Source organism: Aptenodytes patagonicus, chromosome 1, assembly GCF_965638725.1.
Source record: "Aptenodytes patagonicus chromosome 1, bAptPat1.pri.cur, whole genome shotgun sequence".
NCBI lineage: Eukaryota > Metazoa > Chordata > Aves > Sphenisciformes > Spheniscidae > Aptenodytes > Aptenodytes patagonicus.
The window spans coordinates 118,650,704-118,794,882 of record NC_134949.1 but is presented as its reverse complement, the minus strand read 5'-3'; positions in this window follow the sequence as shown (position 1 = coordinate 118,794,882).

Here is a 144,179-nt window from a genome sequence, read left to right as displayed (position 1 = left end):
TTGAGTCATTTCTAGAAAACTGTGATGTTTCTTGTGCAGAGGTAAAGCTCAGATTAATAAATGATTTGCCATAAGAGTTTCAGAGCTATATTGATGATGCTAAAGATCTGTCAATGACATCTTAGATTCATCCAGATCCCACTGTCTAGTGGCAGTCTACACAGTAGACACCCAGACTGGTTCAGTGGAAGGGCTTATATCAGCTCAGGGCCAGCACTGCGCAAACGTAGCTATAGTGGACTAGTGCTTATGGTCTTTAGCTGGCCTGTCCACTTAGTATGCTCTGTGGCATATAGATTTACCAGACTGGCCAAGCTGACTCAGTAAATTCTGTGATGCACTTTTATTGTCCTTCAGGGATGTGTCCCAGATGTTTGTTTGGCATTTGTTAGCTAATGCTTGACAATGAAGCTACAAACCTTTCCCTCAAAAATATTGATCATTGATCATAAACCACAATGGTAGTTTGATTATTTGGGGGAGTGGAACAAGGGGAAGAGAACAATCAATTCACCAAAGATAAAATATTAACAAATTAAAAATTATTTGCAATGCTGGGTTCGATTTGAAAAGTAATTCCAAATAAAAAAAAAGATCACTGGGGAGAACTTACAATGTTGCATTTGCCATTTTCTAGATTATGGTTTCTGGAAAGTCAGAACATTTTATTTCAAAGTGATGTTATGGTTTGAAATTAACCTATACTTTATATAAACTGGGTGGTAGTGGTTTTTTTTTCTTTTTAAAGAAAAAGATTAGGTAATAAAAATGAATGAAATATTTTGATTTGGTAGGTAAAGAGTTTCATTTGTACTGAAATGAAATGTAGCATTACAAATTCACCTGCAACAAAACTTTTATTTTTGATGATTGCCACAGTATCTCCGAAAATTCTGTTTGAGCTAACACTTTCTTCTTTATTTCATACCTGTCACTGTGCCTCCTGCAGACCACAGAAAGGTGGAGAAAAGAATGAACTTTAAACTTGAAAAAAATATTTAAAACTGAGCTTACATGTCATCCAAATGTGTTGTCAAAGATGCTGAAAAAACAACCTAGCTTTTTTTTTCCTGAACACCAGTGGTTCAATGGCAGTGAAGAAGCTTTGGGAAGAGCAGATTCTTTTCCATAGAAAGGTAACTTTCAGCTTATTGTGCAGGTAGTAAACTTTATAGCTAGATGTTGACTGGGAGGGAACAATTGAAGTGTTCAAGTGGTTTTCTTTCAATACAGCTGAGGTATTACCTGGTGAGGTAATATGAGGAATGAAAAATTTTATAGGGTCATGCTCTTCTTATTGCACTATCTATGGATATGGATTAATATAAAGTGGAATACCAGGTATTTAGAATGGTAAAATGATCTTCCTTCTTTCCCTTTTGTATCATACTTTTCGCCTGTGCACATTTTTTCTCCTACACACTGGAAGCGTTGTCTTTTTTTTTTAAACATATGCTTTTCAAGGTCTTCTATAGTCCTTTTTTCCATACTTGTCTTTCTTATTCTCTAGGACATTGCAAATGCTTTGTAAAATCTTCTTTCTTCCACATCAGTACTTTAAAGAAGCAAGGTGCTTAGGAGGAGCTGTTTGCAAGAGCTATTTTGAACTTGAGTCAGTTTTGAAATCCATTTCTGAAATGCTTTGTGTGTGTACGTGTTTTGGGAGGAAGGGGATAAAAGATGCTGCTTAATGGCTTGGCATACAAGTTCACACTCAGCTGTCTAAGCTCTTTCCTTTTTCCTGCCTGACACAGACACTATTCCACGCTTTCATTGTCAGTTTTTTTTCTTGTCCAAAACAAAAAGCATTTCAAATCAATAACTGGGATCTATATTTTCTTTCTGAATGTGGCCTTTTATTTTAGTGTTTCTGTTAGCTCCCATGATTGGAAAAATATACTGCTTTTTATCTCAGGCTCTTCAACCTGTACCTTTGTCTGACTGTAATATCTTTCTTCTTTTGTTACTTGCACTGGTTTTTGAATGTGAGGATTTTACTGTGCTGATTTCAGTGCAGTTACCTCTGATTTGTATATGAGAAACAGAAAAGTGAGTTCATTTCTTGAAGCCTGTAAAAAGCAAAGACTACTGTGTTCACAATTCAGTTGCAATCTCAAACCAGTTAGCTTATCGATAAGATAGCTTTATTAAGCATGTGAGAAATATTGTTAAACCAAAAGATGTTCTCTTGGCTTTGGTTTTTCTATGAGCACATTAGACAGATTCTTTGTATTTAATGAAAGAACTACTTTTGCCTTGTTTAGTCAAAAGGAAAATCTATCTTATAAAGCTAAATCAAACTGACTCCCTAAATCCTCACAGATTTGCTATTCAATTCCTGCTATTTAATTTCTTATTGACAAACGTGATCATATTTTGGAGGTAGCAGTGTGAGATTTTTTCATTTTCCTCTGGAGCAATGATCATGATTAAGTTTAAGTAGGAATTTCCTAGGATATGTACCCCTATCCCCAGCATGGATTTACTGTGGGAATGATTTCAATCATCTTTCAAACATGAACCAAGTTCCCTCCCCATCTAAACCTTATAATCTCAGGCAGTTTAAAAACATAATTAAAGCTTTTAGATTATATCAGAATTCTTTTAAGTGCTTGTATCTTCTCTTCAGTACAGATGCTTACGGTGTCTTACAGCCCAGACCAAGGAATCTGTTTTATACAATTATTTGCACATAGGCACCCAAACATTAGCATGTAAGGCACACTGGTTTCTTTGCTTTTAAAATCTGTCAGTATAAAATCGTTTGCTTGGGTAATGCAGAAAATACTCATCTCATAACGTGTTACCTAAATGTTATGCTCAGTATAATTTTTATTATTATTTATTATCATTTAGAATAAAATAAATCTGATGTGCATTATTCTTCTGAAAATAATGGAAAAGTAATAGAATTTTCAACAAGTTGATTCTGCTTCCTCCAAACTTCACTTTGTAATGAAGTTAAAGCTGAAATATCAGGGCCTTTGGCTAAGCACTTTTTCCCCTCTAGCACAGTAAAAGTAGCATTTTTTTATCATTTCTATTTCAGTGATTCCTAGGGACTTGCCTCTGATTTGAATTTTTCTGCACACATGGTAAGAAGCAGTCTCTATTCTAAATATTTCTATGTAAGTTACTGAAGATACACAATATGTGAGTGACATTAAGAAAGAATGATGGACAATACTCTTGCTAAAAATGGACATGTTTTTTATTTCATGAAGTATGTGTATCCAGCTTTTGCATGATAAGAGTTGCATGTTCACCTAAGTAATCAGTATGAACTCACTGAAATCTGATTTCATTTTTTTTCATAGGGATAAATATTCCTTTGCCTGCCTTTATGAATTTTTTTTTCTATTGACAGTATGCATGTATCCTACCACTCAGCTCTTTTAAAAGATAGATTTCTTACTGTGATCTTCAGCAGTTAAACATGGATTGACATGGCCATTGTTAGATATTCCCTACCTTGATTGCTTGAAGAACTCTTGAATCCTGTTCTTGAAGTTGTTAATGTGAATATAGTGGCTTTTTTGTCACTTATTTATCCGAAATGCCAGTGGGGGAGAATAAACCATCATATGATCCTTTGTGTGAAAAAGATTATTATTGTCGTCTTCTTGCAATACCAACAGAAGGCTTATACTGAAAATAATAGCAAAATCAATCCTTTTCAGGATCTCTGGAAATTTCAGACTTCAGACTTCTCAGTACTCACATGGCTTGGCTTATTTTACTTGACATTGTAAGAGTTTAAAACTCAAAATGAAACTGAAGCTTCTCTCAGCTATACAAAATGAACATTAAAATTCAGCCTTTTGAGATATGATGGCTTCACACTGGTCTAATTGGAAGTTCCGCCTATCACTAAAACTATGTTTAACAATACCATTATAAATATAAAGCTTTCCTCATATATGTGGAAAAATGCTTTGTACATTAAAGGTCATTCAATGAAGATTTCTTTTCTCTGTTCAGAAGGTACTTAGAACTGTGTGGTTCCATAAATTATTTAGAACTTCATGAGCTCATTATCAAAAGCTGAAGTAATGAGAGAAAAGTGAACAAGCACCTCAATTTTGATATTTTACTCCATTGCAGAATGTTAGGAAACTAATGAATTTTAGAATAATCTATAAAATTTGTATTCTTCCTCCCTAATATTTTAATGCTGTTCTTGTTTCTCTATTGCGTATTTCACAGAAATCCATGTTTATGAGAGGATCAGGAGTTGTTCATTAGCTATATGCTTTACAAGAGTTTTTAGTGTTTCAGCTTGGCAGATTTATATATAAGTATTTTGCATGAGTAAAAAACTAAAAAGGTGCCTGCAGAAAATGGGATTCATAATGGCATATATAAAGCAAAAGCAATATATGTCGAAGGGAAAGAACAAGCAGAATGTGGTTTCTGATGCTTAAAGACCAAGTACCATTTTTGTTCATAATGGATTGAAATTAGTGAGATACTTGCAGAGTAAGATAAGATATGGTTGTTTAAAAACAGCACACCTGGAATAGTTGATATTCATAAGAAGTAATGGTTAGGTTAAGTGATGAGATGCTCCAGAGCAGCCACTTTTATTGTCTAATTGCTACCATTGATCCACAACAGTAAGAAGATATGAACTCTCTAAACAAAGTAGATCAAAACTTTAGCTAATTTTTCTTTCTATAATTGCTCAAACTTGTCTGATCTTATTTCTTGGCCAGTTGTAACAGAACAAATAAAATGTTAATGCCTTCTCCCTCCTCTTGCCTATGACAATTTTCCTTGATTCTCCTTACGTTGTCAACCATTTTCTAAAACCTAACCTAATACCTTATTTTATTAATGATCTTACAAAAAAAAAACCTGCAAAAGTCTAGGTTTCTTGAGTCATCTGCCTGTATTGCCCCAGATCCTCGCAATTTTGTAAAAATCTTGTGCTGTGAAATATCTGTGTTGTCTTTTTACACGAAATATGTTGAAACTTGTTAAATAAGCTAAAAAATATGAAGAAAATATATCCTCAGAGTTGAGCTGTGGTTAATATTTAACTAAATGAAGAATGAGTCAGTAGTGTCAGAACATCAACAAGGTAGTTAAAAATGCTGGCCAGTCATTAAATCATCAAATTCCTCATAAATATAACCAAACTTCATAGTGCCTAAAGAGGCTTCTACAATGCCATCTGTCTGTTTGATTATAAATTCTAGCTCAATAATGTTCCTAAAGTTAATTAATTTAATAGCTTGAGGCCTGTTACATATTTTAACACTGAAATTTAATTATTCTCTGATGTATGAACCTCAACCCTGAGGCCAGTTATAAAACTTCCTTTCAACATGTCTATTCTTGTGTGATGGTTAAAGACCTCCCTCCTTCATTCCTCCCCTAGAATTAATAAAATGTATGTTTTAGTCTGCAGTCTCAACAGGCAGATTTTAGTGACCCCTGTTTACCAAAAAAGTACAAACAACTAGTTTATGTCCCACCTCAGAATTTTTCAACGTGGAACACAGCAATGAAGCTTTTGTTAGCAGTAGTTTTCTGGAACAACAGTTGCTGTTGTTTAATCCTAGTATGCTTTCCTTCTGGAGCTTCCTAAGGGTGAACTTGTCTCTCTGTTACCCCATGCGTGTCTGCACACATTTATATCAGTGCTTCCTAGAATCCAGGAACGTGAGAAAGCTGCAGTGCCCACCAAGGCAGTAAGAGCAAAATGTGAACATTTAAAAAGACGGGTAAGTGAAATTCCTAAGGTAATGACAGAAGGGGTATTGATGTAGGGTGGAGGTAACAAATTCTGTAACTTGGTTCTTGCAACCTGGTGACTGAAATTGCAGGCAAAGTCTTCTATGAAAGGTCAACAGCTGCGACTATATGGGTAAGTTCAAATAAAGAAACAACTGGAAATTGTGATAGTTTGGAACTGGGAGTAGATAAAGGGTCAAGCAAGTGCAAAAAATGATATAGTGTAAAATACTTTTCTGCTTGTGAATTAGCTGACCTTCTATCTTGAAAGAAGTTTGAAAAAAAATTGAGGGAGCAAAACATTCTGTCAGCTGGGACAGGCTTGAAGTATCTGAGCCCTTGTGTATGCAACCTTGCCTACTCTTTAAAGCTGTGATTATGCCCAATCCCTGTAGAAGTTCTGTGTACTTTCAACACAGTTTCTGGTTCAGTGGGGCTTCTTGTTTAGTATACAATTTATACAATGTACAAGCGGTTTTTAAGAAAAATGGTGATCCCCTTCTTTATTGTTCAGTAGAAATGGGCCCTTAATAACTAGCGTAGTAAATCATTGTAATGATACACTGTGGGGATGGGAATCTCACTAACGGACATTCCTGAGTTTGATTTTAATGAGCAAGCACTGTACCACCTGGCACGAGAAGGCACATAAGCAGAAGATAATGGAGAAAGGAATGTGCAGCTGGAAGGAGAAAAACAAGATAAAGACCATGAAGGCATTTCGTGTGATCAGGAAGAATGGGCCAATCCGCTAGAGCATAGATGCGCGTGAACACAAGGCTATAACCTCTCTGCAAGCTGCAGGTAGCACGTGTACACTTCTGCTTGCTATAAAAGATGCTAACAAAGAGCAATAAAGGTCTTTGGCTGCTGTTTGCCAGAGTCCGTGCCTTCAATCCCCACAATACATGTCTGCATTTAGATGTGTGATTTCTGCCTGCTACAAAACATACCTCAATACCAGTACTTTATTATGTTGGTATTTATACTACTCAGTTGGCTTTTGAGAAAAAAAGAAAACTAACTAAAAGCAACAGCACTGTGTGGTCAAATAACAAAATAATTAATAGTAATATAAAAATCCAACAGACTATCAGTGCAGCAATAGTAAATTCCATCAGAAAATAAAATACTGTACTTTGCTTGAGAGGAAGTCATTGTTGTATTTTGCATATACACAAAGCAGTAAAAGTTTTGCGTCCCTACCTGGAAGAATGAAGATTGTGCTTTTATTTATTTATTTATTTATTTATTTATTTTTAAAATTATAAGCCAGACTCTTAGAAGTGAATGGATGTATGATTAAATTTATGCAATTGAGGAGACTGGCTCTTGCATTAGAATGGCAGCAACCTCATCATTTTCTCTGCATGCAAAATGGCAGGTATCATACTGAAGGACTCTATGCATTTAGCATGGATTCAGAGATGACATATGACTTGCAATGATGAAATCTGGTAAACATTCTTTTACATATTTATATGTTTTTGACAAGGCAAAAAGAATTACAAATAATTAATATACAGTCTTTTATTATTTCTACATCCCCTGCCCCATCTTGCTGACAGTTTCCTGTTGAGAGTGTGACTGCTAATGGCCCTGTCCTGAGTTTCTGCCCTTACTGCTGCTCTTTCTCATTATAGCAGTTTTTGGTAGCAGGGTTCATCTGTATACGTACATTTGGTTTGTGGAGTGAAGCGTACAATTGGATGATACACTTGTTTAGTATACTCTGTCACTGTGAGATATTCCACAGAAAAAATAAAAATCCATATTGTCTTGTGCAAGGGAAAAATATATTTCCACTCACTGTAAAAATCCACTTTTAACCTATTTGCATTTTATTATTTATGGCTTTCTATGCTTTCTCTCCTTCTGATATTTAAAGCTGTTGTGCCTGATTCGGGAATTCCCACAGATATGTGCTTGACTTTTTTATATACACCTTGTCACTGAAGTCAACAGGACCAGTTACATCCTTAAAGCTATGTTTGTTTCTGCTTATGGATAGAAAGCGTTTGTGTGGGTTCACCTAATGCACAACTCAACTTCCAAGACTCCAATGAAGTAAACCCCATTATCACTCTATCCGATACAGTGACACGTCCCGGCGTAGCAGCTATTAAGAATTGAATTTGCTTGGCAACAAGCTGATTACCCAACAAACGAAAATCTTGGTGCTGCAGAGAATTTAACATATGAGCTTCAGCAAAACTATTGTCATAATTAAAACCAAGGGTAGTGCCCTGCTGGATAGGGGACTAGACTAACAAAAGGCTATGCAAGCGTTAACTGTTGACAGCTAATAAACAAAAATACAGGTCTTTAAGTGTCCTCAAAGATATTGACCCAGATGGCTGAACATTTGACTTCGGCTTAATTATCTTCTTCTTGCTACAATTTAACAAAGGAGAAAGCATATTATATTTGTGAGCATATGATATTTGAAGTTTTCAAGAAAAAAAATTCTTTGCCTCTCCTTCTATGTCTTCCAGCCAACAACATATACACAGGGTTACTTTCTGCCTAATTGCATGCAAATGGAATTAGAATAATGCAAAGTCAGTGAAGGCTAGGTACAAGTTGTTCCCAGAGCTATGTGAAAAATAGTATGAAACAGATAATGTGTCACTCTGGAGAAATTAGATAACTTTGTAAAAAATGATTTTATTTGAATACTATTTAAGACTTTTTTTTTTTTTAATCTATCATCTGATCAAACATTAACAGTAGTTTTATGGCTACCGTTCCTCTCTTCACTGCACTTTTATTAGCTGCAATTTTTTTAATTGAATTTCCTGTTACTGCAATAGACAAACAGAAAATCTGTAAATATACCTCTATTCTGTACTGATGAAATACCAATCTCTAGAGGGCAATTTCTACAGAAAATATATATACTGGAGATGTTTATAAATGTAATATTTTCAGCTTTTGTAGGATTTTATTTATCTCTCCAATAAAAAAACAGATATAAATGAAATTTTCTGAGGTTTTTGCTTTGAGAAAAAATATTAGGCTAAATTTTGCCCTCACCAAAGTTGATTCAGATCATGCTTTTAGCTATACCAAAGATGAAAGCAGACATAATGAAGATATAACACCTGTAGGTGTTTTTCAGTAATTAGACATGAACAACAATTATAACAACACTGATTCTTTGCACCTACAGCTGTCAGTGTTGACATTCTTTCTGGTCCTTTTGTCTTCTGTGAGTTGAAGTGGCACAGACTGCACTAATTTTTCCTAAGTAAAAAGGAAAACATTGCTATTTTGAACCCTGAACCAGCCATTGAGTGAACCTAATGCATTCTTGGCGGCCAAGGATGGGTTGTGCTACAATGATGGAATAAGAACCAAAACCTGAATGATTATTTAATGTTGTATTTCCTTGTCGCTATGTTTGTAGGGGAGATCTGGTGCATAAAGAATCTGTTAATTTGACAGATGCCAAGCCTCTTACTGAAGTTGGCATACTCAGCACTTTGTAATGGTCTGGATTCACACAATCCAAACTGGGGTGTTTTAAAGATTAACTCACAGCATGCTGCATGATTTCTGGAACACAAGAATATAACGGCTTGAACCCTGCTTACAAACTCTCAGCACTGTTATAAGGCCCCTGCAACGTTCTGTCAGTGGCTGGTGTATGAGGTTTTAACACATTTCCTCTCTGCAAGGCAGTGTCTAAGTCCCTGCTGGTCAGTTTTTTGGGAAAGGAGTAATCAGTGAGCCCGAATCCCCACATACTCTTACTGAACACTAGTCCTGGAACAAAAGTGGTGACCAAGACCTTACAAAGTAATGGCAGGTTATTCCAGTCACTCGTCTCTCAGGGGCAAATCTGCCTCTGTTTGCTGACTGAAACAAAGTGAAATCTCCCCTACTTGCTGTCTTGTCTGTTCAGAATGCTGCACAGCCAAAAACCAGTATCCACTGAGTATTCGCATCTTCAGGATGTGTCTGTGATCTTATGCTATAGGAAATATGGCAGAATCTGAGTAATGAGGTGATCCAGTGACTGTCAGGCCAAATGCTGTTATAATGTTTCCAAGAGAGAAGCTGTTAACATCATCGTCACTACACTATGATTCTTTTGGATGTTTGGTGAATGGTTGCTTAGAAAACAGGATCAGGCAGGTGCTGACAATTCGATTTAGAAGGAGGTGAACATGTTCAATTTGCTCCAGGGTCAGACCATTAAAAATTAGTGTGCACACTGACAAATGATCAACAGCAAGAGTTTACGTGAGATTATCACGTCACAGTGTCTGAGTCTCATCAGATCTCCCTATTTTGTGGCAGGAACACCCGTCATAAGAACAGGATGGACATCAAGGGGTACAGTAACAGTCTTAGCTGTCTGACAGCTGCCACAGGTCATCAAACAACTGCAATTATGGTTTTTAGTAACTATTAACTAATACAGATGGATATCAGTGACAATTGGTAACCTTTATGTCTCCTTCAATATGATAGGGAGACCCATACAACATTTATGTGTTCAGATTTTATACCATTTTCCCTGGAAGTCACAGAATGAATTAATTTATTGTGCACCTGTGAACACCAGGTTTCATGATTCAGTTTCTTCAGAGACTAGATATTCCAGGAATCTGAGAAGCCTCACACTGTGAGGCTCACACATAGTGCGTGTTTCTGTATGAGAGAGAGAGGAAATAATTTTTCCTGAACACCTTAATTTAGCTGTTTGTCTATGCATATATCTATCAATGTATTTGAGGAGTATGCAGTATTAGAAACTAGAAAGAAATTTCATGAAAGAATCTAAATAGCAAGAGAACAGCATGCATTAAAATGTGAAGACTGAAAGAACTACTGAAATATTTACCTCTATATGCGTTCATTCTTTAGTTACCTTCTTTTAAAAAATTGTGATCTGTAGTCCCTCATCTTTAGAGATTGGTATTTTTATGAAGCATTATCAAGCAGCTTTGTAAGCAGCATAAATAAATTATGCAGTAGTGAAGACACAATATAGACTGACATCTCAATATTCCTCAAATAGTACACTTTCCGACTATCACCAGACAATGAAAACTATGTGGTTTTGAGATGGAACATGTGTTCACTGCCATGACAAACCACGGATGTAGTGCCATTTCAGTGCATTGAAACTGTAGCAGTTTGATAGTATAGATGATGAACGCATGAACAGAGACAGAATGTGAGGTTGGGGAACAAAGAACACTAAATATAAGTATTCACTGGAATCATGTCAATAACCTTCTATTTTAAAACTTTAAATGTTATATCTTTTAATTACATCAGCTACATCAATCAAGTACATCAGCTGCACAATTTGTCTTTACATGTTCTACTTTTATACTTTTACAAAACAGAACGAGCCATTGTAATATATAATGGCCTTCAGCATATGTGTATTATAGAGGCAAGTATCTAATATTCAAAAGATAGATTTTTAAAAATACTTTTTAGCTGAACTTCACCAAATGCTATGTGCTGGGAAGGACATTGGAGTGTATGTGTGAGATACATTGCTTTGCCTCTGATATCTCTGTGGTGTGGGTTGACCTTGGCTGGCTGCCAGATGCCCACCCAGCTGCTCTCACCTTCCTCTCCCCCCCCCCCCAACGGGACAGGGGAGAAAATAAGATGGAAAAGCTCATGGGTCAAGATAAAGGTGGGGACATCACTTACCAATTACTGTCACTGGCAAAACAAACTTGACTTGGGGAAGATTAATTTAATTTATTGCCAATTAAAAATAGAGTTGGATGGTGAGAAACAAAGACAAAAACTAAAATGCTTTCCCCCCACCCTTCCTTCTTCCTAGGCTCAACTTCTCTCCCCCATTCCTGACTCCTCTGCCCCCCCTGATCCTAAGCAGTGCAGGGGGATGTGGAATGAGGGGTTGCGGTCAGTCCATGACAGTTCTTCTCTGCCGCTCCTTCCTCCTCACACCTTTCCCCTGTTCCAGTGTGGGCTCTCCATGGGCTGCAGTCCTTCAGGATAAACCTGCTCCACTGTGGGCTCTCCCCATGGGCCACACTTCCTTCAGAGAATATGCACCTGCTCTAGCCTAGGATCCTCCATGGGCTGCAGTGTGGATATCTGCTCTGGTGTGGTCCTCTCCATGGGCTGCAGGGAAATACCTGCTCCACCATGGCCTTTCTAGGGGCTACAGGGGAATCTCTGCTCTAGCACATGGAGCACCTCTTCCCGCTCCTCCTTCTCTCACCTTTGTGCTCACAGGGCTGTTTCTCACAATTTTTTCCTCACTCCTCACTGCTGGACAATGTTTTGCCCTTTCTTACACTTTCCCAGAGGTGCCAACACCCACACCCAACACGATCTCTTAAGGAAGAAAGATTGATCAGAACAACTTGCTTTTCCTCACTGCATGAAATGAGTACTTGCACGGCCCTGTTGACAAGGAAAATCTGTAGGAGAATTAGGTTTAATTACAGAAGACTGGCAAGGTTCCTGTGTAACCTACACCAGTCTAGCTGATAGCATACTGCCGCTGGGATAGCTGGACCCCAGCTGAATGTATGTGACTGTTGCCTGTGGCAAAATAGCTAGGATGAAACAGAGAAGCACCAAGGAAGGAAATGAAAGAGAAGTCAGCTCGGGTTTTCACACAGAACATGTTTACAAGTTTTTGTGAATGGATCAAATATTGGAAAGGGTAGCTTTTGGATTAGGTGTTAATCAGCTGACAAGAACAATGATTTTCAGTTAATCTAAGGATATGTGTGCCTGTAAGACTGAGGGTCAGAGAAGAGAAAAAGGAAGTGCTTTTTAAATTAAATTAATAATTCAGTGGTTTGCAGTACAGGTTAAATTTCCTTGTTTAGAGAAAAGTAAGATGAAAAAGCCCGATAATGCCTACTGATGCTGCTGTATTTCTCTAGAGCTGTCTTAAAGACTACTTTGTACATAAAGCTGGTAGCATGTAGTTACTGCCAACAATTCACACAACTTGTCTGTTTTCTACATATTTCATTTTAGTTCCAAGCTTTTGTTTGTGCCCTGCCATTTCCTATCAGTAACACCCCACTGATAAGCAGTTAGAATTTAATAATAACAGATAAGCAGATAATTGACAATAACAAAAGTCAGACACAAGCATATGCTTATTACTAAATTATTAGTGTCTTCCTCACATCTGCCTTTTCCCCCCTCTAAGGGAGTGACAGATTGTAATTCCTGAGGTCCTATTTCTGTGTTCTCATATCCCATGTTGCTTCTGTCATTACATTTTTCTTGGCTTAACTGGGAATTCTCATGAATAAAGGCTGAAGTCAGACATGAGAGAGAAATTCGTTCCTCAGCTAGCAGTTGAGGCCAGGATCAATTTTCTTACATTATTGTTCTTCTATAAATTCAATCAATTTTTTGGATCAGTTACCTCAGACTTGTAAATTGTATAAAGTTACATAGACTTCAGTCAAAATCTGGATGGGCATTTGAGAGCAGCTTTGGTCTTGAATGCTAAGGTTTTATTTCCGTTAGGTAAAGAAAAGAATCAAACAAGTTTGTAAGAAACAAGATGTGGGTTAAACACAAAAATAGTTTCAGTGGTTCATCTTTTTTCTTTCTTTTTTTAAACACCATAAAAGTAGTGACAAAACCAAAGCAGTTGCATTGTTTTTTGTTTGTTTGTTTGTTTTTTCCCAAAAAAATCAGTTTGGAGAGAAGAAAATGTTAATGTTCTTGCTGCCCTCCTCCTGCCCCCCCCTCCCCCCCCCCCCCCAAGGTGAACTAAGTAACTAGCTAACTAACTAACTAACTAAGCTTAAGGAGATTGAAGTCTTCAAAATTTTCACTATATAAGCAATATCATTTTTAACAAATCTGTTGTATGACTCTGGTCAAATGTTCTAATTAACTGAAAAAAACATTGATAGTCTTGTTGTTCTTGTTTTGTCTTTCTAATTAGTTCAGCTTTTTTCCAACCCTGAAATTACCATCTGGAGGAAACTGATATTCACCTCAATGCTCTCCTGTTGTCACCTTCTCTCATACTGACTATCTACTCACTTTCCTAATACAATTTTCATATAATGAAGACTGGGTCTCAGCTGCTACTGAAGCATCTGAAGATATGTCTCTGCTAATCAGAACTTGAATTTTTAATGTTTATACAACTGGAAATGTGAAGTTCTAAAGATGATTTTGATTAATATGTGTGCTCTAAGTGCCCTGGTTTGCATGTGGGAGAAATGGATCTCTGCATTTTTCATGTTTGTATTTTCATTCTGGTGTATTTTTTAGTTTCTTGATGGAATGCATAGACCATATAGAAAGTGATTTTTTTTCTCATGAATATATTAAAGCATATGGAGGCATTTGGCTCCAATAAACACACAAAAAGCACATATTATTTGCAGTATGACAACACACATCAAGAATGTTTTGAATTATTTGTCAACACATGAGGCTGAATTTGGATTAAGATAAAGAGCAAATATAAAATACAGTAGTTTTGTGATGACTCAAGGAATGAACACTCTTATTCTGGATAAAGAGTGATTTATGCCTCTTTCATGATAATCCACCTAAACGCATGGTAGGCAAGTTCTAATACAAATCATTCAATTACTGTGAACAAGTCAATAACCTGATGACCAGTAATATCAACATCCCAGTAAAGAATTAATTGAATACTGCTATTACTCTGAACAAAACAAAGTGATACCAAGGGCAAAACTACTTTGACAAAATAAACTCTCACATATTCAAACCACATCTTTCTGACTAAATGTCTTGAACTGGCTAGACAAGTAATCTAAGTTATAAAAGATCTTAAATCTTATTCTGAAATGATTAAAAGTACCTGTCTGCTTCTTAACTTTGGCAATTATTTTTTATCTAGGCTTTTTCTCCCAGAATAGAAATGCTTAAACCTCAGTTTAGGTCTATGTTCTTTAAACATTAAAAACAAACAAACAAAAATCCTGTAAACCAGAAATCAGTCTTCTATACTCATGAAGGCTTTCCTTGACCACAGTAGCTAACTAGTTGTGATGCTTGTATACATCATGTAGCTAATATCTAGAAAAAAAAAAACCCCACAGTAGTATTAGTGTCGTGGTTTAACCACAGCCAGCAATTAAGCACCACACACTTACATTATGCTCAGGTCCCACACTATCCAATACATTCTCATTACCTACCCCCTCCCGCTTCCCATCCTTTGATATAATACACAGATATCATTCCCGTAATCTAGGGACCACCCCTGTAAAATGCCTGTAGAATGTCCACAAATGTCCACCAAATGTCCACTGAGTTCATTTAGACCATGACTTTGGGCTCCATCTGTTATGGTGGTCGCTCAGGACAGGAGAGGTGGTGTGTTATGTGGAATTATTGGGCACCAAAGCCAGCTCAGGTCGGGTCACTGATGCACTTGCACTGCTTCTTGTGAGGCTTCTCCTCCATTGGTTCAGGTGGTTCCTGCTATATTAATTCCTATAACATGCAACTCAAATCATGGGTTACAACAATTTAAAGGTATTTCCATTACACTCTCCACCCCTGGTCCCTTTGGGCCAGGTTATAGGGTTTAACATTGCAACGAACTCCTCCCCTTGCTCCTAGCCTGGCTAGCAACAAGGGGTTTCTGCTACAGTAGTTCCCATAACATGTAACTCAAATAATGGATGATTTTCACCCAGGATTAAATCACCTTGAGGTACACATTGGACTACCCCATCCTTCTACATTACCCACCAAGTGCACTCAGGTCCCTGAGCAAAAACAATCCCATGAATAGGTTTACCCTTTCCTGAGGAAGGAATAACCCAGACTGTTTTTCCCAACAAGTTCCTTATAGGTACTACGGGGATCTCATCTCCTTCCACAGTGCAGAGCGGTTTTGACTGGGCAGGGCCAGGTCAACTGGCAGATCCTCAAGTGTTAACTAGCCAAGTGGCTTCTGCTAAATGTGTATCCTAATGCTTGAATGTCCCAGTGCCCATTGCTCTCAGTGTAGTCTTTAACAGTCCATTGTATTGTCCAATTTTCCTGGAGGCTGGTGCATGATAGGGGATGTGATACACCCCGGCAATGCCGTGCTCTTTGGCCCAGGTGTTTATGAGGTTGTTTCAGAAATGAGTCCCGTTGACTGATTCAATTCTTTCAGGGGTGCCGTGTCGCCATAGGACTTGCTTTTCAAGGCCCAAGATAGTATTCCAGGCAGTGGCATGGGTCACAGGGTACGTTTCCAACCATCCAGTAGTTGCTTCCACCATTGTAAGCACATGGCACTTGCCATGGCGGGTTCATCATGGTGTGATGTAATCAATCTACCAAGCTTCCCCATATTGATATTTCAGCCATTGTCCTCTATACCAAAAAGGTTTTAACCACTTGGCTTGTTTGATTATGGTGCATGTTTGACATTCATGGATAACCTGTGCAATGGCTTCAATAGTCAAGTCCACCCCTCGATCATGAGCCCATTTGTATGTTGCATCCCTTCCTAAATGTCCTGATGTATCATGGACCCATCGAGCTATAAATAGCTCACCCTTATGTTCCCAATCCAGATCTACCTGAACCACTTCAATTCTAGCAACCTGGTCCACCTGCTCATTTTTTCAATGTTCTTCAGTGGCCCGACTCTTGGGTGTGTGAGCATCTATGTGATGTACTTTTACAACCAGGTTCTCTACCCAAGCAGCAATATCTTGCCCTAATTCATCAGGCCGGATGGGTTTACCTATGAGTTGCCAGCTGGTCTGCTTCCATTGCTGTAGCCACCCCCACAGAGCATTTGCCACCATCCATGAGTCAGTATAGAGATAGAGCACTGGTCATTTTTCTCGTTCAACAATATCTAAAGCAAGCTGGATGGCTTTCACTTTTGCAAACTGACTTGATTCACCTTTTCCTTCAGCAGTTTCTGTGACTCCACACAGCAGCTTTCCACCTTCGATGTTTTCCCACAAGACAACAGGATCCATCTGTAAACAGGGCATATTGCTTTTTATTTTCTGGTAATTTATTATACAGAGGGGCCTCTTCAGCACAAGTCATCTCCTCTGGTGACACTTTGAAGTTTTGGCCCTCTGGCCAGTCCATGATCACTTCCAGAATTCCTGGGCGGTCAGGGTTTCCCATTGGAGCCCGTTGCATTATCAGTGTGACCCACTTACTCCATGTGGCATCAGTTTCATGAAGCACAGAGGGGACCCTCCCTTTGAACATCCAGCTGAACGCAGGCAATCGAGGTGCCAAAAGGAGCTGTACTTCAGTACCAACTACTTCTGAAGTGTCTGAAATTCCTTCATATGCTAGCCCAAATATCCCAGCATCGAAGTAACCAGCTGAGAATTATCTCACCTGGTTGATGGCTAAAATCTTTTTGCGTATCTCACAGCTTACTTAGGGATAGGGATTGGGTGGTTTCTGTCTCATTTATTATTTCAGTCTCTTCCTCCTCCTGTTCTTGTGACTGCTCTGTTGCAGAACAAGCTGCCTCTAATTACTCTTTCTCCTGCTGCCTCTTAGGAGAAACTTCTTTATCCCTTACTAAATGAGTTGACTTCCATTTCCATTGTTTCTTTTTAGTTATAGGGGTGACTGATACAGTGTCTGGTTTAGCCATAGTGTCTGTTGGTATGTTTTCCCTCTCTTCTCCCTGAGGGTGCTGCATAATATTGAGCAGTGTTTGGCAGATGCTGGCCAGGGCCCAGCACAGTGCGGTAAGTTGTGCGTCTTTGGAATAGCCCCGGTAATTTTTTTTCAAACATTCTATCACTTCATCAGGATCCTGCAGTTGTTTGGGAGTGAATTCCAGATCATTGGAGGTGTGAAGTTCTCTAGATGCCTGCCCATATTCTCCCATATGCCTTGCCACCCATGATCATACTCTCGCAGAGCCTGGGTCATATTCCTAAATTGCTTGTTAACCTTAGACAAAACCGAAGCAATACTCCTAAGAAATACCAATAGAAGTATTTTAACTACCCAAGGATGTTCAAGATACTGAGAAGTTATTGTAACAAGGGTGAAAACATCACAGAAAAAGGTAGCGATGCTGCCATTCTGTATTTCCTCCACAAAAAAACCTCTCAAAGGAAGAACTATAATTGTTAATTGTCTCTATGAGATGGTACCTGAAGTACAGTAATGGCTTCAGTACAGAGCCCAAATACCATATTAAGCTCAAGGTCAGTGTTTTAATAACAGGTCTCCTAGGCAAAACATCACTAATCACTACAGAGCACAGCAAACTGCAAAAGCCAACACCCATCTTTAAACATGTACAGCAAAAAAAAGAGCATGGCACAGATCAGATAAACTAATATAGAGAACAGATAAATCAATATTGTGATTTGCAACAGTTAACTGGCATAAATCCCTTCTAATACACGCTGGTCAATCTGTTATTATCTCAAACCCTTCGAGCCCCACACTGGGCACCAAAAAAGACTGTCGTGGTTTAACCCCAGCCGGCACCACACAGCCGCTACCTTACTCTACCCCAGAGGGATGGGAGAAGTGTAAAAGTGAGAAAACTTGTGGGTTGAGATAAAAACAGTTTAATAATTGAAATAAAATAAAATAATAATGAAAATAATAACAATAATAATAATAAATTGTAATGAAAATGAAAATAACAGAGAGAAATAAAACCCAGGAAAGACAAGTGATGCAGATGAAAACAATTGCTCACCACCAACTGACCAATGCCCAGCCAGTCCCTGAGCAGTGGCCCCCCCCTGCCAACCTTCCCCCTAGTTTTATTGCTGAGCTTGACATCATACGGTATGGAATATCCCTTTGGTCAGTTGGGGTCAGCTGTCCCAGCCGTGTCCCCTCCCAGCTTCTTGTGCACCCCCAGCCTACTCGCTGGTGGGGTGGTGTGAGAAGCAGAAAAGGCCTTGACTCTGTGTAAGCCCTGCTCAGCAATAGCTAAAACATCCCTGTGTTATCAACACTGTTTTCAGCACAAATCCAAAACATAGCCCCATAGAAAATTACCTCTATCCCAGCCAAAACCAGCACAATTAGAAACATAAGAAAAAAGGAAAAAATAACCCAACCCTACCCATGTATTCAAAACTGGCACTTATGCTTTAAATTTCCAAGTGACTGTTATTTATGTCATGACTATTCTTTCCTGAATTAGAAATAGAAACATTCATGAGTGCTTTCAGTCCAAATTTGTCATATGATGTCAGCAGATCCTGCTTATCAGTGGCAATAGAGATAAGATCACTTAAGCTTCCCAGTAAAGTAAAAGTTGTGATACTAGATTTTTGTCCTTAATTTGCCTTGCTTTTTCAATTCTAGAAATCCATCTGCCATACTGACTCTCTCCATGATACCATGTTTTTTTCCCCAATGGTCAGACTCAATTGGATTATTAGTTGCTATTATAATTTTGTTCACTGATCTGTTGAGAAATTTTAACTCCTCTCTACTAGTTTTGATATTAATAAGCCATTAAGTTTGATATTGATGATTAATTGGGCAATTATTTTTTGATGTGTGACTTATTATGGATTTTACAAATCTATTTGCCAAAACAGGGTACTAAAAGTTAGATAGTCCAGTCCTCATGAAGTTACCAGAATAAACATCCTCATTCAGAAAAGTCAGATTTTACTGACTTGTCAATTCTGAAAGTCAAGTCACATATTCTGGAGCTCCATTCTTAGACACTCAATGCTAAAATATCAAATAACTTTTCCAAGTCATCAAAAGTTGGAACTAACTGCTCATGTCAATATAACACCGACAGTAAAGACATTAACATGTTTTAAAGGTGCCTTGAGGAAAAAAACTACAGAAGCCTAGCCTAAGGTTAAGAACTAATCTTAATCCTTCAAGTACTCCAACTGTGTAATGCTGACATGTACTTTTGTTTATTGCTTAGTGATTTTTTTTGCCCTCTTATTGACATAAAATTCAGGAATGTCCTTTTGGTCCATGAGTTGCATAGTGATATGTGAGAACAAGACATAGCCATTTTGTTATGGAGGCAAAATATACCCTAGAAATAAGAAAGAGAAAACTTTCCTTTCCCAGACCCCATTTTTAATTCTGATCCTCTTGAAATTTGGGTGTATCTGACTCAATTTGTTAGCTGAGATTTGGGTTATTCTTTATAAACCTTTCCCAATCATTCCTCCTTACTGTGGTTTGGTTTACACTGCAGTGCATCTCTGGGATGGAATTAAACCACAAGATGGGTCTTTAGTCCATAAATTCAGTTTACAGTTAGTGCAAAGTAACATGCCCCTCATCCCCAAAGTGTGTATGGTATGGATGTTAGGTCCTCAGCACCAATTCACACCTATCGGGCCATATTGTGCAGATGTAGACTGGAACAACTTTCAATCTGCTTCAGACTGTGTATAGTTATCCAGCTACAAATGTCTGGCAAGCACTAAAGCAACCAATAATAAACCAAACCAACAGTAGTGAAGTAAGCCAATACATCATTATCACTGACAGTTTTTTCTTACCAGGGTGCATCCCAAAACCAACTACCACCCCAACAGAAGGAGGAAACTGCTTTGCTGTTTTACCCACAGTTGTTTCTGAGGCAGTCTGACATGAATCTAAAATTTAGGTCTTTTCAGAATTCAAATCTTTTCTGTTTTAAGAGGAAGAGTGTTCTGAGAGGGCTTAATGGAGGTGGGTGTGAAAATGGAAATGATCTTTTAGTAATTACATGTTTGCATAACAGCAATGAAATCAAGAAGTCAAAATTATTTTAAATTACTGTGTTTTGAGAAATATAGGTAGTGTCTCTGCCTAATAAACTCTTGTAAGAACTTGTAAAGAAATATTTTCAATAATATTTTGGGACTGAAGCAGTAGATTTATCCATGAATTCTTGAGAGGGCATTTGGGAACCTTTTTGTCTGCAGCAAGCCTTGAGGTCATTTCTTGACTTTGGTGGACCACAGCCAGGTTAGACAACCCCCCTGTTTGAATTGCACATAGAAGGGGGAATAGGCAGAAGATGAGGAGATAGACACTTCACAAAGAGCGATATTCCTAAGGTCAGATGTAATACATTGGTTTTAACACTTTCTTTGCTAGGTGAAAATTAGGAAAGTTATGGTGACTGGAGAATTTATTTAAGCCTTCAGCAGTGAAGAAGGAGAGCTCACCATCTTCTAAAATGTCATTTGGTAGCCATAGATCAAGTATAGCAGACTTCATTTACAAAAAAATTCTCTGCTCTTTCAAGTGGTTTCCAGGTCACTCATTTCATTTAGTCTGTATCTAGTTGGAGGATAAATATTGAGTGAGTCCTGAACAGAAACGGTTGCAGGAAATACAAATTACATGCTCAGTGTTTTCTTTTTCTTTTAAAGGCAATTTTTCAAAATCAGATTTACATGAAGTCTGATACATTCTCCTTAAAAAGCTGAATTGGAAGATATGTACAAAACTGATAAGAGGTGTTGGCTTGAAAACTCTAATGTTGAAATCTTATGAGAAAAACCTGTCAGAGCATATCAGCACTAGACATCATTACAGAATGCAGTAGCACTTCTCAGCACTCAGCAGAGAGCTTCAGTCCTGTCTACAAAATTATATTAATTTATAGCAATGGATAACTAAGAAAAAGGGATCTACACTGGATCAGACTAACATTCAGTCCAGCACCATGCTAACACTAATATTACCAGAACATCAAACTGTAGAGACAGATAGTAAGAGGTGTATTTAATTAAATTAAGATGGAAGTCTTTGGCAGTTCTTATTAATGTAAAAAATCAGTATTTTGTTTATTCCATTGCAAATTTCAGGCTTAGTTGAACACCTTTTACTAATCCCAACAAACACCTTGAGAGAAGGTATATATATCAATTTGAAAACTGTCATGAGTTTTATTGTTGTTAATAGATATTTTTAGTATTAAAGGTTTTGTAAAATATGAGCATTACTTTTCCCATATATTATTTACATAGAAACTAGCTTAAAATGTTTAAATGCCTGTTAAGGAAATAAGCTAAAAAAATAGCTAACAGGTGAAAGTTTTTACTTGACAACAAATTTCTTTGTTTAAGCAATATCACCCACTCAGGACGCATAGGATAACACCTGCCAAATAAGATCACAGCTGAAGAAATATGGATATGATAAAACCTGAAAGCAGAAGAAAAAGTGATACATGTTAAGTCCACAATGAACCAATTCATTTTACTTAACTGATGGCATTTCATATAATTCATACACGTACCTGTTATGAAGTATAAAATGTTTCATTCCCAGGGGACATAGAAAAAGCAAGTAATGTCCATTTATGTATATGTGTGTTTAAAATTTCAACAAAATGTCAAATTAATCTTTCATCTTTTGAGCAATCTGATACTTCACTAGTAACAAAATATGCAATATCTGAATGAGTAGGAGATGTAAAGTGGTCGGTCATACATGTGTATCATAACATTTCTGGTTGTGAAAGTGCAGGAAACTACTTCCATATTTAAAACTACAGTTAGATAGTCCCAAAGAAAAGAAAAAATAGATACAGGCTATCTTTCAATATTTGTTTTTTATAGAAGAATATTTTTGGAAGCAAGAACTGAGGCAAGGATTCTTCTGTGTGCCTGGCTGTAAGAAAACTACTGTAGTAGTCTAGCACCATTCTAGTTATTTATCTCCTGTCCACACTTTTGAACTAGACTTTGCCAGTGGAGCAGTGATGCAGAAAATGATCATGACCACAGTCACAAACTAAAGTGGAGCTTTAGGGAACAAGAGTGCTACCCAATATTTTTGCATGTCTTCAAATTTGTATTAACTCCACAATCCTTCTCTTGTAACACCACTCTTTTCCTGACATAACTACTGTAACTAAAGAATCCCTACTTGCCATTGTAGTCATTGCCCAGCCTTGCCTTGAAGCTGATGGGTTGTGTCTGCCATCTGCTTCTATTTGTTGACTGGAAGACTTAATTTCTTCAATCTTCTTCCACACAAATCTGGGAAAATTTCTCCAAATGTATTTTAAGAGAAAAAAGGAACCTGAATAAATGTAGCTAATCCAACTTAAAACATCACAATATTGAAAAAAATACAAACAGTAACACATTTGCCTCTGTAGTGAGATAATAAATGTAAATTTAACACCTAAATTCAGCAAATTATTTAAGCACATGAGATATGGGAATTCAGGTCAATACTATTACTTTTGTGTTGTTGTTATGCATGATTGCATGAATGTTATAGTGGAGAAGCTGAACCAGACAGACCAGTGAATCCAGTTATCTTTCAAACCTAAAATTCCATAAGCAGGTCTATGATTCCCTGCTGAAGCTCTTAATACAAAATAGTCTTTGAAGAATTACTCACTTTTAACTTGCTAGGGCTAACAGGAAGAATTGTGAGCAATTTTGCATCAAGAATATCTAGTTTTTCCAGATTACTTTTTTTACCTTTTTTTTTTTTTTTTACACTTGAGAGTCAGTGCATCTGGCAACTCATTTAGGCAAAGGACAATTATTAATCACCTTCCTTTATTTCAGTTATGATGTATGAAGTCTTTCACACTTGTGAGATTTCAAAAGTATTTAAAGCTTATATCTCCCTCCTGCTAATTTAAAGTCTATTACAAATAGCTTTCTTGTGGAAACAACCACCTGTGTTCATTTAGCAGCTCATGGTCACTCCAAAATTCATTACTCTGCTGCTGAATTTTTGTTTGCTTTCTTCTGGAAAAAGCCACCATTAGATGCTTTTCAATTACTGTGCCCTTCAACTCAATAAGGTTGGTTTGTTATGAATCTCTCCTTTTAGAAGTTAATCATGTGCTTAATAGGAGAACATCAGCCATTTCTCACTCTGTTGAAATTGGGAGAAGACAAGAAATAAATGATAAATTCAGAGCTCAAAAGTGCTCTATTTACAGGAATAGAAAAAAAAGGTGACGGTGGAGGGTTTCAAAATGACCCAGCTTATGATCCTTTACCCTCCTTCTAATATATCTATGTTCTCCTGTCCTTCAGTTTTAAAGTCTTGGACTCTTTGAAGCCAATATTACTTTTTCCCACAGCTACAGTGGTATAAGTATTTCACCTATATTGTTTACATTTCTCTGCATTATGGGAGCAAGTGACTCTGGCATTCAGAGTTCCAGGTAAAAATTCTGGTATTTACCACAGTGAAGGATTGGAATAGCAAGTGCTCTCATAAAATGTATGTCATGGTTTGTGCAGTGGCAGAATCTCATATAATGTATTATTTCTCTTTCCTTGTCAAATTCTCTGGGTTTTTTTATGGCAGTTTAAAATTTTTTCTTTAAATTTAAAGTCATATGGAAAGCAGCCCAGATATACTCTGACACAGAACAATACATGAGAAAAATATGTAAAGGCACTGAGTATAAGCAATCAGATCATGGTTACTGAATTTTCTCAGAAATCTTGAAAATAAAAATAAGGCTAAGATAAGTTTTTTTTTTTCCACAGGGAAGATCATTATGAATAGGTGTGGCAATGGTAGCAGAGTACTGAGAGGTAGAAGTCTTTGTTTCTCTTCTCTTTCAGAAGCAATCTGCCACATCTTAGGCAAATATTTGTCTTTTTTTCCATCCTAAGAAACAGGATGGAAAATAGGTGTTGTGTTTATAAAACATGATGTGTTCTTCAGTTGGATAAGTAAAAATCAAGATTCTTGTCTTACAGTATTGGAATTCCATACTTTATTAAAAGACTTGAAGAGTCATGATTTTTAGACTTTTACAGATTTCAACATGAATCAGAGTTATCTAACCAGGATTTGTAAGACTAGACCTTAAGGCATTATTTCCTTAAAGAAACAAAAGAATTTCATAGAATCATAGAATCATAGAATCATTGAGGTTGGAAAAGACCTCTAAGATCATCGAGTCCAACCGTCAACCCAACACCACCATGCCCACTAAACCATGTCCCTAAGCGCCGCATCTACACGTCTTTTAAATACCTCCAGGGATGGGGACTCTACCACTTCCCTGGGCAGCCTCTTCCAATGTTTAACCACTCTTTCAGTAAAGAAATTTTTCCTCACGTCCAATCTAAACCTCCCCTGGCGCAACTTGAGGCCATTTCCTCTCGTCCTATCACTTGTTACTTCGGAGAAAAGACCAACACCCACCTCGCTACAACCTCCTTTCAGGTAGTTGTAGAGAGCGATGAGGTCTCCCCTCAGCCTCCTTTTCTCCAGGCTAAACAACCCCAGCTCCCTCAGCCGCTCCTCATAAGACTTGTTCTCCAGACCCCTCACCAGCCTCATTGCCCTTCTCTGGACACGCTCCAGCACCTCGACGTCCTTCTTGTAGTGAGGGGCCCAAAACTGAACACAGTATTCAAGATGCGGCCTCACCAGTGCCGAGTACAGGGGCACCATCACTTCCCTACTCCTGCTGGCCACACTATTTCTGATACAGGCCAGGATGCCATTGGCCTTCTTGGCCACCTGGGCACACTGCCGGCTCATGGTCAGCCGGCTGTCGACCAACACCCCCAGGTCCTTTTCCGACAGGCAGCTTTCCAGCCACTCTTCCCCAAGCCTGTAGCGCTGCATGGGGTTGTTGTGGCCCAAGTGCAGGACCTGGCACTTGGCCTTGTTGAACCTCATACAGTTGGCCTTGGACCATCGATCCAGCCTGTCCAGGTCCCTCTGCAGAGCCTTCCTACCCTCGAGCAGATCAACACTCCCACCCAACTTGGTGTCGTCTGCAAACTTGCTGAGGGAGCACTTGATCCCCTCATCCAGATCATCAATAAAGATATTGAACAAGACCGGCCCCAAAACTGAGCCCTGGGGAACACCGCTCGTGACCAGTCACCAACTGGATGTAACTCCATTCACCACAACTCTCTGGGCCCGGCTGTCCAGCCAGTTTTTGACCCAGCGCAGAGTCCACCTGTCTAAGCCGTGAGCCGCCAGCTTCTCGAGGAGAATGCTGTGGGAGACAGTGTCAAAGGCCTTGCTGAAGTCCAGGTAGACCACATCCACAGCCTTTCCCTCATCCACTAGGCGGGTCACCTGGTCATAGAAGGAGATCAGGTTGGTCAAGCAGGACCTGCCTTTCATGAATCCGTGCTGGCTAGGCCGGATCCCCTGGTTGTCCCGCTCATGCCTTGTGAGCGCCCTCAAGATGAACCGCTCCATAATCTTCCCCGGCACCGAGGTCAGGCTGACAGGTGACATCATTTTATCATGATCATAACAAAAAGGCATTGTAGAGTATACTTAATGCCATAATTTTCTTTGTATTTGAGGAACTTTATCATATTCTGTTCCCAGAAAACTTCTTTAGTGTCAAAGGTCTATAGTGTGGTATCTGAATTTGTTTTGCAGTCTGGGAAATGCAAACTGCACATTTGCACGTCTTAACAGATATTCTTGCTCTGTTTTGCTCCTGTTTCACAGTTATTCTATTGTAAGTAAAAGTTGAAAAAGTAACAATCAAAATTTTCAGGCATTTCCCCCATGATATTCTGCATAAAAGATGAAGAAAATAAAGGTGATGGAGACTAAAAAAAGTTTTTAATAATGTGTTAAAAAAGGAAATCTTTCACTTTGAATCCACAGAGCAACTGTTTTGTAATTATACAAAGTGTGGCCAGTCAACAGTTACTGTTTCTATAGCCCCATAAAGTTAATCAGATCTCGATTATATTTATTTCTTTCTTTCTAGAAATATTTTGTCATGCTAATTCATGTGATTTCCTGAACTGATCTTTGCTTACTCTGTAATTAAAATGTGCAAAAAAAAAAAAAAAAAAAAAGGTATATTTCTCAATTAAATGCATCCTGAAGATATACGTGTAGGAGTTCCATAGAAATGATAAGGAATGGTTAACGTTTCAGTTGGCTGACTGATTTTGTAAGATAACCTTATGTCTGCTTTATTTGGTCCAATCTAGACCAAATACCAGTTGTGACAAATTTTCAAAGAAATGGATCTGAAAGATAAGATGTTGTCATACTGTAGTGAAGTTAGTAAAGTGATTCTGGCCCATTTTCAAATCAAAGTGAAGATAACAAGATACAGAATTTATCATGTCTAAATATTTCATTCCTACTCATACAAGACTGAATTTCAAGTTCTTCTCAGCTGGTCAGAATATAGATTGACTTTTTCCATAGGCACCAAAGAGTTTTAAGGAGAAACATTCACCTAGATAACCTTTTATACCCATCTTCTGGGGAAAGAGAAGGAAATTTATGAATAGAAGGAATATGTCAGTGCAGAGCCATATAATGCAAATTTTCCTCTCTATGAAGTCCCTTAGAAACTAGTATAAGTTAAGGCAAACTCCAACTACTTCATCTTTTACCTTGCCTAGAAAGAATACTTGAGTTTTATTCAGACAAAGCTAAAAATTCAGACCATGTATTTCACATAAAATGTTACCTGATGCTCCCGAGTTTCCCAGAGATGAGATTATTCACATTAATATCCAACAGTCATGCATCCAGCTGTCAAAAGGGCAAGGGAAGGTGCTCTACCTCAAATCACTGTCCTCAGCCAACTGCCTAACTGAGCAGGAAACATATATCAGGTATATGACTGCCGTCGAAAGTAGGCCTTTCTGCAGCTGGTGAATGAGGTGGGCAGGGTAATGGGTATTGCCTGCTCAGAAAAAGAAGTTCCACCATTTCATTCATTCTTTTCTGCTATTTTGAAGTCATGTATACGTTATTTGTGCTAAAGTTGTTCATTTAGCTACTCCAGTTAACAATTTTAAGTCTAGGTCAAACCCATGGTATGCAATTAAATCAATATTCATTGTGTTCCTTGCAACCTAACAGTCAACAGAATTTGAAAAATATGTCTCTTTAACAATATATATTTAATAACATGGTCCACTAACCATAATAAAGTTCAGCTTAAATGTTCCATACCTCCTTCTGTGGCTGATATTAAATTATTTCAGGTTCAGCTGTAAGTAAAATGCTGAAGCATTAACCACATATATACTATGTGCTATTTTAAAAAAGAATTATTATCTTAGCTGCTAAACATACTAAAATGATATGAATTTTCTCATGAATTTCTACTGAGAAAACACAAGCTGGGAAGAATAAAGACGAGCCTGAAAGGGAAATGAGTTACCATAGGAAACAAAATTGGACCAACAAGTTGCTGAGTGAAACAAAGCAATGTCAAACTCACCCATGCATCATGACATCTTCTACATTTCAATGGGTACAAATGCAACACTGTTTTTCGGTATAAATAGGATGTATCTTTTTTTTTTTTCTTAAAGATACTTGAATGATCCTTTTGACTGAGTAAGCCATATATAAGTGCTTCTTTTATGTAGCCTAGTAGCTTATAATTTTACTGTTCATACTTGAAATTAAGCATATATATCACTACCTCCAGGATGAAAGCTTATATGTTATAGTAAAGGTTAGTATCAACAGTGTTAACCTGAAGAATTTATGATCAAAAATATTCTTTGAATATTCAGTCTATAATAACCAACCATGGACTTCTTGAGGGCGGACTTTGGCCTGTTCAGGATGCTGGTTGAGAGAGTCCCTTGGGAGACAGTCCTGAAGGGCAAAGGGGTCCAGGAAGGCTGGACGTTCTTCAAGAAGGAAGTCTTAAAGGCGCAGGAGCAGGCCGTCCCCATGTGCCATAAGAAGAACGGGCAGGGAAGACGACCGGCCTGGCTGAATGGGGAGATCTTGCTGGGACTCAGGAAAAAAAGGAGAGTTTACCGCTTGAGGAAGAAGGGGCAGGCGACTCAAGAAGAGTACAGGGATCTCATTAGGTCATGCAGAGAGGAAATGAGAAAGGCAAAAGCCCAGCTAGAATGCAATCTGTCCGCTGTCGTTAAAGACAACAAAAAATGTTTTTACAAATATATTGATGACAAGAAGAGAGCCAAGGAGAATCTCCATCCTTTATTGGATGCGGGGGGGAACATTGTCACCGAGGATGAGGAAAAGGCTGAGGTACTTAATGCCTTCTTTGCCTCAGTCTTTAACAGGCAGACCAGTTATCCTCAGGGTATTCAGCTCCCTGAGCTGGAAGACAGGGACGGCGAGGAGGATGAACCCCCCATAATCCAAGAGGAAGCAGTCAATGACCTGCTACGCCACCTGGATGCTCACAAGTCTGTGGGGCCGGATGGGATCCACCCAGGAGTGCTGAGGGAGCTGGTGGAGGAGCTTACCAAGCCACTCTCCATCATTTATCAGCAGCCCTGGTTAACGGGGGACGTCCCAGATGACTGGAGGCTTGCCAATGTGACACCCATCTACAAGAAGGGCCGGAAGGAGGATCTGGGGAACTACAGGCCTGTCAGCCTGGCCTCGGTGCCGGGGAAGATAATGGAGTGGTTCATCTTGAGGGTGCTCACAAGGCATGTGCGAGACAACCAGGGCATCCGGCCTAGCCAGCACGGGTTCGTGAGAGGCAGGTCCTGCTTGACCAACCTGATCTCCTTCTATGACCAGGTGACCCGCCTAGTGGACGAGGGAAAGGCTGTGGATGTGGTCTACCTGGACTTCAGCAAGGCCTTTGACACCGTCTCCCACAGCATTCTCCTAGAGAAGCTGGTGGCTCACGGCTTAGACAGGTGTACTCTGTGCTGGGTCAAAAACTGGCTGGACGGCCGGGCCCAGAGAGTTGTGGTGAATGGAGTTAAATCCAGTTGGCGACTGGTCACGAGCGGTGTTCCCCAGGGCTCAGTTTTGGGGCCAGCCTTGTTTAATATCTTTATCGATGATCTGGATGAGGGGATCGAGTGCTCCCTCAGTAAGTTTGCAGACAACACCAAGTTGGGTGGGAGTGTTGATCTGCTCGAGGGTAGGAAGGCTCCGCAGAGGGACCTGGACAGGCTGGATTGATGGTCCAGGGCCAACTGTATGAGATTCAACAAGGCCAAGTGCTGGGTCCTCCACTTGGGCCACAACAACTCCATGCAATGCTACAGGCTTGGGGAAGAGTGGCTGGAAAGCTGCCTGTCGGAAAAGGACCTGGGGGTGCTGGTCGACAGCCGGCTGACCATGAGCCGGCAGTGTGCCCAGGTGGCCAAGAAGGCCAATGGCATCCTGGCCTGTATCAGAAATAGTGTGGCCAGCAGGAGTAGGGAAGTGATGGTGCCCCTGTACTCGGCACTGGTGAGGCCGCACCTTGAATACTGTGTTCAGTTTTGGGCCCCTCACTACAAGAAGGACGTTGAGGTGCTGGAGCGTGTCCAGAGAAGGGCAACGAGGCTGGTGAGGGGTCTGGAGAACAAGTCTTATGAGGAGCGGCTGAGGGAACTGGGACTGTTTAGCCTGGAGAAAAGGGGGCTCAAGTGAGACCTTATGGCTCTCTACAACTACCTGAAAGGAGGTTGTAGCGAGGTGGGTGTCGGTCTCTTCTCCCAAGTAACAAGCAATAGGACGAGAGGAAATGGCCTCAAGTTGCGCCAGGGGAGGTTTAGATTGGACGTGAGGAAAAATGTCTTTCCTGAAAGAGTGGTTAAACATTGGAAGAGGCTGCCCAGGGAAGTGGTGGAGTCCCCATCCCTGGAGGTATTTAAAAGATGTGTAGATGTGGTGTTTAGGGACATGGTTTAGTGGGCATGGTGGTGTTGGGTTGACGGTTGGACTCAATGGTCTTAGAGGTCTTTTCCAACCTTAATGATTCTATGATTCTATGATTCTATAATATACAGTGTTAATTAAAAAAAATAGACAATGTGTTTGAAACAGACTCAGCAAGTGAAAGTAATGGTAGTCCCTATTTCTATCTATGTTTCCCTGAAATCACATTCTAAATATTGATTTAAGCACCAGGCTAAGAAAACGTGTACTCTAATGAGCATAATGTTGCTCTGGCAAACTGGATACCACATCCAAAAAACTTGATTGTTCTTAAATTAAATAGTTTTTCTGTGAAAATCATACTCTGTTATTATGCGGAACTTTCTGTCCTTTCCAAAACAGGTAAAATATCATGGTACATACTTTTTTTTCCCTGGGGAGGAAATAGTAGAATGAAAATCTAAGTGGCTGATCAGCACAACCAGACAGACTCCAGTCTGACAGTCCTTCTGTGTTGCACAATGCATTCAATGCAGCTTCTTTATCAACTGTTTTTTTTTGAAAAAGAGCCAAATTTCTTCATTAAGCCTTGTGATTTCTGTCCTGATTGTCACCTCAGTAACTTAATAGGGTCAGTTTGATAGGACAACAAAGCATGCTTAGATGTCAGGAATGTTAAAACAAAATAGGAAATGTACTGGTTGTTTAGGAAAGTGAGTGGTTAGGCTTAACTTACCTTGGAGTCTTACTACTTATTTACTTTAAGACAAGTAATTCTGTTTTCATCAATTATTTATTGAAACTTTAAAGTTTTCAGACACTGCTCTGCTTCTGACTTTTCATCTTTTTTCCTCCTTCAACTGCATCTTGATGTTGATTGTCACTTAATATTAACATCAGCTGAAGAGGGGCCATACTAAGGTTAAGACTATTGACTAAATTCCTGCTGTGATATTTTTAGGACTATCCTGAAATGTCCATTGATCCAGAATTCTGATCAATACAATCAGCAAAAATTGTAATTTTTTCTCCATTGCACATTAGGAAAGCTTGAAGTCATGATTTTTTTTTTTTCTGTGATTCCTTAGCCACAGCTTACTTACTAAGTCATGTTACAGTCGGGTGGATTATTTGACCTCCTTATCCCAAATGCCATGTTAGTTAATCTAGTAGATGCTGACATTTGATTGAAATACAGCTTTGCAAGGAGCTGGAAAATCACATTTATTGGCATGGAGGACCAAATGTAAAATTTAGGGAAATTAGAGATTTCTGGTTATCAAGGTAAATTATAAGTACATGAAAAGTACAACCTGATTTTATAGCATGATTCTCCCTTTGGTCATAAACTTTGTTACTATAATCATAGTAACTGTAGTAACTATAATCGAGTACACACTAGGCACCGAAAGCAACCTTATTATTAGAACTAGTGAAGTACTTACATGTGATATGCATGCATACTTTCGGAGATGTGTATTGTATTCAGAGGTGTAGGCAATGGTGACTGATGTCCAGCTCTGACCATGTCACAGGACAAAGGAGCCACAGCTAACAGTGTGGGATGGATGAGTCTCTTTTTCAGTAAACACGTATCTTAAGTATCATTATGACATTTATAATTTTCATCTAAATTCATCAAGGTTACTTAAACTCGAGTGTAGCATTTTAGTATGTGTTTAAGCCAAGAAATCATTTACCAGTTAAAGATTTAAGAGAGAGATGGCTGGAGTTTTTTAGCAGGTGAGGGAGAGCTGATAAACAAAAAAAGTTGTTGTTGTTGGGATTCACAACAATCGTATATTCAAAAGTAACATTTCAGCTAGACCATAACTCACAGACTCCACAGATCAAATGTTAATTAATCTTACATTTTTGACATGGTAAATCAAGAGTAATGTCAAATGCCATCTGGCCTATTTTAAGTTTAGGAGATTATCAATATTTTGAAAGCTTGGAAAAGCTGCCCGTCTCTAATAATTAGAGAGAAATCGTGCGTTATAGTGAACAATTAAGGGTGATAAAGATCATTAATCTGACTTTTATTTTTTCACAGTGAAGCTTGTTATATCCCACTAGTCATAAAAATAGGACTTGAAATGGATTAACTGAGCCATGATGAGTAGTCCTTAAAGTAACTGGAAATTAAGGTTCATGGCTTTTCTAAAGAAATAAATTTGGTATTTTTTTCTCAACATAGCTATGAAAAAATAGCCTTTCACATCTCCATTAGCTTTGCTAAAACGTAGGACTTCTCCAGGTAACATTAGTATTACAAAGTCAAATTTAAAGTTCAGGCACTGTGTAGATTTTACTGTTAGAGATTCACAAACCAAATCTTCTGGTAATTTCCATCTGACTATAAAACCATAACATCAATAACTTGCATGCATATCTTAAATGACAGGCTATAAAAATGCATTCCTACTATAAACATCTTTCAGGAACCCTTATGCTATTTTTTGTACTTCACACTGTAAAAGTTACCATAATTTCTACTTTGTTAAACATAGGGCAACTGATCTATACTAGAACACCAAAGGTGTCTTGACCTTCTGACATCACTGAGAGTTTACTATGCTTTTATGCAGCTTTAAAACAGCTGTATGCATGATGTTGTGCACACTGTGTACACACTGATTGATGCTGAGTTTCTGAAGATGGCAAGTATTTCAGATTTCTACTTTTAAAAATACATAGGTCACATAATGACAAGTCATTACAATAGTACGTTCACCGCTTGTTCTTACCTCAAGTATAGTCTCCAAAACCACAAAACGGGCCCCTTGTTTTTGTCCCCTCCTCTGCCTCTACATTCCTTTAGGATTTTCTGTCTGAAGGAGGTTCATTCATTCACTTCTTTGGTCATCCACTGGATGCACTTCTCCACTATTAGAGGTGGGTTCCTGTCTGAATTTACTCATTTTTGGCCACAGAAAAAAATCTTTGGATCGGAGAACTGACAATTTACCCTTTCGTTCAGTAATTATCCTGAAATATTCTGTTGACCCTTCCATAACTAGCAACATAATAGTCATTTCCTTCATAAATATATATATTCATATGGATATTTATATATGATATACACCAAGATAATTAGTACACAGTCCCAAGTCTGTTCCATGAGTAAGGAACACTATACTTTCACTGAAATTTCTGAAAAGAGTTCAATGTTTTTGCTTTTTTTAGTTTTAATATTTTCTTAATTTTCACTATATTTCAGTCATCTTTTAATTCCATGTTGAGATCAGAAATTATTAATAAGTAATGTTTTCATCAGAAAAAAATCCTTTTGAAAAATCTAAATATTTTGTATTTTTTATTTTATGACATAAATCTCTTGATTCAAAGCGGCATTTAATTTCAAAGTTTTGTTAAAGTGTTTTTTATGGGTTTTTATTTTTTAAAGATTTTCCTCTGTAAAAATTAATTACATTCTAAAGCAACTTGTAAGTTACAATTCACAAAGTGTATTAAATGGTTAACTGTAAAGTAAAATGAATGCATTGAGAACTATTGTACAAATCAAGTTATCTGCAAGTCTGGTTACACTAACAAATACCTCTTGCTGCTCTGGTTGCTACTGCTATATTGTATTGGACTCGGAAGCTTCAGTCATTGACCAGACATTTTTCCATCATAACTCTCCCATACTGCAAAGACTTGTGCTTTTGCTATGCTCACCTATAGCAAGTGGTCTCGCTGAAATCCTTAGGACTACTGAACATGCATTAGGTTAAGCAGATGGTACTGCTTTGTTTTGCTATTGCAATGGACCACACAAACTGTACTGTATTGCCTGTATTAGATGGTGTATCTTGAGATACAAGAATGAAGAATTATGTAATGTCATATTGACAAAAACTCTGGAAAACAAACAGTTTTATCAAGGTAACATGACTCCTGTGGGGCTTATATCTAGCTCATTTCTTACACTGTGTTGCAGACAGCAATAGCCAATTTATAGGCCCAGTCAGAAAGTTCTCTGTCACAGCAGCCTCATCAGACACATACCCAGAGGTGTTTGATTTCTGCTGAGATGTTCACGTAAGGATGATATGTGACACAGCTGTGAGTTCTTTTTTTTCCAGTGACTTATTTCCAGGTGTGTGATGTGTGATTTTACCTATGTGAATGGAAAATGTTATGTGAAAGGTGAAGGCTCAGTGAGGTAAAGTACAAGTGGATTGTGAGTGTGTCCATTGCTCATGGACTTGATCTTCATCACTTGATCTAAGTGATGCCAAGAGATGCAGAAGTCTCAACTCTGAGATACTGATCCTCTATAACTATTCATTCAGGCCCTAAATCCTATCTGGTTGAAAAAAATTTCTTCTTCTCAGGTTTTCTAGGAGTCATAAATTATAAATGTTACTTTTGTGATCTCTCTGGAATATTCTCAGACTGATATATTGCAGGGAATTTCATGTCTGGACTTGAGGCTGGCCATTATCCAGAAAGAACTGTAGTATCTTCACATACTTACGAGCTTTATCCAGAAACTTCTGTTGTCAAAATATTTATGCCAGCATGAACAAATGCATGTTCATCATTGTCATGCCACTTTCATCTAAAAATGTTCCTTTCACAATGCAAAATCATTAAAAGAAGTAGCTAAGGAAAGTCCAGTAAAAGTCATATTCAGAGGCATTTATATAATACAAATGATAATGTTTAATCAATGGTGATTGTCCCATTCAAAACACCATATTAAACTTGATGGTCCAAATCCTCAGATCATAACTTGGCTGAGCTCCACTCAAGTTAATGCATACAGAAAGTTTTATATCAGAAGAAGATCTATCCCTGAGTTTTACATAGTTCAACAAAATCCTTCTTTTTTGGCTTTTAAATTTCTCTTCAGGGAAAGAGCCTAACGGGGCCCTGTTTACCACAAAGCACTGTGTTTCAAGTCAAGTGCTACAATTTCACTGAAAACCAAAATAGTAAAATAAGAATAAGGTAATTTCTTTTCTTAGAATCAAGACTTTTCCTTTGTTTTAGAAACATCTTTGTACTGAGGTGGCTCTTGACTTTGCTATTTGGATAAACAGTCACAGGGCATTAAAGGTAGATGAAGGGAAGTCTTGCGAGACAAACTTGATTGCTTCTGTTCTGAAATACGGGCTGTCAAGGAAAGATTCTCAGCAGTTTGTAAAGGAGTGGATTACAATCTCAAGAAAATAGATGAGGTATCTGTCTTTCCAGACATTTAAAATTAAACTGAATTAAACACTTGAAATTGTGCTTTGACAAATGATTGCTAATAGCAGGAAAATTGAATAGAAGATGCAGATTTATTTCACCTTAACTTCTTTGTTTCTCATGCTATGTTCTGTAGTCATTTTGCTGTAATAGTGCACATTATTATAGTGCTGTGGAAATTTTGGCCCACTGAATTAGCTCCTAATACCTTTACAATAAATGAAGAAGTGGCAGGAGTCTTCTTTGCCTCTAATGTCTTCCTAAACATAAACTGCCTATCTCTTTCAATTTATTTTAAGGTTTTAGTGCCAAAAGCCTCAGCATGGTGAGTTGTAGCCAGGAAGTTTTGGTCTTTATCACTTAATTAAAATTTTATTTTGTTTAGCAGCTATGTTCTTTAGTACCTTTGCTGCTTTAAAATTGACCTGCCATGCTTCATTGTTTTAAAGTACAGGGCATGCTTTCTTGTTTTACAGTATGAAAGAGCATATGTATAGATTTTTTTTTTTTTCTATTAAATGTCTTCACTTAACGGGATTGGATTTTACTGCTTTATTGCTCCTGGTTTGTTCATGTTGTCCTTTTCTACGTTTGAGATTAACTGATTTTAGAACTGAACTTTTTAAAAGCTCAAGCCTTCCTGTGCTAGATAATTATATTTAAAATTAGATCACAAGCTCTGTAGTAGCAGAACTTCAGCTGACTGGTGTAAGAAACCAACAATGATGGGTTGACTGCTGGGTCCATCTATTACTTTATCCTCCCTCTAGCAGGAATATATACTTGATTTTGGAGCAAACAGGAACTTGACCATTGCTAGTAATTGAAGGCTATCAAGGAAGCAGGGAATCTCCCCCCTTCCCTGCAACCAGCCCATGTAATAATGTGCTATTGTGCAAGTATTGTGTTATGATACTGTATTGATTTGTATGGCCAGAGCGTGGTGCTCTAAGTTTTGGTTTCTAAGATGTCTCTCCATCTGGGGGTGGAGGCACCCATGGTCTGCACCAGGGAGGAGAGCTGAGCACCCACCATGCCATGGCTATACCCAGGATGAAGTGTGCCCCGCACTGAATGGCATGGGGATGGAGACACCTGCCTCCTCCGTTTCTCCCTGTGGAGAGACTGCCACGGCTCCAAGCAGCACACTAGTCACGCCAACTGCTCATTTGAGCTCCAGCCCCGGGTGAGGCATTGCTGAGTTACTGGCTGCACTTCTCCCCTCTTCATTTATGTCCTCGCTGTGAGCTCATAGGATTTTTGTTATCCTCTGGAGTATGCGTCCCGTTCATCCTAACCAATTAAAACTAATTTCCTTGAAAGCTGGGTTATTGCAGGTGTATTTGGAAGTAATGTAGGGCAAAGCCATTTTTTCTCTTTCCTTGGTACATTTTTTATTACTGTTTTTAGGGGAAGAAGGAATTGGATTTTGCAGGAAGTCATGACCTTTGCCTGCAAAAGCTTCCATCTGAATTTTGAGATGATGCAATAGTGGCAATGTCTAAAAGTAGAACACAAAGAGAGGCAGAAGTGAGAGTGAGAGGGATAGTGATTTATTAATCTATTTCAGCCTACTTGTAACACATCTTAGGAGACTGAAAAAGAATTTTGAATGAGCCAAAAGAAAGGGTCAATACAGCACCCTGCAACACTTTAAACTAGAAGGTTAGGAATTTCCACAACCACTGTCTGCTGCTGGATAGGTAAAACACACAGAAAAAGTGTCAGCCATGCAATTAAAATATTGAAACAAAAAGATTTAGTGAATATCATTTGTAAAAACTGCATTAATGCATATACTTACCAGATAACTGCTCCCCATAAGAATCATAAAAAGCACTGGATAACTTTCATCCTCATAAGATTTAGAGCACGATGTAAGTACTCTGTTAAAAGTGTTAAGTGGTTTGTTTAACTAGAAAAGCTATTGTGGGAATTATATAATGCAGATTCACAGGGAGTGTTTCTTTGATAAGAGCACTGGATAGCAGGGCTCATATTGTTTGATTATATGCATGATTTACAGATGCGGTTTGATGAATGTATATTGTGTCTCTCCGACTTCTTAATGTTTCTGAGTGTTCACTAGTTGTCATTGCTTCTGAGATGTTTTTTGTAGTACACACTTTGCAGGAGACCTAAAACCTGTGTGATAACATAAAGAGCATGTGTCTTTGCAAGTACCTGATCCTTGTCATTGGGACTGTTGAATGTTGTTGTTAACCTGTTTTTGCCAAACCATATTTGATGAAATAGAATAGAACAGAAACAGGGAAGAAGGAACCAAACCAACTTTTTTACCAAGATTATTTTGGGCGTTCTTTGTGAAATAGTCAAGAGAGAGATCTTGGAGTTTTCTGACATAATAAGCATGTGCACCTGAAAGAAAAACAGCATATATTTTAAGAAAGTGTGACATTAAAACCAGTACATTGACATGAATGCTGAGTATGCCTCTGTATGATTTTGTTCTGAAGTGACCTGTATCAATTAAAAAATGACCACTGAATCCTATTCAAAAAAGATTTTTGATAATAATAAACCTTGCTGTATGAAAGAGTGGACATATTTCATCCACTTGTCCAGTGAGCTCCATGAATCCAGCAAGATTAATGGAGTTGCAAGAAATGGAAGAAAAATTCTCTAGACTTCCAGCCTTCTTATGGAGATGTGGTTTGCATGTCAAACTGTTTCTCATCCTCCCAAGAATAGACTTTGCTTTCTTTAGGTGAACAATCATTGCAGTAATCTGTTGAGCTAAAGATTGTCTAGCAAATACAGTCTTGCTAGACAGGACAATCTATATTGTGTTATTTCTTTACATAGGGCTTATTCATGAAATGGCACATAAATATGAGGGAAAATACTTGAAACCTAAAATCAGAATGAATGTTCTTTGAAACAGGTATACAACTCTTCAACTTGAATGAGCTATATTGGGGTTTTATCACTCTTGTAAAGTATTTCTTTTCATTTAGACAGTAAGAGCAAACAGATGCTTCAACTTCTATTGTTCAGCAAAATAAATGAAATTATTTAAACTTAATGAAAAAATGCAAAGACCTGGAATATGAAATACCCATTCAAATTTTTGAAGTTCGATAAAATTACAAGAATCAGCATCCAATACTAGAATAATTTAGGTGAATTTAACCATGAGATGTCTCTCTGGTTCTCGGACTCTGAGACACACATTAACTCCATAAATATGTGAAGGATTCATGTATTGCAGAGCCATAAAATAATGGAATAGAAGTTCCCTGCAACAGTATGCCATAAAAACTAATCTTCAAAAATAAGGAGCATTTCTGATGTATAGCATTACCTTCATACAGGTTGTACATAGAAAATAAATCCATGTTCGAATAACACAAATACATTGTAAATTAAATTACTTATTACTTAGGCAATGCTAGAATCAAAGTAGAGGTAGTCCTCCTTTATGTCTGTTCTGCTTATGCATTCTAATCCCATTTTATTTTTGTTGTTTTCCCCTTTGTATGTAGCACAGGGGTTATGCAGTATGTACAATGCTGCCTTAATGAGCACTGCTATGTAGCGTTTGGCTCAACAACATCTACCTCCACAGAGGCCAAACTGATTTTCATCATGGATTTTTCTTTGGAGCTTATCATATTCACAGATAAGTGGTTCATAAACAGTAATGTCTGTGTACCAATAGGGCTGAATTAAGTTTACAAACGTAGCCATGATTCTGGCTCTTCCCACATGTGATGAATTTAATTTTACCTGTTTAAGAATATTCTTTCGATACAAATTTTGTGTGTGCATGCATGTATGTGTGAAATTTCCTCAGTTTTGGTTTCTGTTGTTTGTTTTGTTTTTTTTTTTTTTTAAATAAACTGAATTATGCTGACAGCCATGTGAATCATCAGCACTGTTGAGGCTTTTTGATCCACCACATAAATTTCTGTCACCTGCGATAATAGAGTAGCTGATAAAGCAGTAGGCTGTAATTCTCTCTGGTCCTTCATGAAAGGGTGAAAGTGTTGGAAAATAAAAGAGAAAAAAGCAAGACTCTGAATTCTGTTCCTCGTTGTGGAGTGAACTTCAAACCCAACTCTTTCTTTCTTGTCCATGATCTTTTCTCTCTCCCCTGAGTCTTCCCCCTGGTCTCACTCTCCTCACTTCACTGGTTTCTATCCTCTCCTTAGGTGCCTCATGATAGCTCCAGTTTCCTTATCCAGACACTCGTACTTTTCTCCTCCCAGCTTCTGGTTCTTCATTGCTTCCCCCTTTTCACATTTCCCCTTTTCTAACTGGTTATGAAGTGCACCTCAAAACCTCATCTCAGCTTCTCCCTGTCTCTTGAACAACTTTGGGTGCTAGCACATGTCCCTGACTTTAACCTCTCCTTTCAGGCACAGCAGCTCATGGCTTCTCCATTCCCCTTTGCCCACCCACAGGTCTAACACTTGTCTTTTCCATGGACAGGCCAGTCAGCTTCTTGTCCCACTCCTGTGGCTCCTACCAACAATGTCACTGGGATCACAGGAGTGATGGCCTCTTCTCTAGGGTTAAGTGCATCTGTTAAATAGTAATGCTGAGAGGTAGATTCAGGGAGATAGCTTCCCAAAAAACAGCTAATGGAAAGCAGGGGTGCAAAAAATTCAGAGGGGTCTCCTCATCCCTGGGGAAGCATAAAGCAGGGGATGGATAAAGCCTACATTTCTTACTGAAATCTGCAGTCTTAGGCAGTTGTTGTTGGTCCTAGTTACAGATGCTCAAAGATGCAACTGAAGGGAATGCAAAGCTCCCAACTAGCTCATGTTCATATGTGAGCTTCAAGGGATTTAGCATGAACTGTAATCAGTTTCTACTGAATGTGTGCAAACTACCTTTACCAAAGGCAAATTTGGAGCATATTTTACCCCAAAACATCAGAAGGAATGTCTGTGACTTGGAGAGGGTCCCCTACTAAATTTCAAGTCTCATCAGAGTATAATAGTGGGAGCCATATTAAAAAAAATCCCTAACATTTCAGGAAGGAATTAACAGTATATTTTCCCTTGGTCTTATTCTCTGAAATGATAAAAAATCTTCACAAAAGATAATAAAACCAAGCCTAATACATATAACCGATATGGAAAGTCTTACCCTGACACTTTAAATTTAATGAAGTGGTAAGTAACTGGAAAATGGGTCTAAAAATGAAAAATATTGGTCTGCTTTAATAATGAGAAATGTTTTCAATTCCATTGGATAACTGTAATAATTTTCAATTAGAGAAAATAGGCTATCAAGCTAACACACTTCTATGTGGGTCGCTTCCATTAAGAAATATGATAAATATAGAAAATAGTCCAGTCAGCTAATTCTTTCTAGCAGAAGACTATCTCAGCTCTCCTCTGTGATAAATAAATATGGCAGTTGGTCATGAGGTCTGAACCGTCCTAGAGAAGCTGTATAGAGAATAACAGTAATGCAGCATTCAGAAATTGTCCCAAGATTTTACATAAAGAAAGCAAACTTCTGGAAATAACAACATACAAAACTGTAATGAAAGGTTCATTCTAGGAGAAAATGGGCAAATATTCACACCATATTGCTTACTTTTGGCCAGCAAAGTTGTTTTTATTGTTAATTTATATTAAAAACTGATTTTTTTTTTTCAGTTTATCTGAAAAAGGGAAAAGCTGGAGAACGTATGTTAATAGTAGATAGCTATGAATTTAATACACACAGCAATCTTAAATAAGAAGGTGTCAGTCTAGCTAGCTGCATTTCAGAGAAAGGCTTAACTTTACTAATTAAATTTTAAAGTATAAAAATTTTCAAGGCCAGAATAACAATAACAAATGCTATGTGCTGTTTACATAGCAACAATAGGACCCAGAATACAATATGCTTCAGTCAATCATTCCTCTTTCTCTCACATTTCAAAATGATACTATATTGGTGATAAGAGGAAATAATTTAATCTTTAAAAAACATATTTATTAGCTACAGCAGGTAAATTGGGCCATACAATTTTTTTCCATATAGCAATAATAAGGCACCCCAATCTGCCTTTTCACAGGGGAGTGTACTTGAGGTTCTATCAAAACTGGTATTTTAAAAGCTTATAAGATTGCTTTGCTAAAAATGGCTCCATTCATGTTACCAAATAAAAAGCTACACAAATGTAATGAAAAAAAGATTATCCACTCTGCCATCATTAAAGGAAGTCAATTATCAGTTGGACCAAAGGAGTTTTTAATTGAAGTAATTAAATTTGAGGTTGTGTGACGTTGCTGTCATTTCAGTGAGATCCTTCTGCACTTCCCTGTCACTGATTTATTCAGACAGTAAAAGTTGGATGAGTGTAGATTTTCTGTTAATATACTAAATTATTTTCTATCTGAGCTGCTCTCAGATGATTTTACAGTGCTTTCTTGGCAACAGATCATATTTTCAACCTTTCCATTAGAAACGTCTATTGAAATTTGCTTTAAATGCATAAAAATAGCTAGCAGCACAACTTTTTCTGTTTTTTCCTCTCTTCTGAAAAGTTTAATAACTGAAGCATAAGCTCTTGAGAAAAGTAAATAATAATAAAAAAAAAAAAGAGAGAAAATTTTACAGAGTTTTTACTAAGATTTTTATTGAAAACAATATTGTTTTTCTGAAATTCACAGGAGTGTTATGAAGAGAGGAAAAAAAAGGGTGTGCTGCTTATCACACCTTCTCCAAAACAATCTCTAACAGATTAAAAGAAGTAGAAGACATCACTAACACCTTAAGAAAATATTTCACAGTCACGTTGTCCATTGAACATCCTATTTAGCGATCCACTGAGAAATCCACTGGGCACCCTTGGGTGACGGTGGCTAGGTTCCCTGGCCCCCCATGAAAAGGCAATTTGGGCTCCCAGGTGCCTCACTTCCCAACCATTCGATGCCTGGAAGTGAGCTGAAATTGCAGATGAGAGCGTCATTGATCTTTGTCAGCCACTTACAGATCTCTGTTAAATCAACTCTGTCAACTCCTGTTGTTTGCAGGTGCGTAATATGCTAAAACCCCCAAGAAGTTTTTCCCCGAGCATGCAGCGTATACCTACAAATTCTTGCTGTTTGCTTGAAAGAAGAGGCAGTAACACAGAACAGCTGGAAAGACACATTTGTAGCAAAGGTACCAGTGGGCTCAAGAGAGATGAACATCCATTTGGAAACAAGAAGAAAAAATTGTGGGGGCTTTTGGTCATTTTAGGCTAGTTTCTGCTTTCAGGTTCATTAATATAAAACTGTAGTGACTCAGATGACTTCAGTGCAGTTAATTCAGATTTGCAGTTCTCTCCAACTATTATGAAGACAGAACTCACAGATCGTAGGTGTGGTAAGTACCATAAGATGTCATGATGACCATTTCCCACTCAAAATCAGGATCTGTTACATCAAATCAGGGTTTTGTTTTGTTCTGTTCTGTTTTGTTTTGTTTTTAAAGCTGCAAGGATTGAAATTGAATGCATTTCCTTGGGGTTCATTTCCAGTCATTCTGTGCCTTGTTGAATCTAATCTCAATCTCCCTTTCTCCATTTCAGCTGGCTATTCTTTGTTCTTCCCACACATGACAAGAAAAAGAGTTTATTCTCTTCTTCTTTATAACTAGTTTATAGACCTTTGCAGACCGATGTGTCCTGCCACTGCTTTTGATGCGTCTTCATCAGTCAGATTTTCCAGACCTTTGCTATTTCTTAGTACTCATCTTTGGGGTCTCTACAGTTAAGCCATATCTTCCTGAAATGCAGCATCCAAACCCAGAATGCTTTGGGAAGCAGCAGATACCAAGGGAGTCTGAAGAATTACTTAATATCTTACAAACAAGACTGCTTTTACTACATTTTGCAAGTATTTGTCTTCTCTTCTGTAACAGTGTGACACAGCTGACTTATGTGCAGCTTTATAATACTTATGTCCTTTCTCTTTGGACAGTTATTTGAATAGCCATCCTCCATCCTCACTTTGAATCCTTATACGTTTGAGATATTTTGAATTGCATTCCCCATTTTCCAGGCTGTAGCTCCAATTAAAACATTTTGAATTATTATCCTGAGCTCCTGTGTACATGCAACCCCTCCATCTTGGAGTAATTTGTAAATTTAGGAAGTTTATTCTCTATTTTTCATTCAGAAATTAACATCTGAATCTTACCAGACACTGGATAGATCATCGTGAAATACTATGCAATATATTTCTTCTGCTTAACCCTATATTTTCAAATAATTTTAAAATGAAAATAAGCATATATCTAAATAGTTCAAATAAGTAATTTACAATTAATTGATCAAAGTAGTATTTGATAGAAAATTTGCTCTTTCCTTATTATGTAACTGCTTAATCATATTTTAGGTATTGGGTCAAATTTCTCCCTTACCATGTAGTTCCACTGTTGCAGTTGCATCAATAAGCTTGCTGCATGTGAATCATAAAAACCAACAAGTTACCTGGTGCCAAATGTATTTTCATAACTTACACATATTTTTTGTACTTCTGTAATAACACTTTGTCTTCATGTATTGCTGTTCATCACTGGCTCAGCCACCACATAAAACAATTTAATCACGTCTCTTTGCAGATGAGAAAGCTGAAGCACCCAAGAGATTTGCTCCAGCTCATAGGTGAAACAAAGATATAAACTCTGTTTCCTGAAATGAAGTCTCAGCCAGTGTCTGTGCATAATGAATATAGTAAGAATTTCTGGGTGTGCTTTTCTGCAGTAATGTAATTTCTGCTGACAAAAAAGATTTAAGGATTCATTAACTTACCATTCAAAGTTTTCCCATTTTGTCATTAACATTAAAAAAAGCAAAACAAAACAATTCCCCAAACACTGCCCTTACTTTTTTTTCCTTTTTTTTGGATAAAATACTGTTAGCAAGCAGTTCTCAGAGTCCTTGGGAACCTCAAATATCCCAGTTAGTTGTTGGTACTTCTCTGATTTGTGTAATTTGTACATACATTTTTTTATTTTGAACATTCATCTCTAACTATACACTTTGGTCATTAAACCAAGCCACACACGCTAAGTAAGACTCTGTTATCTCTATCTTCATCTCCTCTTCTCGCTTGTGCTAGAGGCATATATTTATGCTCTATCAGTGCTTCTGCTCACTTCAGTATGAATATTCTGATGAGCCATGTAACTCTAGTCATACAGTCAATATGGCCTTTCCTTACTGTTTTATGCTTTGAAAAGTTTGCAAACTGCATAGGTCAGTGAGGCTATTTAGACTGAAAAAAAAGTGAAGAAAATATTCAGTAGCATGGTATGTTGCACTGGCTGGACTGAATATGTTTTCTTGGTCTGGCATATAGTGGTGTTGGTTGGAACAAAGGTGCTTTCATATTATCCTAAATGGAAGGCAAGTCAGGATGGAAAGAACATTTTTTCCCCCCCTTCAAAGGAGTTCCAGCACAGCTTGCTTCTTACTTTCTTGTGTACTTAAGCCGTTTCCCTGGAGGCCTGTCTTCATTGAAACATGATGCTAACATAGTAGTTTTCCCCTTTGGGCCTGTGCATGAAACCAAAACTCTGTACTCTTCAACCATGTTCTTGTCAACATCACACTGACATTTTTGTCCTTGGTTTTGCTTATATTAGCCACATTGCTCTGGGTGCTATCACAGCCTTTTTGCCCTTGAAAATTAGATTGGAGAATGTTTCTTTCACATGTAATTTGCAGATGTAACTGTGAGGAGAGGAGGGGAAAGAATACAGCTTTTGTTCAAAATCAAACTAACAAGCTGAAACAACAACTGAATGGATGACCTCAGTTTTTCAAATAACAGGTTTCTCCTGGCTTTACTTAAGTGGAAGACTTGTGTAGGTACTGGGATGTTGTAGAGACATCAATGGGTCTGCTGAAAGAGAAATAAAATATATGATATGATTCATAAAATACAAGTTGGGCGTGTTTAATAGAACAAATCAGAACAGGTCTTTCTGTTGCAAGTGTGTGGATGACATATAAACTACTTATCCTGCTCTACTTCTCAGATTGAATATGGATTTGATAAATTGGTTTGTGCTGGAACTGAGGAAATTCTTATGTCACCTAAATTAAAAAGCATTCAGAAATAAATTTCCCCGATTCTCACACAAATATGAACCAAATACATTTTATCTTTTCTCCTCCCCACCCAGTTTCTGAGCAACCTGCCTGTAGAGTTGAACATCCTTTGGAAGCCCTAGATAAAGAGATCTGCCCCCAGAACCGCAAAACTCTTAAGGCTTAAAATGTAGTGCTAATTTACATATAATCCATGAGTTTTAAAGGGGCAAATTTAATGCGGGAAATTACACCTCAGAAGCTTATGCTGTAGCCCTCCTAATCTCTACCTGCACTCCCAGGCATTTCATTTAGGGTAGTTTTCTCTCAATGAATTTATTTTTATAAGCAGAAAGAGGAGAGAAATACTCAGTAAAAAGATGGAGGAGGTCCTGTCTTGGGTTCTGGAAGACACTTTGAAAATGTAATTGATTTACTTTAAAATAATACCCTTATTCCATTGTGGTTTTCACTCTCTCCCTTACATGCTCCTGAGCTTTCTGCTCCTCATACAGAGCAAATGAATACAGAGCAGGATTCATTTTCTTTATTTAATTACAGTAGTAAGTTCCAAGAGATTCTGGGCACTACCTACAACTCCCTTTGAAGGCAGTTAAGAAAACAGGTCCTCACCATTTCTCAAAACTTGATGATCTGATAGAATACAAAACAAACCCAAATTGTCCGACTACTATTAATACAAGACGAAAATAGGACACATTTTAGTTTTCTTTCCTTTTTATATCCTTTGTTGCTGACAATACTTCTAGTGTTCTGTGCCTCGAGAGAGGATTTGAGTTTAGTTTATATATGAAGAGATTTTAAAGTACAATAACTGCTCCTTGCCTTTGGGATACCCTAGGCAAACTGCATATTAGTTTTCTTTAGCATGTTTCTCCTTGTTTGTTTTTGTTGGTCTCTGGAGCTGAAAGATCTGGATTGCCAGCCAGACCTCTGGGCAAAGCTCGCTGCACCTGAACTGGAATCTGCCTCAGCAGACACCAACTTTTTCCCAGTTCCCGCTTTCACACGGTGAATAGGTACCAAGCATTTGTGAGCCTTTTATGTTCTTCTGAAGCATCCTCGGTGCCAAGGTCCTTGATGTGCTGTTGCTGGAATATGCCAGAGCTGAGCTGCAGTGTATTGCAGGGCTGTCCAGCTGGTGTCTGATAAGCCTGGACAACCCCAGTGTAGCTCTGCCTGCTGCCTAAGCTGTTTTCTGCCATCGCATAATACAAAAGCATATCTGCTGTCTGGGTCTGGCACAAACGGCTATAAAGGAGTCAAGGTCTTGTCAAGAAGTTGGACAGATGTGTTATATTATGCTTAGTGCAAAGTTTTCATTAAGCCCATATGACTTTTCTCTTGATTATTTTTAATACTACCCACTGTATTGCTTTGTGGTTTACAGGTGTATATTATTCTGTAAATTGTAATTCTCAAGTTTTCATAGATATGCCCCTGAAACTTTTTAAGAATCTTTCCACCATCTGTAAAGTGAAAAAAAGAACTATTTTATCAGCTGCCAGCAGCATTTCATTTGCTAGTGACAAATCTTTATTAGGAGTCTGAAATAACTTGTGAATAAAGTACTGATCACTGTGGGTCAATAAAATACATCAAGCCATAAATACTCTAATACATTTTAGCCATCCTGACAGAATGCATTTTTCAGACATTCCCCTTAGTACCTACAGTCGGATCAGATTGGTTTATCTTTGTGTAAATTCTGTACAGTCCTTCATGGAATAAGAATGAGCATTCATGTAACGGCTGTAATATCCCATTCTCTCTCTGTACTTCTCAAACTGCAGAAATCCCAAGCCTACACCTTCTGGCAAAGCTCCAAACCAATGCTGAGCTATGCGCTATTCCTAGTGTATTCCCTCAAACATTTGTGGGGCAGACAATGCAGACAAGGACAGCTGGGGCACTCAAGGGAGCCCAAGAACATGAATACAGACAGGAATCTTCCTCAGTGTAATGGTTATGTACTTCCAAAATGTTAAAAGTCACCACCTTTGCCACGTGAATACTTCTGGAAAGCATTTTCTATCACAAAGGAAATAGAATGAAAGTTATTGTATTGCCTGCCTTATTAGCTGGAGCTTCCACAAATCAGCAGAAGATAGCAGTATGTAATGGCACAGACAGAAAGATGGGAAATGCAGAACTCCTGTTTTGGACTACTACTTTTGTTTTTCTTTTTATTATAGTGTTTACAACTCATTGGGATGGGATAAACAGGTATTAAATCTGTGGGTGAACACATAGATTTCTACTTACAGTCAGGAGACATTAAAAGAAAAGGCAGTTTTCTCCTGCTGCTCTTTGCCTCTTGCACGCTCAGGTGAATAGCTGCTGTTAGAATCAATATCAATTACCCATCTTAAACATTTTTGCTGCTACTGTGAGCAGCTTAGGAGGGATTTTAGCAGTAAACTGAGGGTCTTCTTATGGACAGAATAATTTTCAACACACCAGAAGACTCTGTTTGGGTTTTGTTATTTGAATCACCATGATTTTGGGCACTGGAACTTAGCACAGTGGTAGTAGTGATGGTTGGAAGGTGGATCTTGTCTTCATCTAGAAGGATTTTAAAGGTTGATGGGTAACCCTGCTAGGTTGTAAGTGTCAATTTATATTTCTGTTTATCCTTTTTAAATTATAAGTTTTTAAATTACAAATCTTATAAAACACATAAATTTACACTGCGTGTGGTGTCTTCATGGATTAAAAGCACAAGATACAGTCACCTGCTCATTCACCCCTGAGAATCGGCAAGTGCTGCACTGGGATTATAGTCACTGATGCTCTCCCACTTTGGGGGCAGAGAGTGGCAGGATCTTAGGAAGCAGCTCAGAAAGGCACTCCACAAATCTAACATGTTCATCCTACTACTGACATGCCAAATTGTTGCTAGTTCACAAGCTTTTGGGAATTGACCCCTGTCTGTCCACCTTTTCTGAAATGTCTGTATGGCGAATGTAAGTTCCCTGATGGTAGTTTTGCTTTACTTAACTACTCTTTCCACCTCTTTAGAAATAACCTTGGACTCTAGGGCTATTTTTTTCTTATTAAGCTAAACAGTTTGAGGTCTTGGACCTGAGTGCTAGCTCACAATTATCACTTCTGTGAAATTATTAGCATTCTCCTTGGCACATTTGGCATGTGACAATAAGCAGGCTCAAATTCTAGGGCCAGTTCTGTTCAGTATTTTTATCAATGATCTGGATGCAGGAGTTGAATGCACCATTAGTAAGTTTGTTGATAATACCAAGCTGGGAGGTGCTGTTGACTCTCTTGAGGGTCAAGAGTCCTTGCAGAAGTATCTAGATAGATTGGAGCATTGGGCAATCATCAATGGCATGAAGTTTAACAAAAACAAATGCCGGATTCTGCACCTAGGATGGAGTAACACCGGGCACGAGTACAAACTGGGAGAGGAGTGGCTGGAGAGCAGCCCTGCAGAAAGGGATCTGGGGGTGCTGGCTGGCAGCAGGCTCAATAGGAGTCAGCAGTGTGACCTGGCAGCCAAGAGGGCAAACCACATCCTGGGGTGCATCAAACACAGCATAACCAGCCGGTCAAAAGAGGCGATTATCCCGCTGTATTCAGCGTTGGTGCGGCCTCACCTTGAGTACTGTGTGCAGTTCTGGGGCCCACAGTTTAAGAAGGATGTTAACGTGCTTGAATGCGTCCAGAGGAGGGCAACAAAGCTGGTGAAAGGGCTGGAAGGAATGTCCCATGAGGAGCGGCTAAGGGCTTTGGGCTTGTCTAGTTTGGAGAAAAGGAGGCCGAGGGGCGACCTCATTGCTCTCTACGGCCTCCTGCGGAGGGGAAGTGGAGAGGGAGGTGCCGATCTCTTCTCCCTGGGGTCCACTGATAGGAGGTGTGGGAATGGCTCAAAGCTGCACCAGGGGAGGTTCAAGCTGGACATTAGGAAGCATTTCTTTACCGAGAGGGTGGTCAAACACTGGAACAGGCTTCCTGGAGAGGTGGTCGATGCCTCAAGCCTGCCAGTGTTTAAGAGGCATTTGGACAATGCCCTTAATAACATGCTTTAACTTTGTCAGCCCTGAATTGGTCAAGCAGTTGGACTAGATGATCGTTGCAGGTCCCTTCCAACTGAAATATTCTATTCTATTCTATTCTATTCTATTCTATTCTATTCTATTCTATTTGCTGTCTGGACATAGGATGCCAGGGGTTAGCACAGGTTAGCAACCATCACAACAGTCAGTTCTGACAGACTGCCTTCGCTGGGAAGAAAAGAGACTTCAACTCTGTGGATGTGAGCTGTGCCATGCCATATGGCCCCAGGCCCAGAGAAAGATCCCTCGGCCATTCTACCAATAAGTATAGGTATAGCTGTGAGGTTGACATAACAGGGAGAGGAAAATTACGGCTCTACAAATCCACGTTGTCCAGGTTAGCAGTTAATAAATTGCACATAAGCAAAAATTATATTATAAGGAGCCAGAGAGAAAATAATAGATATGAAGAGCACGTAAACATCTTTGACTAGAAAGAACAGTAAACATGAACTATAGATCCAAACAATATTAAACTGACCTGCCATGTAAACAGTATAAAAATGAATTGCAGCAGCTGTTGGTCCCATGTGTTCACTACACAACTAGGCCAAACTTTAACTGAGTATGGGTTTATTGTCTAAGTACAAAGAATAACAGGCAAGTTTCAATAATACACGAGGTTAGGAAACATAGCTTTTCATCTCCTGAACATGTAGTAAAGGGTACATTATTTTCCCTCCTAAAGGTAGGGTGAAAAGTAAAAATGATAAAAAATTACAGAGAAAGTAAGTTGTGTGTGTGTGTGTGTGTGTTGGCATTAATCAAATTATTTCACTTAGATAATCATAAAATATTTTATTTTTTATGTCTGTAATGTCTTGCTTTAATATTTTTTACTGAACATATGTTCAAAATGAAAAGTCATTGTCCATGAGAAAGATGATTTCTATGTTGATTTTCAGTTGAAATTTTTTCCCAATTAAAACATCTTGCGTCATTTCCTACAACAATATGCATTTCCATGTGTTACGACCCAGACTGGGTGACTCAGGGGGTCGTAGCGGTTTCGTGATTCCCTTGGGCTAAATTAAGGTGAAACGACACCAGGCGATCAATTTAATGCTTTATTTAGGGCACAAGCAACTTAAACTTGGAAAGCGTAATAATAGACGGTGTGAATTCTAGTGAGGCATTTATGCGAAGAAAAGGAAGGAGAAGAAAAGAAAGAAAGAAAGGGGGGGAGAGAGAGAGAGAGAGGGATTTCACCACCCTCGGGTCCCGCGATGACGACTGCGGACCTGTCGATGCTCTGGCGGTGGGCGCGCAGGTGGCTCCTGGGAGTGGCGCTTTTTATAGCCTGGTCCCCGCCTCTCGGCTGCGCCGGCCACGCCCCTCGGGGGGTTATGTAACCCCTGATCTCCTGCGCAGGCGCCACCGTGGGGGTGGTCGCGAAGGGGTCTTTTGGGTGGGCGTGAGCCCCTTCCTCAGATGGACTCTGTATGACCTCGGGCCACATATGGTGCGTCGTCATGCCGGGCCTACAGAACACGGGACTGCGCACCCTCCAGCACGCCCTCCCCGACCCCTGCCTCTCAGCTGCCGTCCGCCCTTGCCATGCAGACCGCAACCTGGTTTGCCACAATGTTGGAGACATCGGCGTACAGTAACTCTTTCAGTCTCTCACACCATGACATGTCATTTTTTAAAGAGAATTGTTTGGCCTAAAGTTTCCTAGCCAACTCTCCTAAAGGTCCTTGACTCAGTGGTATTGAAAGCTCAGTGTCAGCCAGAGTCGAGACTAAATTAAGTCTCCTGACAAAAGGCTTGGTCAGAATACTACAGCTTTTTAGCATTGGCTAGACTTACGGTTATTTGAAGAGGACCTTTTTCTCATGATATCTGAACATTTCTGCTTATAATCTCAGTCAGATTCAGAGGGAAGCTACAGCAATTTTTCAGAAACTTCAAATTTTTCAAGGGTTGCTTTAATTTTTTTTTTTTGTTGTTAGTCAGCTTTTTTCATCTCCGGATAATACGAATCTCCTCTGCACTGATTTATAGTTAGTAAATTCAATCCTATAAAAGCATCTGCTTCAGGGAGTTAACGACTCATTTTGGTGTCCCATACTGTAACTAGAGGCATGCTTCCTTCCCAAGGAGCCCCGACAGGACGGATGATATGTGGAGAGGCCAGTGAGGTTCTGAGCTGGAACACGAGGGGTTTTTTTGCACGAAGAGCCTTAAAGGGGTTAAAATATAAATCTGACATAAAGAAAACAACATGGAAGACAAGTCTCCTAGACAATGACAACACCTAGTGAATCGACTTTTGAAAACAGTTGTGGCAAAACACTACTTTGAATTGCAATATATAATCTTTCAGTGATACAACTTTTGTCACTTAATTTAAATCACTCCTCAAGCTTTCAGAATATCTCTTAAACAGAGTCGGCCCTTATTCCCTGTGCATGCCTAAGCATGTTAAAAACTTCAAATGGAAAGAAGTGATTCTACTGAGCAAGGAAAAATCGTAGACAATGAATTACCTGGAGATCTCTTGGGTCTTGTAAAGGTAGAAGCAATATGTGCTGGCAGCACAGCTTCCTTGCCTCTTCCAGCTTCTCGGAAGATATATTAGCATCTTAGATGACATGGGCATATTGTTCACCCAAGGTCTCAGCTGGTTTTAGTAATTTGTATCAGGAGACAAAGTAACAATTTATGGAATACATTTCCAGTGAGGTACATGCAAGCACTTAGACTTGCAATTTTCATTAATAGTAATAGAAGATGTATGTGGTGTTCCCCACACACCCAACTGAATATTTTTTCAATATATCAACAGAACAGATAATTACCATAGAACTGCTTAACAGCTAAGAAATGATTGCAAGGACTTTTACGTAGCTCCAGATTATGAAAAAAAAAAACAACCCTATTTTGTAACTGCACACTTATTCATAAGGTGAGAAGAAAAATTATCAGCTCCGTCTTCAGTGATAGCACAGTGCTTTTATAGCCATTTATATCTCACCTTCTAGAAGAATGACTACTAAAAGTAAATGTTTGCACTGATTTTTTTGTTTTAAGTCATCATTGGAGTTTGTGTTACAGATGCTGTAGAGATTTTCCAGTTATTTCATTCAAGCTGCTTTGGAGGGTATTCTGGTATTCTGCAGTTCTAACACATATGCAATCCACAGTTCTGTGGTACCGCTCTGGTGAGATCAGATCTTTGATTCCTTTAGACAAATAACCTTTGTCAGTCCTCTTGGATTTACACACCCTTAAAGTTCCTGCAGGAAAGGTACATTTTTCCAATTCTTCATAACACAAATTTAAGTTACTGACACTAAATATGCTTTTCTTTGCTAGCTTCTAGGGACCACGTGAAGTAAATAGTCACAGTTATTCCAGGGACTTGTGGACATACAGTTAAAAAGCATTTTGCAGAGAGAAAACAGGGGTGAGAGAGACCATATAGTTGTTTTTCTGTACCAACTCTGTCAGGCTGTCTGACATAATCATAGAATCATAGAATCATAGAATCATTGAGGTTGGAAAAGACCTCTAAGATCATCGAGTCCAACCGTCGACCCAACACCACCACCCACTAAACCATGTCCCTAAGTGCCTCATCTACTTGTCTTTTAAATACCTCCAGGGATGGGGAGGCTTACAGTTATGTCTGATTTTCCGTCCCCAGAAACTCTACTTGTTAATGTGCATAAACAAAAAACCAGATGAAAAAATAATCTTTGAACATGAACCTTTGGCTGGACAGCAGGAAGGAGTAGTGCTGGAAGGCCCTGGAGATGTAATCCATGCACATGTGGCATGTTTTCTTGCCTCCTACAGTCAGGGTAAAGTGACATCCTTTGGAGAGGGGACAAGATTGCTCATGTGCCCTCAGGAAAGCCACGTGCTGAGCTAGGAGAAATATTTGAAGTGAAGTAGGCCAAGCAGAGAAAAGCAGTGGAGGAGTCCATAGCATAAGCAAAGTGGCTGCTGAGAGGAGCAAGGGATAGGCAATCAGGGCTCTGAGGGGGTGGAAAGAATGAGTATTTTCTAGGGGCACCAAAAAGACTGCATTATGCTTGCTGCAACTAAGGAAACACCTGCTTTGGATGGACTGAAGACTAGGGGAGAGGACACAACCTTTACTGACATAGTCAATATAGGGGAGATTTCTTTTCACCCTGTCTAATCCAGCAGATCTGAGCTGCTTCTGTTATAAAGGTGAGTTGTTCTAGTTTCTGTTGAAAACAAGTGGATTAAAGCATGTAGTTGGTGTATTCCGGACCTTCCCTATCCACTTCAAAGCTAACTTAGAGTTTAATCATAGTTAGCAAGAGCTGACGTTTTAGGTCATTGAAATGAAATGGACTTTTCCTCAGCCAGGGTTTTTCTTTGCTTTGAGCTTTTGTTAGAAACAAATTAACTTTAAACATAAGTAAATCTTTTCCTCTCTGTTTTTAATCCAGTCCTATGACCCTTATGGGAGAATCTTGCCTTTGTTCTCTCTTGCGCTGGCAACAGAAAACATATAGGCAAAAGGAGTAAACCCAGCTGAAACTGGTTGCTAGTGCATCTATGGCCAGATGGCTCATCACAAAATCTTTAGAATTCAAGTAGTCATAATTATGCGCAATTAATTTTTACACAAGTAGTGCTATATTGCACAACAAAGAAAATGGTCAAAACAGCTTTTCCATCATGCATATTTGAAATTTACTGTAGCTTGAACCCAGGACTCTGCTTCTAGTTTTGTTAGTAAATTGGATGAAGAATTGTGTATAGTAACTGCCTAGAGCAATTTTAGGCCTTAATATTTGAGATGGATTCAGTCTTTACACATAAAATACCACAGAGAAATCTGAATGAAACTCTGCAAATCTATGCACATCTATTTACTTGGAGTAAACAACACATTCTCATGTCTCAAAATCCCTTGATAACCTTGTTTATTGCTCTGCTAGGTCATTTGCTGTAAATAATCACTCCTGCAATTTCTCCTTGATGAGATAGCTAGTAGCTAGTAGATTTGAAGCTGTGGGCAGGAAGGATGGATGAATCATCTGGTCCCTTGTCTCTCATAAGAGTCTGCAAATCAAAGAATTCTTACTATATTTAAAGGGCCTCATGGATTGCCACTGTGTATTTGGATCAAAATAAATACATGTATTCAAGGAGCATTTTTTCTATTAAAACAGTTGGGTCTCCACTTTAGAAAATCAGTTACTGGGGCACATTGCTATTGTCTCAAGTTTCCACATTTTTCTCCACTCCTGCTCCCTCTGTGAGGCATTTGCACTGCAAATGTAGACTCTTCTGGGTACACTGCCCTATATTTACACTCCTCTTTGTTGAGGACTTTCAGAAGTGTCTCCATGTAATTTTGGAACTTATGAACATCAAGCAAAGATGGAAAGTAAAGCAGCATCTACACTTTGGACACTGTTCTCTAAATGTCCAACCTGGTGGCCTTGGGGCAATCTAGTAGTAAATGCTACTTTTAATCTAGAAAAGGGGAACATCTTTGATAGCTGATTTGAGTGGAAATATGAAATATTTTCAGACATATAAAAAAGCTTGAGAGTAACACGGAGGATAGATTTTTCTTTGAAAGAGGGTAATAAATTAACCTAAATGAGTCCCTGGAGCTTATTTAAGATACTCTGAATGTAACAATTGAGATTACGTGCACAAGGGAACATTATTTAGTTTTGCATAATATATATTTTTTTTAAGCTTCAGTATGTACAAAAATTATTTTTGATAAGCAGTTTGTCTAATATTGCAGAAGGGGGACATTGTGTAATATTTCCAAGCACTGGCAGCATCAATGATATATGCTTAGTGTTATATATAATACTTTTTCAGAGTCCGTTGCTTGTAAAACTACCCAAGTATAAATATTTGGATTAAATACCTGTTAAACCCAAAAATTATTAGTTATTAAAATCAATAAGCATTTCTAATTAAAATTATGGTTTGTTTAAATATTTATTGAAAAGAAATAGAAATATCATGTCTTGATACCAAGTCCCTCCCAAATTAATAGGAGTGTGATTTGATGGATATATGCTTAGGAGTTAAAGAGACAGAAGTTGGATTTTCAATACTGCCAGTGACTTGCACAGTAATGTTTGGTGATTCACTTAACTTTTTATAGCTGTTTCCTTATATTGTAGTCCTAAGGATCTTTTTTTCTGCTAGGCCCCCTTTATGTAAAATAAATGCACTGTAAGATTTTCTCAAAGTTCTATGAGCTTACACTTTCTAAAGATAACTTTAAACCTCAGAGAAAAGTCATCAAGGATAAAATAATAAATGTACCAAACTTATCACCCATGCTCCACTCTGTCAAATACGACCCTCCACTATCCATATTCATATCTTAAAGCCAGGTGTAAGAAGATTTCTCACTGTTTTCAAATTCATGGATGTTTCTGTCATGTGTTCCCCAAAGTAGTTGATTTGCTATCAGCTCAGTAAGCTATTAAAATGGACTGTCTGTCCTGAAAACTTGGTAAGTTGCGCATGGATGTTGCAAAACTTGAGACTTCACTTTTCAGGAGACAATATCATACACCCATATTTGTTTGATGGGCCTGTATTAACACCACTGTACTTTTGAAAATTCCGTTTAAGGAGAGATAGGTAGAAGGTTTCAGTGGACTTTGTACAAAGATAAATTTTCCTCTTTTTAAATGTAACCTCTAGTTTAGGAAATAAAGTACTCAATAATTTTACCTGGATAATATGTTCAGGAGCAACAGTATGAGTCTTCTCTAAAACCAGAAGTTGTTAGTGAAGGGCACAGAAGAACATCTGTAAAACTCAATCACCAGTTTTCACTCTGCCACTTTTAAAAATGGCCAAGATTAAATAAGAATTTTGTTTGTAGTGTTGGAATGACTGCAGCTACTTGTTGAAATCCACGATTTTCAGATATTCCAAAGTAAAGACCACAACTCCACAAACACAAAAAAGCCACACTGACAACACAACTTCTCAAGTTATGAAGTGACATTCCTCTTAGACTGGAGTTTCTGGCTTTCCATCAGAAGCTCAATGGCCAGGAATCATTCCCTAAAAAATCAACCACCTAAGTGGAAATTTATTAAGAAGCAAAAGGAAACAAACAGGCAAACAAATAAACAAATGTCAGTAAGAAATTTGCTAAAAGAAAAGTGTAATTTCCCATTTGAACTTGGCTGGAAAAAGCTATGTGCTGCTAAGACCATTAAATAATGGAAAAGATTAAAAGTTCCCTTCTTTTGTAGCTATCCCTCATTTCTCTTTGCTTCATGACAAGAATCTACTTGGACTTATTGTTCAAACCATACTGAAGGAATAAAGGTTATTTCAAGCATGTCTGTAGATTTGGGGATTTGCTAAAGAAGATATGAAAGTATATGTACTAAAATTATTTTGTATTACAGTGAGAGAAGGGTCTTTTCTGGAAATAGTTCCTCTGATATTTAAACTAAGTCTGTTGAACTACTCAGTCTGTTGAACTACTCAGTCTGTTGAACCTGTGGTATTGGAGATAGGAACCCACAGCAGCATTAGCATGCCTACCCCCAAGAATTCCCTGCTCACCCCTAAGAAATTCAGTACAAGTTTTGAAATAGTTAATGAATGCAAAGTTATGTTGAGATGTTCATTGTGTCTTTCTACCTCAATAAAGGACGGACTTTGTTTCATATACTGTATTTTTCTGTGAAATATTTCCTAGTTATCTGTAGTGAATTTAACAATACCTATTATCCTCACTCTAAGAGCAAGGAAAACTAAAATGTTCTCAAATGTAACAGAATGGTATTTTTAGCAAGGTATTTGAAATGCATTATGCTATTATTGTCTGATGTTACAAAGGGTTAAAATGCCTGCAAGCAGTTACAACATATATATTTTTTATCTTTCATTAATATGCATTGAGTAGGTGTTAAAAATTTCAGTTGTAAAGGTTTCCAAAGTGTTTAATTTCAGAACTTTTTTTTTTTTTAAATCTTATTAGGAAATTTCCCCTATAGTATAAAGAAGAAAAAATAATTTTTATGCTATTAAAGAAGTAGAACTCAGACTATTGTGAACAATCACAAATAACCTTCAGCAGTGTTTATATATTACTTTTAAAAAGAGGTGAAGTTTCACTGGGTAAAAATGAAAGCTAGAAAGTTTGCAATGAGACCTCAATCTGTTCTCTAAGTGGTGGCTGCACTCTAAATTCCTGATACAATTGATAGCTGTATTTGCTGGTTTTTTTCAGACTTTTCATCTCCAGTCTGTGCTTTCTGTTCAGTGAGGTAGATGTTCATGAAATATTTTGTAGGAATAGCTCAAGCAACCTCCTCTACCCATTTTAATGTGAAAATTACATCTAATCTGCATATAAATTAAAACATAACAGATAATGAACCATATAAAATGGCCAACTTTTGCTTTTATCTTTTATTTTGATTCAACTACTGTTTTGGGTGGTACACTCTTTGTACTGTATCCCAAGGGTGTCATTGACAATTATCATTTCTGCCTGTTTTCACACTCTAATTTTCAATGCTACAGCAGAGAACAATGTAAACGTGTTTGTGTTTTGATAGCAGAAAATAATTACCAGACATGTCATAAGTCAGATGTAGAAAAATATGATAGATAGCGGTGCCACAAAAATAAAGTTGTTGGTTTGTTGTTTTTTGGAGTTGATTCCCCCCCCCCCCCCCCCCCCCCCGAAATGACTGAAATACAGGATAGAGATAGCTAAGCAAACTTTCAACTAGCTTTTTTTGTCTGCTGGTTGCAGTCTAACCATGACTGTATGAAATTTAGTCAAAAACCAGTCTGATTCATGGATCAGATCAGATCATTTCTGCCACTGCCAGTTTCCTATGGATAAGCAAACTAGCCAAAAATAAGCTAAAATAAGCTCTTCTCTATCTTTTCTACATTATAAGCACTAACAGGACTGTTGTGTAGACACCCTTCACACTATAAATTAAAATGAGGAAGGTTCTGACTATGTGACGTGCTTCATCCCACAGATACCAGAAACACACCACTCTCTTGGGAGATACCACATTTTATTCAGGTTGTACACAGTTGTTAACAGGGTCCTTCTGCAGCTGTTAAGGTTTGAACCTCAGTCATCTAACATGTGTCAGGAGGCAAATTTGATATCTTGGAAATGACTTAAAAAGACAAACTTACAGACGGTCTAAAATATCTGTAGGGCTAGTAACCAACAGCACAATTTGAAAGTCCTGTGAGAATAGATTTTGCATGTATGTGTTTGTTCTGGGGTTTTTTTGAGCTCTGTGAGAAAAAAACTACTGATGAAGAATACACCTATATATATTTTAAAGACATATTTCAGTGACCTGAAAGACCATTTCATATCTCTGGTACCCAAAAGGAAATACATATATGGAAATAGTAGTTTGCATTCTTTATCCAGAGAAATTAAAAATACAGGAGGGAGGCAGCATCTTAATGAAACAGAAAATTCAGAAAATATATTCAGCAATTCAGCAATGTTTGATTTCTGTTTGGCACAACATTGAAGCGTGCCTGTCCAAAGTGCCATGGTGCTTCACAGACATTGCAGAACACTTTCCGTGGGGCTGTGTTCTCCTTTTGAAACTGAATCCCTCTGTCGCTAGGTAGGGATGATACACCCATGACACAGTGGTGGCTTGGGCAAGTCATTTTGTGAGATATAGACAATTAAAGAAGTCTATTATAAAAATAATATAATCACAAAATTTCTAAATGACACCTTCTTTAATTTACCATAATGTGCTCTACCTATTTGCTGTAACTTTGCGTTCAGATCTCAACTACTCCCAAACAAAGCGCAAACTCCTCTCAGGGTACACACAGACATGGTATGGCTAACATTTTGCTTCACCACAGGACAGCCAAGATCAGCTATTTGCAGGAACAGAGCCTGTAAAATCAGTTATGGGAGTGTAGCTGAACATTTGCCTGGTGTTTGTGTCTGACTTGGGCAATTTGGCTTCAGATCTGGATGGGAGCACAGTCCGGACCATTAGCTGCAAACAGCAGCTAGCAGAAAGCAGGGAGGGCACCCGCGAGGCGACTGCAGCCCCGGAGGAAACAGGACTGGTGCTTCTGCATTTGTGTCTTGCAAGTATAGATCACCTCAGTGTCACAATGAGAGATCCTTTGAGGAGCCCCCAGCGCTGGGCGAAGACACGCTGCAACACCTGCAGCTTGCACGAGTATTCCAGTCAGCAGCATGGCATGGACAGGTTCGTGTCAAACTATCTAAAACAAAGCAATGTTACTTAGAATGACATGTAATTGTTAGAATATACAATTTCATTTTCTTCAATGTAAAATGCAGGTTGTTTACACTCTGTTTAAATACGACTTTGAAAAGAATCTGGGGTAGTATTTCTCCCCCTTCTCCAGCCCAAGAAGCACATAAGCATTTTGGTAAAAAAATCCAAGGACCAGGTGTGTTGCCTTGTCATAGTGTATGTTTTTTGTTTACAACTCCAATAAAAGTTATATATTTTTTTGTTGTTCATAGTGCATGCTACTAAAAAGGATGTGAATAGGCAGCAGGGAGGAGGGCTGCCTTTTTGTTTCATCTTGGTGTGGAGGGAAAGGAGACCACATTCTCCCTGGGAGGAGCTGTCTCTCATCACAGTGATAAAATTAGACTTGAATGCTCCTTTCTTTTATGCTCTGTTCCTCCCTTATTTGTTATTCTTATTTGGAATGTGTAAGCAATTGCAGGTGTACTCTTTTTAGCTTGATTTGGTGGATTTTCTGCCAATGTCTTGTAGGCTAAGAGCAGTTCATGAAGCAGTGAATGAGAAACACTGGTCTAGCAGCAAACAGAATGTAAAGAAAATTGATTTACAGCCTTTTTGCTGTTGCTTAGATGCTATGTGGCCATGGCCCAGTCTCTCCATCTCCCTGTGCATCTATTTCCTTTAATTTTGTCCTCTCTCCTTCTTGTTTGTACATTTAGTAAGCTGCTTATGGCTCCCATTGTGATCCTATGAAGCTGAACAGGATTCACCTCTGATCTCAGTTAGGGCACCTGGGCACTACTCTCATACACACAGTAGTGTATGTCACTTGCAAGATGAAGTGTGTAGTTTTGCAGTCTAGCCTGGTAGTAGCTGGCATAATAAAGAAAAATGGCCATACTCTGTACAGCAAATGGTTTTTAGCACCAGCACATAAGATGACAAGCAATCCAGACAGGCATTAGTATGGGCAGTCTGTAAGTGATGGACAGTAGTGAAGTTTCAGTAGTGCCATAACAATTTTATGAAAGCCATTACAATGCATTATGGTGTTGACCTGCATCGAAAAACTCAGCAAGATTCTTTAAAAGAATGACATTGCTATATTTTTATTCACATTGCTAACAAATAGTACTTCAATACTTCCTGAAATTATCCTTTGTCTTTTTACTAATGACTATGGATAGAGACTGATGATTTTTATGTATCTTTAACAATGACTTTGCTCTGGGTAAGGATACAGATGCAGAAATATTTTTAAAGAGTTGAGTGCCAAGAAATATCTGAAATGAAATCACAATCCTTTGAAACTCCTCTTGTTTTCTTCAGTGTGGTAAGGATTTTGTCTTGTGCTAGGAATACAAATGGAAAATCTCTGGTAATTCAGATAGGTTAGTCATTCAGTGGTAGATCCACAGAAAAGTAGATCCACAGAGTAAGTAGAATGACTAAAAGTTGATTACATCCAGTATGTAGAAACTCAAAGCCTTTCTTCAGCTCTTGACTCCTGTTTCAGCATTTTGAAAAATTGCAATACACTACATGTCTAATATCTTTTTGGGGAGGAAAGGGAGAAAATTAATGGCTTCAGGCCAAATCCATGCAGTGGAAAGCAGTGCTCTGCACAGGTACTCACACATTTCCTAAACCACTTAGGCTGAAGCATAGTAGTAGCAAAGCCCAACAATGTCCAACAAAACCTAAAAGTTAAAGAAAAATCGATGTTCTGACCACATGTAACAGATCAAAGCTCACCTGTTTGAAAAGATACTTCAGAGAGAAATATAAGCTCAGGGTGGTTAATTCTGCCTTCTAATTGAATAGGTATATAACATGGAGTTCAATGCAACAGATGTTGCATGAGCCTAACGTTAGGAAAACAATTAAAGAAAAAAGATTCACAGCTACTTGAAATTAAAATTGCATTTCAACATTTTCTATAACTTTTCCTTAAATTCTCAGTAGGGGGATGAGAAGTGCATTCAGTAAGGCTTATATCCCCATGGATATGACATTCAAGAAGAGAGAGAACACAGTAAATAAATTAGTTGTCTATTATAGGGTCTGTTCTATGGAGTTTAGGTGAATTGAGAGGATATTCTACCTTCTAATGTTCATAATAATATTTATTTATTTGTCTAGTTTAAGATAAAATGGAATTCATGTGTTTCCTCCTCCCTTCCAGCCTCACCCCACCCAAACTCAGGAAATTTTCTTTGGCTGTTGAGACATGTACATTTGGACATAGTGAGGGGAGATTTCAGAATATCTCATTAGGCAGGGGCAGCATTTTACTGTACTGCCTAGAAGCAAACTAGTGAAAAATAGCAGTGGAAGTCACAGTACATTTACTTAGTGTCTATTTACTCCAGGAAAAACATTACTTCTAGTAGCAGATGACTTCTCCCTTCATGTTTACTCATTTCTGATATCTGACACAATACAAGGAAACTAATTTTTTGCGTATTTCTTATTGCCATTTCTTTATTCCCCTCCAGTGCAAATGGGAAGAACAAGAGTGTCTCCAAAGAGACTTCTCTACATCTCTTCTGTCCTGTATTATGTCCTGCAGATAACCAAACCAGCAAGGAATTAAAAGCCTTCTATATTTCTTTACTCCCCAGAGTATGTGGAAGACAAGAGACAACCTTGCCTTTAAAAGATAACAATATTATATACATTTTCTAAACCACCTAGAGGATTCCACAGCAGGCATGTACTAGAGATTAATGCAGAATTAAAAACTCTAGAATGTCTTAAATTTTTTACATTAAGAAGTTATAATTTTAATCTAACCCTAAGGATCTTGCCCCTAGTCATGGCTATAGAATTTTTAAAGAAAGAGTTACACTGCAAAAACAGTAGATGATATTCCTTTTATTATTTAAAGCTTGGTTTACTGCAGTTTTAACACAGTACCTGTCATGTATTTTCATTTTACAGTACAAGAGCTGCAACATAACAGAATATCAGTAAATCCCAGGGCTTTTATGGACATACATTATTTTTACAATATTGTACTTTTAATGTATGATGCCTTTTTTCCTCTAATCTCTTTTTCTCACAAAGGACCATATACTGTCATACATACTAATTATGCAGTGCTTAAAAATGAGACAGTAGGCATTCAGCTAATTGTTGCCTCTTGAATACTTTAGAACCCATTAATTGTAAACAGTCCTGTGTAGCAAAGTTAGAAGAAACACTTTATTGACCGATGTACAGCATACAGCACTGGAGAATTATTTCTATGCATAAAGGCAACATAAAATGATGTCTCAGTTTGAGAGTAATATATTACTCTTTTTTCTATCATAGGAAAAACAGTCCTTCCCTCCTCACCCACTGCACCAAATTTTTTTCTGCATTTACATGATTTTGGAAGTCTTGAGCTAGCTTTTCTTCCTGATGGTATTGTACAAGTTACTGTCTCTAGTTGACACTTCCTTTCTTTATTGGTAAACCATGAAAAAGAATCATAAAATCAAACAGGAGTATGACACCATCTGATCTTATTGATGAGTTTCAGTACCTTGCAATGAGGCTGTATAAAACTTTCTTCCCTATTAAGTGGGAATATGATATCTCCGTTGTACCAAAGGATGGTCTGCGCTCAAATGGGCAGACCATGAACAGAACTGTCTGCTGCCTTTCCATAAATTTGGTGGGTTCTTTGTAGGGGAAGAGCTGGAGGGAACTAAGAAATATTTTTAATGTGATTTTGCAGATATAAGCACTACAACTCTCTGGCAGTTACAAATAACAAAAAAAAAAAAAAAAAAAAAACAACCCTCAGCATATTAAGTTTATCTTTTGCACATTAAATGAGAAATGATCTATGATTCTGCATCCCTAAAACTGGATACCATCAATACTCCAGGAAGGAAAGGATCACTCAAGCGTATCTCCCATAGGTAACATTAAACTTTTTTTTTCCTTTATTTTAAGGCAAGACTCCTTATTTTAAGGAATGCTTCAGTCTTCCAATGCTCTTTCCAAAGGAGTAGTCTTTGGCTATAATCATGATTCTAGTGTATAAAACTCTGTCCTTAAGACAGTCACAATAATCACATGCACAATGTTCTTGATGGCAAATCTTATCTTTTATAGAGTCATTGGATTTTTATTTTAGTTTAATTCCAAGTAATACAATAAACCAAAGTAAAGATTGGTTTAACTGGAGCACCAGGTGCAAAGGATGAAGAAGTCACCATGTCATCAGGTCAAATGGTGTGGCGATGATACATGGAGTAGAAGCTAAATGTACTAGCTTGTACATACTATCCATGCTGACCTGTACTAAATTTGTATCTCTTCTCATTCAGAAGATTTGCTACACTTTGTCTAGGATGGTTGCTAATAATGTGTTTAACTCTTCAGTCTGATGCTGACGGAAGAGTAAGTAGGGAAATAAAGTCACATGCCTCTATGAGAATAAGGTACATGGGTGTAGACTGTAATTTCAGCACTCTTCCACAGTGTGGAAGCTAACAGTTCAAACCACCGTATGTTTCTCACAGTTTATACCAGTGACCTGTAATGTAAAGAGAAGCTACATTTCATTTTTCTTCTGAGGAGAAAATATCCACTTAGTAAGGATATTCAGAATTAGCAATAATAAATGCAAGAAAAAAACCCACAAGCAAAGATTTTTTGGAGGACCTAACTCAATACATCAACTTTGCCACTCTCCTTGTCAAGGTTAGAATAATACTTTTAAGTGTAGGCAGAAGATTTCTTGACTTTGGTTGCATTTCTTGGCAATTCCACTGAGCAATCTAGTAATCCCTAACACTGGAGACGGGGAACTAGATCAGATGAACTATTGACCTGATCCAATATGGCATACACATCTGTACACTCCCTATGGACTCGTGCCTTTGTAGTAATAACTTCACATCTTTTTTATGGGCCCACCAGATATTTACTTGAAGTTTGTATGATATAAATTCTTTGAAAATTTAGAGTAGACAAAGATATAGTTGATATAGAGAAGACTTTGTAAGAAAAGTGGAGTAAACATGACTAAGCTTCCTAGGCATTTGCATATTTGTTTGTATTAAAAAAACAGACAAAGATTTGCTGAGTTGCTTACCTGACTTTTGCTTCTGTAATGATATCTTTGGATCAAAATAAGGCAAAAACCCACCACAACCTCTTTGAAATTGTACTAATTAGTGCTCTTTTCCATTTTTATGTGCACTAATGTAAAATAAGTAAATTGTATAACAAGGTCAAATGAAAGGATTCTCAGTTTTTTGTCCTCTCAAAACCGTTTTTTTGATACACTTTATCAAAAATTTCCACCAGAATCCCTGGCAACATTTTTCTTTCCTGCCGAGCCTTTATTTCATGCTTGGATTGTCTTTTCTTATATGATACTACCATACCTTCATTAGCAGATATCCAGTCTGCTTATCTGTAACACTGTTGTTAAGGTGATCTTCTACTGTTCTAATAACTGTGCAACCACACTGCACTTCCTTATCAAGTTCAAGTTGCTTTGATCTTTGTGCTGGTACTGGTATTTGGTGCATCATACATGTGACTTAGAACTCAGTCCTGCAAATCTTCCTGAGAAGACAGGATACCAGGAGTGGGATTCAACTCTTCAGCCACTACTTCTCTCTGTATCTGATGCAGAAACAACAGTATTCACACTGAAAGTGTCTACTATGCAAAGAAATTCTCTCTGCAGTTAAATTTTCGTCCCAAATTTTAGCAGGGCTTATAGCCATTGGAAAGTGAGTTGGTTTTTGGTTGGGTTTTTTTTCTGTTTGTTTGTTTGTGGTTTTTTTTGTTTTTGTTTTTGTTTTTTTAAATTGACTAATACCCTTAGCCTCTAAATCCTCATAGAATCATAGAATCATTAAGGTTGGAAAAGACCTCTAAGATCATCGAGTCCAACCATCAACCCAACACCACCATGCCCACTAAACCATGTCCCTAAGCGCCTCATCTACACGTCTTTTAAATACCTCCAGGGATGGGGACTCAACCACTTCCCTGGGCAGCCTCTTCCAATGTTTAACCACTCTTTCAGTAAAGAATTTTTTCCTAATATCCAATCTAAACCTCCCCTGGCACAACTTGAGGCCATTTCCTCTCGTCCTATCACTTGTTACTTCGGAGAAAAGACCAACACCCACCTCGCTACAACCTCCTTTCAGGTAGTTGTAGAGAGCGATGAGGTCTCCCCTCAGCCTCCTTTTCTCCAGGCTAAACAGTCCCAGTTCCCTCAGCCGCTCCTCATAAGACTTGTTCTCCAGACCCCTCACCAGCCTCGTTGCCCTTCTCTGGACACGCTCTAACACCCCGACATCCTTCTTGTAGTGAGGGGCCCAAAACTGAACACAGTATTCGAGGTGTGGCCTCACCAGTGCCGAGTACAGGGGCACGATCACTTCCCTAAGATATTCATATTCTAAGAAACAACTTTTTGCCTTCCCGCCCTCCCCACCCCCCCAGAAGAATTGCTAGTCACCAAGACAACTTACACAACAGCTTTTTTCAATGACTTTGATTTCCTTCAAAAAGCAGATTCTTTTTAGGCTCAGTAATTCAGACCCTCGGTATTCAAGGTGTTCTCTCTCATTCTTCCCCCATGCTTTTCTTCTCCTTGCTTCTCTCTAGATTTAAACCTGTGAACAAAGATCTCAGTTTTTTTTGTCACCTCCTGAGTCTAATTATGGGAGTGAAGGTATTTCTTTTCATCTGCCGGTGTAGACAGCTATTTTCCAAAATTTCCTCTAGAGGCCAATGATAACCCTTTCCCTTACTGAAGTGAAAATCAAAGACTGTTATGCAACTAGCTAGCCTGGTCTTTTATTATGTGAAGTATCCACTTATCACTATTTATTCAAACTTTTTTGTATTGCACAATGTGACATGCAATGTGAGAATGCAGAGAGGTTAATCTTTTTACCTAAAGAACCTTGTAAAATGCTTACCTTGATGCCTTTGTGGGAAATGATAAATGTTATCAAATAAGGTGACATGGAAAAATACTGTAACTGATCTTCATTTAAAAACACATCTCAAATTTCTCTGCTATACATCTTAAAACCTCTATGTGGTTTTAATTATGCTTGGTGATGCAGTATTCTGTAGTCCACAGATGCTACAATCTATATTTCTACAGTTATGCTGGCTCACCGAGGGAAGATGACCCATTTAAGAAAAAGACAACAAATGAAAAAATAAAAAAAATTTTGAGCAAATCTTTCCAGTGAAACATTTTGTAGCACTTTTACTTCATGATTAATGTCACGTTCAGAAGTTTTTATATTAACATACCCTAAATGAAACTCAGAAAATATCTCTAGATTATATGCATAAATGGCTTCTAGCACAGCTCTTCAGGTAAAGCAATTTAGATATCACTTCGTTCACTTATTCAAACTGAAGGGAGAATTTGAAAATATTTTCCCGAAGATTTTTTGGTTTCCCCACCACTTTCAATATTTTGGCTCTCCTTTTGGTGACCTGCCCAATATAGGTTGATTTATTAATTTGTTGTGTAAAAGCTGAGGAAAAAGGTTTTTATTGTACATCTGTCCAGTAGCTTGGACTCAAAGTCTCACAGATGGACATTTATACCTCTATGCGACCCCATAAGAACAAAACCTGTTATAGAGGCTCTGATTTCAGCTTTAGGGACAAACCTAAGAAAGGGCTCGTCCAAAAACATGCTTTTATTTATTACATAAATGTGTGTCTGTATATGTGATCATATGTGCACATATACAACTCTTCATATTTGTCTTCCGTGTGACAATGAAAGAAGAGCAAGCAGAGCCCCGCTGTATTGACAAAGGGCTGCTGAAGTGTTGTTGCATGACCCCTGCGTGGTTGGTGCCAGGCGTAACAGAGGCACTTGGTATAGACAGATGACAGACCATGCCTGCCACTGCACGGCAAAGAGAGCTGGAAAGTTACTTAATCTACAATTCGCGACACAAGTCTGTAGATCAGTGACCTAAAAGATTGCAGTACTGAGAGAACTGTTATGGTCTGTTGTGCACTAAATCTAGCTGAAAAATTCATGACATTCTCAATTACATAAATAAGTGTGTTCCTACAGTAAGTGACTTTTAATAAGATGAAACCATTCTTAAGTTTTTCAAAGTGGAAAATTCAATTCTAGATTAAGACAATAATTTGAAAAGTTATAACATATTTTAGTATTGTATGAGCTGAAGAATTTTCTTGCAATCGGGCATTTTTTCTTCTTGTCTTGAAAAGAGGTTTCTTTTTAGTTTAAGTATTTTAACCTATTCCATTATCAAATGACATTTTAATAAACAACATTTTCTGAGTTGGACTGCTTTTCAGTTAATAATCTGAAAGGGCTTTACAATTTTAATTTGGCTTCTAAGTCATGCTAGTGATCTCAAGAAACATTTGGTGGACTTGGCAGTGTTAAGTTTATGGTTGGACTCGATGATCTTAAAGATCTTTTCAACCTAAATGATTCTATGATTTTATGATTCTAATAAATCTCTTTTTAAAATTAATAAATCAACTGTTTCCCTAGTTGGAAAATGGTTTTATTTTCCTTTTTTTTTTTTTAACCTGAAAAATCAAAATCCCCCAACCTTTTGATAAGGTGATTATGAAACATAAAGAACAATGAAGTAAAAAAAAAGGAATAATGGCTTGTTGCTTTGAGGATTTGAAATAGTGCAGATCTCCATTTTCTCCTACTGAAGTGACAGAGGGCAAGTAACAGTCTTGCCAAGTTTAATTTTGAAAGAGATTTCACAGCACTAGAATGCTCCTAAAATAAATGTACTATAGAGCATGAAAAGTTCATGATCAGCAGTAGCTGGATTCCCCAAATAGACTAATTTTTCCATGACATGGTACCTCTTGCTGAACAAAGACTGCAGAGAGATTAAGTGACTTATGTATACATGGAGGCTGAATACTGTTTGATCATTTAACAGAAGTTAACTTTTTCTGCTTCTGATTCCTTTTATGTGATCCATTATAATAAAAAGGTTTTCTGAGGTATCTGAAGTCAAGTTCAATCACTGTGGTATTGCAGTGTCTGTGAAAGGGTAGTCTTTTCCATTTGCAAACACGCACAGCAAGTACCTGCACAGATAAGTAAAAGAGACTATCCTTTCTAAATACGTGCTTGTAAGGGAAAATAAAAGAAAATGGCATGGGAGACAGGCCTAAGCATTCAAAGCAAAAATCCTCTGTACTGCAATGAGCTGGGATTTCACAAGATACTAGCGTAGGAGAATTTGCTGTAATAAAATATGTACCCGATTACCACATTGCAGTCATATATTTTCCTTCATGAAGCAAAGGAGCAACTCATTGAGATGCTGCAGAGAAATATACATGCTCCTAGGAGAACCTACGGGCTTCTTTATTTCTTGCCGTGTATTGTTGAAATGTCTGAGCACCAGATGGTGTGCTCTTACAGTACTGGACAGATGCAACAGCTCAGGTCCTGAACTGTTATAGCCATGTCAGCACAGTCCTGCAAAACCTGAGCTCCGTAACCCTGGCCTAGCTCTTCATAGACACTCACATCGATCCAACTCATTTTGCATTTGCACTAAAGCTGCTGCCATGTAAACTGCCTTGCATATCTGTTCCATGCTTCCATACTTTTCTGGTTTCATTTGTAGAGAGATGGTTGTATACAATGGTGTGTAAGATTGAAATTGCTATTCACATATTGAAAATATTTTACTTAAGCTTAAAATTATTTGTATCTACAGTGCTAATGGAAAATAATTCATGTATAGGTTTGTGGCAAGCCTCTGATTCTAGATTTGTTCACAGAGACCAGCTGAGTATCTCTGCACATGCAGAGTCAGCACATCCTAGGGTGCAACATAACATTTGTCTTCTGTGTTTTCCACTCTTTTGTGGCTGAGGTGCAGCTATTGCAGCAGTCTCAATGAAAAAAGGTTGGAGAGATACTGAAATGCCCAGCATGCAATTTCATTCTGTACTCTTCTGGGAGGAAAGCTGTACTTTCCCCAGTCCCTTCCACACACAGAGCAATGAAGGATGATATTGACAAACAGGAACTGTGCTTGAGATTGAAAGCACTATCCAGAAGGCAAAAATAGCTTCACATAGGCAGAAAAATAGTAAGTCTCCTAGCACTAAAGGAAACATTGATCATAAGTGGCTTCTATTGATCCTCTTCTGATGCCAAGAAGTCCACAAGCTCACAGAGCTGAAATAAATATGTGCTTTACTGCAAGTGGTTCCCTCCTCACGTGGCTTAAATGGTGATTTGCATTCAGGCAAGTTTTGAATGCTTCTAACAGCCATCCCTCTGCACAGTGCCTGTGCATTGCAGACCTTTCTGCCCTCTGTCTGGGTGACTTCAGCCTTTTCTTGGCTTCCTTGATATTCAGGATCCTAGCAGATCTGAACTGCAGAGGAAGGTGGGGGATAACCCAGTGAGTTCACAGATACAAATTAGCTTGAATAGTCACAGCTTACATGATGTCTTATGTCTTTCTGGGTCTTCAGCTACTTGGACCTTGTGAAAGGTGATGTAACTAGATGAATACTGGAGAATCCCATAACACCAAGGGAAATAAGGATGGCAGAACTCCTCAGTCTGATCTTTGATAGAGAAGGACAGCTGATACACAGATTAGAGTCTGCGAAAGGGGAGAGAGTAAAGATCTACATTAAGAGAAAAGTAATTTCTGTTTTGGTGTGGAATCTGGCAGCAGATGTCAGACCCACCTTTGCCTTGCTGAAGACACGGCCCTTCAACTACCCACATGAGGGAAAGTTCCTTCCTGCAGTTAGTGTCCAAATCTCGGTAACTCTCTCAGCTGAGGTCACTGTGATAAAGATGTAAAGAAGGAGAAGTGCGGAATCAGAACAGGATCCCACTGTGAATTAGAGTCCAGTATGTGAAGAAAGACCTCGCTTTACCCTCCTAGGAATAACGGAGTAGCGGCAATGTGTCTGTATCTTTGATATTCCCTTATGACTTATTCCATTGGGCACTAAGAATAGTTCAACACTGTTATTCCAAAATAGAGTCATAGTTATTTATCTGTGACTACAGGAATGGCCCTGAGCAAGACGAAACATTTTCATTACCTGTCAACCCCCAAGAAGTTTTCCAGCTTCCCTCATTGTTAAAAATTGTTAAAAATAATCCAGAAATCTGCTGGATCTTAAAAGACCTTTCTAGAAACAGGAAAGTGTTGTCTGGGCACAGACCCCTTTGGTAAGAGAAAACTGAGGAGTGACATTGTGTGATGAAAAGTACTAGGATGAGATTTTATTTCTGTTGTTAGCCTGAGTAACTAACACAATCAAACTCTCAAGAAGTAGCTGTGCTTATCCAAAAAACAGAATACGACACATACATGTGAACTAAAGGTAGTTAGGCTTTGTTCTTTTTTTTGTGTAAAAATAAGCAATGCCTTTGAAGACAGTAGAGTGATACAGGTTTACCCCTGCTGACAATGTGCCCTCGTGAATAGACTCTATTTGGCACACCACGGGTATGTGTAAATTGAAGGACCCAGGAGCACTTTTCTGTTCTCAGGATGGATACGCACACTTGCTGTTTCTGGCTTGTGTGTACACATACTCTTTCCTTCAGGAGAAAGGCAGGCAGGGAGCATGGGTCAGGCTAAAAGATACAATTTCTTTCATGTTCAGAAGGGTGTCTGGATTAGAGTCCAGGGTGCTGGATAACAGGGTGGAACATACCTTGTTATAACTGGTATGATCTCCACCTGCACTTTCTTTGGAGCTTAGAAGTTACTCGAAAATTTATTTTTGTACAAATAAATCTACAATATAATATGATAGTGAAGCACGCCTCCCACCATTCCCCCCCCCAAAAAAAAACCCCAAACTCCAACTGTGTTTTTTGCAGAGATTGGTTGGTTAAGTGAATATGAAAAGTTAACCTGGTCGAGTTCCTGAGACAGATGTCATAATAGATAGGTACGTACCTTCAAGTTAAAACTCTGTATTCTTGATTAAAGATGTCCTAGCCAGCATATGGCTCAGTGGCTACACAATATCATCATCCTAGAAAGTCAGTAAGGCATTCATGCTAGAAATGGTTTCACAGCAAGGGAAACAGCAAGAATATGTTATTTTGGAACAACTGGCACAACACGGCCTTCAGCAATAGAGAGAGCACAGGCTTTGCTGCTCTAGATCATGCCTCCCGATGTGTCACGACAGGTGTTTTGTTACTCAGCAGCTTAAAAAAATGGTGAGAGGACAATTGTAAGAATTGCCTTCTCTAGCTTTGAAAGCAAACCAGTTTTAGAAAAGGGAGCCTGAAATCTTGCAACAAGGCAAAACAGCTGCCATGTTTAAGAACTAACAACAAATCAAGTCGAATGTGCTCTACATCCTTACTGGTATTAATATGACTTCTGAGGAAACACATGTACAACAGCTATGGAACTAAATTTTGCTAATTCATTCAGCAGAAATTCTTTATTCTTTGTCAGGGTGGGGGATTTGGGACCGGTAGCAAGACAAAGAGGGTGATGGAAGACAGATGTTGACAGAAGGGCTCTGTATCAGCCATTTTGAAATGCTATTTCTGCATTTTGGAGGACAGAACCCTCAAACAGCTTCAGTGTTTATGGATAATTTACAGAGAAATGAAGCTTAGATCATCAAGCCAGAGAACAGAACTAATATTGAGAGTCTTCGAAGAAGTCATATAGTATAATTAGGAAAATAAAAGCTTCAGATCCCTTCAAACATGAAGCAGGCACCAGCATTCAGTCACAGAAACTCACTTCTCAACTGGGTGCACCAAATAGGTTTAAATAGAGCACTCTTTGTGAGTAAACAGTAAACTAAGACATATGGGTAAATTAAAAATGTTCATTATTAGTGAAGGCAGAATTATAAATATATCATTAAACTGATTATAATTAATACAATGCAATATTTGGGCACAAAAGAGCTGTTAATGTTTTTTACTTTTCTGCTTATTCTAATAATGCAGACATATCTCACTGCAATGAGTACAGAAGATGTCTTGACTTTGTAGACATTAGTTTAGCCTTCTAATCAGTGCAACTAATGACAGATATTGGTATAACTCTACATAGGGGAAAAAAAACCTGCAAAAAATTGCTTATGCTGTTTTAGTTTGTTCCAGTTAGTTTATTCAATTTTGGGGGCCATCAGAAATGACAAGCTCCTTTTTGAAAATTTATAAGCTCCTACCATAACAGAGAATGAATTGGATTCTCTTATTTCTTGTGATCTTCATTAACTATGTTCAATAAATTTTAGTTGCAAGCAGAGTAAGTAGAATATCTGCTAAGCTTTTCCTGTATGCATCTGCACAAAAGCAAATAAAGAGATGGGCTGATCGGCAGAACGTGCTGAAGCTGTTTTTCCAGTCTGCGTGCTGCTGAAGCAGTGTGGAGGGGGCTGACTTCCAAGCAAACAATTGTAATGGTATAGCTTTATGCCTGGAATTCTGTTTAAAGTAAAAAGAATTATTAGAGCATCTAATCTGAACACCTGTATGAGAAAAGCCCTAGAATTTCATTGACTTATTTCTTAAGTCCATAATTTATTAAGGGGAACAGGTTAGAGCCTCATTCACATGAATAGGTATATGTATAATGAATCCAGTGAAGCTGTTTGTGTATTGAATTATTTTGGGGAAGAAATTTTGGAACTCTTTCTCCACAAATGCATTGCACGCTGCTGAGAGCTGCTCCCCATTCACAGGGGGGCTGCTATTGGTGCATGCTGAAGACTTGGTAGTTCTATTTTGGAGTCCGTCTCTGCAATTCACAAGATATTGTGGTTGCTGAAGACCACTTTGAGCTTTTATCAACATTATGGAAACCGATTCACATAGTTTTACCTTATTGCTTAAATATAGATGGTGTCTTTTCTACCTGATCAATGGAAATTTTAAAGGTAGGTGTAAAATAGTAAAATAGCAAAAACCAATAGTAGATGACAAGATGAAGATGTGCTCAAAGATAACTATTTTGTGGATGGTTTCAATGCACCTTTTCATTTTCAAGTTGCCTAGAAACCATAGTGTCAAGTACATTATTATTACTTATATAAATAAATCTGCTAGGACTAATTCTTGAGCATCTTCTTCATGCTTGTCATGCTAGAAGCATCCTGAAAATCATGAAATGGTTCACATAATGTGATGTGACATCTACATGACAGAACAGCTGTAATGCCTGTTCCAAAACAGATTGGCTGAGGGTTGTTACCCTGTACTGGGTCTGGCTGGGATTAAGTTAACTTTTTACATAGCAGTCTGTAAGGTGCCGTGTTCTGGATTTGGATATCAAACACTGCTGATAACACACCAATGTTTTGGTTAGTACTGAGCAGTGCTTGCATAGCATCAAGGCTTTCTCTTCTTCCCACTCTGCCCCCTCCTCCCCCCAGCAAGTAGGGTGGGGGTGGGCAAGAGATTGGGAGGTGACACAGCTGGGACAGCCAACCTAAATCGGCCAAAGGGATATTTTATACCATATGACATCATAATCAGCAATAAAAACTGGGGTAGAGGAAGAAGAAGAGCATGGGAGGGTTGGGTTCGAAGGTGGTGGCTGTTCAAACACTGTCTGAGCTTCGCTCTGCCTGTGGGAGGTGGTGAGCAATTTTGTTTGCTTCGCTTGTTTTTTGGCTTTTGGTGTTGATTTTTTCTCTCTTTCTTTCACCTATTAAACTGTCTTTGTCTCGACCCATGAGTTTTCTTGCTTTTACTCTTCCTATTTTCTCCCCCCATCCTGCTGGGGACAGGAGTGAAAAAGCAGCTGTGTGGGTAGCTGCTGGCTGGGGTAAACCCACCACATATGCATAATGTGAAAAAAAAATTGCTGGTGGGGTGTGTGTGGCTGTGTGTGTGTGGGTGTGTGTGTACCAGAGAAAGGAAGGAAGAACGGAATCCTATCTTTCTGATGTAAAACAGTCAAGCAAGATTTCTAGTTCTGGAGGTAGTGAAAGGTAGAAAAGGTGGTGAAAAAGCATATTCTGTCTTTTGTCTGCAAGAAAAATATACGTTCAGTGCATTGCTGATCACTTTGATCCCTATGCCTCTTGAAGGTCTCTTTTCTATTACAGATTTTTTTCCCAGCATATTATTAGAATTCCCTTGGAATTTGGCAAGGCTACACAATTGTAGCCCTAAAATAGCCAAAGTATGAATGTATTCACCTTACTGTATCTTTCTTTCTTCTAGTTAATTCATATTATTAATAGATGCTATATTTTCTTTCTTTTTTTCTTTTTTTTACTACTGAGGGGATGCATGTTCCCATATACATCTTGATAAAAATCATATAGCCTTAATTTGAAATCCTTAGTATAAGTTATTACATGAAATGCTGTGCATTTAAGCACAATATTCACAATGCTTTCATTGTCAAAGAGAAATAAATCACGGAGCATTTAAGACTCAAAAGCAGAGAAGTAGTCCAGAGTTAAGTTCCCGGGAGTCAGATTATTCCATGCTTACACCCCTTGAGTTGTTTCCTAACTCTAGTATTAAAATGCTACTCAGTATGGAAAAGGTATTAGAGCACCTGGCCATACAATTATTTTTTGTAAAATTTTAATCATAGCACTTGTTCTATTTCAAAATAGAAAACAGCAAACACTGAACATCGGATTTTAAAGAATAATTTATTTTATTTCTCACTTGATCTAAATTGGAATTATATTATGCCCTAGGCTACTATAATATTGAAATACAGCTTCCCTCCTTCCTTCCCCTCCCCCACAACCCTCTTATTGCACAGCTTGTTAAAGAATATACCAACAAACAGCAAACTTTACTTTTCCCAGGTCCCCCTAGGCAAATTCATGTCTGTGCAGTCCTTGAAGAGGGACAGTATCTGGTGGTACATGATGTTACACCGTACTGCTTTAGGGGGGAAATGGCTGCTTTCAGGATGCCTGCAGGATCTCAGCAAGAGATGCTGCCTCATGCCGGGGCAAGATACGGACAGTCAGCTGTCCCTGCTGGGTTTCTCCAAACACGGCAAAGCAGGCTGCTTCTTGCAAATGCAGAAGACCCCTGGCAGACACAAGCTCAACAGACACCAGGAGGCCCTGCCTTTCCCAGCAGAAATATCGCAGTCTTGATGCTGCACCTCTTTCCTATTGTCAAATGTGAAATCGGGCTTTGCCCATACCCCTTTTCCCCCACTGATGTACTGTAGCTTCCGTAGCTACACATGCACTTTTCCCCTTTCCCTCATCCCACAGCACACCTTTCACCGTGCAATGAATAAATAACATTTGAAAGATTAATAGCAGACTAATTAATTGTAAACATTAGAGCTTGATTCTGAAAATGCATCACTTTCAGCTTAGTTGCTAAATCTTCTTTCACAAACAAAAATGTTACATAGTGAGATTATTAAGTTTATATTCAGCTGGTTCTAGTTATCATATTTTCTGGTACACAAAAAAGCAAAGTTTTGACTTGTCATAACCATCAATGAGAAATGCTTTTATTTTAATTAATCCTTTTCCATCTTGTCTGCATCTACATATTTATTCCCTGAGACGTGATCATTAAACACATCTGAACTGAAATTCAGTGATGGTTCTCCAAAACAGATTCTTAAATTTGACTGAATATTGTGTTTTCCTGAGGAACAGAAATATCAAAATATATACATGTGGCAATATGCTGGTGTAGCAGTACTGCTTATATCAATCTTTGCTTGAAGAATATTGACTCGTGAGAAGAAAGGCATAAGAAATAGCATGTAGTAGCCAAGCTGTCTTGTATTCTGTTTCATTGCACATCTATTAGCTTATTTTATAGACATCAAAAACAAGACCAGTACAGCATAAAGCTATAGATCTACCAAAGTGCAAAGTACAGCATAAAACTCTATATCTATCAAAGTGTGAAGTAAGGTGATAGTGCCATTACCTCATCTGGGAATTATTCATTGGAAAATCACATTTGTGCTGGATTTCACATAACCAGACAATGCCTACTGGCTTGCTGCTTCCAAAAGCCCCTCGAATTCATCTAAACAAAAGCATTACGTTGTCCAATGGTATTTCACAATGCATCACTTCTTTGAGTGTGATCTGAAATCATTGAAGACAATTAAGTAATATGATCACTTACAGTAACGTGATGTGAATTAGGTCCTTGACAAGGTAGAAAATGTAATGATGTTAGATATGTCAAGAATATGAGAGTAAAACACAACAAAAGTTTACAGAAATTAAAAATAACGTTATCCACTATGATCACAATTTGTAATGAAAACATGCCTACCTGTTGTCAAAACCCCCCATACCTTAACCACTAGCACTTTACAGCTATTTTATTCCAAGTTATTGACTCATATTCACAAAATTATCTTATTTATATTATGGACGTGTATTTCCACTGATCCCAATGGGATACTCTCCTGAGCATGATAAATCACACAGCTGTACTTACTCATTACAATTTTTAATTAACCAGATTTTCATCATTTATTTCTCATAAATTAATTAAATTAATGAGATTAAAAATTCTGAAGGTTGTACACAATTTTAAATTAGACATTAATGGCAATTAAAGATTATACATTAGAACGGGCAAAATTCATACAAACAATTCTAACAAAGGATATGAAACTCAAGTAGTAACAAATTAAACTGATAAATCAAATTAGTATTATCTCACAGTGAAACATTTTATCTATACTAATCTCCTCTTCTCTGGAAGGTGATTTTATTATCAGCACAGAACATTAACTCTTAATAAAGGCCTTATCAATCTGCTGATCAGGATTTATTTTGATCAAAATATGGTACAATATATGGTACAGTCATAGGTATTTCTAAACTAAGAAGTTTTGACAGATTCATTACTGAAATAGAAAGTCAAAGTTTCCATCTAGGTCATGAAAACTCATAGAAAAAATATTTTTTTCAAAAAGGAGAGTCAGTGTGAAAGCTTGCCCTGCAAAAGACAATGACATTGGCTGAGTTCAGGTTTTCAGCCACGTTTTAAATGGAGTATGACAAGTCACAGACAACTGCATTGTGTGTTTTCTCCTATATTTGTCATATTATTACCTCTTCCCCACCCTTGGACCTTCTTCCTCAGTTTTAATGTGAATTCCACCTACTTGCCCTTCCTCTCCTCATATTTAAAGGGGGAAAAGAACCACCAATTCTGCTATTTGTTTTCCTTAGTTCTTAATAATGACTTATCTGGACAAATGAACTTAAGTGTTTAGGAGCAAAATCCGATCAGTCAAGGTACTAGGGAACTAAAACAAGCAAGATCTCAATGACAGAATAAGCCACAAGTACGTTTCTCTTCTAGCTTCTCCTCAAGCTGTCTGTGTTTGCATTTCTGTAGACATACACATGCGCACATAAAAATCAAAACCCATAGAAAAAATGAAATTGCAAGAACTTAAATAAGGAAAAAGTAATAACTTTCTAGGAAAATGTCTACCTACACAATGAGATCAGCTTTTCAAGGAGAAATAGTAGATTTATTTTTCTGTTAATCATAAAAGATTGAGAATAAGTATTTTGTAGGTTCAGTGCTGATAAGTTAGAGACAAAGACAAAATGTGTATGGAATCAACTTCTCATTCTCCAAAATGCTATGGCAAATATTACTGATGTGGGAAAATTTGGCTCACATTTTTGCAAGGCTGAAGAAATGTTGGCATATATACTAATACTTATTTCCATTGCTAAAGATGATAGCATAGGGTAGAAATTATACATTTTTATTTTTATTCTTTGTCGTAATGACAAAGAAACACAGAAAACTGCAAAAAGATTTAAAAAAGAATTGTATCACAATTGTCATGGTTGCTTTTCATATAAATTAAAATCTTACTCACACCACAGTCTCTGTCAAAGCTTGTATCTCTCTGTGTAGTGGTTGACTATTGGTGAATATGTTCATTATTTTGAGAATTAATGTTTTGTCCAGAGTATTTCAACCAGCACCGCTAAAATTCTATTAAAAGATGACATTAGAAAATACGCATGCAAACCAGCAACACATTCTGAACACTTTGTAAGTGATTAAAATCAAATATATTCTTAAAATATTGCCCATGCAATCGCTTAAAATATTCTTCCGAGGAAAGAAGAAAGCAAAACTATGCTCCCAAGAAAGAACAAACATGAATTATTGGTACAAAAGGGGCCTCACTTAAGTTGCAAATATTATATAAACTCTTCAGAGCAGAGGCATTTATGGTAGGCTTGCCTACTACTAACCATAATGGATCTTGGATAAAAGTTGCTTCTGAGTGCTTTTGTGACATAAATGTTAAGGAAATTATAACACTATAGCTTTACAGACTAAAAAAGTCATTTTCCAAGTCAAAGTTTTGATTCTAGAAGTCATTAGTGGGTAGGATGATTCATTCCAAAAATAAAAAAATAGAAAATTAGGATAATCCAATAACTTATACTGATTTATATTATGTGCATGTCAAACCCCTTTCAGACATATACAAAAGGAATTTTGCAGAGAAAGCATACTATTTTTCCTTGTGTTTTCATTTACATTGCATTTAATCTTGAAAGACTATGTGTCAGCTCATTCAGAGTTCCATGTTTTATTGAACTTGATTATAGACCACCCAAGAGACCTGAGATGGATTCGCAGCCAGCCCTCGCCTTGTCGTTGCGGGAGATAGCTACATTGCTTCCTCTTCCTCTTCCTCTTCTCTGCCCGCAATCTGATTCTCTTCTTGACTGCAGATTCTTCTTCTACCTCCTCCCACCCTCCTTGGTGCCCACTTCCTATTCTTGGGCACATTAAGGATATTTGTTTTGAAGAAATGTAGATAGGGAAAAACAGACCCTTAAGAGAGCTAGTTAATTAGAAGCTCCTCTGTTCGCTATAAGTAAGTGAATTCAGCTATAGCCGTTCTTTTTTACCTTGAAGAGTCTATTGCTAATTGGGGAATAGAGTATAAAAATAAAATAACATGTTAGGTTTAAATGTGTAGATAAGGTATCAAAACTGTTTTGTAACCAGTCATTTTTATAATCCACCTGGAAGGTTAAGCTGTAATAATAATTTAGCTATGGTCACAGGGCTATAACTATTGAGATAGATTTCATGTAAGTGTAAATTAGTGATTTTTCCATTCATGGAACATGCTTATGTGCTGACCAAATATGGGTAATAATGGTTGGAGAATGAATATATGTATAAGGTAGATAAAATAAGGGGTAGCAGGTTATTTAAGGATTTTGAGTGCATGTGTGTGCCATTTTCTCTGGCTCTTATTTATTGTATTGGCTAAAAAGTTAAGTTAAAAACACAAAAAAGTGCTTCATGACAAAGTAAAACAAGTATGACTCATCACTGTTTTCTGCATTGATAAAAGCTCTTTTGAGTTTAACAAATAATGATGACTTTTAACTCATGATTTTTTTCTGGATTAACTGTGACTTTCTATAAAAAGATTGTACAGTGACTAATCAGAGAAAAAACAACAAAAAACCCAAAATAAATCCAAAATAAGAAATGTTTGTAATTTATCCAAGCTGAATTAATCTGACCGACAGCCCAATTTCTGGCTCCATTTTTCACTGTAGGATTTTGTTCATGTTGACTGAATGCAGAGAGGTGGGATAATAGGAGCACAGGAAAGTTGGGATCACTGTTTCTGGGTCTGATATTTAGCTTAATAACCGGTAGGTTGTAGGATCAAGTTGCAGGAAAAGTCCTGCTCTGTTTCTGCAGTTCTGTAATGGAAAGTGCTTGATTGCTGTGTGGAAATGATGCATGCACAGATGGACTGTTTGTAGGTACGGTAATGGCAGGGACCATGATCAGTGCTGACAGTTACACCAGAGAGTTCATTACAGGATTCTAACCAACCCATCATGGCCATAGCCACCCTAAAGTTTTGTAAACACACAGAAATTTTCTGATAATGGCAGAATCACTTTGCTGTAACTGCCAAAATATAGACAAACAAATTAAAGTAAACTTTAGGCAAAGATTAATTTCAGCAAGAGAAATGCATGCATAATAAAGTTATAAACTGACAAGTATGTATTACAATGGAAAATCTTATAACAGATTTCACTGTTTTCACCAACTTTAATGATAATTGCAAGTAACAAATAGAAACAGGTTAATTACCTTAAAATTCTATTGACAATGCCAATAGAAAAAGGTTTTACCTCTCAGTTTTTCCAAAACAAAGTTTGTGTTGGTCTTGTATATGCAGTATATTTCACCACAATGTCTATCATTGTGTATCAGCAAACGGTCAGTTCTGTGCTACTGATCACCTGCACACACTGTGCACTCATCTGGTCTTGCTGTATTTCTTCTTGGTCTGGTTTTGAAGAGATGAAGAATTAGTCTAACAATTAATGTAGCCATGTTTATTATAGTGGGATTATTCATGTGATTTAAGTTATTCACTTCTTTAAGTATTTGAAAATCTGGAGCTTAAAACTGCAAGAAAAATGTCTTCATGCTGGAAGTAAGACTGTACAGCCTTTTATTTCAAAGCCCACCAAGAACAAAGTTGTACCAATGGTACTGTTATGAAGGTACTTTCACTAACCTTAACTTTTTCCTTGCATCTACATGCCATCTTTCATCTTCCACACAGGTTGTATTAATTCGTGTATAAGAATTGTCCTTTCTGTAGTCAACACAGTGGGAGCCTGGTCCATACCTAGGGATTCTATATGTTGTGCTTTGTTCTACATAGCACAAATAATGGGTGAAATAAAACTGAATGCTAGACACTAGTTACCTAAAAACTTGGGGGTTTACACAGGCAAAACTTTTTTAAGCAAAACATAGAAATTCTTCTTATCATAGAAATCATAGAATAGTTTGGGTTGGAAGGGACCTTTAAAGGTCATCTAGTCCAACCCCCCTGCCATGGGCAGGGACATCTTCAACTATATCAGGTTACTCAGAGCCCCGTCCAACCTGACCTTGAATGTTTCCAGGGATGGGGCATCCACCACCTCTCTGGGAAACCTGTGCCAGTGTTTCACCACCCTCAGCGTAAAAAATTTCTTCCTTATATCTAGTCTAAATCTACCCCCCCTTTAGTTTAAAGCCATTCCCCCTTGTCCTGTCACAACAGGCCCTGCTAAAAAGTTTGCCAACATCTTTTTTATAAGCCCCCTTTAAGTACTGATAGGCTGCAATAAGGTCTCCCCAAAGCCTTCTCTTCTCTAGGCTGAACAACCCCAACTCTCTCAGCCTCTCTCCATAGGAGAGGTGTTCCAGCCCCCTGATCATTTTTGTGGCCCCCTTCTGGACCCGCTCCAACAGGTCCATGTCTTTCCTGTGCTGAGGGCCCCAGAGCTGGACGCAGTACTCCAGGTGGGGTCTCACCAGGGCAGAGCAGAGGGGCAGAATCACCTCCCTCGACCTGCTGGCCATGCTTCTTTTCATGCAGCCCAGGATACGATTGGCCTTCTGGGCTGAGAGCGCACACTGCTGGCTCATGTCCAGCTTTTCATCCACCAGTACCCCCAAGTCCTTCTCGGCAGGGCTGCTCTCAATCCCTTCATCCCCCAGCCTGTATTGATATGGGGGGTTGCCCTGACCCAGGTGCAGGACCTTGCACTTGGCCTTGTTAAGCCTCATGAGGTTCACACGGACCCACTTCTCGAGCTTGTCCAGGTCCCTCTGGATGGCATCTTGTCCCTCTGGGGTGTCAACCACACCACTCAGCTTGGTGTCATCTGCAAACTTGCTGAGGGTGCACTAGATCCCACTGTCTATGTCATTGATGAAGATATTAAACAGTACTGTTCCCAATATGGACCCCTGTGGGATGCCACTCATTACCAAACTCCATCTGGACACTGAGCCATTGACCATTTAATCAATTCCTCACCCACCAGACAGTCCACCCATCAAATCCATACCTCTCCAGTCTAGAGAGAAGGATGTTGTGGGGGACCGTGTCAAAGGCCTTACGGAGGTCCAGATAGACGACATCTGTAGCCCTTCCCATGTCCACTGATGTAGTCACTCCATCATAGAAGGCTACTAGGTTGGTCAGGCAGGACTTGCACTTGGTGAAGCCACGCTGGCTGTGTCGAATCACCTCCCTGTCCTCCACGTGCCTTAGCATAGCTTCCAGGAGGATCTGTTCCATGATCTTCCCAGGCACAGACGTGAGACTGACTGGCCTGTAGTTCCCCGCGTCTTCCTTTTTTCCCTTTTTAAAAATGGGGGTTATGTTTCCCCTTTTCCAGTCAGTGGGAACTTCACTGGACTGCCACGACTTCTCAAATACAATGGATAGTGGCTTAGTAACTTCATCTGCCAGTTTCTTCAGGACCCGCGGATGGATCTCATTGGGCCCCATGGATTTGTGCACCTTCAGGTGCCTTAGATGGTCTCGAACCTGATCTTCTCCCACAGTGGGTGGCTCTTCATTCTCCCAGTCCCTGCCTTTGCCTCCTGTGGCGAGGTTCAAGCAGTTGCCGGTGAAGACTGAGGCAAAAAAGTCATTGAGTACCTCCGCCTTCTCCATGTCCTGGGTAATCAGGTCTCCATTTCCTTCTGGAGAGGGTCCACATTTTCCCTTGTCTTCCTTTTATCCCCAATGTACCTATAGAATCTTTTCTTGTTGCCCTTGACGTCCCTGGCCAGATCTAATTCTATCAGGCTTCAGCTTTCCTAACCTGATCCCTGGCTGCTCGGACAATTTCTCTGCATTCCTCCAGGCTACCTGTCCTTGCTTCCACCCTCTGTAGGCTTCCTTTTTGTGTTGGAGTTTGTCCAGGAGCTCCTTGTTCATCCATGCAGGCCTCCTGGCGTTTTTGCCTGACTTCCTCTTTGTTGGGATGCATCACTCCTGAGCTTGAAGGAGGTGATCCTTGAATATTACCCAACTTTTTGGGGCCCCTCTTCCCTCCAGGGCTTTGTCCCAGGGCACTCTACCAAGCAGATCCCTGAAGAGGCCAAAGTCTGCTCTCCTGAAGTCCAGGGTAGTGAGCTTGCTGTGCGCCCTCCTCAGTGCCCTAAGGATCTTGAACTCCACCATTTTGTGGTCACTGCAGCCCAGGCTGCCCATGAGCTTCACATTCCCCACCAGCCCCTCCTTGTTGGTGAGAACAAGGTCCAGCATAGCACCTCTCCTCGTTGGCTCCTCTGCCACTTGGAGAAGGAAGTTATCATCAACGCATTCCAGGAACCTCCCGGATTGCTTATGCCCTGCCGTGTTGTCCCTCCAACAGATGTCGGGGTGGTTGAAGTCCCCCATGAGGACCAGGGCTTGTGAACGTGAGGCTGTTCCTATCTGTCTGTAGAAGGCCTCATCCGCTCGGTCTTCCTGGTCAGGTGGCCTGTAGCAGACTCCCACCATAATGTCACCTGTCCCTGCCTTCCCTTTAATCCTGACCCATAAGCTCTTGGTCGGCTCCTCATCCATCCCCAGGCAGAGCTCCATGCACTCCAGCTGGTCATTGACATAGAGGGCGACACCCCCTCCTCGTCTCCCCTGCCTGTCCTTCCTAAAAAGCCTGTATTCCTCCATCCCAACACTCCAATTGTAGGACCCATCCCACCACATCTCCGTGATGTCAATAAGGTCGTAGCCCTGCAGGCGTGTGCACGTCTCTAACTCCTCTTCTTTATTCCCCATGCTACGTGCGTTTGCATAGTGACATTTAAGTTGGGCATCTTCTTTCAGATACTATCACTGATGTCTGAGGGAGAAGCAAGGATTGACCCTTGCTATGTGTTTGTTTTACAGGTGGGAGTAAGTTGAACACTTTAATCTTGTTGGTATCTGTCCCTGTGATAGAAATCCACTTGTGTGCCTTGCACACAATGTATTGGCCATACATATGCATAGCTTGGTCTATCTGGGTCTATCTGATAACATTTAATTAAACTTATAGTCAGTTGGATAAGTGGCATTATTTTTGATCACAAAAAATACTGTGCTAAGTCCTCAGATATGTAAGGCCGCAGGTTTCAGCAGAAGTATGCTGATATACACCAAAGAACCTGGCCCAGAGCTTATGCTAAATGCTACATTCTTGTGCCATGTAACTGGCTATTTCACAGCTAAGTAGTGTTTCATGTTACTACCTAATTATCAAGGAAAGATATTTCAGGCCCCTGGCACTTTTGTGAAATACCTGCATTAAATTACATGGTATATGAAACCACTCAGATTAACAGTTTATACAGGAGCCAACAGGACTTCTTTCTTTGGCTGGCACTCTCACAGTGCGTGGTATGACCTCCCTTTCTGGGGAAAACTCCCTGTCAAAACTCGCTCTTCAAGCTGGTAGGTGCAATTCAGCCATCCATAAAACAGATGTAGAGGGACTAAGAGTGGTCAAGTTTCCTCTGCCCTGTCTCCTTGTTTAGCTAGATGCTCACCTGCAAATAGGGTCTAAGGGAGATTAGTGATAGTTTGTATCTTTTCCTTTGCTTTGAATATTCCTCAGGACAAAATGTGGTCCATGAAATGAATATTGCAGAGCTCAATTATCAGCAATGTTTCCCCCCCAAAGCTGTGTTTTAATTGCTGTTTGGGTTTTGAGTTGGTCACTTTCAGGTTTCATTTCAAGAAATCCAGGTGATACGTGTAATCTCTTATTACTGCACTGGGAAAATGTAATTCTCGATTATGGTTTTCCTCATGTCTGTTTTACAGATGACTGAAACATAAATTAACTTCCTTTTCTTTGCTGGTACATTTATATAGTTCAGGAATATGCCTTCCATCCCAAGAAAGGTATCCGTAAGACTTTATTCTACAAAGAATGCATGTGTTTAAAAATCAACAAAGATTTCAGATGCCAAGAATGTGTTCTGCTTCAGTACATTAGTCTGTTAGACATCTTCTACATAAAAGCCTGAAAACTGAAGAAAAACATGCATGCAAAGAGCTTTGTTCCTTGGATATTAACTGTAGAGAGATGTGAACTTGTTCAGATTAACTCAGCAAGATTGCACAAGTACAGCATCAGAGACAATAGATGGCAGTCTTAATCCGTTGTGTTGAAAGTACCGCAGAAACATCAGTATCTCTTGCCCCTCACCCAACAAGTCACAGCTATCTTTCAGCAGTTTGTAGGTCAATGTACAAACATATTTGAAAAGTTCATTTTGAAGATCTTTTCCTTCTACAAGCCTGGCTTGATTTACATCCGCCCTGCTACCCCTATAAATGTATATCAAGGTGAGGACTGACAGTATCAGGAAGTGGATGGTTTCCTTGCATTTAGCTCAGGAGGACACTGCAGGATTGTTGCAGCATGAATATAGAGTATTTGGCACTGTGGGTATCCAGCCGGATGAGCACATCCTTGGTCCCCACATAGATAAGCACACTGCCGGCCTTTCTGGATAGATTTGCCTGCATGGTTCACAGAAAAGAGAGAAGCCATGCATCTTGTCTCCCTTGACCCCTGCCTGGACAGCATCGCCTGTTGAGGAGGTCATACAGGAGGGCATATCTGCCTTCCTTCCTTCAGGCCAAGGCACTTATGTAAACTGACCAAAATTAATTTGGTTATAGGCTATGACAGCTTTATTTGCTTTCTCTCATGAAATGCTGACTAAAGGATGTGTCCCTAAGGCATCTATGGCTGAACAGTGATTTTCTTTTCCTGTTCGTATGCAGAGAAAGTCTAGGGTTTTCTTCACTCCTGTGAAATGATACTGAGAAATAAAATCCTAAAGGAAATTTCTTCCTTCCCCTGCACTTTTACAGGGGATAACACGATTAGAAATCTTACATAGGATTGCTAAGGGGCTTAATTAGTTAATAAATCAAATAAATCACTGCTACTACAAGCAGCTGCAAGCTTAATCTCCCACTGGTAGTTTGTTCTCCTATCGTCTGTGAGTAGAGCTGTAGAGCCACTGGTACAACTTCCTTGTGCTTTCTGCAGTGTGCCCTGCAATTTAATCCCAGAGCATTTTTGTCACTAGTCAAGAATACATTAAAGCACAACATGCCTTGTTATCATAACCACACTCTGGAGCATGGTATAGGTCTACATGATTCTTGTCAGAGATATATCACTGTCCTCATATATTGATGTATCTTAGATGAAAGTCTGTGTTGTCATAGGTGCCGGATGGATGGGGAAAATGCTTCTAAACCACTGACAGAGAATAAAATTTTATATCCAAAATTTCAATATGTTAGGTTATTATTTACAGGAGCTCTCTCCAAAATACAGCCCAGGGACTTCTGGTGACAGAATTGCCACAAAATAATACAATCTAGGTTGCTGTTGGCAAATACAGATGTTCTAGGAGATTTATCAGAGGAAAAAAGACACTTATACAACGTTGTTAATGGCAGTTGCTCTTGCTAACCAAACCTGATGAAAGCTGTATAAGAAAAGGGGAAAGAATAAAAAGTGATTCAGTGCATTTCAGGATTTGATTTCATTTTCCCGTGGCGCTGCAAATCAGCTTCAATTGTTAGGTCCAATGTGCAGTTTCCTCTGTTTTGTTATAGCAATTAGTAAATTGCTATTTGTAGACAAAAATTTAGTAGGTCGTTCATAAAATGATCAGAAACAAATGTCTGACAAACTGGATTCTTCCTTGATTTTCCAAATACAGAGTTTGATGTTTGCTATGTCTAAGCTTGTAAGGGATTCTGCACAAGGTCCCCACCCAAGATTTCAGACCCACTATAACTTAAAGAACCGATTATCTGAATTTACTGTGGTCACTGAAAGGAGTGCATAGCACTGTGGTAAATTTTTCTCTATAGGAAACAGGTGGAAAGCCATTGAGAACACTGAGTTCAAGCACGCAATGATGAATGCATCAAAAAATATTTTTTTACTTTCCCTTTTGACAGGTCTTATAGAGTATTTGCTATGTCAAATACCTAAGCACGTTAAATACTCTGGCACCCGAATGCTTCAAAGTAGGTGAAGGATCATATTGTGATGAGATTTGAGAGCACAGAAGATTGAGACTATGCTGACAAAAGTCTGTGGAAAAATTACTTTGCTTCTCTGGTTACTGGAACAATTCCAAAATGTGACATGCGTAACACATGCTCCATGCATGACTGTACAGCAGTCTTGTAACCTGTTGCCTAAACATTTTTCTCAATGTTTTCCGCAGAACACATTATTTTGCTGATTTCTGTTTGTGAAAAACATTTCTTTCATTACTCTGTCATGATTTATATTTTATATCTACGAACCAACAGCAACTTGCACTCACGTACTCATATGTGCTGGTTTGCAGGTACCTCATGTTTCATTAAACTGCACACAGGAGGCGTAACTTATTCCAGAAATACAGCTGGGGAGTGAGTACTTGCTTTCAAGCCTATGACAAATCAGTGATTAACATGTATCTCTCTAGATGGTGATACCCATTGTGTCATGTAGAAAACCCTGTTTGTCACACTGTTGGCATTATATTAGGAATGCATTTCTATACCATGCAGTTTTTCAGTCAGTAGATTTAACAAAAATCTCCTGACTTTCTTCCTTCTACAGTTGGATGGTATGATACAAGCTGGAAGCAATTTATTTCCATTGAAATATGTCTTTAACTTTTAATATACAAACTTTGATTTTCATACATGAATCAGCTTGTAACCAAGTCTTCTGGACAGAACTGTAGAACAGATACCAAAAGACAACAACAACAACAACAAACCCAAACAAAACTCCCAATATAAAGAAAAAGGAGAGAAAGGCAGCAAGGAGAAGCACAAACCAACAAGAGACAATAGAGGGAGAATGATCTCCAGACCATAAGAAGGATGTACGCTCAGCTATGTTGTTTCATAAAGTGCAGAATCTCCTTGCTCCCCAGAAATCATATCTCTTTATTTTTATGCCCTTTTTGCATCTCTCTAATTCCTAGGAAAATAAAGAGAGAACAGGATCTGGGTAGAGCATAGAATTATTTCTGGCCATGATGGACAATATTAGTATCTTGCAAGAAAACTATATGATAACTGTTATCTCTAATGACTGAACTGCTGCATAGTTATGAATAATGAAAAAAAACAACTCTAAAATCAACACTACTTTGTGAATAATTTACTAACAATTAAGAGCTAAATTAATCGACTCTCTGTGTGTGCCCTGAATTGTTCACCCAGCTCTCCCAGTTCATCTGCACATTTGTTATTAAGGTCTGATTCATTTCATAAGCATAATTCTTAATCAGAGAGATTGGTTAACTGAAATCCAGTAATAGAGCTGCTTGGAATTTTTCAGCAAAACATTTTTATCATAAAAAATACCAGTTACTGAAATAAAATACCAGTTTTATGTGGAAAGATATTATGTTGATGAAACATTCATACGGAAAGTCTTCTCAGGTTCAGGACAAAATTTCTATTCCACAAAAATGGAGCTAGGTAGCTAGCTAGATAGATAGATAGAGGAAAGTGAGAATGAGTCCTGAACAATGTAGAGCAGGGACTTTGCTGTCGTGGAGGCTCACGAAATCAAATTAGGCAGGTGATACATTCAAAAATATTTATTTTAACCAAAATTGTTTAGCAGAAAACTAACTAGAAATGAGGCTTCAACACTCCAACAACGTCAGTAAACCACAGGTTCAGGTTGGTGTGCAAGGTATTAATATTGCACAGCCGGCTTTAAAAATGAGGATCCAAAATGTGCACAATCACTCACCTATAAGATGAGGGCTCTCAACCTCGAGGAGTTTCCTTAGGTGGTGTCCCGACCCAAGGGGACAGTCCCCGACTGCAGACCCGCTGCTCCGAGGAGGACCGACTCAACTTGCCCTCTGGCGGGGCTCCATTTATACCCTAGTGGAATCTGATTTGTGGTCAATTCTAATTGGCTGAGGGCCTTAACTTTCTTACTCCTCGCCCGAGGTGTATACGTGATGGTAGTTATGGGCCCAAAGTGTGTACGTGACGGTCAGCATTCACCACTATAAAGGCGTGAAAGTAAGGGCGCAAAAAATAAGGACGCAGCGATCTTAATGCCCCCAGTCTTTGTCAGGGCGGGTGCACCTGCCACATTCGCCTATGAATCTCCCACATGCCAAAGCCACCAGTTGATTTACCACTCTGAATGGACTATTAAATTTTAAACAGAAAGCAATAATTTGATTGACTCTGTCGTATCCATCATTGAAAGGTAATGACACACTGACTGACCATAAACTGTAAATGACCAAAAATAAATATATAGGTGATCGGCCAATTTGGGGGGGGGGGGGGGGGCAATTAGTAGCTAAAACAACCAAAACAATTAAACCACCCCTGAATGTGTTGCTAAAATCATCATATCAATACCACATTACTAATCAAAATGAAAGGCAAAAAGTTCATTATTACAAATTAAAGACTTAGTTGATTCTACCCATGGCTAATAAAAAGTAAAGGCTAGCTACATTTATATATTTTTCAGGCATGTTAAAAAATATAATGTCCCGTTTTTTCAGGAGTAGCAAGTTGCCATAGCTTCTGAGTATCTCCCAAGGTTGTGTGGGTTTTATAACTTTACTGGACTTCTCTACACCGCAGTCTCACCAGAAAATATTCTGTATTATGAGCTACACCTACCCTGAAATCTGGAAAAAAATACGAGCTGGATGATAGCATGGTTTGCAGCAATTTGTTTATGAGAATGTCCTTCTAGCAAGCTCCTGTATGTCAGCATGAAAATGGAAATAACATTTCTTTTCTGTCCTTGAGACATAGATCAAACAATATTGTCAGAAGAGAGGTTTCTCTGTCAAACATTCCTTTGATCCCGCTGGAGTCTGGGCTGCTGAGCTTGTGTATCCTTCGGATCAGAGAATGTACCTCACTATGTTTTGTTAAACTGCTCTGTCTATAGGTTTTGGTGCTGCAGCTACGGCATTTATTAATAACAGTGTACAAGGAGAAGGTGGTGTTGTTACTGCACTGTCCCAGAAGGTTTCATGTTCTTTTCCTGTTTTTTTTGGGGGGTGTTCTTTTGCTTGTTTGTTTTTCTCAAGGATGAAATCTAGTTATTGGATAATTTTCAGGACCTGGTTCTATTTCTAGTTAGTAAAGTGAACTTTTTCAGTAAGTACATAATATTGCTGTGTGTGTATTTATGTTTCTTTTTCGACTATCGTAGATGGGTGGTGTTAGTAAGTGGTTACATATGGTTGATACATAGACTATGCTGTGTCCTGGGATCCTGATGATCCCAATCGGAAAACTGGGCAGGGGGTGTGCGCCTCCCTCCCAGAACTCTTGCTGACATCTTGCAGATACCTGTGCTGGTGGGTGGGAGCTGGGGATGACGTCTGCAGGGAAGGAAGGAGGTAGGGACCACTGGCAGATTTTGCCTTGATGTGGAAATAGGGTGCAGCTGTATGATGAGCCTGAGCCATGGGAGCTCGGTGGTCCGCTGTCTAGGCACCATCTTTGGGGCGATGCCCCTGACAGGTGTATAAGGCACACTTTTCCTACTTGAGGATGATAAAATTTTTCCAGTAGCCTTATGGCTTCCAAAGATTTTCGATGCAAGTTACAACTGGGAAGGAATATGACTGCATTTCCCCAGTGTAAGGAGGAGCTGAAAAACCTTTTGAGATATTTGTCACTTTCAGGACTTTAGACTCCTAAGAGAGAATTTTTAAAGTCTGGAAAGCACACATAATGCAATTACCTGAATCATAGCAGTCTCTTCAATGACATCTGCCCAATTCTAGCTGTCAGATGTTTTAATGAAATAACAAAGCAGTAGGGACAAAGAGCATTTCTTTGTTTTGTAACAGTGACAAAATAAAAATCTGCTTTAAATTGTAACTCAGGCCGTGTTTTTTGTCTTCGACTTGAGCTGACAACCAAAATTAGATTCAGCTGTAATGCAGATGCAGACTCCAAGGAAGTCTATAGGTTTTCTCTAGCATGCAAAAATTTCTCTAGTGACAAAATTTTCTGGCTGTGTAGCTCAGACTGGGTAGCCCTGCAGAATATGGCTGGAGGCTTGTTCCTCACTGAGGGATGCTGCAAGAACACCGGCTGATAATATTGTACTCTGATAGTAATGCTCTTGTATATTAGCCCTTGCAATATAATAGTTCCCTTTTCTGCAAAGAAAAATATATTCTTGGGGATTATTCTTCTTTTCAAGGAAGGTGAAGGAATCTACTGTGGCCTCAGTTTACTTGCTTTTTTAAAATTTTTGTTTAAAAGTAAAATGGGTGAAAAGAGGAGGGTGGGATATTGTCTGCCTTGTTTCACAAAGAAAACTGTTTTCCTTAAGCAGTTCATGTTCAGTCTGTTCCCATTGAAACTGTGTAGCTGTGTTAATGTGCTCTCCTAAGTAACTTTTTTTATAAAGAAAAAAAATCAACTTATCTAATTTAATTTTTTTTAATCTTCTTGTCACATTTTTTGACCAGTGGTTCTGGCATTGGGCTTATGAAACTAAATATGTTATTTCAAACTGTTTTCCAAAACAAGATAACTTCATTTTTGCTCCTCAGTTATTGGGGCGAGATATTATTTGCTGCGGCATGGCTCAACAATTTGAGTATTTACTTTTTTAATTGTTCTATTTCAAATTTGGACAAAATCATGTTATCTAGTGTTGCTGCAAGGGCCTGCAGATTTGATCTAGTATATCACATAATACTCTTCTCTGAAAATATTTGTAGACCTTTTGAAGAAAATTGCCTACTAGAGTGCTTGGATTTATTTGCAGTAATGCTTTCCTTGAAACTCTGGATTTGCTCAGCGTTTCTAGCTATTGCTTTTGACCACCCTATATAAGCAATGACTATTGTGGAGAATGTTATTTTCTGTGTCTAAAGTCAGTAAGAGGTTGCTGATACAGACTCTGTGCTCTTTTTGGAGATGGCAGGGAAACCTGTTAGTCGCCTTTGTGCTATACCATCCTGGAAGGTATATCCTTAACCATCTTTGCCATCAGAATTAACTGCTACTGCCAACATGCATCTGAGCTCCTCAACTCGAGCCAGCTCAAGCCATTGCCAAAATAGATAACAGTCTTTTATAGGCAGAAATCTGTGTCCTTTACATGTGCCAGACAAGAATGAGTGGCACTGTGGCTCTGCGTAAACAGGCATGTGAACATGCTCCACTGCCCACGAGTGGAGGGGTAGTGGAGGAGCACAGTGTCAGCATCTGGGGTGCAAGCGGGCACAGGTGGGCACAGGCGGGCATTATGGGTAAGCAATGACGAGGAAGGATTTCAGAGACTGGGGTTGCCAGGAAAAGATATCAACTGAAAAGTGGGAATCATGGGGGAAGAAAGAAAAGGAGGTCTTCAGAGGGAGGAGTGATCTGTGGGAGGGAAGAAAAGTAAATTTTCATCTAAAGCCTCCAGGAGACACTCATCTCTCTCCAAAATTTTCTGTTCTCCCAGACTAGCTGCTGTCCCAGCTATAATAGCCCCACCCTGCTCCAGTAGAAATCTCAGTTCAGTCTTACTGTCTTATTCTGCTCTACCACCAGAACTGAATTTTGTCCACATGGTTCACAAACCTTGAACTGACACTGAATATGACTTTCAAGCAATGGTATCAGCAAACTTTGTTCAATTTTGGTATTGCCATCAGTGCACTCAATTTGTTTAAAACTAATCTTTTAAAGTAATATTTAAGCTAGATTTGCTGATTGTTTAGACTATTACTGAAGTCATCATATCTATATTTGTGCATATTCATATTTGTACAAACAGAGAGCTTTATCTTCAAACAGGGATGCCCATGGTCCCTGTTGTAACATTTTGTAGGTCATTGGAAAACTTCTCATTGAGTTTCTGCACACACAGTCGGTATCTATGGAGTTTTCCTATCAAGTAACAAACTGGATAGCATATCTTTTATAAATGCAAGCATATTTTGTTTCCTATATATCTGTTGAAATATGGAAGGCATGAATAAGCCTGTCTTCGGAAATAGCATTATCTACAGAATGTGATATGTTAGTCTTTCAGCTCAAATTGAGTTTCATGACACCGGTTGTTCTCACTCTTATTAATCATCTTCTAACAAAGTTGTTTTCAAATGCAGTCCAGGCATCTGTTGTTTGTTTATTTGGGTCTAGATATGATAACTCATTATTTGAAATTGCTATTAAAAAATATAATTTTCTTGTAACATTTTTTAACTGTAATAATTATTTTAACAAGTTGGTTCACTCACTGTAAGAAAAGTTCTAATTTGACGTGTAATAGTGGGATAATACTTTGGAATCACATGAAACTGGAAAATATGTCATATCTCCTCCATCAATTATTCAAATAACTTCAGATAGTCTCTAGTTACTAAGACAGACTTTCTCATTTGCATGTAAAAAGAACACATAATCCAGTTAACAATCAGATTGCTTTCTTAAACACTGTGGCATTTAGTTTATTTGATGCTGTATTAGCCCCTTCAGAAATAAATTTACCATATGAAACTAATCACTTTAAAGGTTTTAGCCACTGAGGTTTTCATGTCCCTTGCTTTAATTGCGTATTTAGTTTATCTTAGAGTGCTTATCATGCTCACATATGGGCCTCTCAACTAGTAAATGTGACAGTAATCCAACTGTCTAAGTAGTGGGTATTGAATGTTAAAATTTGACCACTAGCTTATATTTAACCAGCTGTCTTATAATCTTAGTCAATATAGATATTACTGTGATTTACTAAATCAGAGATGCATTAAAGATGGTACTATCAAAATACAACATAATCCAAACGTGCAATCTATTGGGATGACTTTCTGTTCTTAACTACAGGTAAGTTATCCTTATAGGACTAATTTGGCTGCAGGGAGTTAAAAGATTTTTATCTTTTCTGAATCTATATTTGGCACCTTGAGTACCATGACCAGTTCTGCAGTTAACTGCTTTGTGCCACCTACTGGTTTCCTCACTATTCTGTGCAGTAGCATTACACAATACCTGTTTTCTCACAGTGAAACTACTTCTGTGCCTTTAAGATGTTTACCGTAAATTTGGGCAGCATTTATTACTTAATTGTTAATCTAGGGTTACATATATATCGATGCCATTAGGTTGTTATTCTCAGGACACTGAAAAGCAGGGGGGAGCAGCACTGAGCAAAGAACAACGCAGCTTTTAGTCAACTATGTATTTCCTCTGACTGTGAAGAAGGTTTTGTAGTCTTTATGTCTTGATAATGTCTTTTGGGGATGATTGCTTTATTGGGTATGTTATAAGCCAGTTGGAGGAAGGACCTTTTATTGTAGTTAATTCCTGTGTGTTTGTTCAGTGACAAGAATACAGGAATGGTGGTCCTTGGTATGGGTTCAGACATTACTGCTGTCATAGAAATATTTAGTGGTGATTTATTATCCTTATAATTAAGATATTTATGAAATTATTTGTTCCCAGGTTTGAATATTGAAAACTGCAGGCCAGCCATTCTCAGGCATGCTGGAACATACTTATTTGCTAAGTATAAAGTGATACACTTGCCTGCATACTTTGAGGGTTGAACCTTGAAGCAGCTTTTGTGAAATTGTTTTTGAAAATAAGTGAAAAACACCACTATTTTCTGATGTGCTGTACTACCTAGAAAGATGTGGGAAATTGGCTGTTGGTGATGTTCTTTTCAGGAACTCCATTAGTCAATTTTCTTTTTATTGCAGCTGTGGCTTCAGCCTGTTTAAAAATGTTACTGAGATTGGAATACACACATGCACACTACTTAATGACTAATTCCTACTTATTGTAAACTCACTTTTATCACTTAAAACTCTGGCTTATCTCTGCAGACAGTTCAGCTTCTTTAGCTGTTCTCTTTATGTAGAAAAGTTTTGAAATTCCTACATTGTCCTGCCTCAAACCATCCTATTGTAATTTCAGGTGCTTTCTGCCAGTTACTCTAAGCTGACAATGCACTTTAAGGCAGTTCTTTTGTTTATTTTTTTTCCACAACATTAGACAGAAAATTTATTTTAGAATACTTTTCTGTATATAAGAATTTTAAATAAATAGGAAGCTCTGATTTAACTCTCTCCTTAATTTCCTGATTGCAGGTAAATGCTTCTTATTGTTAAACATGGCCTTCTCTTTGCCTTGTCTTCTTTAGTTTGCTTTCTTTGGATATAGAGGAATACCTTGAAGGAAGTTAGGAAACACAAGTTCAACTTGTATCTCTTTTGTCTGTGGGAAGAGATCTTCTCACACAACAGTTGTTGGAGTTTTTCAGAGTAAAATCAAGATTAATTGTTGTATCTTCCCTTTCTGAAGAAGACAGGGTGTCTTACCTTACACTGGAAAGACTAAGTGGATGAGTTTCCCATACATATATTTCTGACTCTTCCTTATCAGCACCCTGCTTTCTTTTTTTTTTCTTTTTTAAACCACTGTGAAGGATTACTTCTCATTTGTATCTCCATTTTTAATACATTATTAATATAGTCTCAAATGAAATTTGGGCACCGGACTTAAACACAATAGATAGATTTATAATCTGACTTGATTCTTAGCGAATCACTTCATTCTTTGGTGCTTTGGTTCCTGATCTGTAAAGGGACTCTTAGTGCTTCTGTCCTTAGAAGTATATTGTGAGGATAAATTCTTGAACACTAAGAAGCGTTCATAAACAAGGAGATGAAGAATTTACAAATGGGTAGTGCGAAGGATGTAAATGACAGGAAAAACTTCAGAAGTGATGAAATTAGTACGGGATATATAACAGCAGCTTCATACAGAATGACCAGAAGATACTTTCCAATCTGAAAGATAAGCATAGCAGGCAACAGTTTATATACAGTTATGAAAATTTTAATGCTTTGTTTTAAGTTGAGGGCATATCAGACATTTTTATCCCACAGGTAAGAAAACTTTTAAATGTTAAATGCCTGTAGTATTAAAGCTTTAATAGGGTTTGACTTGATGCATAACAGGAAGGTCATACAAGCTCAGCCATCCTCTTATAGGACTGTTGTTATTAAAAAGAACACAGAATTTATGTTAGAATGTTTTTTAGATTTACCAGTTACCAGAGCAGAACAAACCATTTTCTGTGGGTTACAAATGAAAACTATTTATCTTCTGCCTTGTATCTAAACCATATTTCACAGCTCATGAGACACAAATAGGGAGATGCTTTCGATAAAATGTTCCTGGGATTTTCTTTGTGTAAAAATAAATAAATAAAGGAAGAAAAGAACAAAGAAAGAAAGAAGAAGAAGGGAAGGTTATAAAAATAATTCACCTTGTAAGAGAGATAAAAATTAACAATTCTGAGTTTTACAACTGGCAGAAATTATATAGAGTGAGGGTTAACTGGCAAAACACCAATATGTTACACTGAATGCAATAAAAATTAATTCAAGGAGATCAGAATCCATGTTTTTAACATGGAGTCCTTTTCCCTTGCCTATATTTATTGGTATATATTTGCTGGTAAAATATTATTTCACTTAAAGATAAATCTGCAATAGGTATAAAGCAAGTGGAAAATATAGACTAGAAACTGAGAAGATTCGGGAGAAATGTATGGGTCTAGCAACTTAAGAGCATTTTAAAAGTTTCATGGCTCTGCAAGAGAGAGGAGGTCAAATGCTTCTAGTGAGTAAAACAAAGAAAAGATGCAAGTACTGTAAAAAAAGAGAGAATAGTATAGGAGGATAAGGAGGGAAGGAGGCGGTAGAAGTGCTTGAAGAGCCTGAGCCACTTTGGCAACCAGAAAAATGGTAAAATTTCTCAGGCTATATCCTGTCATCCCACGGAATCTAAATGAATAGCTGGCTTTTACCACCTTCAATGCCAATTTTATAAGCAGTGTACCAAAGCTGCCTAGGCAAAGGGGAGTTGCTCCCCCTACTGTTTCACACTGTGGCCACTATTACCCGGTTTGGGATATGTGGGTCATGGACCTGCAGCTGCTCTTAGGTTTGCTGGCAGCTGCAAGCATGCATATCTGGAGGTCTCCGAATGGCACAGTCTCACTGTCCCCAGTATTTCCTCAAATTCTATTCCAAATGCAGACATGAGGCTCTCATTCTCTAAATACAAGTGCCCAACTGCTCCTCACAAAAGTTAATAAACACGATGATTGACCTACTAGGCAAAGTTCAGGTGCTCAGTTTTGTACATTTAAGTCAAAGCCATCAAGTGAAAAAAAATACAAGTTAATTGAGCAGTTTGTATCACCTCATAGTGCCTGGAGAAGGAATTGAAGCAATAATAGTGCAGGTAAGGTTTATTTTTAATTCATGTGGCAGAGGGCTGAATCTCTGAAACAGATCATAATGTATGTTTTTCTTATTCTGTCTGAATTCAGCTGTGTTTCGATGCAAGTAGGATTTCTTTCATGTTGTTTGGTGCAAAGAATTTAAACAAATTCAGGGAGCTAGGGAGTGGGAGACCATAGTCGTTAAACACAGGATTTGGAGTCAGGAGAGCTGACATGTTCCTAGCTCATAGTTGACTTTCTGTGCATGACTTCCCTTGGCCTCTGTTATCTTTCGGTATAAAAATTAAAAGTGCTTTGAAATCCTTTGCTTGATGCATACCTGTGTCATCAACAACCTGTGTCTGAGTTTCTTTATATTACATGTGCACTCCTAAGCATGAACAATAACTTTATACTGGTAGAAAGTCAGGTGTGCATGGCTGCATTTTGAAAACTATTGAGATACAAATTTTTAGGCTGATTTTTAAGCCTAAGAATAGCCATATAAAAACCTACAGATAAAGTTCAGTAAGGGGAATTCTCTGATTTACTTTATTATGATTCTACAATTCTATGATTACAACTGACTGTCATTTGGGTACATGTAAGTTAATGACAATCACAATTATTCAGATACGAGCTTTTAAATTAATTCCAGCCACCAACTGTACTAATACTTCAGATACTTACAGCTTCAATGCTCTCTGACAGGATGAAAATGGTTCATATAGGCAGTTGATTGTTACAGACAAAAAGCAGCTTTCCCCAGACTGCCTGCATTAATTCAATGTAGTTTTCATTAGTGAAAACAAACAGAAGCTAGTTTTGAGACGACAGGGCTTTTGGTACTCATGGGCATTGCCAATGCTCAAAAGGAGGAGGAAAAAATTCAGTACTCTCAAAGTGAAACAGAAAAAAGCAATAAAACAGTTGCCTGGAAGCTGTGTAAGACTAGTCCCTTGATTATCTAAATAGGGTAAAAGACAAGAAGTCCATACTTCTCAGTAGCTTCATTGCAATTGTCTGTATTCAAATGTCTGATTAAAGAGAAAACTGACATTGTTTCCATTCTTACTTGCTCTTTATTTTTCTCTAAATCTGTTGCCTACAGGGCTATGCTGGTAAGCCTGCTGATCTGATTTTAATTCCTGACGGACCACACTCCATATTAAAAAAACCCTTATTTATATTACATGCTCAGTGTAGTTACCAGAACAGTGCAGGTTGTAATTTCAATGCTGGATAACCCTACAGTTGTATCTTTTACTTTAGGTCTTCCTTGAGAGGGTGTGAAGTCCCTCTGTCTGCATTTAGTTCTGCTTCATCTGTGAAACTCCAGCTCTTCTTTGCAGCTGGGCTGATCTCTTGGAATCATTTGGGCTCAACATTCCTTGCAAATTAAGCCTTTATGGTGCAGCGTAATGAAAGCTGCATCTGTGGAGAGAAGTGAGTATCCTGGGAGTTATGGTTCTCATCCTGGGGCAGCTAATTGCACTTCTGTTCTCTTTGAGCTTGTCTATATGAAGGAATTTTACCAGTTACGTTTACAAAGTGCTCCAAGTACAGCTTCCTTGGAAGACACTCCGGTTTATCCATTAAAATGATTTTACTCCATTTGATTGAAACACCTTCTCATATAACATAAATCAACTGGTAAATACACTTCTGAAATAATCTGTACAAGAGATGCAGTCCCCTTTTGAGCAAATTCTGTTAGATGTGCCAGTTAAGTGTGTCAGCTCACATTCCCACTTTGGGATTTATTTAGCATCGTCCTACTCTACACAAGGCTTGTGGCATCTTTATTAATGAATCTTAGCAATAACACTCAAATGCAGCTTCCTAATTTTATATTATATTTTAATGTTTCTATATTCTGCAAGACCTGGTTTACAACTTATAATAGCAAGTCTTTATCTCACGACTAAAACTCTCAAATATGGTGTTAAAAATCTTTTTTTTTCCCCTTCACGTTCAGTGCCAAGTATAGGTAATATTTTTCAAGAAAATATATATGTAGGTATAACATATAGCAGCACCATGAGGGTTATTAAAGACCTTGTCTCTCCATTAATAATGATTTCAAATTTAACAGGACGACTAAGACCTTGCTTAGTCCCTTAAGTCTTCAGTGTTCCAGAGAGAGTTAGACATAAATCTTTTTCCTTTGGAGTGCAGTGTTTTTGGCTTAATCTGATGAAAAATACTATTGCTATCCAGTTTGACACAAGGCAAAAAACACGCTGTTCTCAAGATAGCAGTTGCTTGAGTAATCAAATAGTTTGAAAATGAGGATTACATCCTAGAGTTAGGTATATCAGTGAATTCCACAAAGAGCAAGTATTTGTAAGAAATTTAACAATTTTTCTGATAAAATCTATATCCTCCATTTAATCATGTAACTATGCTATATTTCCCTGTCAAAGTTACTAAATATTAATCTTGAATACAAAGGATGCTTGGACAAAGCCATTACTTAAGATGAAATAAAACAGCTAACTATAAAGTCCTCTGTAAACCAGGGAAAACTTTTATAAAACAAATTTATACTCCATTGTTTTCTCTGCATTTTTGCTAGGTTTTTTTCTGAGATTGATATCACAGAAATTCAGAAGTTCAGTACTGAGTGCTCCAGCACCTAGGTTTTTGATGTTGACATTAAAGCAATTGTTGGGAACCTTATACATCTGGATAGCCTTATTATCTCAAACAAACATGACAATTTTAGGCAAATAAGGCTTATGAAGGAGATGGTCAGCTGGTGCAAATACGCTGGTTTCCTCTGAGCTCTTAGTGTCTACCAGAAGATAGGAAGGCAATGCCACAAGAAAAGAGAGGCAAATTTCATTGCTTTTAGTAGCCTAGGGTTGTAGTATATTCAAAACCAGATTTTTTTTCCTAGTGTTACCTGACCATTGATAAAATGTCAGTTGTATTTTCTGTCTGTTATCCTGTTATCTTCACACCTGTTACTGTTTTTCAAAAATATTCCTGCACTGGTGCTACATGTGGTTTGTTTTCTTATTATGCTGTGTCCTCCTTAAAGTTTATACAGACAAGAAAAAAATTTACATTGTCTAATTATTCACAGGCTTCACATTTAAATGGACTCTCATTTGATCATCATTTATTTACCCATCATTTTCATACCCCTTCAGCATTGTTATTTTTGTATTTGATCACAACACTTCAACTGTGATTAGCTAAACTGTTATTAATACATTCTTTAGTCCCATTTCCAAATTACTGAAAATGTTTAACATGTGATACCTGATGACCCTGGTGCGTTCCCATCATGTTTTACTGCAGTCTGAAATGGTTACATATTACTGCTGTTGCTTGTAACAAAAATCTGATTAGTTGTGGTACTTGCATTCACAACCCTTTCCATAACATATATAACTTAATTATTAACATAATAGAGTATTCTTTGTTTGGTGTAAATGGCAAGGTTTTGGTAGTGGGGAGGGAGTTCATTCATTCAAATCACCGATTTGGTGTTTAGATGAAAAAAAGTATTTGGTTCATGCAATTAAGCAATGTGCAACATAATGTTACACAGCCACTTTAGTTCTAGCAGTTCCCAGTTTTGAAGGACTTTACCTTCCTACTTTTCTTTTTTATGGACCTATTGTGTATAAAATGCCAGACATTTTTGCATTATTATCATGTTTATTCACCTATGTTTTCCTTCTACATTTCTCTGTTTCTTAATTTTTTTTCCCTCAAGAAAAATGATTGCTGCGATTGAGTGATACAAGAAGCTATTATTGAGGGAGGCAATTTTGTTTTGGCTCATTTAAAAATAGGAGTTCATGCTATGTAATCATAGGAAAGTTGCATGTGGTAAGCTCAAGCACCAAACAAAAATCAATACATTCTAATCAGTTCCATTGGCCCCTTTTGGAAAGCTATTCATGATATCTGTAAATACCGAGTGGCTGAAAATAAATTACAGCTATGCTATGCCACTGAGATAATACACAGAACAAAGAGGCTCTTAAATGCAAAAGCAAAATTGAGATTGCTATGTGGGTTGTTTACAGTCCATTTTTATCTTAAGATCTTACAGAAGTTTAAGATCAGAGAAAAAATTCCTTTGCTTCAAGTACCTTCATGAAATGATTTAAGTATCACACATTCACAGGTGTACAGATTTTCTGTTCATGTTGCCAAACAATTCAATCTTTTTTTTCTTTAGGTAAAAGAAATTATTTGTCACTTACTTTCAGAAAGCAGCTATGAAAGATTACTGTTACGTGTGGAATGCTGAGGAATATATGTATATTTTGCAATCTTCTTTACATACCTGAAGCTCAAGTAACTTTTGAATATCACTATGAGAATCAGAAAGACGATTTGATTAGAATCAATTTCTAATCAACTCAAAGAATTATGAATTCATGCACCAAAATTAAAATATATATTCATATTCTTTATACATATTCATAACTGTAGCAGGAGCCACAATGGAGCTTCTAGACTTAGATTAAAATTAGTAATGAATATCTTCCATCCTGCATGATAAAATTAAAATGCTCCAAAAAAAATCAGTTAGTCTGCTTTAGAGGAGGGAAATTTCTTCCTGAATTAAGAGTTGGAAATCAGGTTAGTCCTTAGGCACATAAAGAAATAAGATTAAGGGGGAGCGGGGGGGGGGGGGGGGGGGGTATAGGGGTGCAGAATCTGAAACAAAATTTGTTATAGTACAGTGGTCCAACAAAACTACTTGTCTTTTTCACTCTCTGGACATTTGTTGATAGCAAAGAAGGAAGTGGGCAAAGAAGCCAAAAATAAAACCCCTCAAAAAACTCAAATATACTTGATTTTGCAAATTATAACATAAGATTTTTTTTTCCAATATACAAACATTCCTAACACTTTCTATACACATTTCATATTTGTGAAAGCAAGGGCTTGTATTTCCTTTTCAAAATCAGTTGACAGGAAATGGCATTAGGATGTTGCCTTCTTGATATGGAAGTCTGAAAGAAGACAAGGTAATCACTGCAACAATGATTCATAACTTCCTGGTAAATTGTGAATGTGCATTATGGATTGAGAATTGTCTTTTGGTGTTTCCAGGAGTTCTGTCCCTTAAGTCTTGAATGCCTCAGGTGAGATTGGTCCTTTAAGTGTCTTATGTGTTCTTGTCCTTCACAATGAGATTGTACAAATTCTGTAGTGGCTTTGTTGTCTAAAGTGTCCTTAAGTATTCTTTCTAGAAGAAAAATAAACCTCAAATTTGTAGTAGTAGTCAAATGCTGACTGAGTTCTTTCTTGCCTGTTTTTAATCACTCTGATAAAGCTTTGGCATTTTTCTGTGTTACTTTGAAGAACTCAGAAACCAAGGACAAAATTCTCCAAAATTATTTGAAGAAGCTGAAGTGTATGGCAAAATTCTCAATAGGACTGTTAGAAAAGATTTTCATATCATGTGTTAATTTTCCTAGAAAAAATGAAGAAATAAACCTAATCTTGGAAAAAGCCTTTGTTAGAAAATCTTTACTCTTAAGCTAGAATTTTATATTATTACAAAGGTCAGAAAACAATGTGTCATATAAATAAAAATATACAATTAATTCAAAAAATGAATGATGAAAATAATGGAATTCATCAAGATGCTACGAAGTACTTCAAAAAGAAGGCCCATTTATTTTTGTATGTTATATCAATTTTCTCTATAACTTTGAATATCTGGCCTATCAAACTCAGTCTACTATATTAATATACTGTTCATATAACCCTCAGAAAGAAAAAGGAACATAATCCAGTTTCTGCCTGGAATAAAAAAACCCCAATAACTGTCATATTCTGTTCAGTTCTTTAGCTGTATTTTGTTCTTTCTGTATTTCACTTATTCTAGCAAGCATACACACATAAAATTTAAGCTTTCCTTAAATCTAAAATTTCAGTTATAGCCTGTAATGATGTTACATAGTTACTTAACTCCTAAATTCTTACCTTCATTAAAATCTGTATTCAATAATAAAAATGAATTTCTAGTAAATTCTTAATAAGCTACCACAATTCTTCACTGAATCTTGTCAGAGATGTTTTTATACTAAAAAAATAAAATAACATTATAAAGACACTGCTTCACTTGCATGTTATTTTATGTACCTAAAGGAAGGAAAATAGGCAAAGTTGGGGGAATCACTTATCTTTCAGAAGCTCAGATGATTTTTTTTTTTTATTAACTATAGGATGATCAATAACTTTTGTTTTGTATAGATATATAGGCAGTTGTTTCATTTTGGATAACAAAAGCAGTCAAATCAATTTTTCAGTTTTACACCTCCAAGAAGTCAAGCAAATATGGGCATATGTACTTAGCAAAGAAGGGGTGTGAAATCATCTACACTGTTATAATTCTCTTTTCAGTACTCTTTGACTTGAGTTGATGTTCCCTGTAATGCACACTTGCTTTCAGAAGCATAAAAATGCTGCATAACATAACAGCAAGTTTATTTTAAACACATTTAAACAGCTGAAATGTATAGTGAAATTGAAGGCAAACTTATTTTTTTAGTTATTGCACTACAACTGAAAAGAAAAAAAAAATTCAGATTATACCTAGTGTTTTCAGGATATATTTCAACTTTTAATGCATTATTTAGTTGTTAAGTAGATAATGCTGGGTGGAAAATCTAAAGAATGCAAACTCTCTCAAAGCCAAATCTGGAATATGGCTTGTGTGGAATTACTGGTAACAATAATGACAGCACCAGAAAGAGTAGAATAGAAAGGTGCAAAGAGTTTTTAACTGTCTTTTTGTCTGACTTTTTGACTTTGTGCTAAAGAGTTATCATCTTTGCATAAAGAAACTGTGCTAGTTGTGGCTGGGCTAGAGTTCATTTTCTTCACAGTAGCTAGCGTGGGGCTACGTTTTGAATTTGTGCTGCAAACAGTGTTGATAACACAGGGATGTTTTAGTTACTGCTGAGCAGGGCTTACACAGAGTCAAGGCCTTTTCTGCTTCTCACCCCACCCCACCAGCCAGTAGGCTGGGGGTGCACAAGACATTGGGAAGGGACACAGCGGGCCAGCTGATCCCAGTTGACCAAAGGGATATCCCAAACTGTATGACATCATGCTCAGCAATAAAACTAGGGGGAAGAAGGAAGGGGGAGACATTTGGAGTGATGGCATTTGACTTCCTAAGTAACCATTACACGTGATGGAGCCCTGCTTTCCTGGAGATGGCTGAACACCTGCCTGCCCATGGGAAGCAGTGAATGAATTCCTTGTTTTGCTTTGCTTGCACGCACGGCTTTGCTTTACCTATTAAACTGTCTTGATCTCAACCCACGAGTTTTCTCACTTTTACCCTTCTGATTCTCACCCTGATCCCACTGGGGGGGGAGGGAGTGAGCAGCTCTGTGGGGCTTAGTTGCAGTCTGGGGTTAAACCATGGCAGAAACACTAGGGCTTTGACTATGACTATGGCACAAAAAGCAAATGGAAAGGTCTATAGCTTTGTTTGTGTTTTGCTTCCTTACTATGACCAAGGGGGAATAGGGATTTCTGAACATTTCCGGTCACAGAAAAAATGCAGAACCACTTTTGTTAAAATGTTGTACTTAATCTCTTGAATTGCACAAATAAGCCCATTAGCACTGCAAAAACAATGTTTAGTTCTTTACTTTTACAAGCATTAACCAATTAAATCTTACAGCAGGCATAGCAGAGGTATTTTCTTAAAAAAATAGTGAGGTTAATTAATTTAAGGATGTGTAGCTAATCAAAGGCCTTGACAAACCTGAGGATTCTATATTCTGTTTCTTTATATATATGTTGAATAATATTTTCAGGTTGCAAATAAATATAGGAAAATTTATATTCACTGAAGTCAGCAATCAGAATTAATGTAAATATATCTTCATTTCATATAAAAAATACTTCAGTTGTAAGTCACATTATTTATGAATCATGAATAGCCTCTAAGAATAAAATTATGCGTTTGAAAATATGAGTATAATTTGAGGTTAGTTATGTTTTATTTCTTTTTAATGCAGAAGGCGGCAGAAGGTGAGATTGTTGTTCTTAGGAAAGTGAATGATGAAGAATGATTTGCAATAAAATGTCCTGTTTAGAGAACAAAATTTTTCCTTGTGAGGTTATATTATTCAGAAGAAATGGAACAAAATATACATACCCATGTAACAAAATATACAACTATATTAGGTTTTTTCCATCTTGGAGAACATCTGTGACCAGATGGTATTAAATTGTAGCATACATGGAGGTATATAATTTTATATAATACATGCTATTTTATTCCAAAGAAGTGACCTCAAAGTAATCTGTAACCATTCATTAATAGTTCATTTCTATCAAAGTTGGAATTGGTAGATTTAATTTTATTGTTGCTCCTATTCTCTGATGGGTGGAGTCTGTAAATTCTATTAGAGACACTACAATATAAAGGAAAGTTTGGTTACCATAGTTACTTATAAATGTTTCTTCAAATTTCACTTCCTTCACACATTTGTGTCAATAAAGCACAAGCAGTCATGTGTTTAGGAAGAGTGGTTTCAGGAAAAAAGTAGTCAAATCTTCTGTGACTGGTGTTATAAAGATCCTTAAAATATATCTTTTTTTCCCATATATTTTGATTATATGTGACATCAGTGAAATATGGTACGAAATATTCTAAAGGTCTAATTATTTTACTTTATATATGACACTAAAACTATAAAGCATAAAGAAAAAGGAAAACATAAGAATTAGGCTCAGAGTTGCTGTTCATTCTTATGGAATGCACAACTATTGCCTTAATACTTTCAGGTGAAAGGCAAGGTAATATATAAATTCAATTTTTTTTCCCTATTTTATATATAATATATTTATCAATTTAATGAATTAGTACATGTATTAATACAATTATATAAAACAGGACTTTTTGCAGAAGTATCTGTGGATTTAAAACTTTGATTATAGTCTTTTACTGAGTAACTATTATGAAAGATATGTTACCTATCAAAATATGATTTAATTTCAAACAATATTCTTGGTTTTTGAGTCCTTACGATTCCCCCCTTGATTGCTCCTTGATGTAATTTTTCTCTTCTATAATATTTCCAGAGGACATTTTGACAGGTTTGGGTAAGAGTGAGCAACATCTGACAGGTAAAATTGCTTGGGATATTTCAAGCTACACAGCTTGCTGTAGGCAATAAAAGCCTATCATCTTCCATATGCCTATCTTTCATATATAGAAGTATATAAAACACACATATGTGGGTGTTTATAATTCTTATATAAATATACACATGTACACATATAAGCGTAGTTTTTGATCCATCAAACACTAGATCTGGACAGTTTTCATCTTCCATGTGGTGAACAGAAGGTAAACAAAGAATGGACACCCCTGTGTGAAACTGAGATCAAAAGTAAGAGTGACCTTTGAGAAACCAACCCAAAATACATATCACCCAGTTCTAGTTGTGAAGTTATTTGTACATGTGTTTTGGTGTTTTAATCTCACTTAAGTATTTCTCTCTCTTTTATGAAGCTTTAAGTCAAACCCTTAGGAATTGAAATTAAGACAAAATATCTCCATTCTGAACAACTTTTTTTCCCGAACATGCACTTCTCTCTCAGGCTTCCTAAGGCTCAGTAAAGCAGGTTACTGAAGAAAACAGAAATTCTGAAACTTCCATAAGTCCTGTTTATAATGATAGAGAGTGGCACTACATGGCCATTTACCCATGAGAGGAACAGTGCCACTGATTGGATTAGAGCAGGAGAGACTAATGCAGTTATGTCCTTAAGGGTTAGATAAAAAATGAATCTTTCACCTCTGCGAGTGAGAACAACGAGCAATTCAGAAGCATTATATGTGTGAGGCAGTTTGCAGGATCTGTTCTATTTGTCACTGGAATTGGCTGTAGAGCATTTGGCAAAGTCTGAGTTGTTTCAACCCTGGATCATTATCCCAAAGTCCCCTTCCGTGCTTAAACTTTAAAAGTAGTTGGGGGGCATCTAAAAAGAAAGGGGAAATCATAACACATTTCTGCAGTTTGCAGCAATACCACCATTACTTAATACTTCTGAAAACAGCGGCTACTTACAGTTGCATAGGACTTCAGTACTATGAGATTCTCAGTAACATCTATGAAAAACCTCCTAAGATTAAGGAGAAGATTTTCCAAGACACCTAAATAAACAAGCTGCCCAAGCCTCAGTGATAGGCACCAGATCCCAGTGAGGCAACTAATTTTCTTGTATAACCTGGTAATTGATGAGTTTACTGCTGTATGGACGAGCGTTTTTTCCCGAATATTGCTACTTGTCCGAAGAATCCTTTGAAAGATTTCATTCTGGATATTTTTAAACACAACCTTAAATGATAAAAAGAAAATTCACCCCTCTCAGCACATAGCCTCCTGAGAGAAATATTATTGCGAGATAATACAGATGATTCAATTATTTCTTTCGATTAATGGTAGCCAATATTTTTTTCTGCTTGTAAGTTATTTGCTAATGAAAGCTAATCTTTTTAATAGCATTGGTTTTCATTTGCAAGAATGTCCTGTTTGAATCTATACCTCAGTTGTTTTGCCAACAGTTGTGTTTTTGTTTTTCACTGATCAAAAATACATTGGCTATCACTAGTCACCTACAGTAACAAAGCAAACTGGCCAGTTCTGTGAAGTTCTAAGATCTTTTTTCTATTTTCTTAACAGATTATTTTCAATCACAGATTAATTAATGCATAACAGCCAAAAAAGTTCATACAAAATTCTTTTTCAGTGCAGTATATGGGCTTTCACAGATGGGCTGTCTTCAGCAAGGGTACATTTTCACATAACACACAGCTAAGGTGACTCACTAAATTCAGGAGAAAGATCACAGTATCCTGTGACCTGCTCCACTGGCTATATTCCACTCAGAAATGTGCACATATATACAGTCTCATTAATTTTGTCTATTATTACATAAATAACAATTATCCAGTACCATTATTAAGCACAAAAAAAATTTCCCCTTGATTTTCTCCTGCTCTTAGAGAACAGTCAATCAGGGCTCAAACCTCAGTATAAGCTTTCATCGTGAGAATGGTTAGCAAGCTGCACAAACTGGAAATAGCTTCACAAGTTGACAGGTAAAATGGAATCTGGAGTGGTGGTTGTGTTCACTTAGAGAAATGAAAGGTTCTCCTCTTTCCTAATCCCCAAGAACTGCTCAGAAGGTGGATGTAAGTCCCACGGTGGGTTGTATCCTTAAAGAGGAGCTGAGAGTGTTTCTGAATAGTGCATAATAATGGGTGCTAACAGATCGAACCAATCTGGAAGAAAACTGACAGCTATTGGTGATCCAGGTTATGAGGCTGTCAGCTCAGGACTGCTTCTAATACTAACCAAATACTTATGACCATTATATTAGTAATTAAAACATATGAATTCCTGTGATCTTTATCTTATTTTGAGAGCTTTATGTATTAATTGCTCAGTTATTTTCATTTATTAGGGTTGCTTTATTTTTTCCCAATTATTTTTTCTCTCTTTTTATCTTCAGAAGAATACAGTATGACCATTTTTGTGACTATTTCTGAAAATGATTATATTTTTTGAAAGTTTTCGTGATACCTTTTCAATAATTTTACTGTGTTTTGGTTGTGGTGCAGTTTTTAAAATCTTGCTGCTATCTGGTTCCCTAGATGCTATGAAGGTTCATGAACAATACAGTTGAAGCCATAGGACAGGTTCTCATGATTTCTTCACAAGTTTGTCTAAACAGAGATTATTCTCATGTAAGTATACTCTCTGACTTACTGTAGTCTTGATTAAATGTATGTGCTTGATTAGCACATTTTTTTCTTATTAAATAGCAACAGCATAAGATCATTAAACACATCAGTAGTCTCATAAAAATGTAGTTTAATTTCCATTCTTATCTAGTAATCAGTCTTATTGAACCCTTTGTTATGAGTAGCATACTTTGTACTTTTTTAGCTACTTTGGCTGTTGCTTTATTTAATGGCTTGCTTGTATTTTTTGTTCTTCTTTTATTTTTTTACCAAATGCACTAAGCCAGATATTAAGACAGCAGACTCCAGAACTATATGGAATAGACCACAGCTCCTGTCTTTGTGGAAGTACAAAAAATATCAATCAATGTCAAGTCCCCTTTCCAGCTCTCTCCTCCCAGAACCTGACTTTAAGAAACGTGTTTTATTTATAACTTCCATTTTATTTACCAGAATCTATTTTCCTAGTTTGAAGCAATCCAATTAAAATAATTAATTAATAATTTCATAAGGTGCTAAAAGACTAATATAAGCAGTGTTTCTGTGGTTATTGATTTCTTGAAAGATGCCTATTTATTTGAATGGCAGAAATTCTATGTGAATACAAACAAATCTAGAATTTGAAGGACTACAAAATATAAACCAAAGTGGATTAAATTTTACACTTGTCCCAGCAACCTGCCTTGAAGCCTAAGAACAGATCCTAATTTGTTTAATTTTTGTAAGCCATTCTTTTAACGGTGCCATGCATTCTTTGACTTTTTCCAGAGGGAATGGTAGATGCTGAGCACTTCAGAAACCCAGTCTATTAAGAAAATCCTTTCATATTGTGACCCTCCCTCCCTGGAACATGTTAGGCAACTTCTACCATGTACAAAGTGACTCTGCAAGCTGGACATATACAGTCTAAGACTACAAAGCAGTTATTTTTTGGTAATACACACAGTAGATAGCTGAGACTAATAAACTGTTATGCTAATATGCTCACCATCCCCAGTGAGACATTTAAGGAGTCTCTGCTGGCCCAGCAGGCATCAGCTGGGTGAGGATGGGTTAGCCTCCAGTGTCACCGGGTACGGGCAGTCCCTCCATGTTGCTGAGCTGCCATCTTTCAATTCCTTTTTTTCCTTAGGGCTTATACCTGTTCACGTTGGCATTTTTTCCTTGAGCAGCTAAGTATCACTGTCTTGACAAGGGTACTATACGGGCTATACTATAAAGGGCTATACTATAAAGGGCTTTTATACATCTCAGCTTGCCTGGCTTTAGCTTACGTATGTCCAGGTCACATAGGTCTCAGATCACAAAAACCTGAAACCCTTGGCTGAGGGTTACAGTATTTTGTTCAAACAGAAGGTGCTATGGATGAGGTGGATTATGTGTTTATAGAGATTTAAAGTCTAAAAGCCATGCTGACAGCTGTAACGTATTTTGGCCAATAATTCCGTTTAAAATATTCTGAGTTCCCCAATATTTTTTCTTGTGCAAAGACTACAAATCCAGCAAAGGGCTTAGATGCTGCCCACCTACAAACAAATGAATTATCAGTGGTCTTCTGGATGGGACATTTACTGATCTTTGTCCTTACACTATAGTTTTAGAAAGATGGTTATTACTGCTTGCTTAGGCTGTATCTATACTAGTAAAACACACGTTTGGGACCGCTCTCTGAGACTACAGTCAAGTGGCATGGAGTGGTCTGTGTCCATGCTGCTAAATCCTTTAATCTTCCAAAACAGTGTGAACATACCCAAACTCCCTAATGGAAAGCGCCTACGGCCCCCAGCCCATGCTACCTCCAGGGCTGTGTCTCGGCGGGTGTTAATGGGCTCAGGCCAAAACTGCTAGGAATAGATCTAACCATTTCCCAGAAGAGATGACCACCTTCCAGCACCCTTCGCTGTTCCCCAGCACTACTTGTGCACTTAATATCTAACTAACCTGCATTATGACTTTGTCTGTGATAGAAAGGTGTTGATTTCAGTTATTTCAATGCAAATATTTGACCTCTTATTTTTGCAGGAGTTAAAGATACAACAGTAGAAAATGCCCCATCCAGATAAAATTTTTGTTTTATTTTATCTTGTAATCTACTGTTGAATTTTTTATTGTGCTCTTTGGTAATATGAACAATTTTATAATAAAAGTATGAAAACCAAAAGGGAATCCTGGCCAAGGTTAGCCTGCCTTTCCATAGCATATGTAAAATATTGGTAAATATACTTCTCACCATTAGGTGCCAGGTCTAAATCATGAATTAAATGTTGTTTATTGTTTTCATATATGTCCCAAAAAAATTAAAACAGCAATATGTTCACTTAATATTGGAGAAGTGTATTTATATGCACTTCATACACCTAAAACCTCAAAATTACCATGCGAAGGAAATGAAAAAGGGGCTTTGGTGAGCTTGAGTGTCATTTGTAATAGATAGATTGTGGCCTAACTGTATAACAAGTCTACCTCTACCAAGAAGAGGTGTCAAGGCTGTGGGACTAAGATCCTTGAGCAGGGTGTTTGCTTCCTTTGAAAAGGACTCTGGGTGAAAAGAGCGCTTCTGGGTCCACTGCAAGGTGCTCATAGAAAATTTTCCTCTGTATCTTTCCATTCCAGGGAAGGATTGTGCTAGTCTGTGAAGGAGGAACACTTTTTCTTTGAAGGAACAAATCCTCTAAATTCCAAGAAACCTGAGCAGTCCTGATTGCAATAGTGCCAAAGCAAAATATTGTGTATTTTGTTTCTTACTTAAAACACTTCCCCCCCCCTTCCTCGTATGGAAGAATCACACTTCTGACTAGATATACGTAGGGGTAGGGGGAAGAGAGGGACATGAAATTGTGCTGCACAAACTTGTGCCCCACGTACAAAAATTCTAAAAAGGGGATTAAGGTTGCTTAATTTTTTTTTAACAGAAAATAATTATTTTGTACTATAACTGTGTGTATGAAACAATAAAATATATTATTGCTAACTTTCTAGTACTTTCTGCAATTTTTTAGCTTCCTTTGGACATCATTACATAAATGACCCATAATACTGTTTCAGGGAAGCAGACTGAAATCACAGTAATGACTTAACCTCTTTTTTGTCAGTTCCGAGGTCATCTTTGCAAATGAGTAACAAGAAGATGACAGGAGCCTTTGAATGTCTTTTGGCTCTAATTATAGTTTAATGTGCTTTTTTTTCTCAGATTTGCTTAAACTGTTGTTCTTCTTGGAAATAAAACCTTTAACAGTTGAAATCTATTCTTTTTTTAAAAGAGGTTGGATAACATGTATGGCTCAAGTGATTAGGAGTAAGAATTGTCATACTTCTACTATAAATCACACATCATTTTTCCAAGAAAAGAAAGAGGATTAAGAAAAAGCAAAGCTTCCTTTGTATTATTATTGTGCCTAGAAATGACTGTGCAGCTGCAACATAGAAATGAACGAGAAGCAGATAATTAATGTTTTCAGCTTTTTTATATTTGGTATGTATTGGATCTTTTACCTAATTACTTTAATATGTGCTAATCAGACTTTGTCATTGGAGGATCACCAATGGCAGCTGCTCGTGCACAAGACTGAGAACAAAGCAGTCACTTCACTCTAGTCTAGTTCTTTTTCTCTTCCACGCACATCTATCCCTCTGCTGCTTTTGGACTATCTAAGATCTGGCTCCAAGTCAAAACAATGTTGTGAGACCTGACTATCTCAGCATTAAAAATGAATTTGCTATATAAATTGTAGGATGTCTGTTTTCACAGAAATCCAGTGCTGTATTTTCTGCTATAGATGACTACCTTTCTTTAAAGGAGAGTGAGGCAGCTCACCAGGGATCATTTGCAACAGGCATCTAGGGATACCTTGTGTGCCAGCCCCACTCTTACATCTCCAAGTGCAGGAGATGCAATCCCTACCGTGTAGCAATGTCCCCTACCAGGGTTTGCTGGGGCAAGGTGCTTTCTGATCACTCCCTTTCTTCAGGTACACCTTTGAAATCTCATTTGGAAATAGCAGAGAGATGGAGAAAGAGAGCTCCCCAACCCAAATTTATTCCACTTGAAAGCTTGTCCTGGTTTTGTCCTTTAGAATAATAATTCTGTCATCTGCAGCAGGAGAGAGAAGGGGAACTGAGCTATAGAGCACCATCTGGTCCAGTGGGTCACTGAAGATCTTTTAAAAAAAATCCCTGCGGTTATTTTGTGCATATGTTGGTTCAGCTCTGTCTAACATGTCACGTAAGGCACTAATTAGCTGGTTTCTTCTCACTTGTTCGAATCATTATCATATTAGTCTTGTCACTACTGTGATAAGTGTGAATAAGGACTAACATATATTCTGAATGTAAGAGATTCCTAGTCATTTACAAAGGAAATTATACTGAAATGTGAATATTCCTGGGCATGAAATATTCTTTTGTTTACATGCAAACTTTCTAATGAAACATCCTTGATATCTTACTGAGTATGTGACAAGTCAAAAGTTCTGTTCACAGCTAGCATATCCTGCTGAGATTGGACTTTAGTACCTCCAACAGCCTAGCGACTCCTACGCAAAGGAGTAGATACTAAATTTGCTTTTAGTATCTACTGTCATTTTGCCTCCTAGTTACACTTTATTACAGAAACAAGAAAATGAGCTGTTAAATATTCTGACATTAAAATTGGATTCCCCTCTCTCCCTGCTTCCCTCCAGCCTCACAATAGCCCCCTGTTTCCTGGGTAGGTAGTTTCACCAAAGGAGATGCAAGCATCTGTGAGAGTGTGAGTCTGCATTACCAAAGTAAACAGCTCCTGCCTACCATTTTAGCAAGCAAGCAGGCAACGAAGCTGGAGACCTACTGCAAGCTAAAATAACTCTCTGTGTCTTTCACAATTTATTTATTTGTTTGTTTGTTTAATTTGGACCCATTTCCCAAGCAAGTCTGTCATATGCTCCAGTAACCAGTTGAGCTGGCACAACTCACTGGCACTCTCTCTGAGATTGTTTCCTCTGAATTGTAGCCTGTACCCTGCTGAGATCAACCCAGAAGAAACATGGCAGTGAATCCCAGCTGATTCTCTGCCTCAATCCAGCCATGCTCATCAGTCAATACCGAAGGAAGCCTAGTGGGGTACGTACTTTCCTTAACTGAACAGGCCCTCATGCACTGCTACAGAAAGAACAATTATATCCAGGGGCTTTGCTTGTTTATTAATGATGATTATCTGGTGATATATTTGCTACAGACCCTGAAGGAAATTTTTTTGTCTCTAACATGCTGCACTGATCACCGTAGAAACTTAACTGTAAGGTATGAGATCGGTTGTGCTGGGCAGTCTCAGAAGTGGAGAGTGATTGAGAAGAAAGCATGTTGAGAGAGTCGGTGTTTTAGCAGCTGTAAAAGAATTGGGAATGAGGTCTGCCTCAGTGTCAGCTGAGGATACTAAAATGAGGAATCACCCTGGTAAGCTAAGGGCATGCACAAATGACTCAGTGTTTGGTTTCTTCGGTGAGCCACCAGGTTGTCTCAAGTCTCATTGTTACGAATACAAATTCTGATTTTTGTCCTTGCTCGTGTATGAACACACTGGAAACTATCTTCCCAAAGACTGTCAGCCTTTAGATACTGTTTATTAACTGTTAATAGAGAGCTAATACTAAAACAAGTGCATTTATTTATTTAACCACAACAAACTAAATTTTACATGGCAGATAATAGATTATCATAGAATTATAGAATCATAGAATAGTTTGGGTTGGAAGGGACCTTTAAAGGTCATCTAGTCCAACCCCCCTGCTGTGGGCAGGGACATCTTCAATTAAATCAGGTTGCTCAGAGCCCCATCCAGCCTGACCTGGAATGTTTCCAGGGATGGGGCATCCACCACCTCTCTGGGTAACCTGTGCCAGTGTTTCACCACCCTCAGCGTAAAAAATTTCTTCCTTATATCTAGTCTAAATCTACAACCCTTTAGTTTAAAGCCATTGCCCCTTGTCCTGTCGCAACAGGCCCTGCTAAAAAGTTTGTCACCATCTTTTTTATAAGTCCCCTTTAAGTACTGATAGGCCACAATAAGGTCTCCCCAAAGCCTTCTCTTCTCCAGGCTGAACAACCCCAACTCTCTCAGCCTCTCTCCATAGGAGAGGTGTTCCAGCCCCCTGATCATTTTTGTGGCCCCCTTCTGGACCCGCTCCAACAGGTCCATGTCTTTCCTGTGCTGAGGGCCCCAGAGCTGGACGCAGTACTCCAGGTGGGGTCTCACCAGGGCAGAGCAGAGGGGCAGAATCACCTCCCTTGACCTGCTGGCCACGCTTCTTTGGATGCAGCCCAGGATACGATTGGCCTTCTGGGCTGCGAGTGCACATTGCTGGCTCATGCCCAGCTTTTCATCCAGCAGTACCCCCAAGTCCTTCTTGGCAGGGCTGCTCTCAATCCCTTCATCCCCCAGCCTGTATTGATACCGGGGGTTGCCCCAACCCAGGTGCAGGACCTTGCACTTGACCTTGTTGAACCTCATGAGGTTCACACGGGCCCACTTCTCAAGCTTGTCCAGGTCCCTCTGGATGGCATCTTGTCCCTCTGGTGTGTCAACCGCACCACTCAGCTTGGTGTCATCTGCAAACTTGCTGAGGGTTTCAGCAAGTTTCATTTTCAAATCCTCAAACATTTTTTAAATGCAATAATAAAAAAAGACAATAAACTTGCTTTAATGTCTGCAAGAACACCACTGGTTCTACATCCTTCTAGATGATTACTGATAGCATGATTAGAGTATCCAGTGGTTGTTTTTAGGGACCCTTCAGTGGTTCTTAACAAATCTTAAAGATTTGCTTGTTTAGTATATAAGGGTAAAGTCTTCTTAAGGCACAAAGACATTATAGGTCTAGAGAAGCAAAAATTGCAGAATTGGACCAACATAACAGTCCATTTCTATATCTTCTATGTATATGTGTGTGCATGTGAAGGAAGAGAGAGTGAGAGAAAAGAGAGAGAGAGTTATGTTTATGATTTCCTAAAATCATTTAGAAATCATGTTTCAATTTGTGGTGATCCCGCAGACTGTTCTGGCAAAACTCTCTTAGATTTAATTTGAAGTTTTGTTGATGTAAAGATTATCTCAACATCTCCTAAATCCCTCTGTTTTCATTTTTCATATTTATGTCTTACAAAAAAATATTTAAGAAATTCTAGCAAACTCCTCCTCTTTAACTTCTTAAGTGGAGTCTTTATTCCTACTATACTAAACCAAACTGTACTAAACTAAACTATTGTATTGGGTTTGCATGCAAGGTTTTGGTAGCAGGGGAGCTACAGGGATAGCTTCTGGGAGAAGATGCCAGAAGCTGCCCCCATGACCATCAGAGCCAGTGTCAGCCAGCTCCAAGATGGACCCGCCACTGCCCAAGGCCGAGCCATTCAGTGACGGTGGTAGCACCTCTCTGATAACATATTTAATAAGGGGCAAAAAGTTGCTGCACAACAGCAACTGCAGCTGGAGAGAGAAGTGAGAATATGTGAGAGAAACAGCCCTGCAGACACCAAGGTCAGTGAAGAAGGAGGGGGAGGAGGTGCTCCAGGTGCCAGAGCAGAGATTCTCCTGCAGCCTGTGGTGAAGACCATGGTGAAGCAGGCTGTCCCCCTGCAGCCAAGGGAGATTAATGATGGAGCAGATATCCACCTGCAGCCCATGGAGGACCCCACACAGGAGCAGATGGATGCGCCCAAAGGAGGCTGTGACCTTGTAGAGACCCCACACTGGCGCAGGCTCCTGGCAAGACCTGTGGCCCAATGGGGAAAGAGGAGCCGATGCTGGTGCAGGTTTGCTGGCAGGACTTCTGATCCCATGGGGGGCCCACGCTGCAGCAGTCTGCTCCTGAAGGACTGCACCCCATGGAAGGGACCCACGCTGGAGCAGTTTGTGAAGAACTGCAGCCTGTGGGAAGGACTCACGTTGGAGAAGTTCATGGAGAACAGTCTCCTGTAGGAGGGACCCCACGCTGGAGCAGGGGAAGAGAGTGAGGAGGAAGGAGCAACAGAGACAACATGTGATGAATTGACCACAACTACTATTTCCCATCCCCCTGTGCTGCTCGGGGAAAGGAGGCAGAGAAATCAGGAGCGAAGTTGAGCCCAGGAAGAAGGGAGGGGTGGGGGGAAGGTGTTTTAAGATTTAGTTTTTATTTCTCATTACCCTACTCTGATTTGATTAATAATAAATTAAATTAATTTTCCCCGAGTCTGTTTTGCCTGTGACGGTAATTGGTGAATGATCTCTCCCTGTCCTTATCTCGACCCATGAGCCTTTCATTATATTTTCTCTCCCCTGTCCAGCTGAGAAGGGGGAGTGATAGAGCGGCTTTGGTGGGTACCTGGCATTCAGCCAAGCTCACAGCACCACAACTATATCTAGATATATTAAATCATTCCCTTATTGCATAAAGGCCAATTCTCTTTGTTTTCATCTAGGTTTTGAGTTACAGAGTTGGAAGCATAGTGAAAAACAGTAGTGTTCATGACTGATCAGTTAAATAAAAAATGTAAATTTGCTTTGACAAGTTTGAAGCAGAGGAAACATTAAGATGACTTTGCCTACACGGTGCTGATGTGGGAACAGCAGAAACAGTTTACTATTAAGCAGTGTGTTCCTCTTCTCCAGTTCCGACTTTACAGTTCTTCTCATTTCATATCTAGCCTGTTTTCCCTGCTGCTCCATACCAGTGACTCACTCTTCTCTGGAACAGGCATGTTTACAGTTCCCTGAGTTCCTCCTGGGCCCTCAGGTTATCACGGCCTTGTGCCCAGTTTCATCTTCTTGAACACCATTCTCCCTAAACACAGCGTCACTGCAGATAAGGTAGAGAAAAGAGAAGAAACGGTGAAACAGGAAAATCAATCTAAATGGAAAACTTCTATATTCAGTGTGCGCTGCTAAACAACACCAGGTTATACTGGTTGGCAGCTGTCTTAGACGTGAGACTAATAAAGGCAGGGTGGTTGACTAATTCTGGAGAAGATGAAAGGAAATGAAATTCCATGAGATAAACCAGCTGGTGCCCTGTTCTTGTCATGACACTGTGTCACTGTCCTTCAGCACAGTCCTAACTGTGATAACAGAGATGTAAAGTGCCGATAAAGGAATTGTACGAAAATACCTCTCTGACTAACTAGAAATACGGAATTCTGAAACAAAACTTAGGAAAACCTAGTTAATTAAAGAAATTAATAAAACCTACACTAATGTAATCTTCTTGTGTCAATAATTCTCCTGGGTCCCATATTTCAGTTATTTGAAATGCATTTGGCAACTTTGACTTTTCATATTGTAGCAAGAAGACACACAAACTTGGAGAGCTGTATTAACAAATGTATCTCTCATATCTGTATATTTGTTCAAATAAGCAGATTGTCTTTCTGCTGGAAATAATGAGTCTTGCATAGGTCTTCTAGAACCGTAACACATTACATTGAAGAAATAACATCTGTGATTCTGAAGGGCTCAGTTTGATTGCCAGTCTTCTGCCAAAACCAGGACATATGAGTTGGTTTTTTTTTTTTTAAATGTCCTCGGATGTTTTTGCCTTCTTTCATCCAGAATGCAGATGCCAAGAGAGTTTGATGGCCACTTCTGCCTAACACAATGATGACAAGAGCCATACTGCAATATTTACAATATAATATATTTATTATTTGAAGCCCAACTTGCAAATTGCCCATATCAACTTTTGTTACTAGTTTTTATATGAAATGGAAGCACTCAACTTTGTTTAAGTGAGTAGAAGAACCTTTTTCTGTTTAATGGAGAGGACATGAATTTACAGGTAGCCCTTCTTTTGTAACTTTAAAATAATTTGTTCATTGTGCATCAAAAGTGAATACATCTGAGGAGAGTTATTTACAGTGATAAGGTATGTAAAATAGTATCAATTTCCATATAAACTTTCAATAGCTAACATCCTATCCATTACTGGAATGAGACATAAGAGAGGGAAAAAAGAAAGAATAAAACCTTGCAATTTTTTGGAAAAGAGCTATAAACTGACTCAGTCTCTATCTGAAATGATTATTGGATTAACAGCTTCATATTGACTTTAGTACTCTTTTTTATTATTCCTAGAACTCAACTCTATGATGTCACACCGCTTTTTATAACAAAATGTAAACATACACATCACTGTGTGCCATTTAAACAATACTGAAATAACCTTATGTTTAAATGACTTTCTAGAGTCTTTCACATAAACTGAAAATAATTCAGTCTTACTGTTCAGAGCTGTGACTATAGAAAAGTATGACCAGTTGATCTTATTTTTTTTCCCAGAATAGGTGAGAAGAGCTAAATTATTGCCTTTCAAATAAATGCAAAGCAAAGTAATTCACTGAAGATGTCTACACAATTATTAATACCTTGTTTGTTATAGATGACATAAAGATCACGGAAATAATTGCTAATAAAAAACTGAAAAAAATTGCTTCTAGTTGCTTTACTATCACAGTGCTAACTATTTAAATTACAATGTCATGAAACAGAACTGATGAACTGTTGGTAAAAATTACATTAGCTCCTCTCTTTGAGGGAAAGATAAAATTGTATTTACTACAAAGAGTAGAAAGGCATTGAAATGTTTTCCTGAATTCACTTCTCTGATGTTTAGACTTCCTTAAAGTGTTCTGTTTCCCATTTACCCATTTATTTAGTAGATTTGTTATTCATAGACTACATTCTGAATGTAGCTCATAAAGAACAAAGAGGTTTAGGATTAAAAAGTCTGTCATGAAATGACATTATCAGCTAGTAGGGAATTCAGATATTCAGTACTTATTGTCTTCTGGACCTGATCTAACCCACACAGAAGCATATGGAATTGCTGCCTCTGATTTCAGTGATGTTTTAGATGATATTCTGAGTTTAAAATGCAGAGATGCTCCTGTCCTAATGACTGTCACATGTGGGAAGAATTTGAACATAAAAGAACCTTGGGTTTTTGCATAGAGGGAACTTAGGATTTCCTTTTACAAAGTTGCATAGACTGCTGAGATACAAAGAAATATAAAGTCATATTAGGTTTATATAATTACTGGCCATTTTAGGAAAGTTAATACTGAGCCATTGGCTTCTTATTTAGAAGGGAATTTCTCTAGGTTTGTAATGTTTTTAATGTTGAAAGTGTAATTAATTTAGTTTTATTTTAAAATATTTTTTTTAATTTAATACTTCAGGGAAGACATCAAACCAAAAATTTACATTTTCCTAAAGTTTGTACTGTCAATAAATTGTCTATTTAACAATGCAATTTTAGGCATAAGATTTGTAAGTCCATAGAGAATGTTAAGAAAGTTCATCTGTTCTGGAAATTTGAGACTTTCTTCTATTTTAGAGAAGACAACAAAATGAGAAAGAACAAATTTGCTATTTATAAGAAAGAAATCACAGAAAGAGTGTGAGTTCCAAATGACTACAGGGCAAATTTTCCTCTCTCATTGCATTTAAAGCCTTTCTGAATATTTCCATAATCAATTATTTAGTCTGTCTGGGGGATGTAAAGAGAAAAGGAACTGCTGGACAGATTTAATGGCAAACTTACCCTTATGCACTTAGTTGTTTTCAGGTTAGTTGTACATATACAACCATTTAGTTGTATAAACTTTAGTTTAGTAGAATATTTGGCATATATATGGGCATAACACCAATTCAAAATCTAGTCAAATTGTCTCAGAAGCATCTGGACAATCCTCCAAAATGTTGTATGTTTAGCTGCATCAATTTTAATGGAATTTAATGGAAGTGAGGTTCAGACACACTGGTGTGTGTGCCAGCATACTCTGTGTGAATCACTGAGGGTGTTCTCTATGGATACTGATAGCCTTTTATTTAAGGTTTTGTTTTGTGGGTGGAAAGTACTTGAGCTTGGCTTGCTAAAATGGAATTTTGCACATTAAAAAAAAAAGAAATACTAAACCCTTTGCTTAGAAATACATTGCAGACTTTTGAGGTAGGCTATAGAAAGTACCAGAATAAAACAAGCAAACATTTATGAATTCCAATTTAAATGCATACCTGAAATTAACAGGGAAGGAAATAAATGCAAAAATATGCATTTGATTTCAACTTTCTAGCAATAATCGATCACATAACATTTGTAACTCATAAAGCTTTAAAGTGCTGTACAACAAAAGAATTCACACTGTTAGCTTTACAGCAGGGAAGAACAGGGAGATTAATTGTCAGCAATTTGCTCTAAATTACACATGCAATCGAAAGCACAGCTATGAATAGAACTAAGATGTTCTGAGAAGTAATCCCCTGGCCAAGCTAGCATTAACAGTTTATTATCTACCTGGAGGCATCAGCTGATAAATCTTTCCAATGACAGAGTAGTAAGTGGGAGCCCAGATGGGAGTAGTCTTTATCACTTTTATCACTTTTGTTGCTTTTATCACTTTTATCACTTTAAGGCTGCTTTCCTCTGGGGTGAGAGTCATCAGAATCCAAAGTCCTGAGAACCTGAGAAATCTGAGAAAAACAGAGGCATTACAATACCGCCACTACACTGTTTTGCGGTTCTGATGGAGGCACTTGCAATGCCAACAGTGTAGTGACAGTGGCTGGCTGCTTTTTTTTTTTTTTTTTTTTTTTTTAATGGCCACGGGATTCATATCCAGGAACTTCTGTTACTTTCCATCTGCTTCCTTCAATTTGCAAATCTCTTGCACACTCCTTCAAAGAAAGGGAACCAACTAAAGGTTGAACTGTTTGGAGCAGATAGAATCTAGTGATAGAAACAAATATGGGAAAAGAGAGGGACAATTACAATAAGACAAACTCTTCACTTTGAGTATTATGCTTTCCTCTACATTTTAACTATTAATGATATTGCATAAGGTTTTATAAAACCTGAAATAGCACACTTAGCTCCTCATACAGAAAACAAGTAAGGTATTTGGTACAAAACACTGTTGTTATTACTTTCTATTTTAAAACTTTCAGACTTTCTTTTTTTAAGTTACTGGGTGAAAAATAATTTTAACATACACTTCTGATTCTGTGATGCAAGATCCTGCCTCCTCATTTAGGTCTGCAAATGTTTTGAATTTAGCTTCTTAAGCTTGGAGATAGTAGATATCATAGACAGAAAATGTTTTGTTGAAATAAATATGCTTGATGTGCAAGGAATAATCATTAAATAAGCATTTAGATTCTTCCAGGAGGGTACTGAGATGTCTAATCATCTAATGCTACTTAACTTTTAATTTTTTATAATTTCTACCATACTAAAATAACTTTTAACCTCTCCAACTGCTACTGAATATCTATCTCTCTTGGTAAAAGACAGATAGTGATAATTAATAGAGTTTATTGAATAAAACAAGAAGACAAAAGTAGAGACTTCAGCCTGCTCTAAGTTAAAATAGAAATGGATAACAATAACAAAAAAATGTAATGATCCAAAAATAAACCAAATTAATGGTCTTATCCAAGGATACATAACAATAAATGTCCCTGATCAGTTTATTTCCTTTCTAATAAAGAAAATGTATTAAACAAACAGATTACAACTAGAAAAAGCAAAGAAACAAACAAAAAATTTTCACTTGGCTTTTCTAGCTTCCCTTAAAGGATAAAACTGCACTTTAAATTAATCACATGAACAGAAATCTAAACTGATTAAATTACTAGAAATGTCCATTTAATAAACATCAATACAGTCATTTCAATCAGAGGTTTGTCTGTCTTGTTAGTTAAAACCAAATAACATTTTGTCTCTCCAAACTGTTTGGAGTAAAAAAAAAAAAAAGCCTGAACTATCTTATTTTTCAATGACTACCTCTCTCAGTGCTTGCTAATAATATAAAAAATCACGAAAATTTGGATCAGTTTGTGATCCATTATTTTTTAATGGATTAGCTCATGAAACATAAAGTAAAAGGGATGAATTACACTTATTGAGGATTTAGGTCCCTATATATGTGTCTTATATAAGTTACAGTAATAGGTCTGTGGATCGGTATCTAACTCATAGGATCAGAAATGCTAATACCCTTGCCAGTGCTAACTAACACATTACTACTCAGAATGCATTACTGAGTTCCAGATCACATTGTTTTTGTTCAGAGTTTGCTTTCAAGGGAGTCTACTAGGAAACACTGGAAATTAGTCTTAGAGAAGCATTTTAGTTAAGTGTAACAACTTTGAATACTTTTGGTTACTGTTTTGGTTTGTTTCTGCCCTTTCTCTCTGTTTCTCCTAATTTTCTTCTGCAAGTTGGAGACCTAATGAGTGTGAAGCCAAATGAACCTTGGGTCATGTTGTTCCATCTTATAACAAGCCTGTTAAAGTTGTTTTGTAGGTTGAGGTAAACAAAAAGTTCAATGCTGTGCAGTTATTGAAAGATTAAGATTTAGACCATTAAAACAGAACCCTGAAGATTTAGCATTTCCCAATTGGCGCGTTAAATATCACTTTGTTAATGCATTAATCATGTCTCTAGCTGCTGGCATGATTAAGTTCTTCCCCATTGTCCCTTATAACTCATAAAACTTTCCAGTGGGAAAGAATGGATTCCAAAATTTACACCCCGAATGGAAAGACAAGGCATCTGCATTTAAGCCACTGTACGTGTAGTCTGAGATATCGGCAGACTGAGATAATGTCAGCAAGTAAACATGAAGGATAAGAGTGCTTGTGTGTGTGTCAGTGAGAGCGAGAGAGAAATAGTTTATGTCTAACTATTTTTTTAAAAGAGTGCATCCACGGAATTCAAGGCTTATAGGAAGTACCAGTAGAGCAGAACCCCATTTACACAAACAACAGATATATAGAGTCTTCTTTAAGCTACTTAGTGTTTTCCTGAAGATAAAGGAATAAATATAATGACATATGTCTCACTTCTATTTCTATAGCTAGAAATCATTTCTCCATCAGCCTGCAGAACAACACAGATATTTGGGAGTCCAATTAAAAACTTCTGGGTTTGGTAACTCCATTTCTAGCAAACTGATGGTAACAGATGATAAGATGATAGGGTCCACTGCCTCTTTAGATGATTAAGATCTAGAGTACACCTTTTGGGCCTGAAGACTTAAGTCTTACAAAATCATGTTAAACATCTTATTAGCTCAGTGAAAGACTTAAAAGTTTTGTCAGAACTTTGCTAAGTTACAAGGATCTAATCTAGGCCATACAGGTGCCTAAAATTCTGTTTCATTTTGTTTTTAATTCCAGAAAGCTACATAACAAAGATACGTGGAGGATACAAATAAAACAAACAAAAGAAATAAAGTTAGAGAATACAGAATTAGAAGCAAAAAGGAGACAGATTAGTATATATATATAGGTACATCAGTCTTCCATAAATACATGGAAAAGTACCTCTGGGTTTCAGTCCTATTTTTTCTTCAGATTTTCTGAGAGATATTGCAGCCATTTTTGAGTGTTTTGGTCTCCTTTCCATAAGTGGGCTATTGAAGGTTTATTACCTAACTGAAACATACAGGTAAGCTATAATTGAGCAAAGCTGGTGGAAAGGTATGAGGGGAAATGAATACACAGGAGAATGGATGTGTGGATGTGAAGGGACAGAAGGCATTGCAGAGAAGATGTGACAGAGGCTATACATCATGAGCATAATAGTTGAGAAATGAGAAGCAATGGAAGAAATAGACACTGATATAGCTAATTATTTATGCAGGAAATCAATGTAATTAACTGTAAACCAGTGATCAAGAAGAGAATCAATAGAACAATGGATGAACTAAACAATCACGTAATGAAAGACTAAGGTAAACAAACAGACAATTCAGAGTATATAAATCACAGACTATATTAGCTAATTAATTAGTCAGGTAGTAGATACATTATGTGAATGATTAATAAATTAATCTATTCATTAAGCAATAAGCAATTAAATAAACAGAAAGCGTTGAGTTCAAAGGAAAATATCTGAAGGAGTCAGGCAGTTAGATGCAGGCTAAAGGGTGAGTTAAAATGCCGAGAACGGATGAAACCAAAAGGAAGGCCAATGTAAAAGATGCATGGCAGTGGTGGGCGGTATGGATGGGATGCCAGCTTCAGCAAACATGCAGGTGAGCTCTTTCCTGTTGGAGAGTGCTGCTGCGATCACTGACATTAACAGGCTGTGTTTAGAAATAAGAAGCCACATTCTTATTTCTAGGACATTTGTGGGTGCTTAGAGCAGTTTCCAAACTTTTGGTCCAGAATGATAATCGCTTGGGAGGCAGTTTGTTTAATAACACGTGTTATTGCCACGAGTAAATATATGACATGGTCAGAGGGAGCTTGCCATGAAGTAATGAACAATGATTTGACTACTGCAATATGAATGTTCTGTAACATTACATTTTAAAAGTGGAAGAGATTTCTAGAGTTTTCTTCCAAACCTAGTATCTCTGAAAAGTTCAATATTCTACCTTGTATTCCGATAAAGTAAGGAGATGTTGATAGGACTTGCCCTTTCTTCAACACTTTACTTTCATGCACCACTGCTTTACCCATTGTGCGTATAAAAATTCTTCAAATGTACATGGAGGTATAATACCAAGCACTGAAGGCATGTGCTGATTGATTTAAAATTTAACCAGTTTAAATCATGATACTTGGAATATATTTTTTCTGGAGAGAGCCAAAATTGAAATGTATTTGCTTTTATGGTACTTTAATCATACTAAGCAACAAGAAGCCTGGTAAGCAGCTCGATAATCTCTGTAGGGATAGTAACAGTTTTAAAAGACAAAGTAGTCAGAATAGTTCTTGTCTATCTTTCAGGTTTATCAAATGAATTCTTAACATCAGGTGAAGATGCGCTTTTAAAAGATTAAAGAACCTTATGCTTTCTTCAGAAAAGCCTCAGAAGCAGATAATCAGGACTTTTTCAGCTAAAGGCATTTATATTTTGTCACAGCAAATTTGATTGTACTGGTAGGTCTCTTAAGAATACTGAAGGGCAAAGTTTGTAACAGGAATTAATGAGTTAATGGCAAAATCCTATGGTTCTTCTCAGCTTTGAGCCATTCTGCAAGAGGACCTCTCACATCCCATCTGTCTACTCAGATCCTTCTCAAAAAGGAGCCCTCTAAATTGTGCACAGTTAAGGAAATTTGAATAACCTCTGTGCATTTTTTTTTTTTCCCCTAGGCTGTACAGATCTCTTACTGAAACCTTATTTTGTGAAGTGGAACATCTGAAGGAGGTGAATGCTTTTTGGAAACTTGAGTAACACATGAAGTGGATGATCTGTTATGTAATCTTCAAAACTAAAATGTAAAATTTTATGGTATTATCTAGACAACTCTATTATTTGGTTTAATGACTTAAAAAGATTAAATAGTAATTCAATGCAATCTCAGGAAATACAATGTTCTGGTGCTCTAGATGGATGACCGTAAGATAGGTAGATAGTTCAACTTTATAGTACAATAAAGCATAGCTGTATAAGACATACAAATAAATGCCTTATTTATTTCCTGTGACTCCATATGACCATGAGTAATCTCATCATCTGCTTTGTATGCAATAAATTAAATGTTTGGCAGTTTCTGTGCATGTTGCTTTTACCTGAGAAAAGATAATACACTCCTCTGAGTGAGCTAAAAAATACACTTTTTTCCTTTTTGCTGTTGCATACTTATTTGAGAGGGAGGTTGAATGTCACTTCCCTATTTATGAGATTAAAACGTTTCTAACTTTGGTCACAGAAACAGAGCTTACAAGATATGGTTTTACAATTGGGAAGTTTCATAGTTAGCAGTAGAACCACTAATTAGTAAAACCACTAATTAGAATAGCATAGAATAGTAATTATTAAAATCACTTTACCGCTTTTGCCATTGGTAAAACCACTAATAATTTTATCTAACACTGTAGCTTCTTATAAACTTAACTATGGTAGCTGGGATACTGTTAAGGGCAAGAAGTGGTGACAACTCTGGTGACACTGCACAAAACACTTTAGTGTATAGATTATCCAAAAGAGATTTAATTTAAGAGAAAGAAATATAAAAAACTAAACATCTAGTCAGTGAAACTGTACTCTATTTTGGTGTCAGAGAACAGAAGGAAGTTATGAATAATTGTGGTAGAAATTAACATTTTCCCATTATACTCAAAATTTCTTAACTAATTTTTTGGCACATAAGATGTCAGCACTGGATAAACATGAAGCTATTGGGTTTAGTTAAAAAAAAACAAGCAAAACAACAACATTGCTTTGTAAAGACAATCTCTGATTCTATCATTCACTCTGATCTTTCTTTCTGGAGGAAAGCTTCTGAGAAAGTTGTGGATAAGCAGCTGTAGAGTCCTTTCATTTTGCTTTAGATCTGGGTATGAAATAAAAATTAGTTTGCTCATGCTGATTGAAGATTTCTCATATTATAGTAGGATGCCAGATAACCACGCTGATTCTCTTACATCTGTCAACAGCTTTTTGGAGTTCATTAACCAGGAACTTTTGTCGAGATAGCTTTCATCTTTGAAGGGGGTGAACTGACACTGGCTGGCATGTCACTGCTTTTTCTTCTCTGTGGAGCTGCAGTTGGCAGTGTTATTCAATTGCTCTCTCACACTCAAGGATTTCACAGTTCCTTTTCTTTGGTGCCTTCTATGAGAGAGGATGGGGTTTAGGCCAGCCAAAGGCCACTCTCCAGCCCACAAATTGTGAATCAGTAATGGCTGGAGAGTGCACTAAGAGGACGTGTATCCAGAGGCCTGGGGATTCCTCAAAATGAAGATTGTTGCCAGGCGTATTCAGGCAGAGTGTTTGCAGTCTGAGCATATTTTGGGGACATGTGAGGGAGACAGAGCATAACACCAGGGATCATTTTTTCAGGGCAGGATAGATGGTGTATTTGAGTTTGCTTGAGCGGTAGCCATCTTGCTGAGAACTGCTAAGAGAAATGTTGAAAGTGACAACTCCTTCCAAATGATCCATGATATAATCACCTTGTTCAGTCCTTGTACTATCATGCACTTCCAAAGGCAACGTTTGTTTCTGTTCTTGTCTGTGATCTTTATCACCTCAGTTCATCTTATCTTTTACAACTGTTTGTAGGTCTTCACTTAGAGGTTTCCAAACTTCCATTGGTTTTATAAAATTCACTTTATCTCCAGGCACTTTTCAAAGCCAGTTTGAAATGCCCTTTTTCTACAGGTGTTGGTTTTTTCTTTCCTTCTGTTGTGGTTTAATTTCAGTTGGCAACTAAGCACCACGCAGCCGCTCGCTCACTCCCCCCCACCCCCAGTGGGATGGGGGAGAGAATTGGAAGAGCACAAGTTAGAAAAACTCATGGGTTGAGATAAAAACAGTTTAATAATTGAAATAAAATGATAATAATAATATGATAATAATAATAATACACAAAACAAGTGATGCACAGTACAATTGCTCACCACCCGCCGACCGATGCCCAGCCAGTCCCCGAGCAGCGGCCCCCCCCCGGCCAGCTTTCCCCAGTTTATGTACTGAGCATGACGTCACATGGTATGGAATGTCCCTTTGGCCAGTTTGGCTGTGCCCCCTCCCAGCTTCTTGTGCACCTCCAGCCTTCTCAGTCAGTAGAGCATGGGAAGCTGAAAAGTCCTTGGCTAGTGTAAGCATTACCTAGCAACAACTAAAACATCGGTGTGTTATCAACTTTGTTCTCATCCTAAATCCAAAACACTGTACCAGCTACTAGAAAGGAAATTAACTCTATCCCTGCCGAAACCAGGACACCTTCTAATATTTTTATTAAAGAAATACATTGCTGAAACTTGAAATAATTATATGCTGAAACAAAGTACCAAATCATAGATAGATTCTGTTATAGCTTGCTGGAAATCTGTCTTTATTGGTTTTAGCCATAGAGTTTTTAAACTCTTCCTGTGCATGTAGATTCTTTGGGAATATTATTGCCTAATTATTTATTTGTAAAATATGGACACATTCCCACACAGTTATTGTTTTGTTTTTAGTCTTAATCCCACATTCAGTGAATGATGATGAGTGCCATGAGACACATTTCGGAGAATTCAAAGCTAGAATGACATTTTTTTAAACTGTGAATCTGAAGCGTGTTGAGAATCTCAAACCACCACATAAAGTGAGTCATCCTTGGTTTATATCAACAAGACCCGGAAGATACAGTATATAAACTAGCTTATGAAAATGTATGAGTGTGTTGCAGGGTGCTCCCTTGGGAATATTATTGGTTAATTTTTTTTCATTAATAGCATGCTGCTGGAAGATATAATGAATGTCGACGCAATATCTCCTGTTTCTTCCATTCCAGCAGGTATTGAGGCAATGTAAAGACCAGAGGCAAAATGTTTCACATCCTCTTTTTCCTCCTGTCAGGACTGTTTTCCTCTAAACTTTATAAATACAAAGGAAATCAATGCAGACTTTCCTGCAGAAAGTCTGCAGGAACCTCTGCACATTTGAACAGTGAGAGAGGAATGCAGGGAGCCTGATTTCATTTTTTTCATAGACAGTGGGGTAAATGCACTGTCACTATAAAATGTAGATCTTTCCCTGGAAAAACAGTTTTCCAAAAATGATATTTACCAGGCAGCTCTGTTCAAATATTGCATAGTCTGAAGATGTTGTTCCCTTTTGGTTTTGGTCAAATGCAGGGCAGCTGCAAGCATTCATTTCACATTTCTGAGGATAGTTTTGACAGTTAATTTCTAGTCAGCTAGTATAAGGCAAGTTCATCTTCCTTGTGAATGTAACACCTCCCCTGTCACGTGCGCATACTCATTGCATGCAATCAGCAACACATACCTACATAAAACGTGTTATGTAAATTATTGCCATTCAGGAATCTCTCTCCATTTAACATGAAAAAATCAGTTTTGATGTGTTTTCTGTCTGTATTATAGTAAAGAGGAAACTTTTCTTCCATCATGCCACATCAAATAAGCAAGTGCCTTAAAATAGGAAAAAGTCTAAAAGGTTACTAAAATTAGTGTCATCTTATGTAGTGCAGAGACCTTCAAAGGGTTGTAAGAAAATAACCAATAGTCATTCTGAAGCACTGCATTACTACATCATTGTAGTTTTGGTTAGTTTTGTTGTTTTTTCTTGCATGGGAAATAAATATATTTTAGAAATAGAAAGAAAACCTATATTAATGTAAGAGGGCACTCCTGCTTTTGTCATTCCCACTTAGAGGATAATAAAATCCAAGAGGGAGATTTTTGAAGCTATAAATGTTTATTACCCTTTGCAGTACTGATATTTCTATTACAGGTAGGAGTGTATTACAAGCATTATGTAAAGTAGTGATTCATTCCCATTCAAAACATCATAAATGATTTGTTATCTATCACAAGAAAAATAAATTGAAGCTGAAATACTAGAGCCACTTTGGTTTCAAAAATGTCATTATAATGACTGGCAGGAATGGAGAGGAGACAAAAGAAGCTAGCTTGCTTTGTCTAACAAAAAAAGGCTGAATGGAATATCACTGTTCTATATGGATATATCGTTATGGCAAATGTTTGAAGCAAAGAAAATATGTAGACACAACAACAACTGAGCATAAATTTTCAGTGAATAAATTTAGCTTGGAAATTAAAGGAAGTTTCTAGCAATCAGTGGAGTGAGAGTCTGGAACAGCTTGGGGAAATTCAAAGAAACTGCAGGAGCTAGAAACCTAGTTGATTTTAAGATAAAGTTCCATATTATCTGTAGGTGACTACACGATCTATTTATGTGTAATAAGCAGGGTGCTCAATTCAGTGACCCTAGACATTTTTTCTCATATGAAGGTTATTACCCATGTAACACCTGACCTCTTTTTTCGAAGACCCCCTACAAATGCATTGTCTAAGTCCACACATTACAGTGGTAAGCAAGGATGCTGTAAGACTGAAATAAAGCAGTGAAATTGCATAGAAATTTAAATGACTTTTATACAAAGTACCATCTTTAATGTATGGGTTTTTCTGAAGTACATTTTTCTGGTTTTACAGAACATGTATTTTTTAAGTCAGAGAGGTCATTTTCAAAATCTGTTTAGGATTGTTTATTAATTTGCATTTCAAATCTGCTGCATTTTTTACCACTGTATGACACTTCTAGTTTCAAGAGTTTGTAAAAAAATCCTGGGTACTATACTATCTTACAATAAAAATGGTATTTAATTCTGGAATGGAAAAGTACCTATTTTTTAAAACTTATTTCCTATAACCTGGTACGTAATAATGTTGAGATCAATTTAATCTCATTTTTTCTACTGGCAGAGTTTTCAAAATGTAATTTCTTAATGACCTTTTACTTTCATGAAGAAAGTTAATCTGAATCACAGAGACAAGCTAATTACAATGAAACTTGCAGATACCTTTGATCTGAAATGTAGTGTATTATTAATGATAATCCTTTTCCCCTCATTACAAGGATAAAAATGAGCATATTGCAAATAATTTAACATTTATTTTCAGGACCAATGTTATATATTGCCTCTTTGATTCAAGCTTGCTTGTTTTCTTTTTGACTCATTGACCAGAAAAAAAAAAAAAAAAGATAGAAATGAAGAAGCTAAAAAGATAATTTTCTTTAAATTAAAAGACAAGACGTTAATGGTCTCAACTAAATGTTCTCAGCAGGGAGCTTTGTAACTAGAACTTTCATTATTGAAGAAGCATTTTAAATATTCAGGCGAAGTGTAGGGTAAGTGAATAAGCCAAGACTGCAGAAACTGCTTTAGAGTGGTGGTTTACTGTCAATAATATGCATCCCAGCAGTTATTTACTGCCATGAGCATCTAAGAGGCACTCTTTCTTCCCTTTTTTTATTTTCATATAATCTGGAGCACAAACAAAATATACTTATCAGGAATGACTTAATATTAGAACTTAAATTTTCTGTTTATCTGTATCTCTCTAAAAATCTAGATTTTGGAATGAAAAATAAATACTTTATTTAAAATTTTCACTCCAAGTTTTAAAATTTTAAAATCAGTCAGCTCGAGATTGAAAGATGTAGTACAATTGCCCCTGTTACAAGGAAACTAGAAATGTCAATGACATCATGAAAAAGTCAGGAAACGGAAGGATGAACATACATTAATATTCTGTATTATCATTAGGCAATTAGTTCCATGAAATGCTATATAGTATATAAAAATGTAAATCTTTTTATCACATTTAAATACTTCTTTTGTATTTCATTATCTTGATGCAGCAAATTCATTGTCATGTAAAAATATTTATTTTTAATCACATTTAATCTGTTCTCTGTTATTTTGACTCAGTATCACCTATTTCTTCTTTATTAAAAAACTCGAGTCCAGCTAACTTTATTCCTGCCATTCATATGCTATTATATGTCACCTTCTATTCTTTTCATTTGATTGTTCTGCAAAATCTATTTCCAGGACAGTTTTCAGTTCAGCTCTTTCTAGCAGTTAGGCTGTTCTGGAAAAAAATTCCACTTGTTTAAAATGAAGGGAGGGGCACTCCAAACTCCTTTCTGTCAGTCAAAGCCATTTTAGCCAAAGCTTTAAACAAATTAAATAAAATTCAAAAAGCTGGTCTACTGCCTCATCTGACAGAGCTCATGGGATGTGATCTTCAAGCTCTGTCTGAGGTCCTTATGCTTCTGTATCCTGAGATTTTTTCCTAGTGGTTGCTGACTTCAAACTAGGGATGAGGTGTACGTGTGTCAGATCAACAAGTCTGTGACTGTGCATGTGGGAGGGATGTAGATACACTATGTCAATATAACTACATGTGTTTGTAAAATTGGGTATATTTCCTGTAGGCTTTAATTTCTTTTTCTGAACATACCCCAAAAAGTAAACATGTAGGTAGCACCAAGTATGTTCTATATAGCAGATAAAAGTAAAAAAACATCTTCTTTTAAGTAATCACATCATTATAAGCATGTCTTAATCTGTTGGTATAAGCTTTCCAGTTTATTGAAGTGTTCTGAAATATTAAGTATAAACATCTGTTTAAAAAAAGAAAAAAAAAAAAGATCATCTAGGGACATTTGGCTTATTTAAGCCTCACATTCATAAGTGCCTATGACATAATCAGGATGTTTGATGCTAGCTCATTTTTGGCTAAAAAAAAGGTCTCCAACAATATTCACTATGTTTTCCAGAAGAAGATATTCCTTTATACACCCTGCATGCATTAATTCTTTCCATTCCTCTGGCAGTACAGCTTGGGTCCTATAGATAGTATTGACCTTCAAAATATCGAAGTCCACTTTATCTAAGAAATTGGTGAACTTCATAAGCAGTAGTCAATTTGTGGTTCCGAAGCTTTAGCTTTATAGTACCTTTCATTAGACAAGTACATGTTTTCACTGATTTGAGCATAGCCAGGTAAGGTCTTCTGTTGGTTGGAATGTGCCTTTTTTCCATGCTTCTAACCTCTCTTCTGCCTGAGTACATAGAATCATAGAATCATAGAATCATTAAGGTTGGAAAAGACCTCGAAGATCATCGAGTCCAACCGTCAACCCAACACCACCATGCCCACTAAACCATGTCCTTAAGCAGGAGGTGAGCTTGCACCTTCCATCTTTTTTTCTGGAGTATCCACTATTACTTTTACAGCAGTAGTCACATCTCCAGCTAATTTTTTGAAGATAATTTAAGTGAAGATTTAGTAGTGCTTTTTGTCCCTTTTATCCATCCTTTCTATTTCACATAATCTGAGGAATGTTTAGAGGAATCATATGAATTTGTGGTCTTTGTGAAATAGTCCACTTCAGCTATTATTGTTTTATTCTATATGAGTTAGTAACTGATTTGTTGGGTTTTTTTGGTAATTCATACTATTTTCCTCCTTTCAAAACTGATGACAGTGATCTGAAGTCTTCATAAGAATCTCAGAAAGAACAAAGATTTTAGTTTCTGATGGGGTTCTGTTCAAATCCTGCAGATATTCTTTATGTATATCTAATATTTTCACTGTGTGTATGAACAATCATGAACCCTTTTAAATGGACTTGAACCAACTCAGCCTATTATAATTTGATCACATGCTTATGTTCAGGCAAAATTTTGGGTAAGGTTGTTTTTACACATCAGAAAAGATAGTATTTTTTTTTTTTTCACTAAATGAGATTGGGATGCATGATATTACAGAACAAGGTATTTTCGCTGCTTTGGGGCAATGTGCTATTGCACCATAGAACTTTGGGATTTGAATTGAAAACTCAAGAGTGGAACATCTTTTTTTAGCATTCCAGAAAACAACATTTTTATTCATTTTAAACCAATGTTACAGACTACTAAACCTGAATTTGTCCTTTCACTTGGAAGCACCATTCTGCCCTGTTAATCCAATGGTAAAGCAGCAGGCTTAGAGGGCTTTACATCTGTGCTCTTTTGTTACTTTCAATAAGTGTCCAGTGCAACGCAGTGATTCTGTTTCCATTTGCTAAATTGGTCAATTGACTTTTATTGCTGTAGCACAACCTGCTTGAACAAAAACTAGCAAAACTTTCCACTCCTGAGTTTTCCCATTTGTGTCTCTCTCCAGACTTACTAGCTTCAGTCTTTTTACAGCTCAGGCTTTGTCAGTCAAGTGAATAATGATTAACCTTTTTTCATGCTCCACTGAAGTAATAGATTCATTCTGTAGCTACTGTAGGGTATGTTTGTGCAGACTTGATTGTCTTTTGGGCCCTTGCATGTGTTTGATCATCTCTTGAAATTAGTCATAGAAAGGAGACCCTGCTGTACAGGGAGGCTAGGCAGCGTTTGATCTTGAAAATCAACTTTCTGGTCTCTTTTCTTTTATGGCTTGCACAGTTATACGCCTCCAGGGGAATCAAAATCAACGAATTTCAGAAAAAAACTCCAGATCAGGACCATTGATACAAGACTGCAAGACTCCTAAAAGAAAACTTTAATAAATGAAAGACTTCTAATCCAGGAGTCCAATTCAGTACAGGTCTATTTCTTTAAGAGCTCTTTATAAATGAAGATTTCTTTTGGACCCAACCTGCTTTGTTGGGTGTAACAGCTCATAAGCACTGAGTACAATAAAGGCCTTTGGTAAACACTTCTTCATAGACAAATTCTCCCTGCACCCCAAACATTATTCTTAAATTAAACAAGGTATGCCTGTTTGAAAGGTTGTATCCACATTTACTCTGAAGGTAAAATTGAAGTGGCATACAGGGTACATAACCATTGGCTTTGACATAGTGGTAATTTCCTTGAATTCTTGCCATGCTCTTTCCACTTTATTTCCACTTCATGTTAGTTTCTGTTAGGGAAATGCTTCTTTTGTTTTGTTTAGTTTTCTTTATTAAAGACATAACACAGGTTATAAAAATGTTCACTCAAAGTGAATGTTAACAGAACACATTGTTATGCTTGAAATATACACAAATAATCTTAAATCATTATTTGAAATCTAAATCTTTGCTATCTTCATTGGTATGCTCCTAATACTTTATATTACTCTTGAGAAACTCAAAGCAGCTACAGCAATAACCTAAGTTATTGCCATAAAAGTATGTACTTACAGAACAACACGAAATGTTTAAAAATTTGAATCCCTGATAACTTCAATTCATGACATTGAGATTGAGTAAATTGGTGCAACAGATTATTTTCAAAAATCAGTATTTGGTATCCTAGTTTTTTTTTTTCCTCCTTCTAATTTTCATAATCATCTGTTGCTAGAGGTTGATGCAGCTTCGTTTTTGTGTGGCTTCTCTCTCCTGCTGCTCTTAACGGTTGCATCAAACTGACCTGTAGATGAATGCTGTGCTAGTCCACTTCTTCCAGAGTTTAAATTAGACAACTGCGCATCTTGTCTGAGCTTTAATGGTTCATGTCTCCAGGTTTCCTTTCCATGCAGGCAGGATACATAAGGAAGTTGGAAGGAATCATGATATGGATGAGGCACATGTGGATGTGGAAGTCTTCCAGACTCCCTGCCCCGACCTACTCTGAAATTATGCTATTGAGAACAAAGGGAGGTAAACATTCCAGAGAATGGTTACCTAACTCAAGGAATGTGACATCATTCAAACAGATGTTTTAGAAATACATTTTTGGGGGGTTTGTTTAATATGGATTATAACAGGATTTGTGAGCTACCTTTAACGCATAAGATATGGGCATGGGAACTGTGCTCTTACAGAGGCTGGTGTGCTCAACTGAGGTGAGGTACTGCAAACGACACTTTCTACTTTTGCCGTACAGTGCAATTTTTTGCATAATTAGATTTACAGTGTTTTGTAAGTGTGTGTTCATTCTGAGTCAAAGAGATTTGTTTTATTTGTGTCATTGCAAGGCAAAGTTTAAGTCTCACCCTGAAATCCTTGTATTCATGACAGTTCTTTTAGGGTAGTGCCTGTATTACAACTACATGATGTTCATACTACAGAAGGTGGGTGTATGGCAAAGGTGTCTCTGTCTCTAGCTTCCTTGAAAGGTACTAAGGAATCAAACTGACCCAAGAATATGACCAAAGAGATGGTGTCTCTGTGGGCTTGGTCTGGATGCCACTTTAAGCTGTGGACTGTCCAATTATCTGGAGTGGGTCTGATAATTTTCTCAAAAAACTTTATTGAAAAGGAAATTTAGCATTAGCTTCCTTTCAAACCCTTCCAGACCCTCCATGACTCCCCTTTAGCAAAGAAACAGTGTCTCTGGAAATCCTCCATCTGCAAGGAATGTTATCTGAGCATTTCTTGTAACAACTAAGCAATCTGGAACGGACTCATTACGTCCTCCTTTACTCTGTACACTCATGCCATGACTGTGCTCCATCAGGCATACAAAGCTTCTCCATTTTCATTAATGTAGCTCTTTATGCACAGTTTAGTGGAATTTGTAAAGCAAATTCCCTCTCCCACAGTAGCTGTTCATCATTCAGTCATATTCTCCATAGCTTTAATTATTTATAACCCACCAGGATTTGTTCTTTGAGGATAGGAGGTTTAACCGAGCTGTGTCCACTTAATTAATACAATCAAGCATTACACTTTATGGAGAAATCAAGGATACAGGAGAGCAGGATAAAACATATTTCCTACAAAATGTGAGTTAAGAGTTTTACCCATAACATGGATTGCCTCTATAAAAAGTCTTTAGAGTTATGCCTGTGGTGGGAAAAAAAAAAAAAAATGCTAATTATATCCATTTTAACTGCAGCTTGTTATTATTAAAAAAGTACATGACAGTCAAATTCATGCTTTTGAAGCAATGTGTTCTCCCCTCTAACAGCAGAGATCTGATTTAGCAATTAGATCAGTTGGCTGCTAGAACCTGCTTGTTTGCCAAACCAGACCGTAGTGTTCAAAGATGATTAATAAGTCTGTTTAAAATATAATCATCAATCACAAATCAATCACATGCACTATTTGATAGCAAAATAAGCTTTTGAATATGAAAAGAAAATTATGTAAAGTTGGAAAGTAATGATGAGAACAGTTCTAATGTAGATAAGTTTTGAATAGTCTTTAGATCAGTAAAAGATGATATAATTTCAGAATTATCTGAGGATCACCATGACACTCTTCTAGACATTGATTAGTTTGCAGACCATAGTCTGGGAGCTGCTGGTGTAACAGTTTAAGCTATTTTTAAAATAAATATTTACCTATGCAAAAGACGATTGTTTTCTTGAGAATGGTAATGTTATCACTGAAAGTGCAAAGAACTTGCAGGCACTTTGCAGCAGGGTGAAGACTGTTTAAAAAATTTGAAGATCTTTTAATTGCGTCTATGGAAAAGGCAACGTATTCTTCACTAAGTTGTAATTTAATGAGGCTAAAATATAGGAATATTTGATAGAATTCTGCAGCTTATAAAATACAATTTTGATGGTATCCCTGAAGTTTTATGAAACATATTCTGCAGTCAGTGCCATATTTCTAGCTGTTGTGCCATTTAATTATTTGAACATAACCAAAAAGTATAGCAGTTTTTACCCACTTATGTTTGAATGCGTTTCCAGTCATTCCACATTAATATCATATAAACTAGAAAAGATATTACTTTTCACTGAAGAAAGAAAATATAATGTTTTGGGATTTTTGTTTTTGTTTCAGAGAATGACTGAAAAGGAGTTAAATTCACTTAAAGTATTCCTGCCACTTAAAGTACATGTCATTGTTGATAAAGTCAGTAAGCATTTTGCTTATATGTAGAAATTTCACAGATAACTATCTACTTGCTTCTTAAAAAAGGAATCTAAAACCAGTCTTCTGATTTTAAAACTTAAATAAGTTTTACTTATTTAACAGTTGTCCAAAAATTCTGCATGCCAGTGATTTTCCTTAGTGTCATTGAAAAAAATACTAAGGATTTTGAATATCGTGTTGCTTTTTTAATACACAGATTAAGAAGTCCAATATTTAGTAGCTCATTTTTCACAACCATGACATGGCAACCACCTGACATGATGAATACATTACATTGGACCTCTGACCAGACCATGACAAATGATCAAGTTAACTTAGTTTAAATATTGGTGATTGAAGCTTACCTATTTTAGTTAACATTGTAAAGATATAAGACTTATAATAAAAAAGATTGGGTAGATGTGCAGTACGAGTTGGAAACATCCTTAGAACAGTTTGTGTATACGTAGATATTACAACTTCACTCAGAAAAGTTTTTGTTTTCTTAAGTAATACCTGCATTTTTTAATATTATTTTGAATTTAACAAATTTCAACAAGAATAGTTATTTTTGTTTAAATTCTCTGAAGAAAAGTTGTACTTCTGACACAAATTGAAAACTGAAATGCTTTAGCTACAAACCCTTCCACTGAGATTTGTAACTGTTTCCTGGGATGTGTGTGTCTCTTGTAGAATGTTTCATGGTCTGCTTTCAAATACAGAATGAACCTCCATTTCAGAGAAACACTCTTGCGGTATGCATGGCTCCATTTGCTGCCTGCCTGTTGACTGAAGGATAGTTTGGGTCCATTCCCCAGACGGTTCTCAAAGGAGTTGGGAAAGGAGGTCTCTGTAGAGTGCAGTCATCCCAGCACACCATATTACATCAATATGAAAACACACTGACATGCTATGTCACCTATGGTATGACTTCTTCATCAACAGCTACAGGCTACATCAAATTAACTGTGTGTCTATTACAAATAAAGAAAGATACTGCTGAGTGAGATCTCATCAGATTTCATGCATTGCAGAAGGGGAGTTCAGGTTCTGCTACTGCTTCTGGTGTGCTGGTGTTAGTCCTTCATAGTGAGGTCAGAACCATCTTCCCTGTTGTTTTCATCTCTCAACTTTCCTATACCACCAGTCACTTTTTATAAGCTCCTAAGTAATATACAAAACTAATTTCTTCTACCCATTCAGGGCTTCATAATATTCATCACAGACATTTGACCTTCACTTCATAAGTCTTAGGGTAACCTTCAGAGCTGCTTCAATTTAGTTTGCGTTATCATTAAAATAAGCTCAATAAAAATAATACATTCTTGGTCACAAGTTCAGTTATTCACTGATTCTTCCCTACCAACCTATCTGGCCAGATATTTCAGGAGGAAATTTTCAGTTTCTGATATGTTGTAGCCTTCAGGAAATTTTCACAGCAGATGCCCTTTTTCCCCAACTTAATTTCCCACTTAGTACTACATGACACTCAAATACAATGTTCTGCTAAAAGCTGCAGAGTGTGGATATGGATTTTCAGCTGTCATGGCTCCTAGGAAATGTAATTTCATTCTGTCGTATCTGTATCTACCTCTGTCAGGCCATGACTGTTTAGGCTGTGTCTTCTATGATGCAGTTGCTAGCCCTTGAACCAAAGTTTCCTGAAAGTTGGGTGTCTAATGGTAGTACTTTTCTATATCTTTTAGAATGGAATGGAATGGAATGGAACGGAACGGAACGGAACGGAACGGAACAGAATAGAATAGAATAGAATAGAATAGAATAGAATAGAATATTTTTAGTTGGAAGGGACCTACAATGGTCATCTAGTCCAACTGCCAATTTAGCTTCCATTTCATCTTATACTTCTCTCTATTTAATAGCAAGTTTGTTTTTTATACACATATATTATGTGTTTATATATGTGAAATTATTTAGTATACGTATACATTGTGGAGTGGTGTCCTGGTTTGTTTAAGCATCTAGGCTTGTGCTCAAATACTATTGACTTATCATTAAGAATATGGGATAAAAATGTAAAAAGGACTGCAAATGCTTATTTTTCATGTATGGATAATTGAACTATATATGACCATTAAAGCTACAATAGCTCTGGATGGAGGAGTGGTGGCTATGAACAAACAGACAGCAGTGCTCATAACTTTTATGAGTAAACTCTAGTGAGCAAACTCATATCCAAACTCTTTCAGATGTGTATGAAGCCCTTGGACATCCCCTGTATCCATGCAAAGTTGTGGTTTCCTATACAGAATGTGGAGAACAGGTGATACCTGCAAGAAGACTGATTTGGGTCCTACATGTTTTATTTGCATATATGTTAATGTTATTAAATTCTATTTCATTATCTCTAAATGGGTTATGACATACCTTATGAGTGTATTTGTATTATTTGGTAAATTCCTTGCATAGAAATCGATTCTCAATAAAAATTTGAACAATCTTTTCCCCTCAACACTGAGGTTCAGAAGAAAACATTGTAAACCTGCAGGTCATCGATCTTCTTAATAGAGACTGTTCTTTGGAGTGATACAAGTGTCTTAATAAATTGCAAATGCATATAGTTAAGTTAAATAAAATATTTCCAGTGTGCAGTAATCTGGCTGTAAACAGTACCCTATTCTTATAAATCAGCCCTAATATTCATGGCATTTTCATTAATGTGCTTATAATAAATATAGTAAGGGAGACAAAAACACATTAATAATACACGTTACACTTAATAGCTTTTGCCCTTGGAAATTCTTATCTAGCTCCTACAAAAGTCAGTGGAAAACCTGCAGTTGAATGCATTTGAAGAAAACTTGAGCCAATGTATGAACAAGCACATTCAAAATAAAAGAGTTAAACTGCTGAACTATTGCTTTTCCTACTCTTCACTGCCTTTTGTTTCAGTATCGTAATAGATCAGTTCTTATTGCAGGTGCTTAGTAAAAATAACGTGAATAATACAATCTGTAACTCAGATGTGATATCTAATGAAGAATCCTTTTTAAAAATACATAAATAGTAAGATTTTATTTCTTCAGTATGCTTCAGAGAGATACACTAATAACCAATGGAAAATGTCTATATCAAATTACTTTGACCAATTTAAAGCAGCTATATTTAGTGTCTGTCCTGTTCAAAAAAATTAATCAGATTTATTTTAGCAGAAGCTCTGAATTAATTTTTTACTTAGTTTTCTATGAAAGCTTAAAAGTTTCTTTTTGCAAGCAATGATCTCTACATGTGCACGTGCACACATGCACACACATATGGTTTGGAAGAATGTACTCAATTTTCATAAGGATATTGCATAGCCTCCAGCATTTATTTCTATAATATTCTACTTTTTGTAAGAACTGTTAAGAACATTTCTTAATAGGAATGTGTACAATTAGACAAGGTGGATTAAAAGTTACAGTAGTCAAGAGCTACTTAGATGTTCAGTAAGTGCTGAGGTATTTTATGAAAATTGCATGGAAATTGCTGCCATTACCATGTCTTCATCAAGCCCACTAAGGGACATTTTAATCATATCTGCTTTTCTCTTCATAAAGAGTTATTGCAACCAGCAGCAATGTGACAAGGAGAAATTTCAAAAAGAAAATGTGTTACTTTTGAAAAGAAAATGAGAGCTGGAAACCTGAATAAAAGGTAACCTGATTTTTTTCCCTGGAGGAAACCAGAGGAGCAAATAAGAACTCAAGACCTAACTCTAAACTCTTGTCAACTCTGAATTCTTTTTGAACCACATTTATGTTTATCTTGCCCTCTGGAAGCAGACAGAAAGATACTCTTAGTCTCAATGATAACTGCCTGAAGTAAGGAAACAGACGGTATAATATGATACGTTTCATACCTCAGTGACCTTGAATAAGATTATAGACTATATAAATATAATGTAAATTTATTCAGGTGTCTGACATCTACTAACTCAAGTTTACTGGAGGAAGGGGGAATCATGTAAAACAACACCCTTTGCTATCACAAGGTAAGAAAGAGAAAGGTGTTGAAGGAAGCACACCTGAGGAGGTTTGGTGTCAAGTATCAAATGACAACACCAGCAACAGAGCTGGAAGCTAACACAAAGAACATGGACATCATAATAGGCCAACAGTAATGTAAATAGCTTACACTGATTGTTTGCATATGATTTCAAAGCATGTTAGAGAGCTCTTCCTGCAGAAAGGAATATGTTTGCTTATTTTTACAATGTGTAATTGCTTAAGTAAGCACAAGCTCTGTCAGAAATGAACTTTGCAGCAAAATCATGCTAAATGTACTGAACATACTAATAAGCCTATCTTGCCTGAATATGTAAACAAACAAAAATACATTTGAAAGGAAAATCATGGTCATTTTTAGTAAGAGAGAACAAGGGGCTAAAGCACCTATGAGCATTGGCAAAAACAACAACAAGAAAAGAAGCAATTTAAAGATAAGTTACGTATTCACTTGCAAAGGATATACCTTCAAATTGTTGTAACCCATGATCTGAACTGTATCTTATAGAAAGTACTATAGCAGGGGGATGAGCCTCGCAAGAAGCCAGGCAAGTGCAGCAGTGACCCGACTCAAGCTGACTTTGGCGCCCAATAACTCAACACGACACACCACCTCTCCTCTCCTGAGCACCCGCCGTAAGAGATGGAACGCAAGTTATGGGCTGAATGGACTCTGGACATTTTATGGACATTTTACAGGGGTGGCCCATAGACCGAGGGAATGATATCTGTGTATAAATCAAAGGATGGGGAGGGAGAAAGTTGTTAATGAGGGTGTATTGGATAGTGTGGGACCCGCTAGCGAGCACAATGTAAATGGTATGGAATAAGGGGTGGAGATTGTACCGGGTTTGTCTGCAATGGAGTTAATTTTCTTCATAGCAGCCCATATGGGGCTGTGTTTTGGATTTGTGACTAAAACACACCAATGGTTGACAACACACTGATGTTTTAGCTATTGTTGAACAATGTTTGCACAGCATCAAGGCTTTTTCCATTTCTCACGCTGCCCCCAGAGCAAGTAGGGTGGTGGTGTGAATGATGTTGGGAGGGGACACAGGCAGGACAGCTGACCCAAACTGACCACAGGGATGTTCCATGCTATATGACCTTGTGATCAGAATTAAAAGCTCAGGAAAAGAGGGAGGAAGAAGGGACATTTAGGGTTATGGCATTTGTCTTCCCAAGTAACAGTCATGCATGCTGAGGCCCTGCTTTCCAAGTAGCAGTAAACATCTGCCTGCTGATGGGAATTAGCAAATGAATGCTTTATTTTGCTTTGCTTGTACATGCTGTGGGGCTTTTCTTCACTTATTAAACTGTCTTTATCTTGACCCACAAGTTTTTCTTCCTTTTGCCCTTTTGATTCTCTCCCCTATCCCGCTGGGGGAGGAGGGGGGGGGGTGAGCAAGTG